The sequence below is a fragment of the Peromyscus leucopus genome, chromosome 1 (assembly GCF_004664715.2).
Source record: "Peromyscus leucopus breed LL Stock chromosome 1, UCI_PerLeu_2.1, whole genome shotgun sequence".
In the NCBI taxonomy this organism is placed as follows: Eukaryota; Metazoa; Chordata; class Mammalia; order Rodentia; family Cricetidae; genus Peromyscus; species Peromyscus leucopus.
Genome location: NC_051063.1, coordinates 186,449,489 through 186,593,667, shown reverse-complemented (window position 1 = coordinate 186,593,667; position 144,179 = coordinate 186,449,489). Strand labels below are relative to the sequence as shown.

At 43.5% G+C, this 144,179-nt stretch overlaps 3 protein-coding genes, 1 non-coding gene and 1 pseudogene across 4 annotated transcripts; 1 reads left to right on the top strand and 4 right to left on the bottom strand.

Moving 5' to 3' along the window:
* Positions 1-5,092: 5,092 nt before the first annotated feature.
* Positions 5,093-5,849, bottom strand: LOC114686733 (annotated as a pseudogene).
* A 21,764-nt stretch (positions 5,850-27,613) lies between these two features.
* On the bottom strand, positions 27,614-58,476 carry LOC114686723 (putative killer cell immunoglobulin-like receptor like protein KIR3DP1). The gene is made up of 10 exons (XM_037199666.1): positions 58,426-58,476; positions 58,166-58,201; positions 56,252-56,536; positions 54,127-54,432; positions 52,022-52,066; positions 50,759-50,907; positions 32,632-32,791; positions 32,163-32,447; positions 31,738-32,040; positions 27,614-28,770 (listed from the first exon to the last, which is right to left on the bottom strand). The coding sequence occupies exons 1-10, from the start codon at positions 58,457-58,459 to the stop codon at positions 28,634-28,636; spliced, it is 1,740 nt and encodes a 579-aa protein (XP_037055561.1). The 5' UTR covers positions 58,460-58,476; the 3' UTR covers positions 27,614-28,633.
* Positions 58,477-69,895: 11,419 nt separating this feature from the next.
* LOC114686729 (leukocyte-associated immunoglobulin-like receptor 2) lies at positions 69,896-75,312 on the bottom strand. Its single transcript, XM_028861396.2, has 4 exons — positions 74,349-75,312; positions 73,908-73,943; positions 72,808-73,137; positions 69,896-70,485 (listed from the first exon to the last, which is right to left on the bottom strand). Exons 1-4 carry the CDS (start codon positions 74,383-74,385, stop codon positions 70,325-70,327), a joined length of 564 nt encoding a protein of 187 aa, XP_028717229.1. The 5' UTR covers positions 74,386-75,312; the 3' UTR covers positions 69,896-70,324.
* Positions 75,313-80,242: 4,930 nt separating this feature from the next.
* Lair1 (leukocyte associated immunoglobulin like receptor 1) lies at positions 80,243-107,241 on the bottom strand. Its single transcript, XM_037202205.1, is given in 10 exon segments — positions 80,243-81,029; positions 81,411-81,460; positions 81,643-81,674; positions 81,767-81,809; positions 81,904-82,023; positions 85,749-85,830; positions 85,832-86,079; positions 89,941-89,976; positions 92,617-92,835; positions 106,707-107,241. Coding segments are annotated over 9 exon segments (792 nt in total). The 5' UTR covers positions 92,651-92,835; positions 106,707-107,241; the 3' UTR covers positions 80,243-80,882.
* A 24,040-nt stretch (positions 107,242-131,281) lies between these two features.
* On the top strand, positions 131,282-131,439 carry LOC114686739. The gene has a single exon (XR_003733613.1). It is a non-coding gene; the product is annotated as a U1 spliceosomal RNA (small nuclear RNA).
* The last annotated feature ends 12,740 nt before the right edge of the window (positions 131,440-144,179 follow it).

Below are 144,179 nucleotides of genomic sequence, written 5' to 3'. Positions count from 1 at the left end.
GATAGGGAGGATTAACATAGTAAAAATGGCAATCTTACCAAAAGCAATCTACAGATTCAGTACATCTCCATCAAAATCCCAACATAATTCTTCACATACCTGGAAAGAACAATACTCAACTTCATATGAAAAAACAAAAAATCCAGGATAGCTAAAAGAACCCTATACAATAAAACAACCTCTGGAGGCATCACAATACCTGACTTCAAGCTCTACTCTAGAGCTACAGTATTAAAAACAGCTTGGTACTGGCATAAAAACTGACATGTGGACCAATGGAACTGAACTGAAGCCCCTTACATTAATCCACACACCTATGCACACTTGAATTTTGATGAAGAAGCCAAAACTGTACCATGGAAAAAAGAAAGCATCTTTAACAAATGGTGCTGGCATAACTGGATGTCAACATGTAGAAGATTGCAAATAGATACATACCTGTCATCATGCACAAAACTTAAGTCCAAATGGACCAAAGTCCTCAACATAAATCCAGTTACTCTGAACCTGATAGAAGAGAAAGTAGGAAGTAGTCTTGAATACACTGGCACCAGAAATGACTTCCTAATTATATACCAGTAGCACAGACATTGAGAGGAAACAATTAATAAATGGGACCTCTTAAAACTGAGAAGCTTTTGTAAGACAAAACCACAGCCTATATCATGGGAAAAGATCTTCACCAACCCCACATCTGACAAAGGGCTGATCTACAGTATATATAAAGAACTCAAGAAATTAGACATCGAAATACCTAACAGTCCAATTAAAAAAAAATGGGCTATAGAGCTAAACAGAGAATTCTCAACAGAAGAAGCTCAGATGGCTGAAAGACATTTAATGAATTGCTCAACATCCTTAATCATCAGGGAAATGCAAATCAAAACTACTCAGATACCATCTTACACCTGTCAGAATGGCTAAGATCAAAAACACTGAAGACAGCTTATGCTGGAGAGAATGTAGAGCAAGGGGAACACTCCTACACTGTTGGTGGGAATGCAAACTTATACAGCCACTTTGGAAATCAGTATGGTGCTTTCTCAGAAAATTGGGAATCAATCTTCCTCAAGACCCAGCTATACCACTCTTGGGCATATACCCAAAGAATTCTCAATAATACTACAAAGACACATGCTCAACTGTGTTCATAGCATTATTTGTAATAGCCAGAATCTGGAAACAACCTAGATACCCTTCAACTGAAGAATGGATAAATAAAATGTGGTACATATACACAGTGGAGTACTACTCATCAGAGCAAAACAATGACATCATGAAGTTTGCAGGCAAATGGATTGAACTAGAAAATACCATCTTGAGTGAGGTATCCCAGACTCAGAAAGACAAACATGGTATGTACTCACTCATAAGTGTATACTAGATATAAAGCAAAGGATAACCAGACTGCAACCCACAGCTCCAGGCAGGCTATCTAGTAAAGAGGACCCTAGGAAAGACAGGGATCACCCAGTGATGGAGAAATGGATGAGATCTACATGAGCAAACTGGATGTGGGGGGGGGCATGGAGGGCAAGGGTGGGGGAAAGACAGCTTAGGAGAGCGGGAGGTTTGAGCTGGATCAGGAACAGAGAGGAAGAACAAAGAAAGAGATACCATGATAAATGGATACACCATAGGAATAGGGAGAAGCAGAGTGCTAGGGAGGTCCCCAGGAATCCACAAAGATACCTCCACCATAGACTACTGGCAATGATCGAGAGGGTGCCTGAGCGGACCTACTCTGGTCATTGGATGGCTGAATACCCTAACTGTCATAATAGAGCCCTCATCCAGTGACTGATGGAAGCAGATGCAGAGATCCATGGCCAGGTCCCAGGCGGAGCTCCAGGAGTCCAATGGACAAGAGAGAGCTTTTGCGGGTCACAGTGAAATGCCATCAGAGTTCAATATATTCCCCAGAAATCTATTCATCTCAGAAACAAAAGTAAAATCAACAAATTCAGTAGCACAAACTCTCATAAAACTAGAAAAGAGCCTGGAGCCCAAACATTGCTTGCCATTTCCACAAACACCAAGTTTTCCATTTTCTTCCCTTTTCCCCAATCCCAGAGAGGTGATGATCCTGTCAAAGATTTTAAACAAGAACTTTTTGTTCACTTCCTATAGTTGTCTGTCACTAGAGTCTCTATCAATGTCACATGTGAACCTTTGCCATCTGAGCAATGGCTCCGCCTATCCCCTTCACACCCAACTACACACTGAATGGTCAAACCAAGGGGTGCCCTGAGGCACAGATGATGGCATTTATTCTGGCAAGAACTGTGCAGTTTGCCACACCAAAAAATGAGTGGCATTTATGGCTAACTTTCATGGTTTAATAGGTGCAGGCTTTGTTCATATGTCTTCATGGCTTCCAGACACCTGGAATAGAGGCCAATCAGCCTGGGTCTGATTCCAGCCTGCCTCGGTGCCTTGTATTTAGAGGACCCTTCTAGCAACTTCCTTTGCTTAAGCAAAGAGAGTAAAGAAAGTCTCCTGCAGCCACTCCAATGATGTCTGCCACTCTTCTGAGCCCACAAGCAGACCTAACCAGGCTCATTCATGGTACTGGGTTGCTTAGGGTAAAACAGGCAGCTAACATCCAATAAAAGGCTGTGGTTTCTGAAGGAGGAAAACCTGGAACTGAGTCATAGTTGCACTGCACTGTTTACTTGTATCAAGAGCCTGGGCAAGACTTCATAACCTGGACTCCTTGTCTGTGTCCACCTCATGGGATGCTGGGAAGATTCACCGAGATGCTTATAGAGGTCCTGAGAGTGCATGGTCCCCTCAGATGGCCTCCTTCATAGCCCCTTTTTAATACTGAAGGAACAAACATGCAGGGTTTCCCAAACTCTGAGCAAGAGGATTGTGGGAAACAAACTGAGTGAAGAGCCAGGCAGCATCTGTGATTCAAGTCACAGGAGTCTCAGGAGCCACCACTGAAGGAAAGGCATGCTTGGGCAGGAAGGAGAAGATGCCCCTTTCACCCCACCTTCGTCAAGACAGCTTCAGTATTAACGCTCTTTCTACAAAATTGTTTAGAAGAGAACAGGCGAGTCCAATAGAAAAAACCAGAGGTCTTTTTTTAGGTCAATGGACATGAGAATCAGCAAAGACCTTGGAAACTATGGGTTTTGCCCCTTGCTGGTCACACCAGAAGACACTCCTGACCCCTAGTGTCCCAGTGGTGGTTACCATAGTAGCTTGAAATGCAAAGGAAAAAAAGCGGGGAGTAACAGAGTGTGCAGGCAGGGGCCTGGTCACACCCTATTGCTCTTCCCAATATCTACAAGAGGTGAAGAAAGAAGTTGGAAGATAGTCGTCCCACCCCCCCCCCACTCTCAGGTTACCCAGAATTCCTTTAACTCTCTACTTCCCTTGGGTGATCCTCCTCTAAACTGTACAGTTTCCCACACCTGACCTGCTTCCCCAGGAAACCCCAGGGGCTTTATCTGTTTCTCCTGACCCCTACCAAGTGACAACCAAATGCAAGCTTCCAAAGTGCCCAGCATCAATGTGACGATGCCCGGATAGTCACAGACCTGGGCCAGGCAGCGCCTGCATGTCAGAAGCTTACCTAGATTTCTCTGTGAGGAGAGCATGAGGGATGCTGGTCTGCATTTCCACTAAGGCAGTCAAAGAACATGCACATGGCAGGACAACTGAGAGGAACCACAAGAGTCCAGGCAGTGCAGTGAGGAAGAGAGAATCATGAGCACACAGGATGTGCGGACAGCAGTGACTGGACTGGGGATTCACAGGACACCTTCAGAATGTAATGTTTCAATACCACTAAAGTGCTAAGTCCACCCCACACCCCGCCCCCACACAGACTATGAGATGTCACACTAAATTACTAGTAATAAAGGATGCTTCCTGGGGACAGGCGGGTGCAGGACACCTTTTTAAGCAGCTGGAAGAAATTTCCTCATTTTTCCAAGAGAAGAGTAAGAATTATATACAAGGTGGCCAACAAGTCTGGAAAACCAGGGAAGTCCTTAACAAATGCTCTATTGACATATGATGATAGACAAAATATAAGCATCTTCATTTCTGGACTTTATGGACACCTATAGACTGCATCTTTGGAATCGGAAGAAAACAAAAAGAGTCTGCATTCCCATAATGGTCTTTCTCAGTGCAGGCGCAATGTACATCTAGTGCAAGACGCTCCAAGTCCACAGGCTTGTTCCCTTTGCTGACTTCTTACCCTCTGCTTGGATAACTCAGAGAAGAAAAACACTGTCAGCATTAATATCTAGCAGCATGTTCAATATTCATCTTGCCTTGACTAAAGAAGCCTAGACCACCTCATTAGTCCAGTGATTTCCATACGATTACTACATTTAGGCAGAAGATATGATCACCCCACTTTTCCTCAAGTGAGCATTTCCCTTGTTTTTGGGAATTCCCAAAGACTTTGAGGAATCTTTTTTTAAACAATAAAAGGTACAGAGTAGGTTCAAGACAGTCAGAGCAGCTGTTTAACCAAGTAAGCTTTCTGCCTAGCTCAGATCCCAGTATGAAGGGATTGAATCCAGCCCCCTGATTCTCAGTTTGTAGAAAGAGGAAGTTAGAGGGATAAAGGCAGAAACTATCATGTTACTGAAATAGCCTATGAAGCGAGCAAGCAGACGAGAGAAGACACATTCAGCAGAAACTAGGATGTCTAAGATTGGAGGGAGAAACTGTCACTGTGGAGAAGCAGTCACTGAGCGCAATCAGCATCTATTCAATTGTCGTCAAGAGAGTATGGCAGAGGACAAGCTGGGACCACGGCCCTTCAAGTTCTCAGGCTTACAGTGCTGTGGTTCAACAGCCTGTGTGGAAGGTGGCATGAACCAGAGCTTCCTCCACCATCGCATGCAAAAAGGCTATGAGAGCAGCACGTGGCTGTCAACCCACCTAGTGCAGGCTCAACACTGGTGGAAATCCAGTCTGTACTCACTTTCCCGTGAAGGGCGTGATGTACCCGCAGAGCTATACCTTCTTTTCAAAGGGAAGGAGGGTTTCTTCTTCATGAATTCTTTCTACCCACTAGATTTGCCTCATTACTCATCACTTAAACTAGAAAAGATGTTGCACGCTGTCTCAGCTAGCTTCTAATTTGGCCAGGGCACCAGGACTACACGCATGATTGAGTGAACGACCATGTCGTCTTGGTTCTTCCCATGGCAGGCTCAGTATGCTTCCTTGGATTGAATAGGTGCGATCTTGTTTGAGAAAAGCATGTAAACATAAGGCCATGTTTTGTTAGTCTCCATCCCAGAAAACTGGTGGAGCACTCCGCAGCTCTTGTACAGTTCGATGACTGTTTTCGCCGCAGCCTTGTGCCTGGCAGCAACTGCTTCAGGTTTATCACCTTCCTACTGGACCAGTGGCTCACCAGTGACGTCATCAATCCCCTGCACTTGAGGCGGGTTGAAGTCCAGGTTATAGACTCTCCCACTAGAAGAGTGAACCCATCGTTGGCTCAGACGATCCTCAAGTGTCTCAAAAGGAATATTAAAACTGACCACAAGGTCCACATCACAGATTCTGTCCAAGGCTTCTGCCTGTACTAATGTCTCATGGAACCCATCTAGCAGCCAGCGTTCGGTGCTCCAGGTCTCCAGTTCTGACACCATTAAGCGTGTGATCACATGATCTAGAACCAAAAGACCTTTTACTAGGTACTGCTTTGCCATGTCACCAATTTCCATGCTGGCCTTGAGGTTCTCCCGCAAGAAGTGGCCACTGGAGAGATGCCAGAGGCCAAAGTTCTGGGCGATCCTCTGGCACACCGTGCCCTTACCTGAGCCGGGCTGGCCGAGGATGGCCACGCACAGGAGTTTGGAAGCCATGGCTTTGGTGGGGAGGGGGTGGCCTGGATCGCAGCCCACGCACTTTGCCCAACTGGCCCTGCCTCAGCACCCCTGCAAGCGGGGATTCGCCTGCCCAGTTTTCTTTTCTTGATGGGGCTGTCCGTTAAACACCAATGTGTCAGTGATTTCTCAAAAAATTAGGGTAATTTTATGTAGAGAGAAGGGTCCAATGAAATAATTTTAGACTTACCTATTTCTGGTTGGGATCCAATTTTCCCCGTTTCCTGATGTTTCACAAGATACTTGGTATGAACTAAAGAATTGTTCACTCACACACAAAATAAAATTGTCAAATTGCTTTCCAGGGTGGTTGTACCATTTGGCTTCCCATTGACAGGTGAAACTGATACATCCAAACATGAATTTTTCTATGATCGAAGAAAACCTAGGTATTTGATTTTCCAAAAAAATAGCCAAATTGTTTCACAGAATGTTTGTACCATTTTGGTTCCCGTCAGTAATGTCTGACTGACTACATGAATATTTAACTATGGCATGATTTTATCTTTGTCCTTTTTAAAAATGGAAAATGAAAGCCTTATTGTGGTTTAAATTTGCATGTTCCTGGTGGCTAGTCATTTTGAAATTTTCTATGTAATTACCTGCCACCAATGTATTCTCTCCTGAAATTTCTGACCAGAACTTTGTTTGCATTAAAATTGGAATTTGTCGATCAAAACAAAAGAGAGATCCAACAGTATACACAAGGGAATTATGTAATTATTCAACCTGGAATAAAGTGCATGGAAGTTAACTAGGTAATGAGAACTTCACAGATGCTGTAGGGTGAGAATAGAAGGTGTCAGTTAAACTCCACGGAATTTGAGGAGAACTATCTGTATCAGTTACCTTTCTATTTCTGTAATAAAACATTATCGCCAAGTGAGCTTATAGGAGAAGTTATTTGAACTCATAGTTCCAGAGGGTTAGAGTTGTCATAGCATAATGAAGGAATGATGGGAGGCACAAAATGCTGGGGACTCACATTCTGAATTATAAGCACTGTTAAGAGAGTGTGAACTAGACATTATGTGAGTATTTAAATTATCAAAGCTCACGCCCAGTAACACACTTCCTCCAACAAGGCCACACCTTCCAAACCTTCCCAAAGAGTTCTGTACCAGCTGGAGACCAAACATATTTCAAATGCCTGAGACTATGGGGGCATCTAATTCAAAATACTGTATCCCACTTCCTAGCTCCTATAATTTCCTGGGCAAATAGTGATGCAAAACTCACTTAGTCCAACTTCAAGACTCTCCATAGTCTTTTGCAGGCACAACACTGTTTAAAAGCCCAAAGTTTCTTAATTGTAACCTTTGTGCAACCAAAATGCAAATTATATACTTCCAACATACAATGGCACAGAATATATATTACCATTCCAAAAGAGAGGGGTGGGCACATAATGAGGAAATACTGTACCAAAGGAAACCCCAACCCAGAAAAGGAAACAGCAATTTCTTGAGCTCCATGTCTGATGCCAAAAATGGTTCTCCTTTATTTCTTATAAATGAATCTTTTTATTTTATTTTACATACCAACCACAGTTTCCCCTCCCTCCTCTCCTCCCATTTCCTCCTCTTACAGCTTTGCTAAATGCAGCACATTTTTTTGTCTTAGGCTCAGGGGTATGTGTGCACACAGCCAGCACCTCTGGCATCTCCAACGTTCTTGGGATCTCTTAATGCAAACAAGGCTTCACTTTCAGAGCTTCATACAGCAGTGTCTCAGGGTATCCACTCAGGGACTCCTCTGCCACATATTGCCTAACTTCAGCAGCTCTCTAAAATCATGGAGGAAGATTCCATGACCCATTATCTTACACTACTCTAAAGTTAGAACTGTGTAAACCACTGCTAAATTTAGCTGCCAATTTGGCGTGCATCATTGACACCTTGAATGACATGTGCAGTATCTTTGTTCATTGTTGTTCTCTAAGAACAGAAAAGACCTTGTGCTCTCTTTCACAACTGGAAGCTTAGGTGGTTGGGGTGATGTCCTGAGGGCAACCTTCCAGTGCAGATGAGGTCTCTCCTTAATCTCCATGTTCCTTTCTGCACAAGCATTAGATGGAACGTGAGATTTCCTGGTGTTCTTTTTCTCATCAAAAGATGTCCATTTTTGTTTTCCTTCTGCCCACTTGGTCTTCTTCATTATAAACCTGAATGAGAGTGATTACTAATAACAGCACAACAGAATCAATACTGGGATTTCTTGAAATCTCCCCCAAAGAAATTAGCCCATTAATTTTTTTCCTTTTGTTGAAAATAGTTTCTTTTCTTACACAAGATATTTGAATTACAGTGGCTCCTCCTTCCACTCTTCCTAGTTCCTCCCCACATACCTACCCCCTCCAGATCCATTACTGATCTCTCATTCATTATAAAAGAAGTCTTCAAAGAGATAACAACAATATGGTATGTACTCACTCATAGGAGGATACTAGAGGTGGAACAAGGATGACTGGACTGCTGCTCACATCACCAGTGAGGCTACCTGTAAAACAGGACCCCAAGAAAGACACGGGGATCGCCCAATGATGGAGAAATGCCTGAGATCTACATGAACAACCTGAACATGAGTGGGAGCAATGAAGGGCGAGGGTCAAGGGAAAGAGAGCCTGTGGGAGCGGGAGATCCCAGCTGGATCAAGAACAGAGAGGGAGAACAAGGAATAGGAGACCATGGTAAATGAAGACCACATGAGAAAAGGAAGAAACAAAGTGCTAAAGAGGCCCACAGAAATCCACAAAGATACCCCTACAATAGACTGCTGGCAATGGTCGAGAGACAGCCAGAACTGACCTACTCTGGTGATGAGATGGCCAAACACCCTAATAGCTGTGCCAGAAACCCCATCCAAGGACTGAGGAATCTGGATGCAGACATCCACGGCTAGGCCCCAGGTGGAGCGCCGGGAGTCTAATTAGCAAGAAAGAGGAGGGTTTATATGAGAGAGAATTGTTGAGACCAAGGTTGGATGAAGCACAGGGACAAATAGCCAAACGAATGGAAACACATGAACTATGAACCAAAGGCTGAGGGGCCCCCAACTGGATCAGGACCTCTGAATAGGTGAGACAGTCGATTGGCTTGATCTGTTTGGGAGGCATCTTGGCAGTAATACCAGGTCCTGGGCTCGTTGCATGAGTTAGCTGTTTGAAACCTGGGATTTATGCAGGGACGCTTGGCTCAATCTGGGAGGAGGGGACTGGACCTGCCTGGACTGAGTCTATCAGGTCGATCTCAGTCCTGGGAGAGGCCTTGCTCTGGAGGAGGTGGGAATGTGGGGTGGGCTGGGGGGAAGGGGAGGGGGGCAGGAAGGGGGAGAACAAGGGAATCAGTGGCTGTTATTTAGAACTGAATAGTATTGTAAAATAAAATAATAATAATAAAAAAGAAAATAGCTTCTTTTCTTATACAAGATATTTGAATTACAGTGGCTCCTCCCTCCACTCTTCCTAGTTTCTCCCCACATGCCTAGCCCTCCAGATCCATTACTGATCTCTCGTTCATTATAAAAGAAGTCTTCAAAGAGATAACAACCAAACACAAAAAACATAAAATAATTTAAGATAAAACAAAACCCATCACATCACGTGGAGGCTGAACAAGGCAAGCCAGCAGAAGGAAAAAACAAAACAAAGAGCAGGAACAAGAATCACAAAACTACTCTTAACACACTCAGGAGTCCAATGAAAATACTAAGCTGAAAGCTATAAAATATACTCAGCTGACCTGGCCAGAGGCCAGTGTCGGCCTTGTTTCAGACTCTGTGCATTCATAAGAGACTTGCTTGGTCGACTCAGGGGGTCTTATTCTGGTGTCCTCTGTGCCCTCTGACTCTTGAACTCTCTCTGCCCTCTCTTATATGGGGTCCCCTGAGTTCTGGGGAGAGGGACTTGATGGACATAGCTCACTAGAGCTCTGTGTTGTAAGTACTCTCTCTCCCTCTCTGTCTCCCTCTCTCTCTCTGTCTCCCTCTCTCTCTCTTTCTCCATCTCTCTCTCTCTCTCTCTCTCTCTCTCTCTCTCTCTCTCTCTCATCATGCTACAGGTCTCATCATGCTCCCATCTGCTGAAGAAGGATGTTTCTCTGATGATGACTGAACAATGCAGTGATCTATGAGTATATCAAAATAGCATTAGAATTCATTTTATTAATACAATTTTAGATGTTTGATTTTACCTTAGGTCACCGGGCTGTATAGTCTCTGGTTCTTGTTTACTGAAGCAGTGTTGGGTAGTTGGTTATGGGTTCCTTCCTGTGGAGTAGGCCCTTCTTCAAACTAGGTATTGGTTGGCTACTCCCACGAGCTTTGTTTCACCATTGCCCTAGCATATATTGCAGGAAGGACAGGTTACCGATCAAAGGTTTTGTGGTAGTTGTTTCTCTGCACATTCTTTTCCTGAACCGTATCTCCCATACCCCTCTCCACCTGATCCTCCTGTTCCCATCCATAACCACCACAATCTAGCCGTAAAATCTGTTCTAAATCACTCCCAGGGAGATCCCTTCTTCTATATCTAGCCACTCTAGATCTATGGATTGGAGTTTGGTTATCATTTGTTTAATGGCTAATATCCACATATAAGTGAATACATATCATGTCTGTTTTTTTGGTTCTGGGATAACTCACTACAGATTATTTTTTCTAGTTAAATCCATTGTCCTGCAAGTTTTTGTGTCATTAAAAACAACTGTGTAATACTCCATTGTGTAAGTGAGCTACATTTTCTTTATTCATTCTTCTTTTGATGGACATTTTTTCCAGTTTCTGACTATTATGAGTATAGCAGCAATGAAAATGCTTGGGACAGTCTCATTGTCTTAAGACGAAGTGCCCTTTGTGTATATGCCCAAAGGTGGTATAGCTGGATCTTGAGGTAGATAGATTCCCGACATTCTGAGAAAATGTCATATTGATTTCCAAAGTGGTTGTACAAGTTTGCACTCCCAGCAGCAATGGAGAAGTGTTACCCCTATTTCACATTCTCTCCAGCATGAGCTGTCACTTGTGTTGTTGATTTTAACCATTTTGACAGGTGTAAGATAGAATTTCAAAGTAGTTCTCATTTGCATTTTCCTGATGACTAAGGGATATTGAACATTTCTTTAAGTGTTCTTCAGCCATTTGAAATTCCTCTATTGAGAACTCTCTGTTTAGATCTATACTACATTTTGAATCAGATTATTTGGGTTTTTTTTGATATCTAGTTTCTTGATTTCTTTATGTATTCTGTATGTTAGTCGTATATCAGATATGGAGTTGATAAAAATATTGCCCAATCTGTAGGCTGCCACACTGTCCTATTGATGGTGTCCTTTGCCTTACAGAAGCTTCTCAGCTTCATGAGGTCAATTTAATAATAGTTTATCTTAGTGTCTGCACTATGGGTATTCTGTTCAGAAAGTTACCTCCTATGTGAATACATTCAAGGCTATTCCACACTTTCTGATCTATCAAATTCAGTGTATCTGATTTTATATCAAGGTATTTGATATAAAATCTACTTGGACTTGAATTTAATGCGGGGTGATAAATATGGATCTATTTGCATTCTTCTACATGAAGACATCCAGTTTGACCAGTACCATTTGTTGAAGATGCTGTCTTTTTTTTCACAAATGTGTCTTTGATGTCTTTATCAAAAATCAGCTTTCATAAGTGTGTGTATTTATCTCTGGATCTTTAATCCGATTCCATTCATCAATATAGCTGTTTTTATGATATCTCAGTTAAAGTTCCTATTGCTGTGAGGAGATACTGTGACCACAGGCACTCTTATAAAGGCAACATTTATTTGGGGTGGCTCACTTACAGTTCAGAGGTTCAGTCCATTATCATCGTGGTGTCACATGGTGCTGGGGAAGTAGCTGAGTATCCTACATCTTGCAGGCAACAGGAAGTAGTGTGGGTGTCACACACTGAGCAAAGCTTGAGCAAAGGAGACCACAAAGCCCAACCCCACAGTGACACACTTCCCCCAACAAGGCCACACCTACTCCAACAAGGCCACACCACCTAATTGTGCCACTCCCTATGAGCTTATGGGGGCCAATACATTCAAACTACCACATATGCCAATATTATACAATTTTTATTACTATAGCTCTGTAGTATAATTTGAAAATGGGAATGGTGAGACCTCCAGTTCTTTTGTTGTTCACTCTAGTTTTAGCTATTCAGAGTTTTTTGTTTTTTCCATATGTAATTGAGACTTTTCCTTTAAAGGTCTGTGGGAAATTGTATTGGAATATGGATGGGGTTTGCATTGAATCTGTAGATTGCTTTTCATAGGATGGCCATTTTTACTATGTTAATCCTACAGATACATAAGTATGGAAGATCTTTCAAATTCCCATATCCTCTTTGATTTCTTTCTTCAAAGACTTGAAGTTTTTGTCATACAAGTCTTCCACTTGCTTTGTTAGAGTTACCCCAGGATATTTTAAATTATTTGAAGTTATTGTGAAAGGTGCTGTTTCTTTGATTGCTCTCTTGGCTCACTTGTCATTTGTATATAAGAGGGTTACCAACTTTTGTGAGTTACTTTTGTATCTGGCTACTTTTCTTAAACTGTTTATCAGCTATAGGAGTTCCTCAGTGGAAATGTAAGGGCCACTTATGTATACTGTCATATCATCTGCAAGTAAATACATTTTGATGTCTTCCTTTCCAATATGTATCCTCTTGATCTCCTTCAGTTGTCTTATTGCTCCAACTAAAATTTCAAGTACTATATTTAATAGATATATAGAGAGAGCAGATATTCTTGACATATTCTTGATTTTAGTGGACCTGCTTTGAGCTTTTCTCTATTTAAGTTGATGTTGACTATAGGCTTGCAGTAACCCCCTTAACATGTTTGGGTATGTCTCTTGTATCCCTAGTAACTCCAGGACTTTTATCTTGAAGAGATGTTGAATTTTGTCAAAAAAACTTTCTGTATCTAATGAGATGGTCATATGGTTTTTGTCTTTCAGTTTATTTGTAGTACAAATTACATTTACTGGTTTTTGTGTATTGAAACATTACTGCATCTTCATCTGGGATGAAGTCTACTTGACCATGTTGGATGATCTTTTTGATGCATTTTTGGATTTGGTTTCAAAGATTTTGAGTAATTTTGCATTTATGTTCATAAGGGGAATTGGTCTGTAATTCTCTTTCTTTGTTGAGTCCTGGTGTGGTTTGGGTATAAAGGGTAACTGTGGCCTCATAAAATGAATTGGACAATATTTCTTCTGCTTCTATTTCATGGAAAAATTTGAGGATTATTGGCATTAACTTCTCTTCGAAAGTCAGAATTCTGCCCTTAAACCATCTCTCCCTGGGCTATTTTTGATTGGGAGAATTTTAATGACTGCTTCTATTTCACTAAGGATTACAGATTAGTTTTAATTTTTTATCTGATCTTGATGTAACTTTAGTAAGTGGTAACTATCAAGAAAATTATCCATTTCATGTATATTTTTCCATTTTGATAGAGTATAGCTTTTTTTTTAATTATGCTCTTATGATTTTCTGGTTTCTCATGGTATCTGTTGTTATGTTCCCCTTTTCTTTTCAGATTTTGCTAATTGGGATGTTTTCTTCATTTTAGTTAGCTTGAATAAGGGTTTATCTATCTTGATAATTTTCTCAAAGAACCAATTCTGTTGTTTGGCATTGTTGTTATCCAGCATTAATCCGTGGTGGTTTTTAATACAATGCAGGGAGTTACTTCAATTTTCTTACATCTGTTGAGATTTGCTTTGTGTCCAAGTATGTGGTCAGTTTTGGAGAAAGTTCCATGATGTACACAGAAGAAGGTGTATTCTTTTGTGTTTGTGTGAAATGTATTGTAAATATCTGTTGGTCCATTTGGTTTATAATATCTGTTTGCTCCAGCCTTTCTCTATTAATTTTTTTGTCTGGATAAAAGTGTGATTAGTAAGAGTGGGGTATTGAAGTCTCCCAATATCAGTGTATGTGATTTAATCTGTAGTATCATTTCTTTCACAAACTTGGGTGCCCTTGTGTTTGGGGAATAATTGAATTGAAATTAAGAATTGAAATGTCATCTTGGTGGATTTTTTCTTTGTTGAATATGTAGTGTACTTCCCTATCTCTTTTGATTATTTTTTGCTTGCAGTCTAAAATGGCTACACCAGTTTGCTTCTCAGGTGCATTTGCTTGAAATATTGTTTTTCAGCCTTTTACCCTGAAGTAATGTCTACCCTTGATGTTGAGGTGTGTGTGTTTCTTCAATGCAACGATGGATTCTGTTTTCCCATCCATTAGTCTGTGCCTAATGTTATTCTGTGTTAGTCTGTGCCTTTTTTTGAGTAATTCAGTACATTGATATTGATATTGAGAGATACCAATGGCCAATGATTGCTGATTTCTGTTATTTTGTTGTTCATGGTGGTGATGGTGGTGGCTGTGTGCTTCTCTTCTTTTGATTTTGTTTTCCTGAGATTATTTATTCCCTGTGTTTTCTTGGGTGTTAGTTAGCTGCCTTAGATTGGATTTTCCTTCTAGCAGCTTTTGCAGGGCTGGAATTGGAGATATATATTGTTTAAATTTGGTTTTTATCGTGAAATGGCTTGTTTTATATATCTATAGTGATTGAAAGTTTTGTTGGGAACAGCAATCTGGTCTAGCATCTCTGGTTTCTTTCAGTGTGTAGCATATCTGTCCAGGCCCTTCTGGCTTTTAGAGACTCCATTGAGATATTGAACTCAATTCTAATAGGTCTTCATATGTTACTTTATATTTTTATTGCAGCTTTTAATATTCTTTCTTTGTTCTGTACATTTACTATTTTTATTATCATGTGTGGAGGGTACTTTCTTTCCTGGTCCAAACTATTTGGTGTTCTGTATGCTTTTTGTAACTTTACAGGAATCTCCTTCTTTAGGTTAGGGGAATTTTCTTCTATGGTTTTGTTTTCTGCGACTTTGAATTGGCTGGTTCTGTGTGTCAGCTTGACACAAACTAGCATCATCAAAGAGGAAGGAGCTCCAGTTGTGGAAATTCCTCCATGAGAACCAGTTGTAAGGCATTTCCTCAATTAGCGGTCAATGGGGAAGGGCCCAGCCCATTGTGGGTGGTTCCAGCCTTGGGCTGGTGGATCTGGGATCTATGAGAAAGCAGGCTGAGCAAGTGAGGGAAGCAACTCCCCTTCATGGCCTCAAAATAAGCTCTTACATCTAGGTTCCAGCCCTGTTTGAGTTCCTGTTCTGACTTCCTCCAATGATGAACCACAGTTCATCATTTAAGTGTAAGCCGTATACACCCTTTCCTCCCCTACTTTCTCTTTGACCAGGATGTTTGTTCACAGCAATAGAAACCCTAAGTAAGACCAATCGGTACAGTGTAGTGGGGTGTTGCTGTGACAGACCTGACCATGTTTGGGGGAGGATTGTGGAAGGACTTTGGGACTTTGGGCTAGAAGAACCATTGAGTAGTAAGAGTCTGGTGGGGAGAGAGGGCTGGAGAGATGGCTAAATGGTTAAGAGCACTGGCTGCTCTTCCAGAGGACCTGGGTTCAATTCCAAGCACCCACATGGCAACTCACAACTGTCTGTAATTCCAGTTATAGGATCTGACACCTCCTCACCAATGCACATAAAATAAAATTGAATAAATTTTAAAAAAGAGCTCTGTGGGATGTTCTGTAAGAAGATAAGAATATTGAGAACAGTGCAGAGGATGGAGGCCTGGCTGATGAATTTTCAGAGGGAAGTTTAAAGACTCTATCAGGGCTGTTTGCTGTTTTGAGTTAAGAGTCTGTGGTTCTTGCTGTGGGATGTTCTGTGTGTCCTGTGGGAGCCCGTTCTCGGGTTCCTCGTGGCTTTACCCAGCAGGTCCACATGGAGGATGATTGGGACCACGGGCCTGAGTGCAGGTGTCAGAGATGGTCTGCACTTGGCTGTGCTGGGGGATGGTCTGTATGTCAAGTTGCTCTGATTGGTCAAGAAATAAAACACTGATTGGCCCGTGGCTAGGCAGGAAGTATAGGCAGGACTAACAGAGAGGAGCAATAAAAGAACAGGAAGGCAGAAGGAGTCACTGCCAACCGCCACCCTGACAAGCAGCCTGAAAAGATGCCGGTAAGCCACCAGCCGTATGGCAGCGTATAGATTTGTGGAATTGAACTAATTTAAGCTATAAGAACAGATAGCAAGAAGCCTGCCACAGCCATATAGTTTGTAACCAATATAAGTCTCTGTGTTTACTTGGTTGGGTCTGAGTGGCTGTGGGACTGGTGGGTGACAAAGATTTGTCCTGAATGTGGGCAAGGCAGGAAAACTCTAGCTACAGGTTCTGGTTAGGTGGGGCTGAAGAATCAGCTGTGATTAACAAGACACCAGAACTATTGAAGCGAAACTTTTCTTTGCTGGGATACTTGATGCTGGTCAGTTGGAGCTAAGAAAGTAGGGTGAATAAGAACAGATCAGCACCACCAAAGTGAAATCTTCAGGGAAGTGTTTACTGTGTTCCAGAGGTGGCCAAGGATGTACCTTCTGCTGGCAGCCGGACTTGGTAATGTGTAAGCATCACTCAGTTGATACTGGTTTTGTAGGGATGAAGGGGTCATGGAGAGCAGCTGAGGCTTGACACTGTGAGAGGCCAGGAGAGGACACTGGTAAAGGTGCAGCCTCAGTAGTAGTTGAAGGCCCAGGACTGAAGGGCTCAGGCAAAGAAGTTGATTGAGGTTTGGCACCATGAAGAAAGCCTATAAGAGGCTATTGGTGAGGACCTGTCTCAACTGAATGTACCAGGCTTTGTTGACTCCTCATGAGAGGCCTTACCTCCTCAGAGGAGAGGATGGGGGTGGGTATGGGGGAAAGGCTGGGGGGAGCAGGAAGAGGGATGAAAGGGGGATCTATGGTTGGTATGTAAAATGAATTAAAAAATTCTTAATAAAGAAAAAGTAAAGAAAAGCAACAACAACAAAAAAAAACAAAAACAAAAAGAGTCCATTGGTGAAAATGCAGTATTTTGGAGATGCCAGTACCATGGGATGACCACCAAGTGTCATCTTGAAGAAGATATTTGTAGATGTAACCAACCGTCTTATTAAATAAGAAACAATGTAAAAGAGAAAACTGAGAGGTCAGAGCTCAGAGCTAAAATCTCACCCTTCCGCCTGCGGTGTCCCAGCTTCCCAAAAAGAGACCTACTTCCTGTCGGTTCATTTTTTTATAGTATGTTGTTCTGCCTTCTCATTGGTTGTAAACCCAAACACATGACTGCCTCGTCACTATCTGAATGTACAGCCCCCTAGATCTTAAAGGTATATGTCTCCAATGCTGACTGTATCCCTGAACACACAGAGATCTTATGGATTAAAGGCGTGTGCCACCACCGCCACACTCTTGCTATGGCTCTAATAGCTCTGACCTGAACACACAGATATCTATGGGATTAAAGGCGTGTGCCACCACCGCCACACTCTTGCTATGGCTCTAATAGCTCTGACCCCCAGACAACTTTATTTATTAACATACAATCAAAATAATAACTCTGTACAATTAGATTACCACCACAGATATTTAATTTTAATTTTGATTTTTAAAGGAGCCCACAGATGAAAGACTTAAGCTTTTAAAAGAGACTGAAATTTTAATGTGTTTGAATTTAAAATTAATAACAATTTTAATGTGAGATCTTGGGGATGAATAAGAAAGGAAGGGTTGTGGCTTTATAGTGATGTGTTTGTGTATCAAGTTGGCAAGGGTCAGTTGTACTGACTGGTTTTGTGTGTCATCATGACACAAGCTGGAGTCATCAAAGAAGGAGCTCCAGTTGTGGAAATGCCTCCATGAGAACCCAGCTGTAAGGCATTTTCTCAATTAGCAATCAATGGGGGAGGGCCCAACCCATTGTGGGTGGTGCCATCCATGGGCTGGTGGTCCTGGGTTCTGTGAGAAAGCAGGCTGGGCAAGCCAGTAAGCAGCCTCAGCTCCTGCCTTCAGGTTCATGTCCTACTTAAATTCCTGTTCTGACTTTCTCCAATGATGGACTATGATCTGGAAGTATAAGCCAAATAAACTCTTTCCTCTCCAACTTGCTCTTTGATCATGGTGTTTTGTCACAGCAATAGAAACCCTAACTAAGACAGCCTTTGATCTGGGATTCTCCTCTTACTATTCCTATGTCTCTTAGATTGCTGTTGAAGGGCCCAGCCCCCAGCAGGTCATGGAAACTGGAGAGGTGATGCAGAGCAGACAACCCACTGGACAGATGTATAGACACACATGGGAACTTCATCTGAGGCAAGGTTAATCTTCATTTTATTTTCCTTTCTGCTGGTGGTTCTACTCTAGTTTTTTTCTGTTCTGTTCTTCTACCCCGATGTTTCTCCTTACCCCCAGTTGTTCTATCTCTTCCCTGATGTATACCTTCTATTACATCTCTTATTTTTCTCTTGTCCATTTTATACCTCCTAATATAAAGATTCCTACATAACAAAAGATTACCTCACAACTGTAAGTTACATATTTTCCAAAAACAAACTAAAATTTTTACACAGGAAGAAATCACATTATGATCACAAGTTCTATGTTTTCCTTAGAAGCCCCCAAGTAGTTAAATATTTTTCTTTGTATTAATTTTCCCACCATAACATGCTCACCTCAAAGCAATGATTCTTTTATTATTGATTAACAGAGTTTTAAGCAAGCTAAGTATATTTCAGCCAGTTCCTTTTGTACTGGCAGGTAGCTGTTTGTGGTTTCAGTGTGGTAGATTTCTATTTTCTACTGCAGAGAAACTTTACCTTAAACAAATAGTTAGCTCACCATCCATTTTCCTTTACACACAATAGGGTCATTTAATTTCCTTTCACAACTTTGTTTTTTCAAGGTGCATACTTGGGCCTGTGACTAATTCTGTAAGTTACATGACCAGGGAACTCAGGCCTAACCTTGGGTGTAGGGACATAATTGCTTTCTTTGATCATCAGCCTGTTTTTCCACAGGCAAAATTCACGGGTCTATAATACATGAGACTTTCTTTTTCTTATTTTTTATCTTCTACAAATCTTACTTCTAACAAAGGGGAAGGTGACTTGTAGGCTATTTTTGCCTTTTTTATATCTCTTATTGGAACGATTGTGGGAATAACCTGAATCATTTCCCTAGTCATCTTTACTGTCTTAAGCATGTGTATCTTTTAGGATAACTCAGCAAGTCCAATTAAATAATAGACTGAACTAATCATCATTGCTCATATCTTCATTACGATCTGCAAGTAAATTGCCCAGTGAGGAGTGGGATTTTCCCAAGAAACAATCACACTATACTAGGTATTAGATATACAGTGGGATCCTTTCATGTACTAATCACACCATGCCAAATACAGCAGCAACACAACAGTAGCAGCAAGCAGGAGGAAACACCACAAAAGCAAGGAACATTCTGGAAACAGTCCCTCTGGGGCTTTGCCTCTCCACGATGCACTCAGTGTAGTAGTTTTGTTATCCTCTGGGGGGGATTCCATAAGCTCCGTTGCTGAGTGTAGCTCCTCTGACATGGCCACCAGCATTAGGGTTTGTCTTTTCATATGTCCCAGATTTTCTGGATGATTTGTGTTAGGAAATATTTAGATTTAACATAATCTATGATCGATGTACCTCATTTCTTCTACCCCACCTTTAATGCCCAAGATTCTTGTTGCTGGAGGGCCTCTCTCCAGGTTCCACCAAGCCCCACAGTCCCACAATCCACGTATAAAATAATCACTCAAATACTTATATTACTTATAAACTGTATGGTTGTGGCAGGCTTCTTGCTAACTGTTCTTATATCTTAAATTAACCCATTTTTATAAATCTATACCTTGCCACGTGGCTGGTGGCTTACTGGCGTCTTTACATGTTGCTTGTCCTGGCGGTGGCTGCAGTGTCTCCCTCAGCCTTCCGCTTCCCAGAATTCTCCTCTCTCCTTGTCCCACCTACTTCCTGCCTGGCCACTGGCCAATCAGTGTTTTATTTATTGACCAATCAGAGCAATTTGATGTACAGACCATCCCACAGCAGATTCTCTCTTCCATCTCTTCTATTCTGTTGGTGAAGCTTGCATCTGTAGTTCCTGTTTATATTTCTAAATTTTTCATTTCCAGAATTCCCTCAATTTGGGTTTGCTTTGTTCCAGGTCTTGAAGAGTTTTATTCATTTATTTCCACTGTTTCTATTTTCCTGGGTTTCTTCTTTTTTTTTAATAACATTATTCTTTATTGATCTTTGGGGATTTCAAATAATGCACCCTAATCCTGCATAACTCCCAGTCCCTCCCTATCTGACCCTCACCCCTGCAGCAACCCCCAAAGAAGACCCAAAAATAATTAAAATCAGAACAACAACAAAACACCCTGCTCCTCTGTCTTTCCCATCTCCCCAGCACCTCTTCATTCCTTCTAGTGACATTAGAAGCTGGAGTGTCACCAGGTATACCATTTTGTCCAGTAAGTCCCACCTGCAAATGTTCATTGCAATGAGTCATTGGTCTGGTTCAAGGCCTCTGTCCCACCATCCTCACTGGAACCTCACCAAAACTCCTCTTGGATATCCTGCTGTTGCCCTGAGTGACAGAGATCTGGTGGCTCAGATGGAGTAAATGTTAGGGTCGGCCAACGCAAGGCCTAAGATGTGGGTCTAAGTGGCAGCTGAACTGATCAGTCTGGACCACTGGGATTTCCCACATCAGGTGAGGGGTGGAGCCAGATTTCCTAAGCCCATGCCATCGGGACCAGCTCTACAACACTCATGGTGAGGGGTAAAACTATCTCCCCTGAGTAGAGGGGATGCCACACCAACTCCAGTGTCGTCCGTGTGACATGAACAATTATGTCAATAATAGAGGATGGAAGATACGTGTCCCACAGGACTAAGCTCCCTGGAGGTCCCTGGCAGAGTGCCCGTGTTACACTTCCTTCTCGAAGGGGACGTGCTTCATGGATCATGAGCTCTCTGGGCTATGGGTTCTGTATAACTGCTTTTTTGATAATGTTCTCATTAATCTATAAAACACAGTCAAAATTAATTAATGCTTGGGTTGTGAACTATAGAGGAAAAAGGAAGCTGGACATGGACCTTATTTAGATATAACAGAATGAACTATTCCTTAAAGACCTCAAGCCTCAAGCCACTAGATAATAGAAAGTATAATAATTCAGGCACTCTAGGGAATGAACACTCACCCACTAGGAATCCTTTAGGAATCCCAGCTAAAGTGATTTATGGCAGAAAACATTATCTCATAGGAGGCAGATGGTGGGCCCCTCTGTTGAGGAAGTTCAGCATGGAAAACTTAAGGACTACAGCAGAACCTCTTCCCCTTACAGGTGTAAAAGTACAAGAGTCCATATTCCAGCAGGTAAAAAGGTTTTATATTAGAAGAGATATATGCTAAAGAACTGAAAAAAGATTTAGGGAGGATCTGCAGCATCCCAATTGGCTAAGTGGGTCATGAGAACCAAAAAAGTAAAAGTGCAAATAAACTAGCGAGAGGCTGAGATAAAGATGAAGGACACAGCCGCAACCACAAAGAAGCCTTCACAAGTCTAGGAACCATACTAAGTTTAAAAAACACAGACTGCTCTTTGAGTCATAAAGTTCTTGTGAATGAAGGGATATGTCTAGCACCAATTAATAATTGTATGCAATAAAGCAACCTTTGGAGGCATCACCATCCCTGACCTCAAGCTCCACTATAGAGCTATAGTAATAAAAACAGCTTGGTACTGGTATAAAAACCGACATATGGACCAATGGAATCGAATTGAAGACCCTGACATTAATCCATGCACATACGAACACCTGGTTTTTGACAAAGGAGCCAAAACTATACAATGGAAAAAAGAAAGTATCTTCAACAAATGGTGCTGGCATAACTGGATCTCAATATGTAAAAGATTACAAATAGATCCATATCTGTCACCATGCACAAAACTCAAGTCCAGTTGGATCAAAGACCTGAACATAAGTCCAGTTACACTAAACTTAATAGAAAAGAAAGTAGGAAGCACTCTTGAACACATTGGCACCGGAGACCATTTCCTAAATAAAACACCAACAGCACAGACCCTGAGCACAACAATTAATAAATGAGACCTCTCAAAACTGAGAAGCTTTTGCAGGGCAAAAGACACCGTCAATAAGACAAAAAGACAGCCAACAGAATGGGAAAAGGTTTTCACCAACCCCACATCTGACAGAGGATTGATCTCCACAGTATATAAAGAACTCAAGAAACTAGACATCAAAATACTGAACAGTCCAATTAAAATATGGGCTAAAGAGATAAACAGAGAATTCACAAAACAAGAAACACAAATGGCTGAAAGACATTTAAAGAAATGCTCAACATCCTTAATCATCAGAGAAATGCAAATCAAAACGACTCTGAGATACCACCTTACACCTGTCAGAATGGCCACGATCAAAAACACCAATGACAGTCAATGTTGGAGAGGATGTGGAGCAAAGGGAACACTCCTCCACTGTTGGTGGGAATGTAAACTTGTACAACCACTGTGAAAATCAGTATGGCAGTTTCTCAGAAAATTAGGAATCGAACTACCTCAAGACCCAGCCATCCCACTCTTGGGCATATACCCAAGGAATGCTGATTCATACCATAAAGATACATGCTCAGCTATGTTCATAGCAGCACTATTTGTAATAGCCAGAACCTGGAAACAACCTAGATGCCCGTCAATGGAAGAATGGATGGAAAAAATGTGGTACATATACACAATGGAGTACTACTCAGCAGAGAAAAACAATGAAAGCATGAAATTTGCAGGCAAATGGATGGAACTAGAAAAAATCATCCTGAGTGAGGTAACCCAAACCCAGAAAGATGGTCATGGTATGTACTCACTCATAAGTGGATTCTAGATATAAAATAAAGAACAATCAGACCACAACCAATAGAACCATGGAGGCTATATATATAGCATGGAGGTCCTTAGGACGACTGTGGCTTATAATAAATTTCGGTTTTACTCAATTATTGAAAAAAATAGCCAAATGAATGGAAACACATAAACTATGAACCAAAGGCTGAGGGGGCCCCAGCTGGATCAGGCCCTCTGAATAGGTGTGACAGTTTATTGGCTTGATCAGTTTGGGAGGCAACTAGGCAGTGGGACCAAGTCCTGTGCTCATTGCATGAGTTGGCTGTTTGAAACCTGGAGCTTATGCAGGGACGCTTGGCTCAGTCTGAGAGGGACTGGACCTGCCTGGACTGAGTCTACCAGGTTGATCACAGTCCTCGGGGGAGGATTTGCCCTGGAGTAGGTGGGAATGGGGGGGTGGGCTGGGGGTAAGGGGAGGGAGGAGAATAGGGGAACCCATGGCTGATATGTAGAACTGAATGGTATTGTAAAATAAAATAAATAAAATTTAAAAACAATAATAATTGTATGCTTGCAGGGGCTGGAGAGATGGCTCAGAGGTTAAGAGCACTGACTGCTCTTCCAGAGGTCCTGAGTTCAATTCCCAGTAACCACATGGTGGCTCACAACCATCTGTAATGAGATCTGATGCCCTCTTCTGGCCTGCAGTCATACATGCTGTATACATAATAAATAAATAAATCTTTAAAAAAAATAAAAAATAATTGTACGCTTGCTGTTTTTTTAAAGATGATGTAATTGAGTTATTGCCAAGCTCTTGTTGTTCCTTGTATGACTTGATAGTTTTCTTTTCTGTATATAAACTACTGATTTGCAGAAGTAAAATTGCAGCAGATTCAAACCACTTTTGAGTGTGTTGTCTGTCTATCATTTGCCGAATCCTTGCCTTCCTGACTACCCAAGCTCTGGTCTCCCTAAGGTCGTGGCACCCCCAATGGGCCAGTCCATGGCAAGGGGACAGCTCTCCCATGAGGAGCAGGGCCAGCTCTCCTGCTTCAGTGTCCAGCAAGGGGCAAGGCCAGCTATCCCAAGGTTAGTGAAGGGTGAGGCTGGCTCAGCACAGCCCTCAGATTTCAACAGACATGATTCCTGTGACTTCCTATGGTAACATGGCCATGGACATCAGCACAGTCCCCAGCTGCAGCACAAACATGGACCCAGGCATGGTCCTTGGAAGTAGCTCATGTCTAGATTTCACCATGGCCAAGTAAAGCAGTGTAGGCAACTTAGATCAGCGTGGTCCAGGCTGCAGATTGACCATCAGATACCAACATGATCTCAGGAGCTGACCAGTTCCCAGACCTCTGCTTGGGCCTTGGTAATTATAGGAGCCATGTGTAGGAAATCTCACAGAGGTTTCCTAGTGAAATCTGAGCTTGCTTTACCCAGAAGGACTATCTAAGAGGATGATTGGACCATGGGCCTGGGTTCTAGGTGTTTGGTAGGATCTACACTTGGCTGTATCTAGCAAGGGGGAGGTCTTTTGCCCCTCCCCTTGGCATTGTTATAAAAAAACTTTTGAATAGTGTTCTGTGCCAATGGAGAAGGATCCAGGCCCTCCTAAGGCTATCCTGTGTTTCTATGTTTCTCTCCCCTCTATCCTTCTATCTAAATCTCTTATCCCTCACTCCTCAAGAGTTCCTTGGGGAAAAGAGTGGGAGAGGGTCCCCCACAGCCATGAACATCAACTCAGATCCTGGCTGCCGTAGGGCCACAGACCCAGACATGGCCCTTGGCAGCTTCTCCAGCCTGAATGACATCCTGGCCCTGTGGGGCAGTACAGACCACTCAGATCGACATGGCCCCAGTAGCAGCATGGACCTCAGACACCCACATGGCCACAGGTTGCAGCCTAGACCCCAGTCATCCATGTAGTCTTTGGTGGCAATGTGGGCCATGGACATCAACACAGACCCTGACTGCAGTAGGACCACCGACCCAGACATGATCCTTAGCAGCAGCCCAGGTCCAGATGTCACTATGGCCCTAGGTGGCAGTACAAGCTACTCAGATCTGCGTGGCTCCAGTAGCAGTGTGGTCCTTGGACTCCAGCATGGCTCCAGGTGGTAGCCCAGACCCCTGGCATCAACATGGCCTTTGACGGTATCAGAAACCATGGACATGAACACAAGACCCTGACTGCTGTAGGGCCATGGACCCAGGCATGGCCCTCAACTGCAGCCTGGACCCAGATGTCAGCATGGCACCTTGTGGCAGCATAAGCCACTCAGCTCTATATGGACCAGGCTGCAGAATGACCCCCAGAGCCTCACCTGGCCTCAGGTCATGGCCCAGACTCTGGGACTTTGCATGACCTTTGGTAGTAACAGGGGCCAGGGACATCAACAAATACTCAGGCTGTGGCAGGGTCACAGTTTTTCTGGATTTCTTTTTTTTAATGATATATTTTATTTACTTTTATTTTCATGTGCATTGGTGTTTTGTCTGCATGTATGTCTGTATGAGGTGTTGGATCCCCTGGAACTGGAGCTACAGACAGTTGTGAGCTGCCATGAGGAATGCTGAGAGTTCAACCCAGGTTCTCTGGAAGAGCAGCCAGTGCTCTTAACCACTGAGCCATCTCTCTGGCCTCTAAAAATTTTTAAAGATTTATTTTATGTATATGGTGCTCTATCTGCATGTATGCTTACATGCCAGAATAGGGCATCAGATCCCATTATAGATGGCTATGAATCACTATGTGGTTGCTGGGAATTGAGCCTAGCACCTCTGAGAAGAACTGCCAATGCTCTTAACTGCTGATCCATCTCTCCAGCCCCCTTTAAAGATTTATTTATTTATTTATTTATTTATTTATTTATTTATTTATTTATTTATTTAATGTATAAGAGTGCTCTAACTACATAGTCAACTTTAAGTCAGAAGAGGGCACCATGTGGTTGATAGGAATAGAACTCAGGACATCTGGAAGAACTGCAAATGTTCTTAAACACTCTCCATCCCCTTTTCTGGATTTCTTTAATCAATTTATTCATTTCTTCTTTAAGGACCTCTATCATCCTCATACAGGAGGTTTTAAGGTCTTTTTCTTATGCTTCAACTATGTTGGAATTTTTAGGATATGATGTGATAGGATTACTGGGCTCTATTGGAGACATTTTTCTCTGGCTGTTATTGATTGTGTTTTTAGGCTGGTGTCTGTGCATCTGGAATTGGGATGACTATAGGTCTAGGTGCTGCTTTGTGGATTTGTCTTTTTTTGGATGATTGTTTGTGTCTTGGTTTTGTTTTCCCTCTTGATTTTCAGACAGTGTACTGACTGTGTGTTGCCTAGTAGGAATTTTTCTTTAGACCTGATTGATAGTTGTGACCACTGGGTGTTCCAGATCAAATGTGCTCCTCAGTATTGGGAGTTGATGTTTAAGAATGGGGATAGGCTAAGTGTTTGAAAGTGGTCACATGATGAATCAGAGCAGAATGTTCAACCAGGATTTGCTTATTTGTCTCCTTAGAATGGGAGGAGACATTGAATACAGTTCACCCCAGAGGTTCTGCTACAAAGGTGGGGGTGAGACTGTAGGGATTTGATCTGGAGAGGCAGAAAGATGGATGTGGCTCTGCCTTCAGCATGCTCGTTGTCCTGGCAGGAGAGGTCTCAGGGTTAGCAGGGAATGCATGCTGGAGTTGGAGGCTGAGACAAAGCAATGAGTTGGGAAAGGGGAGTTAGAAGGGGAAGTTCTGTGTGATCCACAGGAGATGGAAATGGGGAGACAATAAAGCAAAGCCTGCCACAGGTGTTCTACAGAAGAGCTGGAAATGAGACTGGGGACTGGACCTGGGGAAACGAAGGGAGGCAAGAACATCTGTAGGCAACCTACCTGGTTTTCTAAAAGGCATGGCCTGTGGGCTAGCAGGGGGTGCCTACTGTAGTTGGGGGCTGCTATAAAGCAACAAATGGGGAAGGAAATTAGAAGGGGGAAATATGTGGGACCCACAGGAAATATGGGCAGAGAGTGAGGAATGATGAAGCCAGTGCTCTGTTGCAAAGCCAGGGATGAGGCTGAGGGATTGCATCTGGAGGAGAGAAGAGAGTGGTGAAGGTCTTCAGCTGACTTTCCTGTTTCCCTGGACTGCTCAACTGGTGTGTTCACAGGGAGGCTGTCCATTAACTTTAAATTTAGTTTCAGACAAGTCCTTAGGGCAAGAGCAGAAGGCAGACATATCATGTGCCAAAATATAACAGGAATGGCCTCTAGCTAGGTTGCTGTTAAAAGTCTTTGCTTCCATCTGAAATATCTTCAGCTAGGCCTCCAGAGTCTGTTTGCTTTCACCACTGTCTTCCAGCGCTCCCACTAAGATAGTCAATTAAGCCTTGCTTACAGTATTCTGTAGTGGGTAGCTGTTCCAGCTTTGACCTGGAAGTACTACCTCCATTGAGGCTTCCAGTAACTGTCACACCTACCTGCCCCTGAGGCAGGGCTGAGATGGGAGTCCTTAAGATCTGAGATCTGAATGTGTCTGCCCTTTTGGTTCCTGGTGATCCTGGATACTGGATGGTAGACTGAGCGGAGTTCTCCAGAGAACCCAGCTGGATTGCACCTCATCTCTCCCAGATCCTGTAACCAACCCCTTTACTATCTGTAAGTTACCCCCTAAAATAAACCTCCTTTTTAACTATGTGGAGTTGCCTTAATAAATCCCCCAGTAGTATTCAACCTCTTTTGCATTCCAAAATCATAAAGTCTTCTACATTCCTCTAAAAAGGAGCAAGGTCAGGTTTTTCACAGCAATATCCCACTCTTGGTACCAACTTCTATAATATTTACTTTTCTATTGCTATGACAAAACATCATGACTAAAGCAACTTGTAGAACAAGTAGTTTATTTGCATTTGAAGTTCCAAAGGATGAGTCCATGATGACAGAGTGAAGGCATGGTAGCAGCAAAAGAAAGCTGACAGCTCGCATCTTGAATCACAAGCACAAGAAGGAAAGAGTTGTTCTGTGGCAAGACTTTTCCTGGGAGACACAGCATGCACAGTAGACACTACTCACTCTAGAAAGGGAGGACATGACAGACCGAAGTATGGCTACCACTAAAGTCCAATTTGGTGAACCAATGAGTTCTGTTAAGATTACTTACAGGAGCAGAAATGACTCCAAGTCATCTGCATCACCAAATTTTGCCCCAGCATGGGTGACAACTCACAAAGGGCATATTACACAGCCTTCAGGCAAGCTAAACAGGCTGGAGAGTATCCTTTCCAAGTAATGCTGGTCTAAACATCCGCTAGGCAGCTCAGCTGTGTTTTTGATTTATTTTGTTTATTATTCCTGGTAGCTGCTCTGTTCTCAGATTCTTCTTTGCAGCTTACCTTGTCTAACTGACTCTCACCAGCTCTTCTTGTTAACTCTTAGGAAGAAGGGGCCTAGTGAATCTGGTCACTTTCAGGGCCTTCCTGGGGCTATTTTGAGTTGCTTGCCTTCTGACTTAAGATTTTCTGCAGGATGGATTATGGAGGAAATGGATACACAACAGTGAGCTAGAAATGATGAGAGTCTTTAAACATTCAGTTACACAATTCCTCCAACAAGACCACACCTCCTAAGTCTCTCCAAACAGCATCACCAAATGAGGACCAAACATTCAAATGCCTAAGACTATGGAGGCCAACTCAGTCAAGTCACCACACTGTCCCAGTTGAATGGGTGTGGAGTTCTTTTCACAGATCTCTCTGACATTTGCCTGCACCCAAATATGATGTTCTCTTTGGAGCACTCAACAGTGTGCTCCAAAGAAAATTTGTGCCACAAATTTTCTTCCATGATTTTTCTCTACTTGGTAGATTCATCTCCAAGTCTCTACCATATTAAGAGATGCACTATTCACCTACACTCTGCATCTTGAGGACTTCTCTGGCTCTTTTGAGCTTCAAACAGTAGAATCCCAAGAACAACCAGAATCAAGCCAGCCACAGCCATCCTGATGAGATTCTCCACTGTGTGATCTTGTGAGTGTGAATCTGGGAATTTGGACAAATAAGACAACAAAATCAGTACAGTCCCAAACTGAAAACCACATGGAATAGACACTTATATCAATAAGAGTCAATACTATACTGGAGTCAATAGCTTTTTATTTATATTTATTATTAATAACTATAATGCCATGAAAATCATTCTGTTTCAATTATTAAATTAGTTGAATAATTCATTGATATTTCCATGAGTATATATATTTATCAACAACTTAAAATATTTTATACATTATTATTACATAGTATATTCATTAATAATATACAGCACAAGCTGAGAATATAGTTCAGTCACTAAAGTGATTAATGCACAATCATGAGAAATAGACTACTTGGAGTTAAAGGCTTAGGTAGAGATAGAGGGTTGGCAAAGAACAGGGTAAGGGTTATGTTAACCTAACTAAGATATAGAAGACATCCTAATAAAATCTATTAGTTTGTATATATTTAAAGGGGAGTTTAAACAGAAGCATTCTGCATGGGTTGACAATGATTGCTTCTAGAAAGTATGGGTTATTAAGTAAAAATACTATTGCAAGGTACAGAATACCTCCTTATGTGTTATTTGTCAGGGACACCCAAGAAGTACCCAATACAGGAGCCATTGCTCTTTGTTGTCTATTATAACTACTGTATGTGCCTCTCGCTAAAGATATCACTCATTTATGTAGGAGTACACAGAGAAAGCAACCTCAGACTGACTAGAAAGCTCTCTCCCTGCTGACTCGCTTAGATACTTCCATAAAGAGTTATACAGATTGCAGGGTGAGAAATGACATTAATGGTCCTATCAAGCTCTAGACCCCACATGCTATAATAGTGTCCTCTTTGGTAAGATGCCTACAGGTACATTATTGACATGGCAGTTATGTGTGTAACCAGCTTTCTAATTGGACATAAGGCCTGATCCATAAGAAGGATCCAATGCATGATACTGTAAACATAGACAAAAGCCCATAATAGGGAGATTATAGGCCCTAGGTGTGGGAAACTCGCTGTTGTTGTTTTGATAAATGGTCATACTGTCAAACTGCATTCTAAGTGTATACATCTATAACCACAGATCTGTGCTGCTCCTAACTTTGGTGAGAGATGCATCTTTCTTCAGTGGGTGGTGGTTAAGGTAGAGACTACTAGATGGTCAAAGCCTCATTTTTAACTATGAGTGCTCAGCTCTGGTAAAGGAACATCCTTTATCAACCTCCTCACAAGACTCAGGGAACATCATAGAAAAGGGGGTGGAAAGAATATAAGAAGCAGTAGACAGAGAAAAGAGCTGTGAAATGCTTATTCTGGTATTGCATCAACTGTCACACATATCAACTCACAGAAACTGTGGTTATCTACATGAGACCTGCACAAAATTAAAATTAACCCAATCAAAAATCTAGCATATATGGGGAAGGGACCCTCAAAGCTTTACACCTAGCTCGGGATCTATTGGCATTGATGGCTGCTGAGGGTGATAGAGTCAATCCCCTTTGCAGATGTGACAACTGATAGGTTGACCAAGCCCTAGTGGGTAGTCCCATATACTTACACTGATGGACTAGTAATAATAATTTTTAAAAGAAGACATGAAATTGGGATGGAGGTGAGGTGGGGAAACTAGGGAGAGTTGAAGGGAGGTAGCAGAAGAAGAAGAATATTATTACAATACATTTTATAGACATATGAAAGTTTAAAGAATAAACAAGACCTACAGAAGATCAAGCCAGCCAAATTTCTGGCACATATGGGTACATCATACCTAGGTACCTTGCCTTACTACTGAGGAGTTATTGGAAGCTAGTAGAGGATAGGGGAGGGAGAAACATTCTCTTTTGAATGTGTGGCCAGTAGTGGATTTTTCCATGCTCTAGTAGATCCACACCTATGAATACATAGGCAGCACTAACTGAACTGGGGGTTATAAAAAATACATGGAGTTCAGAGTGGGGTGTATGAGGAGGGTTGGAGGGGCGAAGTATAGGAGTAAATATAATCACATTTCACTAAAAATACATATGAAAGTAAAAATAAATTAAAATGTTCAGATATTTAAAAACAACCCTACAAAACAAAGAATATATGTAAAAAACAAAGACAACAAAATCTGTGCATGGTGGTTGGCCCCTGTAATTCCAACACTGGGGAGGCAGAGACAGGCTGATTCCTGGTCCTCACTGGCTGACCAGCCTTGCCTACTTGGCGAGCTCCACACCAGGTGAGACTCTGTCTCAAAAACCAAGGTGTATGGCTCCTGAGTCTCTATGTCTGTTTTATATAACTCTACACTAGGCATGCCTCCTCTGCCTACTGTTCTCACTCATTTTCACTTCAAAAACTCCAGTCTTTCTGTCTCTCATCTTTCCTAAGACCTCATCCGTCATCCTAGTCATGATGATATGGGCTCTCCTGCATGGTCTTTGAAGAATATGAGTCTCTTACAGGACCAAGGATCCACACCTGTGTTTAGGATATTCAGAGGCCATTGGTAAATGGCCATATGGAGGACATAGTATATCCACAGCTTGTGTATTGATTAATGTGGAAGCTGCTTGCAGGAACCAACGTGACATCAGCCTGAGAGAGCTAGGCCCAGGCTGCTGGGAAGGGCAAGATGGGATGTAGTGTTTGCCATCATCTGATAGAACAAATCTATCATAATGACTGTCACTGTGACATTGGAGGGTCAGGGGTCTTTCTAAGTGCCCAGATATATCCCTGCTGGGTCAAAATGGGGGCCTTCCTAGAGAAGTCTCAGAGAGAAGATGAGCCGGGTATTAAGGATATATTTCATGCCAAACAACTTCCTCTCCCATCCACCTTTTCTTGCAAGTCTTGCTATGTCTCTACATCAAGACCCCTGAGCATCTCTCAACTGTCTTTCAGCTTTATTGTACTCATCTGGAATAGAGATCATGCAAAGAATTTATGGGCTTCAAATAAATGTCAAAGATGGGATTGCCTCACCTGAAAGGAGGAGCTGCAGGGTCTCACTGGGTACTGACCACATCTGGGAGGTGCTCTTGTAGTATCCATAGCACCTGAAGGCCCATCTGTGTTTGGAAGTCACTGGTCCCACAGGAAACAGGGCCAGAAAATGTCCATTGGGGTGTTTCTGTGAGTTCTGAGTCCAGGACACATTCTTTTCTCCTTCCTTAGTAAGGATGTAACTTCCATATCCCTGATGTGAGCTACACTGGATGGTGACAATCTTTCCTGAGGTTACCAGAGAGCTTGGCAGAGCTGAGATATTGGGCTTGCTGTAGAATCCTAAAAGAGGAGACAAGCATTCCACATTTTCTAAAGACTGGACTGTGAGAAGGAGATGCCATGAGATCAAAATCCCTTACTCAGGGCATAACCTGAGCTTGGGACCCTTGCGAGTCCCTTACCTGTCACCACCAGCTCTAGGGCGTTGCTCTGTTCTGATAAGCCAGCAGGGCTGTAATAGTAGCAGTGGTATCGTCCTGCGTGGTACTCTGTCGTGAATGGAATGGAGAAGTTGGCCTTGTTCCCAGGCTCAAACACAGTCTGTGGCTTCAAGGATTTTGAACCTTCCTTTTTATACAGATAGTACACCTGGGCTTCCTCAGTCCCAAAACACCAGATAGTAACAGACTGTCCCTTGGTGACCACGGAGTCTGGCTCAGCCCAGATGGTGGGTATGGGGAATTGTCCTGCAAGAAAATCAAATGCTGTGTCACAGGGTATTCCTTTCTTAAATTCTACCTCTGAGCCCCAGGGTCTTGAAGCATCACCATAATCACCCCACACCTGCTGTTGTCCATTTCCAGGGCACAGGAGTGGTTTTCTTATTTCAGTGTGGAAACAGCCTCTGGTAAGGTGTGGGGAATGACTCACCTGCCATCGTTGTGGTTCTGGGTTCCAGACTCAGCCCTGAAAAAGATTTCTCTGTGAGATTTTCTCCATGAAGCTTGAGAAGATCCTCTCCTCTACAAAGCCATCCAAGGCCATGGGATCTCCTGATGAGCCACAGCTTACTTATGGCCTGAGGTCCCTCCTAGAATTAGGTGTTCCCTCCACCCTTCAAATCTCACCAAGATGAAACAGCACTATCAAAGTAGAGATCATGATGTCTCCTTCCAGGGATCCCGGCTGTGCTGACTGATGAGACTACAGAAACTGTCAGGACAGATCAACATAGAGGGCAACGCGAAAGACACTGTGCTCTGTGTCGTGGGCTGTCACATCAAAAAGAGGAAGTCTTGTGCAACTGGCTCACTGGTAGAATGCTTGCCTAGCAAGGACAAAGTCCGAGATTGCATACACAGCACTGGAAATGAAAATAAGAGGAAGTGTCCTCCTCAAGAGTGAGTATGCTATTTTCACAAGACTGTGGCTAAGCTGGGCACAATGTCTACTGAGGACATTAGAGAGAATAAACGGGGCCTTACTCTGCTGCAGTTCTTTTCCTCTCCAAGTCCAGTAAATAGCTTCAAATATACCTCATGTCTTCCTGAGAAATGACTCCCAGGTGAGTGTGACTGAGGACTAAGAGCTGATGATCCTCTTTACTGAAGTTTTCTCTGACATCTGTTCATGCCCAGGTTCCTCCCTCTATAATAGTCTTGTGTTTAAGAATTTAAGAAACCATGGGGTTTTCTCTCTACCATGTTCATATCTACAATATCATGATGTCTCATCCTCAGTCATATCTCTAACTCTGATGATGCATTGGGGAATATGCAAACTGATGTTTCAGGGTGGGTTCAAAGCAGCAGAGACATCAAGCACCTGTATTCGTGGCTCATGTGGAGCTGCTTTTGAGATTATTACAGGATTTTTACATGCTAGATTGTGTCATCTCTCCTAAACACCTTGTAAATGTAAGAATTGTTCTTCTTCTATTCATACAATCAACTACTTTCCCCTTATCTCTCACTAATGTGAGTGTCAGTACCAGACATGAGACTCCTTGATGACACCTTTAAGTTCCTTCCTTGGACTTATGGATCTCACAAGAATGAAAACGGGTACTGTAAATGTGTGGAAGCCTTCTATGGCTTCCTATAATACAAGGAGATTTAAAAAAAGAGAGAAGTTAACACTTACTAAAATTAAATGAATTGAGTCCTTGTGACACAAGACTATTAGAGAGAGAAGAACCTGGGCATGAACAGATGGCAGGGATAACTTCAGTATGGTTGCTGAGTAAAGAGGATCATCAGCTGTTTTGAGAAGTAAAACTCATACAGAGTTCTGGGGCCCCATCTCACTCTTGAAAAATGTACATGTTCTGAAGTTTCATAGTTAAGGAAATAAGAAATCTTAAAATTTTTATGGGCTCTTTGAGAATATCATACAATGTGTTTTGATTATATCCATGCCTCACCCAGCTCTTCCTAGATCCAGCTCCTTCCCTATGTGATCAACTTTGTGTCTTTTTTATGTTTTGTTGTTTTGTTTTGTTTAAAAGAAAAACCATCAAGTTCAATTTACTCTTGGATGTGTGGCCTTCCACTGAAGCATGGTTGACTTACCAGAGGCTACACCTTTTCTCCCTTTCCCAACAGATATCAGTTATCACTATCTCCATAGATATGGATGGAAATTTCTGTCCTTCTCCCATCTCTATGCTGGGATTTGGTCTAGTTTGATCTTGCACATATAGGCACAACTGCTGTGAGTTCATGTGTGAAGTTGCCATGCCAGAGACACTGTTTCCTTGTAGATAGCCACAATCTCTGGCTCTTAGAATCTTTCCACTCCCATCTTCCATATCTATCTCTGAGTGTTGAGAGGAAGGGGAATAGCCATCAGAAATGTCAAGTCACTTATAAAGAAAGACCATTAGAAATTAGATTATTTGACAAAAATATTTAAATCAGAAGCTCCTGGAAAGATATACTCCAATATGATAAACTCCTGAAAGATTACAACTATCAACCCTGATTATTCTACCCAGCAAAACTATATATTAAATTGAAGTTATTGTAAATCTTTAAGCAAAGAAACAGATAGACATGTTACTATTTTAAGATAACCATTAGGTGGGTAATGGATGTGAAAGAATTGTAAATGACAGAAAACTATGATAAAATCCATAATGATTTGAATCTGTATGGTGTGCCCATCAGTATTCTAAGGGTGTGGAGTTCTTGTGCATCCCTAACACAATTTTAGCTATTGAATATACTTCAGTTGAGTGGGTCAAAAAGAGAACAGTTCTCTGCCTTTATCATACTGAGGAGTTTAGAAAGGTATTTCATAGTCTCGTACTGCCCCAGGAAGCTGACTTTAAAGACACAAGTGTTTTAGTGAATGGATGTGCCTGTCTGTCAGGAAGATATGGTAACCTTTGTTGAGTTCCCCTCTAAAAATGAGAGGAATTTGTGAGGAAGAAGACTACCTTCACTGACCATGAATGGCAAAAAAAAGAGGCACTGTGATGTTTCAGGCATATCAAGCCCTGTGGAAGGATTCAGCATGGTGGACAGCAAAGGTTTTTAGAAGAAATTTTGGAGTGGTAAGAGAAATAAACTAATGTGGTGACAGCAACCTAGATTAGGGCAGGAGGTGGATGGAGTGATGATACTAGTATGTGAACTTGAATCTCACTGAACATGGACAGTATTGATACCTGGAGGATAGTTCAGGATGGGATTTTTTTTTTTTTGAGTTTATGTTAAAATGAAATAGAAACATGGAGGAAATGAGAATAGCCTCTGTCCGGCTTGATCAGAGAATCTAACATAGCCACCACAGATGGTACCAGAAGGAGGTTTGGGTAGGCATTAACAGGACCTAATTTACTTGAAGAGAGAACTTAACCTTTTTGCTAATCACTCTTGTGATTTGGTTGCTGGTAATTTCCTTCTTCTTACTTCTTCATTGCTGTAAAGGCAGTGGCTTCTCTTAAATCCTCTTTATCTAAACTTCCTCATGATTTCTTTGCAATACCTCTTCTCTCCTGACCATGGAAGACACTGATGGATCAACATTGTAGATTCTGTCTCAGTGCTCAGGACACTAATACTCACTGGAAGAAATGTATTTTTCCATGTAAGGTATGAGGGATAACATTTACTAATATTCAATCTCAAACAAGTAACAGCCTCCCTCAGAGGAGGGTGAAGGGAATATACTTTCTTGCAGGAATGGTGTGAGGATCAGTCAGGCCACAAATTTGGAAGGGTTTAAATCTAGATCGCAATCCTCAGAATAATAAGTGGAAGGTTAATAAAAAAATTAATGGTGCAGGAAAAAATAATATAGAACTCTGTGAGCTAATTAAAATATTGAAAACTAGATGGAATAGACTAGCTTGCATGAGTAAATAATGCTTGTCTCAGAAGCCATCAGTTGTTAAATGAAAATATCAGCGCCAAGTGTAAAATACTTTCACTCCAATTGTTGATCAGGGAGGCTCCTGCAGCTACCAAGGCTCAGAAAACAACATCATTTGCTGACATTGCTCTGGATTGACCACTAGAAGCGGATGGTAAGACACTGTTGGTGAAGACACCATGCACTTTGGCTGAGAAGACCAAGCTGGAATGAACTGAAGCCTTCCTTCCTATTAGCCTGCTTTCATAGTACTGGAAAATGCTGTGTAGGTTCCTGGAAAAGAAAACATATCAATGATTGTACCTAGCTGTAACCTCTTGGTCTTGATGATGATGTGTTTTCTCCAAAATTAAAGGATCATAAGCATTACATTTTATTCTAATTTTACCCAGCTTTCTTTGTAGATTGACAATCAAATTGTAAACTGAATATTGGCAGTGACCTATGTGTTTATTCATTGATTTATTTGTAGAACCTTAAACAGCCATTTTTAAGTTATAATTTCTGATTCTTTACTTGTTTATGACCTTCATTTGGCAGCAGGTTTAACTGGAAAAACGTATTTTCATATAGTCCAACTATTTAGATATCTCTGAAGGTATTTGGATTCAATGTAAGTTGTTTATTATTTGTTTTATTCATCATTAAAGTGCTGGGGATCAACCACAGGCCATCTGCCAGATAAATGCTTAAGCACTGAATGATACGCCAAGCTCCTTATTCATGAGTATGTTTTCTCTGCACACAAGCTACACTATCTGTGTGATTAGTCTAGTTTAACTCAATGAACACTATTTTCTAGCTGTCTATCGCTTCTCAGATTATCTGTCTTTTATAATAAGTATCCACCTTTGTCTGTATGTTTTCCATTATGTATTCTTGTTTTTTAGCTGGTTCCTTGCCAATTTTAGTCATTATCTCCAATTTTATGCTCCCTTTTGTTCCGAGCCCCTTTCTCTCTCCTCAACCTCTGGTTCACTCTGTGTGTGTGTGTGTGTGTGTGTGTGTGTGTGTGTGTGTGTGTGTGGTGTATAGGTTTTTCTATTTTTGTTTATTTGACTCTAATTATTAGCAGTATGGTTGCTTCCACAAGGACAATAAGGAAGATGGAACCCACATCCTCCAGATAAAGGACATCAACATCAACGAGGACAAATTGTACATAAATCACAATAAAGCAGGAAGAGTCAGATTTCATCTGTTCGTTTAGCAATCTCGGGATCCCTGATGAATTACCCCAAGATAAGATAAACTCAACCCTGTAACTCAATTTAATATGTAGCAGTCCAGTTCTCATTGTAGAAAAATGAGAGTAAAGGTAAAATGGAAGCTCAGGTTTCTTCACGAGTACAGGGAGAAGCATACCACTTGCTGACTATTGTGTGCCATCACCATGTCTCTCTTTGGTACTTATACTCATTCATGACCTCTCTGTATTTCCTTTGTAGCTGCACCATTTGTTACGTTAAATGGTCTGTGCTTATGTCTCCTTTTTCAATGTCTTTCTTGATAAAACTCACCAGAAGTGTCACTCTCCCCAAGTAAACCTGCTTGTCATCATTCTTATGACCTCCCTATGTGCCCATCCATGGTCTAGAGCACCTGATCTGTGTCTTAAAGACAGTAAGGAACAGAAGTGGAGACTCTGACACATGATCTCCATGCCCAGGAGGTCACTGGAGTCTGACCATGCATAGGATCAATGACTGACAGAACCATAACATCTGTAGGTCCCAGCATGTGCAGGAGTTATGGAGATGTTGGCCAGGGAGCCCCCAGCATAAGATTCCCAAACAAAGTACAGATGGTCTGGCCTCCTTTTATTCCTCTTTCTGCAGAACCAGAATGAGGGCCTCAAACAGCATGTTTTGAACAGCATGGTAGTGTCACTGCCCCTACTGACTTCACCAGTGAGCTAGGAGGGCCAAGAGCAAGAACTTTCTTCAGACTACTAGAAATGAGCAGATTATAAATTTAGAGGAAGTTCCTCTTTACTCAGCTCAGTGTGACCTAGAAAAATAAGGGTTCTCCTCCCTCCATCTGTTCTTCTTAGTGTCTCCCTGCTCCTTTTAATATCTATGCCTCCCTCTAAACCTGATATCTTGTTTATGCTCCATTTCTCTGATGCAGAAAAGACCCGTTGCATCATGGACTTTGGTGTCTAACAAGGAACTACAGCAAGAACAAACCAGTGCCCCATGAAAACAACATTAGTACCTTATTGAGACAATGTCACTAACAACCCAGCAATCATGCATTAGGCTCCAACTCTTAAACTTGCTTGTACTCCAATATGTGAACATTGGAGAGCAATCATTCAGTCTATCATCTTATAGGGTACATTAAAATTGTATCATGTGACCTAATTATGCATAAGTCAGGTTTAGAATGTGGTTGTCATTGAAGGCTGGCTGCCCTTCCTGACATAGTACCCAATCCTTTGTACTGAATTCTCCATAACTTAAAACATTTAGGTTCATGTTTTCCTTGACTAGATACTCTGAATGAGAAACATGGGATCACTGAACAAATTTCAGGGTACAAGCTCCCTCACCTGTCACCATGATCAACCATGAGTCACTCAGTGCTATTGATTCATGAGATATTTAAGGTCAAAACTTAGACCTCTGTAGGTCCCTATGTGTGCTGTTGTTATAGAGCCCATCACAAAACTCTGTTGTGAGTTGATTGCTGCATCTGGAGGATGCATCCTGAAACAGACTGAACATTCACACTCAAGCTGGGACTAACACCAGAGAGTCATATGCTCTCCAACAAGAACATAGTAGCTCTGCCAGGAAGACAGGGAGGGATCTTATTTCAGAGAGAAGGCACACCCTTGGGGAGAAAGAAGTACAGCTGCCTCCTCCTTCCTTGTACTTAGAATATCTGATTTCCTGGTTTGTAAGAATCCTTGATAGCTGTCATAATTAGTTTTTGTTGACTTGACAGAAACCTAGACATACCTGGGAAGAGGAAATGTCAACTGAGGAATTGTCTCATCACATTGGCCTGTGGGAATGTCTATGGGTCATTTTTTTATACTGCTGATTGATGTTGGAGGATCCAACCCACTATGGATGGTGCCATCTATGACCGGGTGGCCTGGATGTATAAGAAAGCCCAATCATCATCAGAGAGGCTTCCTCTGGCAGCTGATGGGAGTAGATACATAGACCCACACCTAAACATTAGGCAGAGCTTGGAAACCCCTCGAAAGATGGGGAGGAAGTATTGTAGAAAACAAAGGGGTTGAGAACACCGGAAGAGTATGGTTCACAGAATCAACTAAACAGTGCTCACAGGGTATCAGAGACTGAAGTGGCAATCAGGGAGCCTGCATAGGTCTATGCTAGGCCCTCGGCATACACACTGTGGTTGTTTAGCTTGGGGTTTCGTTTGGACTTCTAACAGTAGGAGTGGTGGCATCTCTGACTCTTTTCACTGCTCTTGGAACCGTTTTCCTCCTCCTGGTTTGCCTCATCCAACCTTGATATGGGGGTTTGTGCCTAGCCTTATTGCATCTTGTTGTGACATATTTGGTTGATATCACTGATAGGCCTGTGCTTTTCTGAAGGGAAATGGAAGAGCAGTGGATCTGGGGGAGAAAAGAAGTAGAGACATCTATGAGAAATGGAGCCTGTAGTCAGGATGTATCATTTGAGAGAAGAATAAATAAAAAGATGTTTTTTTTTTTAAAAAAAAAAAGAAAGAAAGAAAGCAAGGTGAGCAAGCCAGGGAAGCAATAAGCAGAATTCCTCAGCCTTCTTCACTTTGGCTTCTGGCTCAAGGTTCTCTCTTTGCATTCCTGCCATGGTTTCCCTCAATGGTGGACTATAATCTGTAAATCAAAGACACCCTCTCCTCCTGCAGCTGCATTTTGGCCAATGTCTTGTCATGGCAACAGAAGCAGCTATACCATTATTATGAGTGCTCAGGGTTAAAGGATGCCATTTTCTATCCCTGAAGAATGGTATGTCTTCCCACAACAAAATTGGTGGCTGAGAATGTTGGGTAAATACTGTATAAGGGAGTAAACACATTGTGATAAAAAGAGGAAAACATGTGTGTTGAGGGTGGGGAATTTTATGTGAATGAAATAACACCAGTTAACGTGAGTAAAGCATTAAACATTAGAATCTCCGATCAGTAATTTCTGAAAATCCTGGAACATAGCGTAAGATTCTCTTGCCTCAGAATACAAGAGAATGCCACTGCAACTATCCTTTGCATTTTCTACCATCCTGAAGTGCTGGAGACCTTGAAAGCTGCATGGTACTGAGAGGTTGCTGTCTCCAGCTCTGTTTCCGTGCTTACTACCTGCACAATACCTCTTGCTCTGGGCACACAGCTCTCCTCTACTTGCTGGTGTCACTTGGATCAGTCAAAGGCAGAATGAATAAATTGGTGGAAAGTGTTCAGGGCCCTCTCTTTCCAATTGAATATAGATTCACCCACAAGGTTTCCAATACTCAACCTGCTTTCCCATGCCCTGTGCTGTCGACCACACTGTCACAGCAAAATATGGATTGCATTTTAATCCAAACTTTGGTGACAGACTCACCCACTTGTGCCCAGATCTTCTAGACCCCTTGAAATAAAGATACATTGTAAATTATCTGCTTCATATACAACCCTGCCCCTGTTTTCCTCCCATTGCCTGGTCTGTGAGCCTTGGCAGCCAGAACATGGTAGATAAGGGTTAACTCAGACATCAATGTACACCTAACTGGTGGAAGCAAGGTAACCCACTGCAGTTGTAGACAGCCTCCCAGACAAATACTTCCACTTCCATACCCCTCATTTCCACTCTAACTTATCAGAAGACACCAGAATGACAGGTGTGGGCAACATGGTACTTCCCGTGTCAGCAGAACTGACAGGAGTCAGTGCCCCAGCATAGTGTACAATGCTCAGCATATCCTCAGGGCCTGGCTAATCTGGTTTACCAGCTGACTGCAGTATTAAAAGTTGATGCCTGTAGGATCCTTTTGCCCTTTATGTGGCTAAGAAAGAAAAGGTACATTCAGAAAATTTTTATATACAGCTCTCTCTTTGCAGAATTCAGCATGGTTATAACCAAAACACATCTTTGACCCAAACTCATGTTCAATATATTTTTTTTGTTTTTATCATATTCAATGATTCATCATACATAGTGTGTACCACCTTGATTAGGTACGATTAGCATTATATAAATAATCAAATAGTGAAAACCAAAATCATCTTATGTGATAGATGCTATATTTAATTTGTCAGCATGGTGTAATTCGGAATCATCATGGGAAAAAAATCTCTTCGTATATCCGTGATAGAGTTTCTAGATGAAGTTAATTAAGGTAGGAAGTCTTTCATTTATTGGTACCCTTCCATATGCTGGCACCCCAGGTTGAATAATAAAGATGAAGGGGACTGAGTATCAACATTCATAACTCATTCTGCTTTCTAATCCAGTGTGACCAGCCACCTCAAGCTCCTACCAGCATGGCTTGCCTACATATGACAGATTATGCCTTCAAATTGTTAACTTATTTTAGCTAACTCTTCCTTTTTTACACATCTTTTGTTAGGTATTTCACCAGATAAAAGATAAAAGTAACTAATATAGAAAATTGGCTCCAGAAGTGAAGTAGTTAATGTGATAAACCTGACCATGTGGAATGGATAATGTGGCAGGAATGTGGAAGCATTTGGAAATTTGAACTAGAAAAGCCCTAGAATGCTACGCCCACAGCTGTGACACCTGTGTAGCTATAGCAAAGCATGCCGCTGCGCTGGGGCCCAGCAGCTGAAGGGTTGAGGTTGGAGCTTCCTGGAGCGGGGCCTCAGGCAGTTCCCCCAATGGTCGTCATGCAGCCTAAGGATCCCAGGGCGACAGTCCTTGTTGGCACTAGTTATGATGTTTCTCTGTATGTCTTATCTGTGTACTCTTCAGATGACTGCCCATCCAGTCCTGGTCAGCGCCAACGCGTCTGACCCAGATGGACCCCCGAGAGTGGAAACTACCCAGACCCACTCCCTTACACAGGAAGCTATGATGAATTTGGGAATAGATGGGTGAATCATGAAGGGAAGAAACAACTTTGGAGTGATTTGCCTTTTATGGAAAGGCTAGCCAGGACTAGAAAGCCTTGGTGCCTTTATAGTAAGGAAGAAAGACAGCAGATCATAGAAAATATGAAACCGGCTCTGGAATACTGGCATAGAAAAGTATATGATAAATGGAAAGATAGATGGGTGTATAATAGTGAGGAGGAAATAAATGATATTATACAAAAATATATAGAAGGGGATTATAACCCTGGCTGGTAAAAATCTGGTTCCCACAGATGTGGTCTTTGGCGAGAGACAGATTTCACAAAATTCTGAGATCATGCCCTTAAGCAACAACTGCAATGAACTCCAAGCTGCGGAAGTGATACACAGAAATAGATACTGATGTACTTTGTTATTGTTTCTTGCTGATTCTGAGTAATTGTAAAAGTTAACAGTCTGATGTAATCCCCCTGCTGAGTTCCTTGATTGTAAAAGTATATAAGCACTGATTTTGCAGAAGTAAATTTGCAGCAGCACATCAACACATTGTGTGTCTGTCTGTCATTTCCTCGCCGATTCCTGACTTCTCCTTGAGCCTTCTCCCTGGTTCTCCCTCAGTGGTGGTCTCCCTCTGGGTGGTCTGCGGCACTAGAATGCTATAAGCAGAGTTTAAAAAAATCATCTATGTGGAAGTTTGGAAGATAAAACTGTTCAGAAAATGCAGACAGTGAAGGCCTGCCTCATGATATTTCACAGGGTAATAAGAAGATTCTCAGAAATTGTGCTAGAGGCCAATCATGTGATATTTTTACAAAGATTCTGATTGCATTCTTCTGGTTCTAAGAACTTGTGTAAGGCTGAACAGAGAAGTAGGAGACTGATTTGTTTGGCAGAGTAAATTTCAAAACAGGGTAGTATTCAGGATGTGCATGGCTACTACCTGCTAATTTAACCTTGGTCTACATGAAAGACAGTAAAAAGCAAAGCAGAAAGATATAAAAATGTGCAATTTGGCAAGGAAAGAAGTGTAAGCAAGTTTAATGTTATAGACAAGGTAAGTTTGAAAGTAAATGGAATTGTTAAAGAGCTTAGCACTATAAATAGAAACTTCACCAGAACTGTAGTCAGAAGATTTCCTGTGTCCAAGCCTGCCAGCGGTTGAGACAAATCTCGCCCACTCATATACCCAGAGGCTTATATTAATTATAAGTGCTGTATGGCCATTAGCTCAGATTTATTACTGACTAGCTCTTACACTTAAATTAACCCATGATTCTTATCTATGTCTAGCCACGTGGCTTGGTACCTTTTCTCAGTTTGCCTTCACATCTTGCTTCCTCTGTGTCTGGCTGGCGACTCCTAACTCAGCCTTCCTCTTCCCAAAATTCTCCTTGTCTGCTTATCCTGCCTATACTTCCTGCCTGGCTATTGGCCAATCGGCAAATGCTTAGAGGCAGGTGGAAAATCCAAACAGATAAGACAGGAAGAGGAAGGAAAGGCAGAGGAGATGCTGCCAGTCACTGCCATAAGAAGCAAGATGTAAAAGTACCAGTAAGCCACAAGTCACATGGAAAAGTATATATTTATAGAAATAAAATATTTATCAACCAATCAGAGCAACACATATTCACAGCATCCAGAAAGACATTTCCCCATCACTTCCCCTTTTCTGTCTAAACAAAAGGAAGGTTTTAACTTTAACCTAGTAAAATTACATATAGCAAAACAGTTATCTAGCGGGGCGGTGGTGGCGCACACCTTTAATCCCAGCACTCAGGAGGCATAGCCAGGCAGATCTCTGTGAGCTCAAGGTCAGCCTGGGCTACCAAGTGAGTTCCAGGAAAGGCTCAAAGCTACACAGAGAAAACCTGTCTCGAAAAAACAACAACAACAACAAAAAACAGTTATCTAGCAAGAATTATAGTTACAATATCTAGTCTATTTGTATTTGGCAAAATTAAAGAAAATATTTTATCATCTATCCTATATTTTTAAGTCTAAAGTTTCATATCTAATTTATCTTTTATCATGACCAAGGAAAATTATAACTATCTAGTCTTCAACTTCATCAAAGACTCAGAAGGGTATAATATTACCTAAGTAAACAGGAAGTGCATTGTAAGCAACTTCCAAAATCCTAGAAATGACAGAGACAGCTGCCTGCCTGGACAGTCATCCAAAGTTCCTCTGTAATGTTGAGGCATCCTTCTTCAGCCCATAGGCCTAGTCTCTCAGTCATTGTTTTTTCTGTGTCCTGTAGAATGTCTGGCAGTTTCTTCTGTGAAGCAGGAACCTGAAGGACCATCTTGCCTTGCAAAGTTCAGTGGTCACCTTCCTATGGATCCTGTATGTCTAGTTTATACAACATCTCATCAAGCAGTCAACACAAGGGCACTTTTTGCCCAGTGGCTAACTTTTGCCACAGAGAAAGTAAACTCCATAATGTGTTTCTTCAATGCACATTATCTTCTCTGAAGTAGATTGGTGCTGCCAGGAGCAGACATGTCTCAATGTCCAGAAAGTCGAAGTTCTTAAAACATTTTAAATGTCATATTCTGTAGGTCTTTGAAGTGTTTGAAGATTTCCTACCTAACTGAATTATATCAAGAAAGGCATCATTCATCAAAGCCTCCATTTTGTGAAAATGCAAATTCATTAAACAGGAGAGGCCTTTCTGAGAATGTTGATGAAGTGCTTCCTGCTCATAAACAGGATGAGGCACAGGAAAGGATTTCCCAAGAGTCATCACACAAAGACCAATAGAACTGTGGCTCAAAGGGCCAGGTTTATCCTGAGTTGTCATCACAACTTGGCAATGCTGTTATTATCACAGAACTGGTTTTGCAGTCATAAAAATTCAAGACAAAAGGCTTAAGAGAATCTTGCACCATGTTTCTAGAAATCCACTGAGGGAGCTGGAGAGGTGCTTCAGTGGTTAAGGGCACTTGTTACTTTTCCAGATGACTTGAGTTTGACTCCCAGCATCTGTATCAGATGGCTTACGAACAGCTGTAACTCAGCTCCAGGGGATCTGATGCCTCTGGCATGTGCAGCCCCCCCACATATACATAATTAAAATTTTTAAATTTTATAAATCCACTGAGGCCATCCAATGGGCGATCCTTGAAGGCAAAACCTAAGTTGCAATGAAGACTTCAAAATGGTTATGTTAGGACTGTGTGACAGACACTAAGAAAAATGCATGTAGAAAGTGGAGCTGGCTGAAGAGTGTAGCTGAAAGGTTTCCTGTGTCTCACCTGGCCCACTTTCAGGACAAATGTCTCTCACCTACTGGTCCCACAGCCAACTGGACCCAAATAAACACACATGGGCTAATATTATTTTTAAACTATGGCCATGGCAGGCTTCTTGCTATCTAGTTCTTACATCTTAAGTTAACCCATTTCTATAAATATATACTTTTCCATGTGACTTGTGGCTTACCAGCACTTTTACATCTTGCTTCTCATGGCAGTGGCTGGCCGCATCTCCTCTGCCTTTCCTTCCTCTTCCTGTCTTATCTGTTTGGATTTTCCACCTGCCTCTAAGCTGTCTTGCCATAAGCCAAATGGCTTTATTTATCAATCAATAAGACAATGTATTTTCACAGCATATAGAAATATATTCCCCCATCAATAAAGACTTGTGTACAATAGGCAGCAAAACAGGAGGGGTGAAGCTAGCCCAGCGTTTTGGAGTCCAGCTTACTCAGAGCCCAGATGGGAGACATGGAGCTATCAAATTTGATTTTTCCATTCTTAATTTTGTCCTTGTTTTTTTAATCTGAAGTGGGAATTTTATTTGTATCGCTATATGCTAGAAATGCATGTATTTTATATTGTAGGAACTCACAGTTAAGAGATTTTCTTGTGCCTGCAAAGACACATAGACTTTGTACTTTTAAGTAGTGAGTGCTGTGTTTGTCCTAACAAAATTTAATTACAGCACTCAGGATAAGACAAGAGCAGCCATCATACAAAGGATCAGGGAGGAGAGAAAAAGAAAGAAAGAAAAAAAGAAATCAATGATTATGTCGGTAGGTAGGTAGACAGACAGACAGACAGACAGACAGGTAGATAGAGTAGTGTAAGACAAAATTGTCAGTAAACTTTGATATTAAGTAGGTAAAGCCTAAAAGTAAAGAAAAGAGAGAAGGAAAAAAGAGCACAATTTTATACATAAATATTTAAGGGAATATAGCTCAGTGATTGAGTGCTTGCCGGTCATCAATCCTGCAGAAAACAATGAAAAACAACATCTAAGCATGTATTATTTTCTGAACTACTCTAATTTAATCAATCTGATTCTATGAAAAGCCTATAATCAAAGAAGAGAGAAAAGGGGAAGAAGAGTACAATAAAGAGTGAGAGAAGCTCAGGAGGGCCCATCACTTACTAAGGAACTAATGGTGACTGTTAGCTGCTGGGGAAGGAAAATCATACTTCCTCGAGGACATGGCTGGCCACTCATTGGTTGCCTACACTCAAATGGATGGCCCCACACCCATATTCATACAGTCAACACTAACTAGACTTAGTAGGTTATGAAAAGAAGAAGATGACATGAATTTGAGGAAAGAATGTATTGTATGGGATTCAGTGAAGTTGGAGCAGATAAATGGGAGGTGGATAGAATTACTATATTATGGTGCACATGTATGAAATTCTCAATGAATGTGTGTATTTGTTTTATTGAGACAGGGTCTCTACCTGTAGTCCTAGCTGTTCTGGTATACTCACTATGAAGGCAACTCTGACCTCGAACTCACAGAGATCCACCTGCCTCCACCTCCAAAGTGCTGTGATTAAAGGTGTGTGTCACTATGTCAGGCTTCAAAGAATATTTTTATAGAAAGCAACTGAAAATAAAGAATAACAGCACTGAGTTTGTCCCTAAGCTGTATTTATGTTCCTAGTTTTTGTTTTGTTTTGTTTTGCTGTTCTTGTTTGTTTTGTGTCATTTTGTTTGTTTTAGATATTTGGGGGATTGGTGTCTTCTGATGGTAGATCTTTGTGGTTTCTCTCTGTGTTGGTTTTTATCTTCTTTGCTCTGTAAGTAGAGGGTATGGTGTGTGATCCACGCAATCTTTGCTATTGCTGTAGTTGGTCTTGCTGTCTCCAGGTACTGGATACACTGTCAATAATCTCTCTACTGCTAGGACTTCAATCTGGCATCCTGGTGTTTCTGAGATGCGGCAGCCTTTGTGCTTCTGTCTACTGTGGATTCATTTTTCACAGCTCACCGTTCCTCTGTGGGAGCTTGGAGTGTCCACGGGGAAATAACCACATCCTAGTCTATAGCAAAGATCAGATTTCTACATGGTGGTTTCTGTGGTTCCTAGTCCAAGATTCCCACCTCTCCCTGCATTCTGCCCAGTGATGTTCTAGTGTTAATTACTTTCTGTGTCTCTTGTGTTTAATTTCCTGTTCGCTTCCTCGTCTCTACTCAAATACATTTGTCCCTTGTGCCAGCATCCCCTGCTTCTGTGATCTAAATTTCTTAGTACTGAAAGTACAGCATGTGCCTTTTGAGGACACTCCTTTGTGTGTCTTGATTCTTGCTTTGGCTCTCATCTTATTCAGTCATATTCCCTCGCCATCTGCAGCTAAGTGTTCTCACCTTGAGTCTTTGAAACAGGCTTTCTTTGGCTCTGTTCTGAATTCTGAAGTGTTGTTTCCTTCCTTCTTTGCTCTGAAACTTGAGTGTTGTTATACTTTCCCTTACTTCAAAGCATGGCTGCTTTTCATCAACTCCTGGTTTCTCACTCAGAGATTCTAGCCATTCCTGTATGAGTGTCATACACTGTCTTCTCTCAAGGTCAGATTAGACTGAAAATTGCTCTAAATCAAGAAATTGTCCCCAATTCCACATCTGTAGAGAGGTCATCCCAGACCAGGATCCAAGATCAACTTCTGACTCCAAAATTCAAACACCTTCAACAGATTTTATTGCTCTAGAGCAGTGGTTCTCAACCCGTGGGTCATGACCTCTTTGTGGGTTGAACAACCCTTTCATGAGAGTCACATCTCAGATATCCTGCATATCAGATATTTACATTATGAAACATAACAGTAAAACTATAGCTATGCAGTAGCAACAAAATAATTTGATGGTTGGGGGTCACCAGTATGGAACTGTATTAAAAGTTCACAGAATTTGGAAGGTTGAGATCCACTACTCTAGAGTGGCACTTCAGACCCTGGCTTCCAGGGCATCTGTCCTCCCTAGGAGTTCACCACCAGTAGTAGGTCATAGAACTAGCGAGGCTGTGGAAGACAAACTCTAAAGAAAGGACCCAAGATGATGAGACAGAAAGACAAGGGTCTCCAAAGAATTAAGAAATATTAAAGTAATAAAAAATGTGGCTATTGATATTAGTGGTGGTTTGAATGAGAATGTCTCCCATAGGCTTGGGTATTTGAACACTTGGTCTCTAATTGAGGAGGTTAGGAAGGTGTGGTCTTGCTGGAGAAGCATGTCATCAGGAGTGAGATTTGAGATTATGTATCTTCAGCCTACTGCTAGTTCCCTCTCTCTGCTTTGTGTTGTAGTTAAAGATGTGATCCCTCAACTTCACACTCCTTCCACAATCCTGCCACTTGTGGCTGGGTCTCCCTGTTATGATAGACTCTTTTTTCATCTGCATATTTGTCTGTGGGAGAGTGTCAGATTCCCTGGAACTGGAATTACAGCCAGTTGTGAGCTGCCATGTGGATACTAGCAATTGAACCCAGGTCCTGTGGAAGAGCAGCCAGTGCTCTTAACTGCTGAGCCATCTCTCCAGTCCCCATGATAGACTCTTACACCTCTGGAGCCATAAGACAAAATAAACTCTTCCTTCTATAAGTTGCTTCTTGAAATTGTGCTTTATTATAAAAATGTAAAATAGTTATCAATATTTTATGTGACACTTGTCATGCGTCAAAGACCTCTATGTGTGTGTCTCTCTGTCTCTCCGTGTGTGTGTGTGTGTGTTGTGTGTGTGTGTGTGTGTGTGTGTGTGTGTGTGATCTGTGCTACAGGTCATATATATATATATATATATATATATATATGATTAAATATATAATCATACATATGATTAAATATATAATATGATTAGTATATATGGGAGTGTATTTTAATCTAGGAAATTTTAATTTAAAGTTTAGTTCCAGAGATCAAGATATAGGTAAGTGGGAAAATGTGTGCTTAAGGTGCAAAAGGTTCCAAGCACAATCCTCAGCAGTGAAATAAATAGACAAAGTTCAACTCTAAGTAGACAAAGCCATTTAGGATACTAATAGGTAGTAGTGAATATTGATTATGACATCCATGATATTGAGAATAACCTAGAAGACAAGCCACTAGGTATGTTTGTGAAGGAATTTGCAGAGTTTTAACCAAAATGCGAACTACCCTCTGTGTGAGCAGATCCGTCGTCCCATGGCCTGGAGTCATGCACTGGATAAAAGGAGAATGTGGGATGAGCTGCAGCATTCATGGTTCTCTTTTCTGACTTCACACGCAATGTGACCAGCTTCCTCTGGTCCCTGCTGCTGCTACACCTTTCCCACCAGGATGGATGGAACCTCAAACTGTCAGTCAGAATAAACCCTTCCTTCAGGAAGTCGCTTTTCCAGGTAGTTCGACACAGATAATGAGTAGCTGGCCACAGACTAACAGTTACTGGTTTATAGGTTAGATAATGCTGAGAGTATGAGTCCAGAGGAAAAGAGAAATTACATTTTATTCTAAGAGCAGAACTACATTTTGTAAAATGAGGAATGTTAACTCAACAATGCAAAACAAGCTTTTAATATTTTTGTAATCCTTTGAAATCTTAAAACTTGTACATTAAAATAATGAGTTTGAAAATGTTTAATAACAGAAAATATAGGACTTTAATAATTATTTCATTGCTCCAACTTTGTAGTTTTGTCTGCGGTAGCAAGTGCAGCTGTTAGAGAATGCAAAATTAAATATTCAGCTTATTCTAAGCACCTTAAGTGAAGCACAACAAAAAAGATCTATGGAACAGTATAAAAATATATGAGAATAAGTCAGGTGTGGTGGTATGTGCCTTTAATCCCTGCATACAGGAACAGAAGCAGGCTGATCTCTCTGACGTCCAGGGCAGCAGGACTGTAGAGAGAGTCTATCTCCAAAAGCGTAGGAGAAGAAATGTCAATGGTTAAAGTTAATAAGTGAGAGCAAAGAAGAAGAACGGGGTAATAATATAACAAAAGTTATGATGGGGAGAGGAAGAGGAGAAGAGGAATACAGGAAGAAAGAGGAGAACAATGAAGAGACGAGGAAGAGGAGATAGCAAAGGGGGTAAGAAAGAGGAGAAATATATTATCAACAACAGAAAAATTACAGTCAGATCACTAAAAATAATGAGGAGAAATGAATGACATTTAGGAACAAATGGAAATATCTCATGTGGTATCTGTATGTGGAGCCCAGCTTGCCAGTGTCCTCTCCTGATGCTTTCCCCAAGTAGCTCCCCAGTCTCTAGAGAGTGCTCTTGCATACTGAAGGGTTGTCCTACTTCAAAGACCCTTCTGATACTTCACCTGGCCCTAGGTGTATTCCACATCTGTATCACGTAATGGGCTGTAATCCAGGGCCCATTCTGTCCCATCATCTGTTCACTTCAGTAGGGTTCTGTAAAATTTTCCTTCTCTCCATCTTTAAGCTCTTCATGGCTCCACCAGGCCTTAGTCAGCATCAGCAACAGAGCAAGTAGGATCAGCCCTGCCACAACTATCCTGATGGAATTCCCCAAGGTGCAATTCTGAAAAACGGGACCTTTGGAAGAAACAGAAAACTTCACATGTAGGCCAGCAGCTCAGCAGCCGTACAGGAGCTGCAGAATGAAAGTGCTTCCCCGTCAACCTCGAGAGAATGCTTTCGGTCCATGTCTTCCATTATCCCTGCATCATCGCGAGCTCCTTAGGGACTCTGTCCTTTATTCCCCCGTCACCACTGCAATCTTCCACTGAACCTCCCTGCTACAGTAGTGAGTGCCCTTTAGTGTGCCTTTCCAGGAGACTGTTAGGAACTCACATTCCCCATGAACACCAGTCTCACCTGAGACTGAAAAATCCTGGATTGTGAGGCTATGATACTGCTGAATGAAGAACAGAAAGATTGCAATAAAGACTGACCCCAAATTTATCTACTTTGAGATGAGATTTTTCGCTGGAATTGCACCCTGCTTTCTTCTCTCTCTCTTTCCTTGGCTACATTAATCCACCCTTCTCTCGTGTATTTTGGGGACACGGGAAAGATTATAATGCACAGTTTCAAATAATTTCCCTTCTGAGTATTCAGGACTCCTCTCTCTGTCCATTCATAAAATGAAATTAAAGCAGAAAGCCTCTTGGAACTCCAGTGTTAAGACATGAATGAGAGTCAGGCTGGGGTAAACTGTGGAGGATGCTCAAGAGAAAATCTTAGAGTGGAGGCCAGATGAGGAAAGAAAGGAGTCACAGACCCAAGAATTAGCCAAATGGAAGGAATCTTGAAGTGCTGTTTGTCCTCGGGTCCGCTGAAGGACATGTGGGAATTCCGCCATTCGGTCCAATGACCAATTGGATGGAGGGGTTTGGGGCCTTATGAACGTGGTTTTCTCTGTTATATGTGACACCTTAAAAATGGTGGCGCAAGGGTCTCACGCTCTCTTGGGTGATCAGAGCAGGAGCAAGCTGCGGAGAAATGTGGCTTGCAGTTTCGGTTCATCACCCTTAGGTGGAATGGCAGGATGGTGGTGGCATCTCAGCTCTGTTCTGTGTCATGGGTATATTTTATTGATTTCATTCTTTAACAAATTTCACCTGGCCCACACATCAGTGTCCTGCTTTACAGACTTCATGTGCCCCTTCCCCAGCTCCCCTAGCAATTTAACATTCCTGGTACTTACCTAGTTTAAGATCAAAAGGACATGAAGAGCCAGGGTCATCGGGAGCTGAGAGGCAGAGAGGAAGGGAAGGTGAGCGCTGGAGTGTCCTACAGCAGTTTCCAGCCCATCTCTTTCTTCTGGGCTTTCTCTGAGAACTGAGTGTTTAATGCATTTATAAAGTCACATTTCTGAAAGGACACCCACTGACACTTCCCAACACTGTATGCTTGTGGTCTACTTTTCAAGTCTAATTCTACCGTTTTCATTCTCCTGAGTGATAATTTATTGTGAGAATCCTGGCACTGTGATAGGTTGGGCAATAAGATCATACACCAGATAAGACCAAATAAAAAATACATGACCCCCAAATATAGAATTTATTAGCATTGCTCTTGTTTTTACTACTTTATCTTACCTTCTTCATAAATCGGTAGGTAAACAGCATACTGGGGATTTTCTGCAGCACACTTACATGTCAATGAATTTCCCTACAGAAGTATGAGATACCATTTTTGGAACTAGTTAAGATACTATCTACTGTCACCATCATTATCCAGCATTATATTTAAGCATAAAAGCTATTTATGTATTTTAAATGTCATTGCTGTATTTTAAAACTATTAATTTTGTAATGCTGTGTGTCACACCAGCACTGTTGACAACACACGTCAGGCAGATGTTCGACAAATGAGCTATCTCCAAGTTCACTGGGTGTTACTGTTTGTGTAATATTTCATAATGAGGGTGTGTGTCATTTCTTCTCATGGGCTGTGCTGATCTCTGTGTTTCTCCAATGTTATACTTTGTGTGGCCAAAATCCTTTTTATTGTATGTTTATTTAGCAACTAAAAATACCTTTCTCTGCTTTCTATATTCTCTAGCCTTCCTTTAGAACCATTCACCATCATGTCTTCCTTTTTCTTTGGCTCTGGGATCTGCTTTTCAGAATCATTTAGTCTCTCACTCTCATTGTCAGCCATTCCCTCTGATCACACTTCACTTTCTCTCTCAGTTTTCATTCTATGTTCATAGTCTCTCTCTCTCTCTCTCTCTCTCTCTCTCTCTCTCTCTCTCTCTCTCTCTTCACACACACACACACACACACACACACACCTGACTTATCTGTGATGTGTGGGGGTGGGGTGGGGGTGCACTTTAGAGATGCAGAGAACTCAGTCACACAGGGATTGGTGTCCTTTTCTTCACCCAGGAATGTGATTTTCTGGCACTATGGCTCAACACCATGAAAGAAAGCAGTGTCAAACTAAACACAGCATTTGTTCCTGGAAACTACACCAAGGTCTTGGGACCCATGTTGAACCAGCTCCCCTGTAATGAAATTCAAGTGTAGGGCATGTCTAGCATTTTCTGGAAGAGAATATGATGAACTAAAATGGTAATCCAACTTTGAACTGTACAGGCTTATTAACAAGGTCAGGATTGAATAACCATCTGTTTGATCCATGAGTGTCTATAATTATGTCATTTTTTTTGCCTTAAGCTCTTTCTGTTGCTGTGATGAAACAGCATGACCAAAAAGCAAGTTGAGGAGAAAGGGTTTATTTGGTTTACACTTCTGTATTGCTGTTCATCATCAAAGGAAGTCATGACAGAAACTCAAACAGGGCAGGAACCTGAAGGCAGGAGCTGATGCAGAGGCCATGGAAGGGTGCTGCTTACTGGTTTGATTCCCCTGTCTTGCTCAGCCTGCTTTCTTATAGAATCCAGCACCACCAGCCTAGGGATGGAACTACTCATAATAGGCTGAGACCTTCCCCATCAATCACTAATTTCGAAAATGCCTTATAGCTAGGTCTTATGGAGTTGTCTTCTCCACTGAGGTTTCCTTCTATTAAATAACTCCAGTTTGTATGTCAAGTTGACATAAGACTAGCCAGCACAAGCTCCTTTCATGATTCCTCTGAACTGTCTGTATCTATGCTTTGTATAAGGACCAATGGTGTGTCCTTATATCTCCTTTTCCACTTTTGTCACTAAGTCTACCCCAAAGACTAATTCTCTCCATAGTACCTAAAAGGTATCAATTTTCTGACCTTCTGGGTCCTTCAAAACTTACAATGATCTGCTTACTGGAGAGGGTGAGGAACAAGACAAGACCCTCTCACCTTTGATTGTGATGTCCAGGGAGTCACTGGGGTCTGACCATTCATAGGGTTGGTGACTGACAGAACCATAGCATCTGTAGGTCCCAGTGTGTGCAGTAGTCACAGGAGCTATGGAGATGTTGGCCTGGTAGCCTCCATCATAAGGCTCCCCAACAAGGTACAGAGGGTCCACGCTTCGTCCCTTTCGGTGCATAACCAGAATGAAGGTCTCAAACACAATCTCCGAGAAGCATTTCAAGGTCACTACCCCTCCTGACTTCACCAGGGGATCTGGTAGGGCCAAGAGTGAGGGCTTTCTGTAGATTCCTAAGAACAAAGAGGCAGTGAATTTGGGAGTCATCCCACCTCAGTAAACTCTTAGACCTTAAATAAGTGAGATTCTTTCTCCTTGAATCATTCCTCCCTCTCAGTATCTTTTATCATTTTGTGTCTACATTCTCCTCCACATACATTCCTGCTCTTCATGTATTTTCTTAGTTCTTTGTTTCTATTAGTACCTGACTGTTTTCACCTAGCATGTCCTAGGAACGTGTCTATTGCATCCATCTCCATTAGACCGCTTTCCTACTTTGTATCATGAATGAAGAGAAGTAATCTGGAAGGCTGCAACTTAGACTGTTTTGGGTTTCTTTTAGCTTGTTTCATGCTCTTTTTGAAAAAGCGTAATCAATATCAGGGTGTGAGGATTAGTAAAAAAAAAAAAAAAAAAAATGAGAGGAGGTTCCCAAATGTTCTCTCTATCCAGTTCTAAAAAGGGTTCCCTGACATGTCTGGACCCTCTCTGAGTTCCAGTATCACAAAGAGTCTCTAGTCTGGATATGGGAGCATTGGACAGTCTCAACCTGTGGTAGTTTCAGCATCCTCATCTTCCTGATATCAGTACATTCCTACCCTTCCTCTTTGGCTTTGTCAATGTGTCCTTGACTTGTGTATCTGTATTAGATCCCAGTTGCTGCTGTGACAAATGATCACAAGTAGGCAGATTAAATTGAATACAGGTGTACTACCCTTTGGTTCTGGGTGTCAGAAGTCTGAAATAGACGCTACTGGCTTAAGTTGGGTGTCTTTAGGGCCGTCTTCCTTCATGAAAGTCTAGAGAATTCAGTTCTTTTCTCCTCCAAGTTTCTAGAAGTTTGTAATTCATTTTCTCCATCTTCATAGCTGGCTTTACATAATCTCTCTTACAGTTCACTGCACTGACCTTCAAACACCACCCGCTAACTTCTCTTCCTCTGATTGAGGCTGTTTGGGTTATAAGGTATTGTCTGTACTCTCAGGGCTAACTGGGAAGACCCAGACTTCTACATTTTACCTCAATTTCCCTTCTATATGTATCAGTCCATTTTATCTTAATCTAAAACATATTTGATGTTGGATACCTCACTCATGAAAACTGTTTGATTAGGGTTTGAAAGTTTTAGAGGCTAGGGGTCAAAGAGAGGCAACTCATCTGCTTATCCTCTGATAAAGTATAATATGCCACAGATGGCAGAGGAGCAGAGAGGGAGGCAGCAAGTCACAAAGGGAGCAGGCACTTTGCATGATCTTGACCAGGGTTGGGACTATAGAGATGGCTGAGAAGCAATGGTTGCTCTTCAATAGGAAATGAGCTCATTTCCCAGAACCTACATGGCAACTCATAACTGCCTGTAATTCTAGTTACAAGAGATTCAATGCCCTTTTCTGGCCTCTGAGGAGACCAGAAACAAACATCTGTGCATATACATAAAATAAAAAGGGAAAAAACAAGGTCCCGTGAGAGCCTTATTAACTTCTGAGGGCATCTGATACTAGTGCCACCTCTTAAACATAACTATGCACCAACACCTCCTCACGAGGGGACATGCTGTCAGCACATAGAACTTTATAACACAAACCATAGCCACACTTTTGAGCTATAGGATGTAAATATTCAGTTTCCAGGTATTAGTGGGAGGGTGACAACTGATGAGTATTGTCCTGTGCCCCTCAGTTCTGAGTCCCCTTATTTAATTACCCATAACCGGAAGCTCTTGGAGGTGTCTACCCCCTCTTCTGATAGAACTCCCACTGACAGTTTCTGTAGAAACATTGGGATGAGAAATATTGGCAAGGGACCACCCCTCTGGACAAGGAGCCCTCTTACCTGTGACCACAATCTCCAGGCTGTCACTCAGTGCTGATGATCCATGAGGAGATTCAGAGTAAAATCCCTGGCATCTGTAGATCCCTGCATGTGCTGTGGTCACGGGGCCTATCACAAAGCTCTGCTGGGAGCTGAAGTTCTGCATCTGGAGGATGCGACCCCTCTGTTCCTTGAACAGTCTGAACATTTCAAACCCAAGCTCAGACTGACAGTACAGAGTCACATGCTCTCTGATGGGAACGATAGGGCTTGGCCAGGCAGACAGGAAGGGCTTTTTAGATTCCACTGTTGGGGAAGAGGAGACCAGATTTAGAGAAGAAAACAGAGACGTCCCTCCCCAATGTGTTCAGTAACCCTTCTCCTTTCCATGTTCCCAAGGTTCTTCCTGGCCAATTGTGCCCAGCACTATGCATTAGGACTGCCCACCACACAAGCATGCTTTCCTCTAACAAAAGGTGGTCTGAGAATTTTGAGCAAGTACTTCATAAAGAACTCAATACTTTCAACAAAATAGTATCATCTATATATAAAAATAAGATGCAGAACAAGGCCTAGTTGAGAACCCAATATTATCATACTGCTAAATGGACATAGTATTAGAATGACTACTACTGACTTATTTGTATACTCAGTAGATCACAGAATCTCTCACCTCTCTTCAGGTAAGCCTCTCTTTGTAGTAGATGGCAATCAACACAAGCACCACCCGCCAAAAAACAAACAAACAAACAAACAAACAAATGAAAAACTGGTCGACAAGTAAAGAACTAAGGACTTCAGCGTTCTCAGCCCCAAACTAGAAATTTATATGTCACCCCAAGACTCAGGGACCTTTGTAAAATAGGGGACAGAAGGATTGTAAGAGCCAGAGATGGTGGCTAACTTCAAGAAAAGAGAGTTTTACAAGCACGGGAAGGTAGATGAACATATGAACTCAAAGGGATTGGGACAGCATACATAAAACCTGGGCAAATTTCAGCCACACAGAATCCTGGGACAAACAGGGGAAGGCAGGCATGAAATGCTACCACTAGCTGAGGAGATATTAGCATTTGATGGCTGCTGGAAGAGGAAGAGTCAGTTTTCTTTTAATGATATAATGCTTGGCAGTCTGACCAACCCCAAGACTAGCACACATTGGTATTGTTGGAGAAAGAAAAAAGGAACTAATCTCAGAGTTGGGTGGTAAATGATTGGAGGGTTAAGTGGATGTTAAGAGGAGTAAATATTTTCAAAATACATGATGTGAAATTTTCAAAGAAGTAATAAATTTTTTTGAGACAGGGTCTCTCTAGACAGCCCTAGATGTTCTGAAACTCACTATGTAGACAGAGATAACCTCAAACTCACAGAGATCTTCCTGTCTCTGCCCCTCAAGTCCTGAGAATAAAAACATGTACCACCACCACACCTGGCTTATAAAAATTATTTTTTTAAAAAAAGTCAGAACAGACATCGGATTCTATATGAATAAAATGATATTGGTAAATATGAGAAAAGCAACAGTCTACATCACACATTCATGGGGCATAATGCCAGACTCTTCCACCTCTTCTGGCACAATAGCAGCTGTGCTCTGTGTGCACCACCATCATGGAGCTGCTGGGAGGCCTGTGATCCCTTCTGGTCCTGAGGAGGGGCTGCTGTTCCCAGCTGTGCTTCCTTACTTACTCTGCCTACTCCCATAAGACACCTTGCTTTCTTCCATGCCCCTCTATTTCCCTGTACAGCTTAACTTAGTGAGTGGCAAAATTGTTGGGTGTGTGTGAGCTATCACAGGCAAGGTCTTCAGGGACCCCACTTTCCAGTTAACAGAGATTCACGCACAGGATTTCCCACATTCAACCCATGAGCTGTGTGCCTCTTACCCTCCTGTTACAGGAACATTCTATTTGGTTTGGCAAACAGACTCACCAACTTGTGCCCAGATCCCTTGAGCCCAGACGAACCCTGCAAAGAAAGATTCATGATAGTTGATCCATGTCCTCACAATGCCTGATTTCCATTCCTCTTACCTCTTACAGGTCTGCAAGCCTCTGAAGTCAAACCTGTTGTGTAAAGATCAACCAACTCTCCAATGCCCATCCACTTGGGCATTCTTCTCTATACATACCGAGTCTCCTGGACTACTATTTCCACCCTGGTGTTCCATCCCATTCATTCCCAGGACTCACCAGAACACACCACACTGAGAAGCGTGAGCGCCATAGTACTGCTTGAGCTGACTGGCGGCAGTGCACCAGCAAAAGCACACAGGATGTTGTGGGCTGAACAGCTTATCTGATTTATCTGTTGGCCACAGCATTAAGGTTCTCATGCCAATGGGCTTCTATTGCCCTGTAGGCGACTGAGAAAGGAAGATGGTTTGCATTACAGCTCTTCCTGGCAGAGTTTACCGTGGCAGTAACTGGAACACATTTTAGACCTAAATGCATGTTCTGAAGGATTCAATAAAATAATTGCATTAAAATATATAAAATGTATATATTTTGTTGTTTTCACCTAATGTTCAACTCTCCTTCATAGTCTTTTAAATATCAGATAAATATTATTATTATTACTATTTTACAACAATATCAATGATTTTCCATGCTGATATCTCTAATATTTGGTTCAAATTATAAGCATCTGATTCCCAGGATGACAATGTATGTATTTATGATCATAAAATTCACCTGTAAAGAAAATAACCAAAAATGCTATCTTGAAATCCATAGCATGATTTGAAATTTGTTTTATGAGTAACTAAAAAACATCTAAACTCTGCCATGGGTGGCAATGCATTACTTTAATCTCAGAACTCTGGAGGCAGGGACAGGTGAGTTTGAGTTTGAGGCCAGCTTGGTCTACAGAGTGAGTTCCAGGACAGCCAATGCTGCATAGTGTGACCTTGGCTCAAAAAAAATACAAGTTCATTATTCTGGTTTTTTCTGCTGTATCTGAGAATTGGATACACTCATGTAATGTATCCATCCCCTCATCCAATTCTTCCTCTGTTCTCACTGCCAAAAGGACTATATATGTCTTAGAGAAAAATAATCAACAGTTTAATTCGTTATTCTTCCTTTTTCTTCCTCTCCTTCTCTTCCCATATCAGTCGCTACTCTCCCCCTTCTCTCTATTTCTCTATTTAAATTATACACAAATATTCAGCTATCACTTAATATAGTGCTATGGAAAATAAATGTTTCACCCCTCAGTTGCAAATGTCCCTAGTCACAGTTGTTTCACTTTCTCCACTTGTGTGGCTCCTTCTATTGACTTTTCCTTCCCCTGTCTTTCTCCATTGTCCTATGATTAATCAACTCTCTTTTTTCCTCCTCGAGGTTCTTGAAGTCACTTTTTAAAACATGTTATTTATTTACATAATCATTTGTTTATGTGCATGAGTGTGTTGCCTGTGTATCTGCATATGCACCACATATGTCCAGTGTAAAGGGAGGCCAGACAATAGTGTTGGATCTTCCAGAACTGGAGTTACAGATGGTGGTGATCTACAAAATCGGTCCTAGGAACTGAACCCAGGTTTAGTCTTCAAGACAGCAAATGCTCTTAACTGTAGAGAGAGCTTTCCAGTCTCATAACCTTAACTCTGCCTTTGTCTCCTTTCACTCATACCCACAGTTAAGTGTAGTGGCTTAAATGAGAATGGGCCCGTAGGCTCTGTGTCTGAGTCTTGATGCCCAGTTGGTGGAACTGTTTGGGAAGGATTATAAGGTGTGGCCTCGTTGGAGGAGGTGTATCACTGAGGTGAGCTTTGAGTTTTTGAAAGACTCTTCTTATTTCCAGTGCTCTGCCATGGCTGTGGATCACGATGTGAGCTCTCAGCTGTTCTTTTGCTCTGCCATCATAAACTATAATCCTGAGAAACCATAAACCAAATTCAATGTTTACTTTTGTAAGGAAGGAGAGAGACAGCGTTTATGGCTTCCAAAAATTTTAATAATTCACCACATAAGCAGGTCACTGATTGATCAGGGCTGCAGGACAAGGACTTAGGAGCAGGGGCAGAAGTGGGGTTCCTAGGCATAAAATTTTCTAACATTTGTTTCCAAGCTACAGTCATGACTTTTACCAATCAGGATTTAGAGATTAGGGGCTTCCTTGAATGTTCCATCATTGCTAACTGATATACAACGCAAGACTTTCAGTGCAACCAATCAGATTCATTTGTTCCTTCTGTGGTTTAGGAACAGCTGTAATGGTTCTAAAGAACTAAAGATGCATAATAACTATTTCTTTGGTTTAGGCATGAGGTTGGTCAGCCACTGGAAAGTTCTCCACTAGGGTTTGGGAACCTGAACTGTATTTCACCCTGCAGGTAAAATGGAGTTTGAAGTCAAAATGGCAGTACTCAGGCCAAGGTGGTTTTGCCTGCTTCCTTCACATTGTGTTTATCACATAGAAAAGTAACTAAGACAGAAACAAATGTCTTATGGTTCCACAGTATTATCAGAGTTGATTTTTTTAATTATTGACATTGAAAGAGCTTGTTATTACTTGTTTGTAAATTGGCTATTACTGTATTTTCATAATTGACCTACTCTTTCTTCTTTTATTTTCATTTTAAGAAATAGATTTGGCCAGGTGGTGGTGGTGCAAGCCTTTAATCCCAGCACTAGGGAGGCAGGGGTGAGCAGATCTTTGTGAGTTCGAGGCCAGCCTGGTCTACAGAGTGAGTTCCAGGAAAGGCGCAAAGCTACACAGAGAAACCCTGTCTCGAAAAACCAAAGAAAAAAAAAGAAATAGATTTTTCCTGCAGAAGAGAGGGAGGAAGGGTTGTAGGAGCCAGAGGGGTGAAGAACACTACAAGAAAACCCACAGAATCAACTAACCTGGGCTCATAGGGGCTCACAGAGACTGAACCAACAGCCAAGGAGCATGCATGGATCTGACCTAGGTCCTCTGCATATATGCTATGGTTGTGTAGTTTGGTCTTCTTGCAGGACTCCTAACAGTAGGAGAGGAGGGGGGAGAGCTGTCTCTGACTCTTTTATCAGTTTTGGAGACCTTTTGCCTCACAGCCTTAATATGAGGGGAGGTGCCCAATCTTATTGCAACTTGATATGCCATGTTTGGCTAATATCCCTGGGAGGTCTACCCTCTTCTGAAGGGAAACAGAGAAGGGTGGATGGGGGAAATGGGAGATGGGGAAGGGCTGGAAAGGGGCTAGAAGGGGAGGAGGGAGGGGAAACTGGGGCCAAGATGTAATATATAAAAGAAGAATAAATAAACAAGAAAAAGAAATTGATTCTTTTCACATATAATATATACAGATTACAATTTCCTCTGCCTCTATTCCTCCCAGTCCCTCCCTAAGCTCCCCTCCCATCTGGATCCACCCCAATTCTATATCTCATTAGAAAACAAACAGGAATGGCCACACAGCCACCAGAATCATTCCCACCTAAGTGGCCATTCCTTCCACCCAGAGCCAGGATGCCATCCAGGCCCAAGCTGCTGCTAAGGACCACGTCTGGGTCCATGGCCCAGCAGCTGCTGGGATCTGTGTTGATATCTGTGAATTGTGTCATCTCAGGAGGCTTTAGGAACCATGCAAGATGAAATCAGAGCGTCATGCTGAGCTGGCCCTGCTCTTTGCTGCCCTGAGAAAGCTGGCCTTGACTCTCGCTGCACACTAGAGCAAGAGAACCGGCCCCTGAACTAGGAAGAGATGGTCCCCACCCCTCACCACACTCGAGGCGAACCTACCCTGAGGGCATGGACATAGGGGAGTTGACTCTGCCCCTTCACCCGAGGTGAGTGGCCCCAGTGGCTTGGACTGAGCAGCTTGGCTACTACCCAGGCTCACAGCCTGGCCTTGGGTTGACCCACCCTAGCTAGCATCTACCCCATCTAGGACCTGCTGGAGCTCTGTGGAACAATACCCACTGGAGCTCCAAGACTTGGGGCAATCACAGAATACTCCAGAAGAGTTCTGGTGAGGATCCAGTGATGATGGTGTACCAAAAACCAGAGGCCTTGAACCTTTAAACAATGAACATTTGCCAGTAAAGCTGTTGGGAAAAGAGGTTATACTATATCTCACATGGCTCCTAATGCCACCAGGGTGAATGAAGAGGTGTAGAGGCAGGAAAAAAAAGCAAAAAGATGTTTCTGTTGTTGTGGGTTTTGTTTTGTTTTGGGTTTGGGGTTTGTTTTGTTTTTGCTTTTGTTTGCTTGTTTGCTTACTTTGTTTTGTTTTATTTTGCGGGGTTCAGCAAGGATGAGGAGAGGATATTGGGGGACCAGGAGGTGAGCGGGAATGGGGTGCATGATGTGACACTACCAAAGAGTCAATAAAGAAGTTAAATTAAAAAAATATATAAAAAGAAAACAAACAGGCCTCTAAGGGATTAATATAATATAAATAATATAAAATATTTTTAAAACTAACACATTGGACTAGATCAAAACAAACAGAAGGAAAAGATCCCAAGAAATGACACAAGAAACAGATACCTAGAAACCCACTCATTCACATACCCAGGAATCTCATCAAAACACTAAATTAGAAGCCGTAATATATATACAAAGTACCTGGACAGGCTCTGTGCATGCTGCGTCAGTCTTTGTGACACGGTCAATAAGACAAAAAGACAGCCTACAGAATGGGAAAAGGTCTTCACCAACCCCACATCTGACAGAGGACTGATATCCAGAATATATAAGGAACTCAAGAAATTAGACATCAAAACGACCAACAGACCAATTAAGAAATGGGCTATAGAACTAAACAGAGAATTCTCAATACAAGAAACTCAAATGACTGAAAGACATTTAAGGAATTGCTCAACATCCCTAATCATCAGAGAAATGCAAATCAAAACAACTCTGAGATACCACCTTACGCCTGTCAGAATGGCTAAGATCAAAAACACTGAAGACACCTTATGCTGGAGAGGATGTGGAACTGGGGGAACTCTCCTCCACTGCTGGTGGGAATGCAAGCTTTTATGCCAATATCATGTGGTTTTGTTACTGTAGCTCAGCAGTACAGCTTAAAATCAGGGATGGTGATACCTCTATCAGGTCTTTTGCTATTCAGGATTGTTTTAGATATGGTGGAGTTTTGTTTTGTTTTCCATATGAGGTTGAGAACTGTCCTTTCAAGGTTTGCAAAAAAACTGTGTTGGAATTGTGATGGGGATTGCATTGAATCTATAGATTGATTTGTTTCTGAAGTCCATTTGTCATTTATATATAGGAGAGCTACTAATTTCTGAGAGTTTATTTTGTATCCAGCTATTTTGCTGAAAGTGTTTATCAATTGTAGGAGCCCTGCTGGAAATCTCAAGGTCATTTATGTGTACTATCATATCATCTACAAATAAAGATACTTTACATCTTCCTTTCCAACTGTATACCCTTGATAACCTTTGGTTGTCTTATTGCTATAGAATTCAAGTTCTTTATTGAATAGGTATGGAGAGAGTAGACAACTTTCAGATGTTAGTGGAATAGCTTTGAGTTTCTCTCCATTTAAGTTGATGTTGGCTATAAGTTTGTTGTAAACTTGTTGAGGTATGCCCCTTGTATGCCTAATTTCTCCAGGACTTTTATCATGAAAGGTTGTTGGATTTTGTTAAAGCCTTTTCTGCAACTAATATAATTATTATGTGGTTGATATCTTTCATTTTGTTTATATGGTGGATTATAATTATTGATTTAGGTATGTTAAATCATTCCTAAATCTCTGGGATGAAACCTATTTGACATAGTGGATGATATTTTGATGTGTTCTTGGATTCAGTTTGGAAGTATTTTGTTGATTATTTTCTAATCAATGTTCATAAGGGAAATTGTTCTGTAATTCTCTTTATTTGCTGAGTCTTTAGGTAGTTTGGATATTAAGGTAGCTATGGTTTCATAAAATAAATTAGGCAACCTTCCTTCTGTTTCTATATTGTGGAATAATTTGAGGAGTATTCACAATAACTCTTCTTTGAAATTATGGTAGAATTCTGTACTTAAATTATCTGTCTCTGGGCTTTTGTGGCAGGACTTGTAATGACTGCTTTTATTTGACTAGTAGTCATATGTTAAAATTGAAAATCTTGGGTGGAGAGATGGCTCAGTGGTTAAGAGCACTGGCTGTTCTTCCAGAGGACCCGGGTTTAATTCCCAGCATCTACATGGCAGCTCACAACTGTCTGTAACTCCAGTTCCAGGAGATCTGACACTGTCACACAGACATACATGGGGACAAAACACCAACACACATAAAATAAGAATAAATTCTTTTAAAAAAATTGAAAATCTGATCATGATTTAACTTTGGCAAGTGATATATATTGAGATAATTACCGATTTTTTTTTTTTTAGATTTTCCAATTTGAGTACAGATTTTTAAAGAATGTCCTTATGATTCTCAGTATTTCCTTGGTGTCTGTTATTATGTCCCTTTTTTCATTTCTAATTTCTACCTTTTAGTTAATTTGATTACGGGTTTGTCTACCTTACTGATTTTCTCAAAGAACTAACTCTTTGTTTCATTGATTTCTTTTATTTTTGTTGTTGCTTTTTCTATTTCTATTGATTTCCCTCTGAGTTCTTGCTGTCTATTCCCTTCAAGTGTGATTTCTTCTTTTTCTTGTGGAGTTTCAGGTGTTTTGCTAAGTGCATGAGATCTCTCCAGACTTTTATGGAAGCACCCGGTGCTATGAACTTGCCTTTGAAAACACTCTTCATTGTGTTCCATAACTCTGACTACGTTGTATCATTTTCATTCAGTTCCAGAAAGTATTTCATTTCTTTCTTAATTTCTGTCCTGACCCATCTCTCATTCAGTAGAGAACTGTTTGGTTTCCATGACTTTGTAGGCTTTCTGTTGTTTCTGTTGTTGATATACAGCTCTAATTAGTGGTAGGTAGATAGGCTGCAGGGTGTTGTTTCAATTTTCTTATATCTGTTGAGGCCTGCTTTGTGTCTAATTATGTTGCCAATTTTGAATAATTCTCCATGAAGTGCTGAGAAGAAGGAATTTTTTTTGTGTTTTGGTGAAATGTTCTGTAAATATCAGTTAGGTCCTTTTTGTTTATAACATGTGTTAGCTCCAACATTTCTCTGTTTAGGTTTTGTCTGGATGGCCTTTCTGTTGTCAAAAGTGGGTGTTGAAGTTTCCCACTGTCAATGTGTGTGAGGGTCAGTATATGCTTTAATTTTAGTGGTGTTTTCTTTTACACACTTGGGTGCCCTTACGTTTGGGGCATAGATGTCAAGAACACCTTTTTGTTGGTTTTTTTCCTTTGAAGAGTAAGTAGTGCTCTTCCCCTGTGTCTTCTGATCAGTTTTTGTCTGAAGACTATTTTGTTAAATATTAAAATGTCTATAGCAGCTTGTTTCTTAGGTCCATTTGCTTTGAATATCTTCTTCCACCCTTTTACCCTGAGGTGATGTCTATCATTGATATTAAACTGAGTTTCTTGTATGTAGCAGAAGGATAGATCCTGTTTTGTTTTGTTTTTTTAAGATTTATTTATTTATTATGTATACAGAAGAGGGCGCCAGATCTCATTACAGATGGTTGTGAGCCACCATGTGGTTGCTGGGAATTGAGCTCAGGTCCTCTGGAAGAGCAGTCGGTACTCTTAACCTCTGAGCCATCTCTCCAGCCCGGATGGATCCTGTTTTCACATTCATTGTTACTCCATGTCTTTTTATTGGGGAACTGAGACCAATGATGTGAAGAGATATTAATGAGCAGTGTCTTTTGATTTGTTATGTTGTTGTTGTTATTGTTGTTGTTGTGGGGGGGTGTATGTATGTATGTATTATGTATGTGTGTGTGTGTGTGTGTGTGTGTGTGTGTGTGTGTGTGTGTGTGTGTGTTTCCCCTCTTTTGATTTGGTTGTCTGGGATAATTTATTCCCATGTTTTCTTGGGTGTGGTTAACCACCTTAGGTTGGAGTTTACCTTCTAGAACATTCTGTAGGGATGGATTTGTAGATAATTTTTTATTTCCAGATTCATTGTTTATTCTATTTCCACTTTCAGGTCTTGAACACTTTTATTTGATTTCTTCCACTCTTTTTTGTGTTTACAGATGTCTTTAAGGGATATATTCATTTCCTTCTTAAGGACCTCTATCATAGTCATAATGACTGTTTTCTTGTGCTTCAGCTATGTTGGAATATCCAGGGTCAGCTGTGGTGTGGTTGCTGGGCTCTAGTGGAGACATATTGTCTGGCTGCAATTGATTGTGTTTTTATACTGTCAAAGTATCTAGGTTTGAGATGATTGTAATTCTAGGTGATGATATCTGATCTTGTCTTTGTTGGGTAGGTGTTTTTTTTTTCCCCTTGATTTCTGTTTGCCCTCTCAGGTTCTTAGGAGAGAGCAGTAGCTTTTTTATTGTCTAGTGGGTAATTCTCCTGGGATATTTCCAGGTGTAGCCACTGGGGCTTCTAGGTAAAATGTAGTGGTATTTGCTTCTCCCATTGCTCCGCCCATGACCTTGGGCTAAAATGCCCAAGAGGTGGTTCTTCCTGCCTTCGTATGTGACCTCTTAAAAGGAGAGGAAAGAGGGGTCATGTGTTTCCTTCTTCCTTTTTTTATGTTTTTTTTTTTTGAGACAGGGTTTCTCTGTGTGTAGCCCTGGCTGTCCTGGAACTCACTCTGTAGACCAGGCTGGCCTCGAACTCACAGAGATTCACCTGCCTCTGCCAAATGTTGGGATTAAATGCATGCACCACCACACAAGGCTTTTTTTTTTTTTAAATCCTGGCGTGATTGGACACTGAACAGCATGGGACTTGAACATCAGTCAGTGCTCTTAATCGCTGAGCCATCTCTCTCTCTACTCTTTTTAAGAGGTCAGGTACTAAGGCAAGAAGCACCTCCTCCTTAGGGCATATAACCCAGGGTCATGGGCAGAGCAAATATCACTAGAGTAAAATGTGTTTCTAGGTATTGGGAACTGAGACAAGAACATGGATGGGCTGGGGTGGGGGTGGGGGATGGGACTCAGAGGCTCTACAAGAGGGAGAAAAACATGGTGTTCCACCAAGATCTGCTTAGTTCCCTGGAAACAGGTTCAGAGATTGAGGAGAGGTCACAGTAGGTAGTCTGCTCCAGAACTATGAATGAGGTTGGGGCATTAATTTGGAGGAAAAGAAGCAAAGTGAAGATCTGAAGCTTGCCTACTTGCTTCTCTGTCAGGATTTGTTGGTGGATTTCCAGAGAGTGCCTGCTAGAGTTGGGGCCTGCGATGACAGGATGAATGGGGAATAATTTTAGGGGAGAAAAGTTGTGTCATCCACTGGATATAGGAGCTAAGAGGAGTGAGAGCTGGGAATGAGACAAGGAGACTAGATTTGGAGGAGAGAAGGGGAGGTAAAGATCTGCAGTTAGCCTTCTTCCTTCCCTGGCTGGGGTGCAAGACAAGTCTTGCAACTCTCATAAAAGAAATTCTTAATTGGAGGCTTGCTTACAGTTTCAGAGGGTTAGTCCATGATCATCATGGCAGAGATTGTAGCAGCAGGCAGGCATGCTGTTAGAGAAGCAGCTGAGATCTCACATCTGATCCATAAGTTTCTGGCAGAAAGACAGTGGGCCTGGCATGGGTTTTTGAAGCCCCAAATCCCACCCCCACTGACACACCTCCTCCAACAGGCCCCACCAGCTAATCCTTCCCAAACAGTTCCACTAACTGATCATTCTAACATGGAAGCCCATACTGGGCATTCGCGTTTAAATTATCACATCAGGAAATAGCGGGAAATACACCTCCTTTCTTCCTCAGCCTGTCACTTCCCAGGGAGAATGACAAGAGGCTGGTCATCTTAGAGCCTCTCTGTGGACCCTCCTTCGTTCCTTTAGCCCATACCGCCACACATCATTGTGGTGTCATTATCATGTCCTGTCATCCTCTCAGCCATGGGGATGATCTATGGAAGAGGCAGATGGTTGCCACAGAAAGGATACAGAGCAGCAGAGATACACTGAGCAGCTGACTGTGCAGCTCAGGTGGAAACAATTCCGGCAATCTCTTACACAGTATCTTTAAAGGTTGTGCCAAGTGCTTTCTTAGCTGAGCTTTGTTAAGTGGCTTGAGAGTCGTTGCTAATCTGACAGTCTCTTCCCCAGACTCACACATCTCACACTGATGAAGACAGACAAGATGATAAGTAATTTAGTTTTAGTTTTCCACACCACACTGTGTAGGAGAAGGGGGGACATAAGTCACAATGCCGAGTCAATATCAAATTGGCAAATAATGAGCCCACGCTGGATAAAGGAGTGTCCCAAGCCTGAGCAGATGGCTGGACAGACTTGAGGGGTAGTTTCTCAGCAAGGCAAAGTATCAGCTGAACTGAGAAATAAAACTGAACTGGCATGCTCTGGATCCACCTCACAGACACCCTCACATGGATTCTGGGGCTATACCTTTAAGCTCTTGGAAAATGTTCAATAAAAGAATCATGTTATATTGGTCTTTTTTTTTAATGTTGTATTTTTGAGACAAGTTCTCACATAGTATATACTGGCTTCAAACTTGCTGTGTGTTTCAGATGACCCTGACATTCTTAGCCTTCCGCTTTCACCTCCAGAGAGCTGGATTATGGATGATAATTAACGGTGATAAAATTCCAGGGATAATGTCAAACCAAATGATATCTGCAGCATTGTCTAAGTGACGTGCGTGGATGTCCTAACATATATCTTAATTCATAAATACATTTGCAGCTGAGTGGGCCAAGACAGGGGCACTTTTCTCAGCTTTCCACAATGAAGAATTTGCAAAGGGGTTCAATGCTGCCATTGTTTCAGGGAGGAGGTCAAAAGTATGCAACAGATCCCAATGGAGCCAGAATTAAAGACTGACATGGGTGGTAGGAACCCACCTCAAGTCCTCTTGAAGAGCGACGGGTGCACTTAACCACTGAAGCGTCATTCCAGCCCATCAACAACCAGTTTTTATTAAAGTTTTATTTTATTTCATGTAAGTGTTTTGTCTGCATGTTTGTCTGTGAACCACATGTGTGCCTTGTGTCTGTTGAGACCAGAGGAGGGCACCAGATCCATGGAACTGGAGTTACAGAAAGTTGAGGTGCCTTTGATGTGCTAAGAATCAAACCCATATCCTCTGGGAAAACAGCCAATATTCTTAACCACTAAGCCATCTCTTAAGCTCCTCAATAATTATTATAGGACTAAGTGAATCGAGTCATGTAAACAAAAGTCAGAGAGGGCATGAATGGATTTAAAGACTCACTTACATACAAGTATAAAAGACTCTCTTTATTCTTAAAGATGAACCAGGCAGAAAAGGATCCCCAAAAGTATTTTATTCAAGTAAAATCAAGCAGAAGCATGAATATTGACACTTAGAGCATATAAAACACTTCTAATTCAAAGCTATAGGAAGTTAAAAATTCATAATATCACAACAAAAACTATCAAGGCATCACGGGAGGTACAATTGCTAAGGCTGGTGATAGACAACAGTTTCACAGTGCATTGCAATCCCAAATACCAGGCACAAGTGGATGAGTTAATGCCTAAACTAATCCACACTAAGAAATGGACTTTGTATTTGGGGGGGGGGTGTTTTTTCTTTTTTCAAGACAAGCCTCTCTGTGTAGTCCTGGTTGCCCTAGAACTCACTCTTTGGACCAGAATATCCTTGAACACATGGAGATCTGCCTATCTCTCACTCTCGTGTGCTGAGATTAAAGGTGTTTGCCACCATGTTTGGCAGTTTTATTTATTAGGTGTGCTCCTCCATGGAGAAGACTATATCTCCCACTCTCAGCTTTCCTTCATTGCCGTAGTTCTTTACAAACACACATTTTTTAAAATTATATAATATATTACATGAAACTCACTTTACCTTAAGGACCAACATAGGCTGGAAGTTAATGGATGGAAAAAGAGTCAGAAGGCAAGAAAGACCAAGGAAGAGGGTGCGGGAGGGGGGGGGGGGCTCCTGACTGTGAAATCACATGTTTAAGCTAATTCTCAAGACAAATGTCTGACTCTAAATAGAGAATATTCTCCAGCAACAGTTTAGACCCATGGAACTCATGGGCCAATATGAGCTCTTGGTCTTCTTGGACACCAAGATGAAACTCAGTCCCCTTGGTTGTGTCCTCCTGGGGTTCTGAAGCTATCTGTGGACTTTTGCTGGCTGTAGCAAGCTTCTCCAATGATTGCCCCCAGGAACAGCAAGATTACCCCAGCCAGGGCCATGCGGACACCATTCCACACCTTGTAACTCTGGAGTGTGGAGCCTGAAAGGGGAAAGACAAGAATGAGTGGTCATTCTCTGGTGGACAGGACCCAGCCTAGGAATCCTGAAACAAGAGTTACTTATATACTTTGGGGTTGGAAGCCATCATCATAGACAGTCACTTGCCTGTTGTGGGAGCTGATTCTATAAGAAAATAGTAAATCTCATAGTGTCTGCCAAGGACTCAAAAGAAAGGAATGAAAAAATGTGAAGCTTCTCCTTCCCTTTGGGCTGACCTTGGCATCCTGAGTCCTTTGCCTAACTCCCATCATTTGTGATACCCCTGTACTTCTCACTTTGGTTCTGATTGTCCTCATTCCAGCACCCTTGGATCACTGGGTGCACACCCAGGCTCTCACACAGTGAGAAATGGATCCCAGGGGCAGATCCAACCGGAAAATTTACACATGCAAGGGATTAGACTCAGCTATGAGTCGGAAGGCCAAGTTACCCCTTTAGTGCCTCAAATGTCCAAAGAGTAAACTGAGGATAAACTTCCCTGATATCTTAAAAAAAAAAAAAAAAAAAAAAACACACACACACACACACACACACACACACACACACACACAGTGAGACTGCAGGGCTCTGCGAAAACTGATTAGTAAAGGTGGAAGCTGGGATGCATTGGATGGTCATTGCCATCCTCTGTATCCAGGTCCCTGGACTGGACTAGATATAAGGGAAGAGCTTGGAAATGCCATGGTCCATGGTGTCTCTGCTCTGTTCATCCACCCCTTCGTCTCTGTCCACTACAGGTCTTCCATCCTCCATCTCATGTCTGAAGTCTTGCTTGGTATCATTAATATGGATGACATTAGGAACACTGTCTTTCCTCCCTGAGGCAAGAAGCATGAGTCTTTTTAGCCTTTCCCTTGGTATTGCCCCTCCATCCATACTGTGTCAAGTACTGAGTGTACAGTGAGGAGGATAGGATCCAAAAGGCTGGGTGGGTCTCATGGGGGATTGCAGACCCACTGCATCCCTTTGTGCTGACTTTCTGTACTGATAATGGTCAGTAAGTTAGAAATGGTGGTTATACATAAAGTATTGAGGTGAGAATTTGAACCTAATGTTACCCTTCTTTTTCTCCCCACCCTTGACCTCCCTTTCCTTATATTTGTTCTTGCCTTAAACTAAATTTGAATGGTATTAATAATGTTAGAGGGATAAAGTAAGATTGGAATCTACCCAGAGTAGGGAACAAGCCCACCCAGAGTGGATACCACTGAACTTACCACATGGACACGGAGGCAGAGTTGGTAATAAGGGGTTGATGGGGGTCAGCCTGACCTCTCCCTTGTCTGGAGACACTTTCCTGCTCTGAGGAAGGATCCTCTAAAGGGTCTGTGATGTTGATATCTGTTTCCCTAATGAACACATACGACATTTCTTTATATCTTCATAGTCTTCATGGCATTGATCATATTTTAAAATTTTGTTTATTTATCTGCTAGAAATTAATACAGATACATAAACACATAGATATAAAAGCCTGAAAATCCCGGACTTAGTAAAGAGGAAAAATAATAGCAGGAAGTCAAGTTCTTTCTATTTCCACCTACAATGGTCCCTTTACTCCCATTTGCCCCCTTTCTGGGCACTTTTAATTACAGATGACCCATCTAGAATCCATACATGGAAAGACCCTTAGCATATGGATGAAATACTTCCTCTTCCCATTTGGAAACACTTCCACAACCTAGCCAGACTTTTTCTAAGGACACCCATGGATGAGGGAGGCTCCTTTGCTGGACACAGTCAGGAAGCTCTGGATGATGGCATTATCTTGAGAGTTACTGTATCACCTAGATATTAGGGTCATGTATGTGCTCCTGGATAAACTTGATAGATGCCCCCAAGGCCTGGGTAATGTGGTCATCCCTAAACACACAGGATATTTGAGTCACAGCAGTTGAAGAGAACTGGGGAAAAGATTTTTAAACCAAGAATGACCCCATCTTTTCCTGATGTGGGCCAGACATTTAGAGCTGACCACATATAGGGAAAGGACCATCTCACTCCTAAGATTCAAAGTACAATTCAGTTCTGCTCAAAGGCCATCCCTGGACCGTGTGACATGTTCAGTGGAAAGAGACCACACCAGACAGCATATATATGGGCTCTGGTTCAGTGGAGAAGAAAGGATAGTACCATGCCAGTAAAGAGTAAAGCATTCCACTGAGGAGAGTCAGTTCCCCTTACCATGTCTGAACCCCTAACCAGCTAGAAAAATTAGTTGTGTACTCAGTCCATGATAGAACTGAGTGTAGACAATCAAGGTGATGAGTACAGATAGAGCTTCAGAGGCCTGGGAACAAACCTGGAGTAACTTCTGTGATTGTAGCAGAGGCTGGGGTGGTGTCCTCATGAATGACCTCCAGAACCAAGGTCTCACTGCGTGGAGACCAGGTGTTCTTTACCTCATAGAGACATCTATAGTGTCCGACAGTGTCTTTACTCACTCTACCAAGGTAGAACCTGGCTTCTGTCTTAGAAGAAGAGGAGTTTATCACATCTATGATTCTGAGATTTTCCTTCTCCAGGCGGAACCGATCAAACCCAACAGGGCTCTTGCACATGATGACCACTGGTATCCCTCTAGGTAGCACATTGCCTGGTTCAGTAAAGATGTAGGGTCTGGGTAGGTGCCCTAGGAGGAAGCAGAGTGGGATTCTGTGTACAGGATGGGGACATTTTTCTCTTTTCATGTAAAGGGTGGGAAGGAAATAACACAAGACCCACATCCTTCACCACATCTGTGCTCCACTTCCCACTTGCAACACGGCACTGCTTTGCTGGTATTTCATGAGATCCGTGGTGATATTTGAGAAGCCCAGAGTCACGCTGTGCAGCTGCATGATCCTCTTTATGCTAAAGAGATGGAGCCTTGCTGGGAGAGACCTTCAAAAACTCATCAATGTCTTTGCTCTCTGGAAACTGTGCAAACACATGTGATGGTTGGAGCTGCAGTGACATTGTACGTTAAAAGAGGAGTTCAATGTGGATGGCCAAGAAAACAGACTGGGAAGAAAGCTCTATCTCTGGGGATCTGCTGGTGCTATCGCAGGACCACTGTTGAGGCTTTGGCTTTAGGAGGAAGGTGACTGGCAAGGGAGGTAGGCAAAGAAGAGAACTCTTACGGCCAAGTTAGCTAGATTCTGGTTTTAATAAATGATGGTGAACATCAGAGCAAATTAAAGGAGACTTTTCATTAGCTTACATGATACCAAAGACCAAGATGAAAAAATCAGATATGTCTGGATAAGAAACCTGCAAAGTTTAGAGGATGTTGGATGAGGAGATTAAAGTGTGATCGCTATATGGCTTAAAGTGGGTTATGATCCTTCCTCAAATCCACATGACTCCCGTCTAGTGAGGTCATTGACGGGGAGGGGTTAGAATCCCACAGATATGACTCACCATCCTGCATGCGGGTCGGCTGGCCCAGGCAGATCACTGAAAGAGAAATCCCAGTGAGAAAAACATTCACTGCTCAAGTTCCTTCAGCTGGGGTCATGAGTCAGTGAATAAGGGTGACATGAAAGCTCCAAATTCTCTAATCAGTGTTGCCTCTCAATCAGGCAATCTCCTCCTCTGAAGTAGGATCTTGACAAGGCCCACGGGACCTCACCATCAACCCCCCTGTACCCACTCTGCCCCCAATTTTTATGATACACTAGAGATCTTAGGTGTCCTCCTGTTTGGCTTAGAACATTAGGCTGATGATTAGAACAAAAGATGCCTGTGGGCCTGAATGCCCCTCAGATATTTGGCACTCCTGGGCTAGGAAGTGAATGGGATCTTAGACCTGTGTCTCCCACTCTTCCTGTTTCTCTAATCTCTCTTCATTCACATACTCACTGAGGACCAGGATGGAGATGGAATGCAACGGAAACATGGTCCAGTGTCTCAGCCTGCTCTGTGTCTGCCCTGTGGTAAGAGAACAGACCCTTCAGTCAGACAGAGTAGACTTACGGGACTATATATATATATATCAGGAAGGAAGGGGCTGAGTTCTGGATCCCATTTGAACTTCCCCAAGTGAGTTAAAGCAATTCTTGGTTTCATGTATTGATGTATTGCACAAGTAGGCTGAAGTAATGTCTGTATTAAACTTATGTACTGCTGACTTGTTGTAGCTGAATATATAAATGATGCATTGTTACATAAATAATCAAAACTATCTTGATATGTTGATGGAGGGTAAAATAAGAAAGGACTGATGATGAATGAGTGATGAATCATTGGAGAGAGGAGTGATGAATGGAAAGGTGAATAATGATGTATGTATGTATGTATGTATGTATGTATGTATGTATATGCATGTTGATGGACAGATATGAGGGTGTTTGCATGGATAGCTGGATTGAGAGATGTGTGGGTGGATGAATGGAAGATGATTGATGCATGGCGGTTTGGATGAAGGATGGATGGATAGGGACAAAACCTTCCTGTCTAAACTCTAAAAATACTCATGTTTCTCATGTGATACATTTTTCTCTCTATCATGCAAAGGGAAAACTAAACATTTTATTTATGACTGAATGTATTATCATACCTATCATGTTAAGCAAAGAAGCCAGAAAGACAAGTACCACATGATTTTGTTCACTTATGTAATCAAGGAAAGAAGGCATAAAAAAGTATTTGTATTATTAGGGAGAAGTGGATGGGAGGGGGAATAATGAGAGCAGTGGGGTGAATATGATAAAAGTGTGTTATATGTGTGGATGAAAGCATCATAACAAAATCCATTATTTGTACAATTAATAGGTGACAATTAAACGTATTCTTTCATCTAACACATTTGCGTATCACAGGGGTATTAGACACATGAAGAACTCATTCCTGGTTTACATTTTGTTCTCTAAGATGAGTTCCCCCTGGGTCAGTTACCTGGCCCTCCATCCTTCCCACTCATTTAACCAAAGATAGAGGCTGTGACCTATAGCACAAATTCTAATTGGTCTTAATAAACACACAGAGTTAGATATCAGAAAGCTGAAAGATCAGAGTAGCAGAACAGCCAGCCACTAGAAAGACTTCTTACCTCTAGGAATCCTCAGACCAAAAGGGGTGAGATTATGTCTCTGTGCGTCCTCAAACTGAATGGGTTGAGCTCCTGACTCCATCCACCTTATATTCCTGTCTTGACCTCCCTAGTGCTTGGATTAAAGCTGTAAGCCACCACCACCACCATCACCTGGTTCTGTTTCTCTTTTACAATCACATGTGGCCCAGGGTGGCCTTGAACTCCTGATCTTCCTACTTCCTCCTCCCAAGTGCTGGGATTAAAGGTGGGTGCCATCACTACCTGGCCCCTCTGATTAACTAGTGGCTAGCTCTGCCCTTTGATCTTCAGGCAAGCTTTATTTGTTAGAGCATGAGCAAAACATCACCACAGTGACTATCAAATACCCTTATTACCAGTGGTGTGCCATTGTCTAGGGACACCAATGCACTGAGACTCTACTGAGCGTGTGCTGATGGGAAGAGCTCTTTGGACTGTCCGATTTAAAAACACCCAGATAGATCTGATGCAATGGTAACTTCTTATCTATGACCATGCGGGGCCTCCTGTGGTCCATTTATAAAACAGAACAAGAGCTCAGTGTGTACAGCAGGGTGACCTTGTAGCTTCATCCCCCAACAACTTTGAGTCACCCATCAATTCCTTCTTTTTCTTTTTTGAGAGACCGCCTCTGCTTTCTTCCCATGGTCCTCATGTCCAAGATGCCTGAGGTCTCAGGGTTGCCACTAAGATATGAGGTCTTCTTCCACTGGTCTCAGGCCAATGGTCTGCTGTCCCTGCTTTCTCGTTTTCCTCAAACCTGGAGATACTTCTCAATAGGTGAACCTTCACTTCATCGCAGTGGTACACGGGTCTGTGAGCATCTGCACCTGCCTGTAGACAGATGTCATTTCTCATTCAAGGAGCCCAGTGATGCCCTCTGGAGATCCTCCCCTACATGCCTCCAGGGAACTGGGAGGTGGGGCTTCAGGTGACTGCTTTTCTCCCCTGCCTACTTTAACCCAGCCAAGGTGCTCTAGCCTAGCATTACCTGTAGAGGGCACTCCAATGAGAGCACGAGGAACGTCCTCTCTGGACTTGGGAGCTGCCTGTATCTTGGTCCATGTGTCCAGTGGCTGGAGGTTGGAGAAGAAAAGGCCAAAACGAAGTTTGTTTTAATCTTATCACCATCATTGCTCCTTATTCCTTCTCTTACTCCCTTTCTCCCCCTCCTCCCCTCCTCTCCTTCTCTTCTTTCCTTCTTCTCTCCCTCCCTCCTTCCGTCCCTCGAAAAAAGGAACCTTTTCTCCTTGTGTGTAGTTTCTCTCCTGCCTTCCCCAGCAGCCTTGCTACTTGCTTGCACTGGCCACACTGAGCGAGAGATGGTTCTGCTCAGCATTTGTGCTCTGGCGGGAGCTGGGGCTCCACGGGTCCTCCCTGTCCACGTTGTTGTCTCTGCTAAGAGCAACTCTGACACCTGGGCACCTCTGCCCACGTGACTTTGGAAGAACCCACAGAGATCACGTTGAAAATTAATGACAAATAGACACAGAGAGTGGTGAAGGTTGTGAGGCAGGCAGACATCACAGAATCACGCGGAGATACAGAAGCAGGTTACAAGCAATAGGAGGTTGAAAAGTGGCTACCTAGAGAAAGGAAACCTGAGAGCAGGAAAAACAGTAACACGGTATAGATGAAAGTCTTTGGAGCTGGGCACCTACCTCTGAGCCTGAAGGGAGGCGCCCAGCAAAAAAAGCACAGCCTGTCTGGTTTGGGACAGCCTGACACCCTGTAGCTGGGGACCCTAAGATCTGCCTTCTTTAGTGACCTGCTCATACCACGATCCCTTGTGTTCCCACAGCCGGGGAGAGGGCTGTGCAGCGTGGGGAATGACACAGAAGATTATGGCCTAATGGATGAGATATTTACTTGTTTGTTTATTATTATCTAGAGAAGTCTCTCTGTGTGTAGCCTTGGCTATCGTGGAACTCACCATGTAGGTAAGGCTGGCTTTGAATTCACAGAGATCCACTTGCCTCTGTTTCCCAAGTGCTGGGATTAAACGCGTGGACCATCGCACCTGCATTTTTAAACTATGTTTCTTCACATACATGACTAGTATTCTAGTCTCTTTTCTGCTCTTTTAATTATGTTTTCTTTTATTGATATTTATTTTCTTATTTGTTCATTTATGAAGCACAGTACATTGTGATATTTACTTAGTTATGTATTCGATGTATTCATTTTATTTATTTATTTATTTATTTATTATTTTATGTGAGAGTGTTTTGCCTGCATGTATGTCTGTGCACCACCTGCATGCTAGGTGCCTGCAAAAAATCAGAAAATGGTATCAAAGTCCATGGAATCGGACTTAGAGAATGGTTCTGAGGCACCATGTGGATGCTAAGAATCAAACTCAGGTCCTCTACAAAAGCAGCCAGTGCTCTTAACCTCTGAGCCATCTCCCCAGCTCAGGTTATGATGATTTTATGTGTGTATGTTAGCAGTTCTACCTCTCTGAATCCTGCAAAGTGACACTCTCCAATTTTCCCTTCAAGAGAGGATTTCTTCTTATTGGGCTCTTTTTGGGGGAAGGATGTTTGTTTTAACACAAACACATGGAAATTATTTTCTTTTTGTTGTTGTTGTTGTGTTTTGTGTGTGTGTGTGTGTGTGTGTGTGTGTGTGTGTGTGTGTGTGTTCATTAAAGCCCAGAGTATGTTTTGAAGATGCACCATCAGGATGAGATACTCTCACCCCCTAGTGGTCTTCTGAAATTTTTACTTTTCATTTGTTTTATTTATTTATTATTTTCATTTTACACATCATCCCCAGTTCCCCCTCCCTCTCCTTCTCCTGTCCCCCATCCCCCATTCACTCCTCAGAGGGAGTAAGGCCTCCCCTGGGTAGTCAACAAAGTCTGGCATACCAAATTGAGGCAGAGCCCAGCCTCTCCCTGCTGCATCAAGACTGAGCAAGGTATCCCACCATAGGAGATGGGCTCCAAAAAGACAGTTTATGTACCTGGTATAAGTCCTGGTCCCACAAACAGAGGGGATGGGATGGAGAATATGAGGGATCGAGATGGCCAATCTGGGCGGCAGGGGGATGGAGAGGGAGAGCAATGAATGGGATATCTTGATAGAGCCATTATGGGCAAGAGAGAAACCAGGTGCGAGGGAAATTGCCAGGATTCCACAAGGATGACCCCAACCCCAAGACTCCTAGCAACAGTGGAGAGGGTGCCTGAACTGGCCTTCCTCTGTAATCAGATTGGTGACTACCCTGTCATCATAGAATCTACATTCAGTAACTGATGGAAGCAGATGCAGTGATCCACAGCCAAGCACCAGGCCAAGTTCCTGGAGAACAGTTGAAGAGAGGAAGAAGGGATCATAAGAGTAAGGGGGGCTCAAGATCATGATGGGGGAAACCTTACAGACAGCTGACCCGAGCTAGGGGAAGCTCATAGACTCTGGATTGACGGCTGGGGAACCTGCATGGGACCGAACTAGGCCCTCTGAATGTGGGTTGTTTTTTATTTTAACAAAATAAAATATAATATAAAACAAAAAAAAATCACATGTAGACTGGACAAGCCAAATCAACAGAAGGAAAAGAGCCCAAGAGAAGGGACAAGAATCAAAGACCCCCTCATTCACACACACGGGAGACTGATGAAAACACTAAGCTGAAAGCCATCATAAATATGCGGAGGACCTGGTACAAACCTCCGCAGGCCTTGTGCATGCAGCTTCAGTCTCTGTAAGTTCATGGGATATCTTTGTTTTTTTTTTTTTTTTCAATCTTTTTTTAAGATTTATTTTTTTATTATGTATACAGCATATTGCTGCAGAGGACCAATTCATTACAGTTTTTTGTTTGCTTTGAATTCAGACTCTGAAGCATCAGTTTTCGCTGAGCACTCTAGTCTTTTTTTTTAATTAGTATTTTAATTTATTTTTGGAATTTTCACAGATGTGAAAAATTCAATGTGTTTGGGTCTTATCCACCTCTCCAATAGCTCTCTCAAACTCCCCAGGGTCTCTGCCATCTGATGGTTTATCTCACTCCAGACTTCACGTCTTTTGCAGGGGTGAGGGGAGGGTGGGCTTTTTTGTTTTGAGACAGTGTCTCATTATGTGGCCCTGGCTAGACTGACACACACTATGTAGACCAGGGCAGCCGAAAACTCACAAAGATCTGCCTGCCTCTGACTCCCAACGTACCAAGAGTGAAGGTGTGGGCCACTGTGTCCTGTTATGTCCTCTTTTTAAATCATTACTGTTGTTGTTGTTGTTGTTGTTGTTGTTGTTGTTAAAGCTCTCTGAAGCTAATTAGTGCTGACTGTATGTGCATGGGTATGGGACCGTTGAGCCTGACCCTGTGTGTGGGCAGAGACACTGACAAATAGCACCTCACGGTGATTGAGTGTTCTGCTGCTCCGTGTGCATGAATACACTTGTGTGTGTGTGTGTGTGTGTGTGTGTGTGTGTGTGTGTGTAAGTACGTAGAACAGCTCTGCCCACTCTCAGCCTCCCCTCCCCTTTGACTCCTCCTTCCTCTTCCATCCCTTGATCAGCACACTCCAGTAATAAACACCGACTCAAGTTCAGTCATCAGTGAATATGTTCAGGGCATCGAGTGGGAGGTGGCAGCTGGGCTGAGGTTTGTGCTGCTGGCTACACACACAGTGACACACCAAGCCCTGATGGTACACACTTGAGTATGCACAGTCTTGTTCAACTACACATATATTTTAAAGAAAATGGAATCATAAGCAGCTTTTGTAACCCTTATTTCCCCACTCATCTCTGAATAGCTATAAAGACAGAATTTGGGTCCTTACAGGCTGTGTGTCCAAGATCCACACAGGCTGTAGATGCTCCATCTTCAAAAACACCCATGAGGCACCCCATGAGGCCTGATGCAGAGAAATGGCTTGGTTTTCAGCTGCATGAGTACAACCCAGTCAGAGTCAGCAGGGGGATCCAAGGAAGCCTTCAGGGTTTCACTGGGCTCATTACACAAGTGGGGGTGTCGAGGCCACTGGACAATTACAGTGCTGTTCATTAAATAAGCTGGGCTGTGGAAGGGTCTGTAGAAACAGCTAAGGGGCTCTAACTCTGTCTCTGGAAACAACCAGGTGAGGGTAACTTGGGCTCTGGAGCTTACTGCAACATGGTCTTTCCAAGGACTGATACTACCACCTCCCAATGCAACTCCTAGATGGGGAACGGGGGCCTCCAGGGTCCAGTTTCTGCCTGGAGCAGAACTGGCTGGTTAGCTTTCCACGCCAAGGTGATCCCAAAAGGAGCCCTTGAACGGCTGCTTGGGGCTTTTCCAACAGTGACTGCGCATGTCTTCAGGGGTGCCCAGGCTCAGCGTCTGATGATGGCTGCATAGGTACTGGATTCAGTCACGGCGTCTGTGCTCTGTGGGGTCACAGCTCCAACTGTCCTCTGTGTGAGGGCGTGATGGTCCAGCTGGGCATATGTCACCTCCTGGAGGCCTCCTGCAGCAGGGGTCTGAAAGAGAGGCCCGGGAGCGTTAGGGTGGGGGCGGGGTGGGGTGCTGAGGAGTGGGAAGCTACCTGTAACGACTCTATGGGTTATAGTCATGGTGTTCAAGTTGGATTACAATACTCAGAGACATGGCAGAAGTAGTTTCTGTCCTCTTGTCTTGGACGCTCTCTCGGGGGAAAGCCAGCTGCTGTGGAGGGCTCTCCTGTCTGCCGCCATGAGAATGTGTCCCTCTAACAAGGCCTTGAGTGACAGCATCTGTAGTCAGTACTTTCAGAATTCTTCGGCTCCATGGTTTCTTACCCAAGAGACTGAAGCCATGCTAAGCTGCTAAATTTGGGGGCATTTTCTTAGTTAGCGCTAGATGACGAATACAACAAGACCTACCCAGGTTTCTGTCCTTCTCTTCTCTGGAAGCCTGTCATCTGTGACTATGTCTATGAAAAAGAAGACACAGGATAAGTTCTCTTTGGTGGACACTAGAAGACAATATAACCTCATTATATCCCACCCCACCTAGAACCCTCTACAGTGTTTTCCTACAAAATCCTTGATATTCTCCTTGCCTTTTGCTTCCCAGTAGACTGGGTAACCCTTCCTGGCTACTCACAATCCTTACCTGGTGTTCTCTCCAGGCCATTAGTAGCAAGGCTGAGCCGAAGGGAAAAGGAGAGATGAACATTAGAGACTGATTGAAGGTAAAGGACTGGACAAGGGTATAGGAGTCGTTCCAGAAATCTCACCTCTCTTGTGGCCTCTGCTGCTGGCTCTTGCTGTTTGGGAGCCCTAAGAATAGTTAGTAGTCCACATTTAGGAGGGAGGTCTTGTTCCCAGTGCTCCCCACAGCCCACCAAAGCCAGCTCTCACCACAGATACCTACCCTGCTTTTTCTGACGGTGGCTGTGGAAGCAGAAGAGAAGGAGGAGGAGAAGACAAAGGAGGAAGACCACAGAGACTCCAACGAGAATATAAATGCCCTTTGTCTTCAGCCAAGACATGCCTAGGAAGGATGGTAACCAGGTTATCAGCAGCATGCATTTTTGGGGGGTACCCACTACATAGCACCCATATGCTAGATGGTGTTCATGAATGTGTGAGTATATAAAATTTCAGGTGCAACAGTAGCCTCAAAACATTTCGACATTATCCTCATATTACCCATCAGGAGTGTTGATGTTCTTTATGCTCTGGGACACTCTAGCCACTGGCAGAGTCATCTAATGACTCAGCAGTCATATGTAGCTAATGACATCCACTGTGGTTCCCACATGACTTGAAGTCACTAAGGACAGCATTACCCACCACACTCTGTAGAGCTTTGCAGAGACTGACAACCAACAAGAAAAGAAGCAGCGTTCCCTCCACAAACCCCCACTTGGGCTCCCACTGATGTCAAGTAACCCCCTCTCTATGTGTTCCTCAGGGTAGGCCCTGACAGGAAGGAACTCAGTCCCAATGTTGTCTTGTTGTCTGGTGCCCTGCAGACAGCATCCGGTGCCCATCCCATCCTCTCCTGTAACATTCACCCTTCTCCACCCATGCACTCACTGTACCACCGCACAAGCAACCACACAAGGTGGGGCCCACCTGTCCCCTCTTCCTGGATGGTAGCCTCTCCCCTCCCTTGCTCCTGAGGCAGAAGCTTCAATGTCCTTTAAAGAAAGTCAGACAACGTCCCTTTGGAGGCTCTTCCCTCAACACCTTGCCCATGTCCAACTTAAGGCCCTACCTGCTAGTCTGTGCTTTCCATGTATCTTATTGCAACTTGATTATACATGTCATATGCACACATATGATATATTTATAATTATATATTGCATATGCAAACGGAGTCACATGTGCTGTGTCATGATGTTATAATTAACTATGGACCATTGGTAAGATTGTAACTGAGCTGAAAAGTTTCTGTGCCCTTGTGGTATTGTGCCTACCCTTAAGTTTTGGTTGCCTACAGCATTCAGAATAACATGTGTGCAGGACTGCAGTCTAGAAGTCACTTGCTCTATATGCCATATGGCCAGGTGTGCAGAGCACTTTGCCTTGTAAGCTGGTTTAAATAGCATCCTGTTCCCACAATGACACAATGGGCTACCAATGATGCATTTCTCAGAACACAGGAGTCACATGACCACATGGCCTATGGCATATGTCTCAGAACAAAGGACCATTCTTAATTAACACATGGCTGTATATTCACATGTAATATAAATAAGCACAGCTAAGGTGCTCTGGATACCGATCAATGAGTAAAGCTCTTGGTGTGCAAGAGTGAGGACTAGAGTTTGGATCCCCAGAACCCACAGCAAAAGATAAATGACCATGACACCCAGCCTGTAATCCCAGTGCACAGGAGACAGACAGGGAGTCCCCTGAGCAATCTGGCTAGCCAGACTAGCTGAAACAGTGGACCCTGGGGTCAGTCAGAGATTGCACCTCAACTGGAAGGTGGAGAACACCTCAGTAAGACATTCAGCATCAGTCATGGACCTACACACACACACACACATGCATGCATATGAGCCTGCACCCACCTGAGTGTCGACACATGAGAACACGCAGTACACAACACCTATCTCTATACAAGAAAGCCAAAAAGCAAATATGAAATAAAATAACATATTAACTTCTATCACATAAATTAGTATATAAACAACTTACATATGTTATCTTTCAAACATATAAATTATACATTGCTATCCTAACAAATGTGTACCTGTGTGTGTTATAGGAATAAATGGTATCTGTTAAGCTATGTATTCCAAATATGAAATAGCATGTGATACTATTTAAAATGGAATAGCATGCATTATATTTATGTGTAAAGATACATTATATTGTTACATCAATGATACTGTTTATTTTAATTATAAGATAATTATATAATTCAGCATAAATTTAGTTTTAGATCTGAAATTTTAATGTATTTCTGTGATTCATCCTAATTATCTCTCCATTTCTCTTCCCCCCATCCTGAGTGTCCAGTTTGACGCACCTTTGGACCGGTGCATTTAAAATGAGAGGATATTTGTTTAAAAAGTCAAAAACAGGTCGGGCAGTGGTAACGCATACCTTTAATCCCAGCACTTGTGAGGCAGGGGCAGGAGGATCTCTGTGAGTTCGAGGCCAGCCTGGTCTACAGAGTGAGTTCCAGGACAGGCGCTAAAGCTACACAGAGAAACCCTGTCTCGAAAAACCTGCCTGAACTCAGAGCTTAGCCTCTCAGTAACAGAGCCTAGCTCAAAGAGTCCACGGATGACTCAGGACCACACCTCCTCCCCACAGGGTTGTGGCTATGGCGCCCAGGGAGCAAGCAGCATAGCCCGATAGGTGAGACACAAGTAGTGAAAAAAAGCTCATTCCACATCCCACAGCCTCCCAGACTAGCTACCTTTCACAGGTCACACCCTTCCCGTGGCACTTTCCTCTCAGGGACCCTTCCATCTTTGGCATAGACACTGAAAAAGTACCCTTTGCTGTCATAGAGACTGAGCTAGCCTGGAGAGACCTAATCTGCTCCGCCACAGAGCAATGTGTGTAATGAGGCTCAGACCACAAGAGGGCAGCATAGAGCTGCGCAAAAATGAGGTCTGAGTCGTCTGGCTGGGACTGCTTCTGTCCTGGAGTCTTCCAAACTTGGTATCCTTGACAAAGCAGGTCAATTTTCTCCGTATTTAAAATAGCAGGTCATGGCGGCGTACGCCTTTAATCCCAGGACTCAGGAAGCAAAGGCAGGAGAATCTCTGTAAATTTGTGTTCAGCCTGGTTTATGTAACAAGTTCCAGGACAGCCAGGATTGCATAGAGAGACCCCGTCTCAAAATAAAACAACAACAACAACAAATAGTATCAATGACATCCTGATGCCTGGCTCCAAAGCTAAGCAGCGGACTGGTCAGGACATCAACTCAGCATATAACCCTTAATAAACTACAGCATCAGCGAGGCAGGGTGAAGGATTGAGAGCTTATGAGGAGAGCTGTGTAAACCTCTTCTCCATCCTAAGTATTGCTCCAAAGGGGTGATTTGCACATCACTCAGCCACAGATCATGAGAGAGACCTGAAATGACTGGGCAGAGAAAACAAGAAACATGGCGGAGCCTCTCCTAAATCCCTGCTGTTGGATATTGGTCCTTCCTTCTGTTCCTCCCTCACTTGCTCTGCTTGGCCTCACAGAATAAGCACTGAGCAGCTCCCAGGAAGAGGTGGGAAGACATGGAAGTGGACTAGAGCTTCTTTCTGTACCCTGACTCTAGGACATTCTGGGGCCTGGCCACATGCAGGCCATTCCATATGAAAGCACACTCAAAAGAATAGTCCCACCAGCCCTCCCTGGACCATATGACTGGCCCAGTGAGAGGGTGTCAAGCCGAGGAGATATACTTCTGCAGTTGCCACAGGCTCAGACACAGTGGAAGGACAGGATAAATCACCATGCCCAGTGAAAAAATATGCATCACCTTGAGAGATCTGCACCCACCATTGCTGGAGCTCAGTCCCCACCCAAAAATCAGGAAAAACTCAGTGTCCTACCCCCTAGACTCTCATGTCATCCTGGCCATTCATGGTGTCTGGTAAGACTAAAGCTCCAGAAATCTGGGGTCTAAGGGCAGAGGGGACCTGTGCTGAGGGAGGTGAGAGAAAGGAGTCTTGGGTTTAAGAAAAAGCAGGGGACGTTGAGGCAGGGGAGAGCAGCTAAGACTAGAGTCCAGGGACCTGGGAACAAACCTGGAGTCACTGTTGGACCTGGGTCAGGAGCCTGGGTGACGTCTTCTCTGGTTACCTTCAGCTCCAGGATCTCACTGCGTGGGGGACCAGATGGACTCTTTTAAATAGATACAGGAATAGTATCCAGCAGTGCTTTCATTCACTGGGTCAAGGAGGAATCTAGCCTCTGTCATTAGAGGCTGTGTGTTCTCCTTCTCCATGACACTCTGGCCTCCCTTCTCCAGGCGGAATGTATCATATCCACCAGGGTTTGAGCACACAATGGTTACACAACCCCCTTGGGATTTCGCAAGGCGTGGCTCAGCTGAGATGGAAGGCTTTGACAGAGATCCTAGGAGAGAGCAGAGCAGGAATCTCAATATACACGGTGTCAGGACATTGCCACAACACAAAACCAATTTATGCACACCATTCTATATTCTTACCAAATTTGGAGTTCTCTAGACATGACAGAAGTGCAGCTCTATAACATCCTCACTTTCTGCACATGTTTGAATCCCCATCACATGACAATAAGAAACCTAAGCCTGAGCTCATATTGGGTCTGGCAAAGATCCATCCAAGGAAATCTCAGAACATCTCAGGCTGGATAAATCTACTCCAGAGCCTGCTGCCTCCCTGCTCATTGAAGGGACCTCTACATTTTCTACCTATATCTCCACCTTCTTTCCAGTCTGTTATTGGGGCTTTAAAAGCCCACCTGCTTCAAACTGTCTGAATGTAGGGACACCCCCAAAAAAGATTCACAGATATATGCTTACATCAAGAGACAAATTTAAAATACTCACACTTAGTGTGTTCAAGGTGATGTCTTGGTGTATCTCATGGAACACCTGGATCAAGCTAATCAATGTGGATGACCTCACAAATGTACCCTTTTTGTGAGGATAATCTTCACATTCCCCTCGTTAGCAATTTCCAAGCTTACAGCTGCATAGTTGCTAGGAATGTTGCATAATTGACCTCCTGCCCTTATCCATGTATACATGAGTTTTTGTGCCCTTAGATCAACATTTCCTAATCTCTTCTTCCTTCACTCATTCTTTTAACTATTTTTAATATCTTATTCATCTTTTAAGGATGCCTTCCATGTTTCCATGGTTTCACTTACACAAGATACACAATTTCTTCAATTTGAAGGTAAAGTATGGGAGGAAAGACTGATTTGAGAGAATAATTGTTCAATACTGTGGCAAATAGACTGTGATGAATGTGATGAGTGAGCACAGGAATCTCAAGGGACAGGTGAGATCAGAGGTGTACTCCCTGAGATGACAAGGAAGAGCTATTTGCACTAAGACCTGAGAGGCAGGAGTAAACTGTCTGTACCTAGCAGACAGGGACATGGAGAATCAAACATTGACAAAATTGTGTAAAGTGCCACTCAGAGGACACAGACCCTCTGCTACAGAAGAAGTGATTCAAGAGATCAGCTGGGGGTATGCCAAGGATGATTAATACAAAGCTTCATGTCCATCAGAGTCACTGAGATCTGAATTTAAGGGCTGTCCAAAAAGGGAAATGTCAGGATAAATCATATGCTAATTGGCTTGATTTTGTCATTCTCCAATATCTATTTATTTCAAATATGAAGTCAGACATGATAAACACATGTAATTTTTTTTAAAGATTTATTTATTATGTATACAGGAGAGGGCGCCAGATCTCATTACAGATGGTTGTGAGCCACCATGTGGTTGCTGGGAATTGAACTCAGGTTCTCTGGAAGAGTAGTCAGTGCTCTTAACCTCTGAGCCATCTCTCCAGCCCCCAACACATGTAATTTTTGTAACTTTAAAAATTAAATTAAAATTTATCCTGTGAGATAACCCAAAGTGTGTGTGTTGGGAGGGCGGCTGGAATGTTTAAGGAAAATGAAAGAAAGTTGAAGGACCCAGAGATAAGCCAATCTGATAGGACAGGTGGATCAGAATGTAGCTGGGGTATGTCGGAGTCACCAGCTCACAGAGACACAGTGGTCTGATTCTTTGTCAAAACAAACTATAGAGCCTGAGTCACATCCCACATCCAGGCCCAGCCTGACTTGCTCATCCAGTGTCCAACCTCTGACTAGTAAATATGGCTCTGAGCCCTCGTCAAAGATGCTTCCTTTTACAGCACACGGAGACCGTTACAGCAAGCCTCGACTGGTCAAAGTGCAGCAAACACCTGATAATGGGGGCCCTTCCCTGATGGATACATCTGCAACACATCCCCAAACCTAAGTCTCAGGGAACATCAGAGAAGAGGGAACAGCAAGACTGTAAAAACCAGTAAAAGACTGTAAAAACAGTAGACCAGGAAGTCTACTGTGAAAGAGTATCTTCCTGATATGAGTGGGGAGCTCCACCTGTGATACCTCAACCATATGGCTGCCTGAACATGTCCTGAACAATGACAACACCAGTTGACATCCCAGCTTGGATGAGGGAGATCTCACAGGGCCCCAATGCCTCTGTGAGGAGCGACAAGTATTTAATGACTGCCAAGAGAGGGGGAATCAGTCTTCCCAGGGATGAGCTCCTTAATACCAGCTCTAAAAGCACATGTACATAAGCAACACTAAACACTACACAGCAAGCTTTATTTATTTGTTTGAATATATAATAATAATAGTAACAATAATAATAAAGACACCTTGCATTTGGGAGGGATCATGGAAATCAGGGACATAGAAAGGGTTGGAGGGAGTATAGAGAGGGGAGAAATGATGTAGTTATATTTTACTTTAAAAAAATTTTTTAAAAATTAAGAAGAGAGGTGGTGGATGATTCCCAGTTCACGGGGCCAGAAAAGACTCTGTTCAGAGAAACATGTGAAGCCTCAGAGATAAAATAAATAAAAGCTTCTGGACTTAAATTTTCAAATTGTAGAAAGTAGAAGGATGATATTTGTGCTTCTGCATGGTAAGGAACCATCTCCATGATGTCAGGAAGGCTGGGAGCCTTTGGAGGTATAGACAAGCAGAGCAGACATAAGGGAAGGAACCAATGAGTGGGGAGGGAAGGAGCCTAGAAAGAAGTTAGCACAAATTTATGCAAAAGAGGAGAAAGACTTGAGGCTGAGGGTGGTGGTGCATGCATCTAATCCCAACACTTGGAAGGCAGAAACAGGCATATCTCTGCGTGTTCTGTGCCAGGCTGGTCTACAGGGTGAGTTTCAGGCCATGCATGGGCACATAGTGAGAATCTGTCTCAAAACAAACCAATTAAGCTAACTAACAGACTTACGAACTCAGTGGGAGGAAACAGCAGGACCTGGTAACACGTTGTACATAGGAAGATGGAGAGGGGAGATCAAGTGTGACTTCTCATGATCTGCCTTTGATGACTGTCAAGCTCCTTGCTAAGGGGGTCCTAAGAGAGGTCTGGGTTATGGGGAGAAATCTCTCAGCTGTAGGGCTTGGTCATACTGAATGAAACTGTCTTTACAGACAGCCTGTCAGAGAGATATCTCATTTCCATGTTCTTCTCAGCACGATTCCGAGTAGAGAAGAGATAGAATCAATGCAACTGTCAGTCAGTAGATGAACAGATAAAGAGAATGTGGTGCACAAACACGTTAGAATCCTGGTCATCCTTCACAAAGGAAATGCTGCTGTTGGTGGCAACCAGAATGAATCTGGGGGTGTTAAATGAAATATGCTAGTCACAGAATAACAACTACCACAGGATCTCACTTATTTATTGACTGCAAAGACATTTACCCTCAGAGATGATCAGAATGAGAAAAGAATGGTTGGCTACCTGAGGCTAGGGAGAGGGTAGATGGAGACAGAGAAGATGTTCATCAAAGATATGAAATTCCATTTAGACAGGAGAAATGCATTATTCGAGATCTATCATGCCTGATAGTTTCTTTAAAACTTCCAATAGTGATAGATATGTAACATTCTCACCAATAAAAAATGATGAATGTCAAAGGTGATGGACATGCGACTTAGCCTAACTTAGTCATAACATAGTGTAAACACATATCAAAACAGCAAGTTGCATCCCATAAATATATATTGGTTGTTGTTTGTCAATTAAAAACATTTTAAACCAGAAAACAAAGGAGAGAGGTGAAGGTTGAATATTTGATGTTTATGATTACAGGAAATATTCAAGGGTCTCCCTCCAGGCCTTCCAAGTGCACATGATCCTCTCCAAAGCTTCCCATAGGTACAGAAGTAAACAAAGACATGACTCACCTTCCTGAGTGGTGATTGTCTGCCCCAGGCACAGCACTGAAAGAGAAGACCCAGTGAGAAAGACACTAATCACATGGTTTGCTTAGAGATGAGAATCTAGGAAGGACTAGATGGATGTAGATGGGGACATGCAGCCTCCCAGGACTACCCATCCATCCATCCTCCACATTAATGTCATAATATAATCCTTCTTGCTCTGAAAGAACTCTTAAGATATCCCCAAGGCAGAGACACAGACTTGAAATCCCAGCTACTCAACCAAGTCACATGTTCCAGCATTACTTGGGCTACAAAGTGAGTTCATCTCAGTGTGACCATGTCTCAAAACTGAAAGTAAAATAGGGTTAGTTCAGAGCCTAGCCCAATCATCATTGGAGAGGCTTCCCTAGCAGGTGACAGGAGCAAATACAGAGACCCACTGCCAAACATTAGGTGGAGATCGGAGAACACTGAGAGAGAGGGAGAGGAAGGACTGTAGGAGCCAGAGGGGTCGAGGACATCAGGAGAATGTGGCCCACACAATCAGCTAAGCAGAGCTCATAGGGGCTCACAGCGACTGAGGCAGCACTCACAGAACCTGCATGAGCCTGCACTAAGGCCTCTGAATAAAAGTCATGGTTGTTTATCTTGGGGGTTTTGTGGGGCTCTGAAGAGTGGGAGTTGGTGTATCTCTGATTTTTTTTGCTTTGATTTTTTATCTTTGATTTTTATGAGGGTTTGTTCCTAGTCTTGTTGAATCTCGTTATGCCATGTCCAGTTGATATGCCTGTGAGGCTTGCTCTTTTCTGACGGGACACCGGAGGAACAGAGGATCTTGGGTGGGGAACTGGAGGAATGGAGGGAAGGGGAACTGCTATTGGGATGTATTGTATGAGAGAAGCATAAATAAAAAGAAAACAATGTAAAAAAGTAAAATGAGGGCTGGGATGGAGGGGAAGGAGTTCACAAGGTCCATACTCCTAGCTGAGGAGCTATTGACAGTTGACAGCTTCTGGGGAAGGGAGAGTCGCTTTTCTCTAAGGCTGTGGCCTATGCTAGGCTGACCAGGCTCCAGCAGATGGCCCCACATCCTTGAGTATATGGACAACCCAAATCATATTCACTGGATTATTTTTTTTTAAGGATTCACAAAGCAGAGAGGGGAGGGGATAGTATGGAATTACAGGAAGAATGGGGATGAATATGATCAAAACATATTGCATGCATCTAAGAAATACTCAAAAAATATTTTAAATATATCTAATAACAAAAATGTGTTTATTATTGTTGCCAATGGATCAATGCATCTCCCACGCCTCATCTGAGAAGCTTCTATTTGCAGTAGATGGAGATTAACACAGACACCCACAACTGATCGAGGTGCACAGAATAAGAGACTGCAGAATGCTCGGCCTTAAAGGGAACATACATACCATTCATCTCCTCCTCCCAAGACTCAGAGATCGTTTTGGAAGAGGGTGTGGGAAGAGCATAAGAGCCAGAGGCAGTAGATGATTTCAGGGACTACAAGGTATTCTGAACACAGAGGGCAGCTGCACACATGAACACAAAGCAGGGGTGACAGCGTACACAAGACCTGTGCAAGCCCAAGAACAAAGACAAAATCCCAGAACTGGAAGGAAATTTAGGCACATACTCCCTGCTTTAGCCTTGGAGCGAATGATCATTACTGCCTGCTGGGAGGAGAGTCGATTTTAAGAGGGTAGACCCTGGAACCAGGTGTAGCGAATTTAATGCCAGAATTTAGGAGGCAGAGGCAGGTGGGTCTCTGTGAGTTGGAGATCCAGCCTGGTCTCCACAGTGAGTTCCACAACAGCCAGTGCTACATAGTAAAGACACTGACTCTGAATTAACCAATAAAATAAAATAAAGTGTAGCTCCTGTTAATTGAACCATTCTCCAGCGCTAGACCACACGCAAGAATGTTTGAGCAGCACAAATTGATTTTAAAGGGCTTTTTAAAAATAGACACAAAAGAGCAGGGCGGTGGTGGCCCTCGCCTATAATCCCAGCACTCGGGAGGCACAGGCGGATGCATCTCTATGAGTTCGTCTGGCCAGTCTGGTCAGCAAAGAGAATTCCAGGACAGCTGGGACTGTTACACAGAGAAACCTTGTCTCAAAAATAAATAAATAAATAAATAAATAAATAAATGTAAAAAAATAAAAATGGACACAATGTTGAGTGGGTAGAGAAGGGGGGTGGATCTTGGAAAAGTTGGGTGTGAGTAATATGAGAAACTCAAAAAAAAATAAAAACTTTTTAGAAATAAAAGAATTTCTGAACAAGGGTATTTAATAATATGTAACCACTGTGATATTAAAAAATAAAAAGAAGATGTGAATTCAAGGGCTACAATTTTGTGGCAGCATGCTTACCTAGCAAGCATTAGGCCCTGAATTCAACCTCAAACACTGAGAAAAACAAACATCCCTAGGTCATCATCCCTTCCAAACAGGCTCTTCCTAACTCCTTTTACAGCTGAACTTGGCCGCATGCCCTATTCCTGTTCCTATCAATAAGTCCACAGAAGTATCTTCCAAGTAGAGGATGGGATGAAGAGACTCTCTTCCCAGGGGACTCCAGAATCTGCCTGGCTGGTTTCAGGACTGAGTAGGGAGTAGACTCCCTTCCTCAAATCACCTCCCTCATCCCTCCATTTCTCCCAGGACTCACCGAGGGCCAACACAATGGCAGGATGGGGTGACATGACTCAGGCTCCGCAGTCTGACCAGGTCTGGAGCTGAAGCCCTGCAGTGGACACAAGGGGCAGGATGTGCGGACTGGCGCTCATCACAAGGTTTCTATATCAGTTTCCTCACACGAAGAGGAAGAGGTTTCTCCCCTGCGCTTTCCACTCTTTCCCCTGGTGACTCTGTGAGAAGGCGTCAGATTCTGAAAAAAATAGGTTAGGTCCTGAGTTCAGGTGCAAGCGAGCTCATCCCTCGAAATGTTTGTCTTGCTGTAAATATGTAAGACACAGAAGTATAAGATTTTACATGTCAGTCCTTGTTGTGGAAACGAATGGACATCGATCTTTGGACAAGGCATTTCAACACCCAAAGCTCATATTTCCTAAAGTTTAAAATGAGAATCATAAAGTCCCCCCTAAATGTTTGATGTTATGATCTTTGTAAGATCCCAAGCAGATATTTCACATATATATGTTGTGCTATAGGTAATGGTTTTTATTAAATAATATTGATTTGTGTGTGTGCCACAGTGTGTGTAGCAGTCACAGGACAACTTGCCTAAGTGTGTTCATCACCAATTTCATTATGCCTAGGGTTCCTAGGGATCTAACCCAGGTTTTCAGGCTTGGAAGCAAGCATCTTTACCCACTGAGCCATCTCACTGACCCAGACAACAATTTGTTTTGGTTTTTTCGAGAGAGTTTCTCTGTGTTGTTTTGGTGCCTGTCCTGGATCTCACTCTGGAGAACTCACAGAGATCCACCTGGCTCTGCCTCCTAAGTGCTGGGATTAAAGGCGTGCACCACCACAGCCCAGCCCCAGACAATATTTTTAAGATTTATTTTTATTCTATGTGCATTGGTGTCTCACCTGTCTGTGTGTCTGTGTGAGGGTCTCGGGTCTCCTGGAACTGGAGTTACCGACAGTTGTGAGCTGCCATGTGGATGTTGGGAATTGAACCTGGGTCTCCTAGAAGAGCAGCTGAGCCATCTATCCAGCCCCAGATCATATTTTTAAAAGATAACAAATGTTATCAGAAGTGGTGAAAGTGGATCTTTATCATACTGTTAACAGGAACCCATGACCCCAACTGTTATGAGGAAAAGCTGCCTCTGAAAGAATGAGTGAGTCAGAGTCATTTTGGGGGATCTGAGGCCCTCCTTCCATGCCACTAGTGGAAAAAAAAGGGTAAATCAGAGGGAAGAAAGCTCTTCCTCTTTGGAAACAGCATGAAGATTTCACAAAAATAAGAAATTAAAAATAGAACCCAAGTAAGGGGATGAAATAAGTGAGAAGTCAGCACTCATGTAATCATTGCAACACTGTTCACAAGAGCTATGATGAAGAAATAATCCCAAAGAATGGGTGAAATGTGGTGCATATACACAGTGGAATGGAGAAGATAATGATGGTGCCGTATGAAAAAAATCCTATGGCTGGACCTTCAAAAATCCTACGGCTTGGCCCAGTGAAACAAACAACCTCAGAAAGGCAGGCACTGCATTGTTCCCCTCATATGAGGTACGTCATATTCAAGCTGGACATGCTGATCCATGCTTGCAGTGCCTGCACATGGGAGGATGAGGCAGGAGGATCGCCATGAGTGCAAGGCCAGTCGGCACTACACAGTGAATTCTAAGCCAGCCTGCGCTATATGGCAAGACTCTGTCTCAAAAACTGTAAAATAGTTAAAGAAGTCAAATTCGTAAAAGCAAAGTTTGGAATGCTGTCTACCAGAAGGAAAAATGTGGGAAAGTTATTTATCAACAGACAAAATTTTTAGTCAATCAATAAGAATAACTCTAAGACAACATAATACCTATAGTCAATAATACAGAACTGCACAGTAAAAATGTTAAGAGAACAGATTTTATCTTTTCTCTGTCTTAGCTAGGTTTTCTATTGCTGTGATAAAACTCCATGAGCAGAAGTAACTTGTGGAGGAAAGGGTTTATTTCATCTGAGACTTCCAGGTAACACTATCACTGAGGGAAGTCAGGGCAGGAACTCAAGGCAGGAGCCCAGAGGCAGGAACTGAAGCAGGGCCTGTGGAGGAATGCCTCTTACTGGCTTTCTCCCCATGGCTTGCTCAGTCTTCTTTCTTATAAAACTCAGAACCACCATACCAGGGGATGTACCACCCACAGTTCACCCACATTCATCAATAATCAAAAAAATGCCTCAGAGCTTTATCCACAGGGCAACCTGATAAGTGTATTTTTTTCTTTCTTTCTTCCTTTCTTTCCTCTTTCCTTCCTTTCTTTTCTCCTTCCTTCCTTCCTTCCTTCCTTTCTTTTTCTTTGGTTTTTCAAGACAGGGTTTCTCTGTGTAGTTTTGGTGCCTATCCTGGATCTCACTCTGTAAACCAGGCTGGCCTTGAACTCACAGAGATCTGCCTGGCTCTGCTTCCTAAGTGTTGGGATTAAAGGCGTGCACCACCACCACCACCTCCTGGCAGGTGCATTTTCTTTTTTTAAATATTTTTATTTTATAATTAATTTAATTTTACATATCAGCCACGGATTCCCCTGTCCTCCCTCCTCCACCCACTCCCAGCCTTCCTCCCCAGTTCACCCCCCCCATTCCCACCTCCTCCAAGGCAAGGTCTCCCCTGGGGAGTCAGCCCAGCCTGGTAGATTCAGTTGAGGCAGGTCCAGTCCCATCCTCCTTGCACCAAAGCTGAGCAATTGTCCCTGCATAGGCCCCAGGTTCCAAAAAGCCCTCTCATGCACCAAGGACAGGTCCTGGTCCCACTGCCTGGGGCCTCCTAAATCATTCAAGCTAATCAACTGTCTCACTTATCCGGAGGGCCTGGTCCAGTTCCATGGGGGCTCCTCAGCTATTGGTCCACAGTTCATGTGTTTCCTCTAGTTTAGCTATTTGTCCCTGTGCTTTTTCCAACCATGGTCTTGATATCTCTTGCTCATATAGTCCCTCCTCTCTCTCATCGATTGGACTCCTCTTGCCAAATTACTGTGGCTTGTGTCAAGTAGACCAAACACTAGCCAGTTCCCTCTCCCTCTCCCTCTCCCTCTCCCTCTCCCTCTCCTCTCCCTCTCCCTCTCCCTCTCCCTCTCCTCTCCCTCTCTCTCTTTGTCCCTCCCCTCCTCCCTGTCCACTCCTCCTTTCTCTCTCCCTCTCTATATTCTTATAGTACCATTGAAACTAGAGTGGGACAGAGTGGCATAAACAAAATTCTAAAGAGACTAAATAGATAAGAGACAGACCTAGAGTTTGAGGACGGATGGATACCCTTATGTCAAGACCAGAGAAGGCAGCACTTAGTGTGCCATGAGCAGAGGGAGAGGAGAAGTGTCCTCTCCCAGAGTCTCTAATATCTTCTGTGTCTGAAGACAGGCACGGTGACTCCTCCACACCTTGCCTCCAGCTGACACTGGTGGAGGTTGAAACAGCTTGTGCTCAGTCATCCTACTAACAAAGACCTAGCTCTGTGGGCATAGCTCTGTTCTGAGGTTGCAAACATGGACAGGGAGGAAACGAAATTTGAACTAAGACAGTTTCAACAGTCCAACCTGTAGACCACATAGGTCTTGACCTTGCAATGGTCTGCCTAACCCCCCAAGTCGCTGGGAATGTAAGGCTTGTGCCAGCAGCTTTTTTTTTTTTTTTTCCGAAAGGTTCTGTGTAGCTTTGCCCTCCTGAACTCGCTGGAGACCCTTGAACTCACAGAGCTTGGTGCTCCGAGTGCTGGATTAAAGCATGCGCCACCGCCCAGCCCAGCTTTTCTAAAGGAGCTCAGATTACCAAATATGGCCAAATGATACTTAAAACGAAATACATTTTATGCATTGAGGTTTTGTGGGAATCAACCCTTATAAAAAATGGTTTCACAAGGAGACCTTTGCCAGCTTTTACTTCTTATCATGGACTATGGAGGCCCAGACCCTCTATAGTCCCTCGCAGGGTCCGGGAAGAATCTATAATCAGCTGATAATTAATCTTTGATGAAAAGAAATTAATCTGTGTACACGAAACTCCTTAGTTCATACACTTTATTATTCTGTGATGTTCTCTCTCCACACAGCTTCTGTTCTGATCTCATATCTAGCTCCTTTCTTGCCGGATTTCTCTCTATATTTATCTACTGTTCCCTCTAGGTTCTATCTTAATTCCTTCATCTAGTTCTGCCCCTTCTAGGTTCTCATCCATCTTGTTCTTTCCCCTATCAGCTCCTCTCCATCTCCTTCTCTCTCATCTTATTCTTCCCCATCTGGCTCTTCCTCATTTTCCATCTCGTTCCTCTAGTCCTCTCTTCTGGCCCTTCAACCTAGTTCTTCCTCATCTCAGTTTGTTCCTCTCAAGTTCTTACCCATCTAGTTCTTCCATTCTCTTTTCTCTTCTCCTTCCTCCACATTCCACCTAAGTCTCCCAGGGATCCAGTTATAAACCTAAGCAACAGCAAGCCCCTGGTACTAACCAAAATACTAACCAATCATGAGAGTCAGGGTCTCTAGAAAATTGATGAGTTGATGAATCAAACTCGAAAATTTCCATCCTTGGAATTCCTCCCTTCCCTCTTTCCCTCCCTCCCTCCTTCCCTCCCTCTCTCTTTCCACATACCCTCTCTTTTTTTTTTGTTCAGTAGTAAGGAAGAAAATTAGGGTCTCCCACATGCCAGGCAAGCACTCTGCTGTTCAGTTATAGCTACAAACTCTTTAACCTTTTTTCTTTTTTGACATTGTTTTCATTTTGTTTTAAGTGTGTGAGTGTTTTGGTTGCATGTATGCAAATTAAAAAAAATTATATACCAATTCCTAATGACTTATTGTTATACCCTTAGACTGCCATGTATCTCAAGCCTTATCAGAGAAATTTTTAGAGTCTACAGAATGGAAATAAATGTTTTTATATTATATTTTGTATTTTCATACATGTATATATTCCTTTTTTAAATTTCTCCTTTTCCTTCTCCTCCTTTTCTTCCTCTTTTTTTTCTCCTTTTTAAGATATGGTATCATGTAACTAGGCAAGCCTTTAATCCACTATATAGTCAAGGATGACCTCGAATTCTAGATCTGCTTGCCTTTACTTCCCAAGTTATGAAATGACAGGCGTGTGCCTCCAAGCTATGTTGGGCTTATTTATTAATTAATTAATTTTAACCCACTGAATCAAAATAGTGACACCCAAATATTCATGGATGTAGAGCTATCCACTGGAGCATGGTCAACCTACCATGGGCCACACCTTTAAAGTAAACTGAGTCTCCTCTCATGGAAGCCATCAATTGCCAATCAAACCTAAGCTAGAAGTAGGACCTAGAGAGCCCTTACCCCATCCATACTGGGTGTTTAAGTGGTTTGATCTTGTGCAGGTCACCGTAGTCTGTGATCTAATAGTCATGTCATGGCCAGCATTTCACAGGACTCCTGCCATCTTCTGGCTCTTACACTCTATCAACCCCTCTTCCATGATGATTCCTGAGCCTTGGGGCAGGGGATAGGTTGATATCCCATCTATGGCTGAACCCCCAAAGCTGCTTGTTCTCAGTGCTTTGCACAGTTATGAGTGTCAACATTAACCACTGTGTACTGCAATGAGAAGCTTTTTTGACCAAGTTTGAGATCAGCACAAATGTATGGCCATAAATACAAATATTTAGAGATGCTTTGAAAACATGTTCATTTAAAAAAATAACAGTAGGTTCCTCCCCTAGGTCCTCTCACATCCCTAACCATGGATTAGGGCTAGGGTTAGGGTTATGGCTAGCTTCTAGCCATAGGCTTTGACCATGTCTACAATACCTGCCGTGTGTGTGTGTGTGTGTGTGTGTGTGTGTGTGTGTGTGTGTGTGTGTGTTGTTTTGCATCATTGGTTGAATCCATGAAGGCAGAACTTGGGCTCACATGCCCATGTCTTGGTATGAGCTTAGAAGTTGTTATATGTGGTCTGAACTGTCTTCATCTCATTGACTCCTCCAATGTATTTTCCAAAATGATCAGCTCCCACCAAGCCCCATGGCTTCACCAGCTCTTGAAGCTTTTCTGGTTTTGTTTTAGCCAAATCACTTTTGGGAATGGCGTCTTCTTGTGGTTTTACTTTGCTTTCCTGTAACTAGCACATTGAGACCACATTTGCCATTTGGATATGCTTTCTATTTTTGAGAAATATTTCTCATTTCCTCTTTTTTTTTCCTAAGTGAGGTATACTTTAGTTAAATGGGAAGAAATTTCTTTTCTTAGCAAGCATATGAGTTCTGTTTCAAACCCATACAATGTGAATGTCAACTCCCATCTGACAGTTTTTGCTCTTACTGGCACATTTTAAAGAAGAAAATTCTTCAGTCCTACTGTGGTCCAGTTCATCTTACTTTGTATTTTATTTTAAACCATGTGTGTGTGTGTGTGTGTGTGTGTGTGTGTGTGTGTGTGTGTGTGTGCTTTGTATATGATGTGGATTGCATAGATGACAGAAAACATAGTATAAACTGTCTTTTTTCTGGGTCTATTTCATTTTACTTAGTATAATAAACTCCAGACCCATCTATTTTCATGAGAATGATGTTTCTCATTTCTCATGTTTCTTTCATCTTCATGGCTAAATACAATTCCATTGTGTAAATACAACACATTTTTATTCACATATCTGTTGATGAGGAGTGGGTGCCCAGCTTAACCTGGCCAATCAGAATCCCTCATGGGACAGAAAGAAATGGCAAAAGTATGGCATCATCCATTTTAAATCCCAGTGTCACAACTCTGGAGCCAAATATAAGACTCCAGCCCTTAAGAAGTTCTTTGAGATTGTAGGAGCCAGATGGGTCAAGAACACCACAAGGAAACTCACAGATCTACTAACCAGGGCTCATAGAGCCTCACAGAGACTAAACTGGCAACCAGGGACCTGCATGGGACTGACCTAAGCACTCTGTATATATGTTAAGTTGTATAGCTTAGTCTTCTTATGGGACTCCTAACATCGGGAGCAGGGGCTGTCTCTGACTCTTTTACTGGCTTTTGGGACCCTACTCCTCATACTGGGTCTCCTTGCCCAGGTGCTTAGTCTTACTACAGCTTTAATACCATGTTTTGTTCACACTCTTGGGAGGTCTGCCCCTTTCCTAAACAGGAACAAAGGAGGAATGGATTAGGGGGTGGGAACAGAGGGAGGTGGGGGGAGGGACTGAGAGGAAGGAAAAGAAATTGTGGCCAGGATGTAAAATAAATAAATAAATAAATTTATTTATCTTTTAAAAAAAAAAGTTCCTTGAGGTCTCACCTGAGACTGTCTTTTACGCTGTTATATATTGAACATTTGTGTGCCTTCCCTCATCAAAACTTACATGTTAAAACTTAATCCCTTGGGGCCTTGAAAGAGGTTCAGTGGTTAGGCATGCTTGTTGCTCTGGCAGGAGACCCATGTTGGGCAGCCCACAACTTCCTGTACTCTTGCTCTGGAGGATCAAACATCCTCTATTGATCTCCACAGGCACCTGTGCATACGTGGTCTAACCACACACACACACACACACACACACACACACACACACACACACATACACACACACAGAGAGAGAGAGAGAGAGAGAATAAATTTGTTTAAATAAATATTTCTAAAATTCCATTGAAGACACTAGAACACAGATATTAAAGGAAGGAAACTATATTGGATCCCCCACATGTAATATCAGTTAGAACTTCTAAGTTTGCAAACTGTAAGTCAGTAAATTTACAATAAATAAATTAAGTCATTAAATTATCCTAAACCACTGCATTCATGATAATGAATGAATGAAGCCACCAGCTGGAGAATGGCATGGATGACTCTATTCAGACTTTACTAACAAGAATTGAACACAAGCGAGATGTAAGCACTTCACCTGTTTTCTCTCTTCTGGTTGTGATAACATGCCTCTGCTATGGAATAATCCTCTTGTACACTGTAAAGATTTGTTACTCTACACTGATAGGCCAGTATCCAGGCAGGAAGTATAGGTGGAGCAACCAAACTAAGAAAGATCGGAAGGAGAAGGGTGGAGTCAGGACTTGCCAGCAGATGCAGCGGGAGCAGAAAATGAATGTCCCATGCTAAAACAGATACCACCATGTGGCAAAGCATAAATAAAATTGTGGGTTAATTTAAGTATAAGAGTTAGCTAGTAACAAGCCTGAGCTACCAACCAAGCATTTATAAATAACATTAAGCCTCTGTGTTGTTTATTTGGGAGCAAGCAACTGGGACAGGAAACCGTCTGTTTACATACCTCGGCAAATGGAACTTAATGGAGACAGGATTTATTTTAGTTCACAGTTCAAGGTACAATCTATTATGGTAAGCAGGAGCTTGAGGCACCTGGTTACACTACACCTTCAATCAGAAAGCAGAGTGTGAATGAATGTGTGCTGCTATTCAGCTCAGTCTCTGCTTGTACAGTCCAAGATCCCATCCAGGCAAAGGAGCCACCACAGTGGGTGGGTCTTCCCACCTCAATGAACAGAATCAAGGTAAGTCCTCACAGCCATGTACACAGGCCCCTCTCCTAGGTGATGATGCTAGATTATCTCTAGTAGATAACACTGAACATTACAACCTTCATGTGGCCACTCAGCACCGTTTTTACTGCATCATGCACTTATAGTCATGAGAATAAATAAACAGTCCTGTGTTCTGTCTGTTCACCATGGTCGCATGCATTATGGCTTCATGAACTTGTAAGAGCATTGGAGTTTCACCCACAGCCAGCATGAATCATGGCTGTTCTGAGGATGCTAATGTATGATTCAGAATGAAGGGGATCACTAGGAACATCTAATTTCCTTTCCTGACTGCTCCTGAGGTTTGGACTCTGAGGGAGCCACGGGCCTAGAGAAGAGCTAGTGCTCCCATTTCTGTTCACAGAGGAAGAACTTACAGCTGGGGAGCTGTGGTGTCTGAGAACTGCCACCACCAATAAGACACCTTCTCCATGGTTAATATTGAGTCGCATGGTCATAAGTGTCTCTGTATTGAATGTAACTGAGGTTTTAGAAATGTGACTGTGAGGCCCTTCTTCTCCCAATCTAAAGAGCTCACAGAACTATGAGCTCCCTGCACCAAGTGGACAAATGCATTTTCTGGTGACGCACACTCAGCTCAAACCATCCATTTAGGAGAAGTCCCTGGAAATGATCAGCATGTCTTCTGGAATTTTAGTTTCAGGGCCGTTCCAGAGAAACCACAATCACACCAGCTCTTCCAACCACAGTGGGATCTCCATGTTAAAGACAGAAGCACAGATTCTGAGTGTTAGGGGAAGGATTTTCCTACGCCGGGTGTGCTGAACCAGAAACAGGCTTGAAGAGTAGCAGGGCACAGTGCTCCCCCACCTCAGCCACAATCCACTCTTGGTTACACCTCCCAGATACGGATCCAGCCTTCCAGCCTACAGCACACAAACCTGGTAGTGTGAGAGCACTCGCCTGAGATTTGCCCTCCCTCTTCTCCCACAACTCTTCCTAAGTGGAGAAGCAGGTGGTCTGCATGCCCAGGGGCCAGTTCCCACCACAGGAAGGCTCCAACCGGAGCCTTTACTATGACTGCCTCTAGACACGGTATTTCTGAAATCACAGGTAAAGGTATCGGAAACGGTGCTCTGAGCAGCATAGGGCAAGGCAGCATGCTGCATTTTCCTCTGCTAATTTCTCAGAACAGAAGCGCCCACTTCCTTTGAACTTCGCTCCTCTCGCCTCTGAGCTTACCTCACTGAGAAATTTCTCATACAATGAGCAATGCCTGAAGTTTCACAAGCCCACCTGCAGACCAATGTCCACCACCAGACACCAAACTCAGATGGCTCATTTGACTCTGGCTTTTAAAAATAGGTTTCAACAGAAGCTTGAGGTTCACAGGAAAACTGACCCAAAGTCGAACAGAGTTTCTGGTGTCCTCCCAGCCCTGCTCTGCTCCACCAGAGGGGTACACTTTGTGATAAAGCTACAGGGACACACTGCTGTCATTCGGGATCTGCAATTCATATTGTGTTGTGTACCCTGTGGATTGGGCAAATGTCCAAGACATGGGGCCACAATTATGGTTTGCTGCCCCCTAAAACATCTGTAGCCCCTTTATTTCTCTCCAAGTGTCTCTCTGTCTCTCTCTCTGTCTCTGTCTCTCTCTCTGTCTCTCTCTCTCTCTCTCTCTATCTCTATCTCTCTCTCTCTCTCTCTCTCTCTCTCTCTTTTCTTCTCTTCTCTCTCTCTCATGTGTGTGTGTTTCTGGAGATGGAACTTGTGTTAGTTACCTTTTCTCACTGCTGTGACAGAATACCTAACAAAGGCAATTGAAGGAAGGAAGGAAGGGTTTATTGTAGGTCACAGCTCCAGGGTACAGGCCACCATGGCAGAAAAGTCATAGCATTAGGAACATGGGGCAATATCTGCCAGTCAAGAGACAAAGAGAGGTGAATGTTGATGCCTGGATTGCCTTCCCTTTTTCACTCAGTCCAGAGGACCACAGCCACCACCATTTCTGGCAGGTCCTCTCAGCTCTGCTAAATCCTTCTGGAAATACCCTTATAGCAGCAGTTCTCAGTTTGCCCTTTAATGCAGTTTCTCACGTTGTGGTGACCCTCACCCATATTTTCTTTTCTATTTCATAACTGAAATTGTGCTACTGCTATAAATCACAATGCAAATATCTAATATGCAGAATGTCTGGTATGTATGTGACTCCTGTGAAAGGGTCATTTGACTCCCCACACCAAAAAAAAAAAAAAAGTCAAGACCCACAGGTTGAGAACTGCTGCCTTTTAGACACACTCAGAGGTGTGATTTCATGGTGTTACTAAATCCCAGCAAGTTGACAGTAAAAATTAGCTATCACAGAACCCAAGGTTTCACACATGCTAGGCAAGCACTCTACTTCTGAGCTACAACCTCAACTATTTGCTGTGCCTCCATGAGTTTTGTCTTCTTCAGGACATCTTGCAGAGTTGAATCAGACCGTATGTGCTCCTTTGAGACTGGCTTCTTTCTCTTAGTAATGCACATTATTTTTCTCCAAATTCATGAGCAGGAGTGTGTGTGTGTGTGTGTGTGTGTGTGTGTGTGTGTGTGTGTGTGTGTGTGTAGGCTCAGCTTCTCAATTTCCTTGGGCAGATAGCAAGGATCCAGATTGCTTGGTCTTATAAAAATATGCTTGTCCACTGGGCCTACCCTTGGAAGTCCAGTTGAAGAGAGAGATTATATAAGCAAGGGGAGTCAGTCAAGATCATGATGGGGAAACCCACAGAGACAGCTGACCAGAGCTCGTGGGAACTCACAGACTCTAGAGTGACAGCTAGGGACCCTTCATGAGACCAAACTAGGCCCTTGGCATGTGGGTGATAGTTGTGCAGCTTGGTCTGTTTGTGGGACCACCAGCAGTGTGACCAGGATCTGTCCCCTGGCACATGAGCTGGCTCCTTGGAACCTACTCCCTATGGTGGGATGCCTCGCTCAGCCTTGATGCAGGGGAGAAGTGCTTGGTCCTGCCTCAACTTGATATGCCATACTTTGTTGACTCTGATGGAAGGCCTTACCCTTTCTGAGGTGTGGATGTGGGGGTAGAAAGGAGGTGGGGGGGGAGCAGTAGAAGAAGAGAAAGGGGAAACTATGGTTGATAAGTAAAATAAATAAATAAATATTTTTTAAAAAAAAGAAAGTAGAAATAGGAAGGTGAGAGAAAGGGGAAAAGGGGGGGGCCAGTGAAAATATGCTTAAATTACATTGAATACTCATATGAAAATATCCTTACGTAATCAATACTGTATACAATGAATATGTGCAATAAAAGAAGTATAGTATGTAAAAAATATATATGCATGCCCCGTCAGATACAGCTGTACTGTGTCTGCAGCTGCCACCCCACACTGACTCTCCACAGCCCATCACCACATTCCCACCACATCCTTCCCAGTACGCACAGTTGCCGCTGCTCTGGATTTGACCAACTCTCACAGGGCTGTAACTCGGGAGGCAGGGGCAGGCAGATCTCTGTGAGTTCAAGGCCAGTCTGCTCTATAGAGAGATGTCCAGGACAGTCAGGAATGCACAGAGAAACCCTGGCTCCACAAACAACAAACAATCAAACAAACAAACAAAAAGGCTGCAGAACACTGGCTGCAAAGTCAAACATTCCTCCTCTGATTCAGTCTCCCACAGCCTCAGTGACCTGATCAAGTCACTTCCCCTTGTAGACTTGCTGACATATAAGAATCTCCTCTCTTGGAAACCAACCAGCCAAGATTCGCTGGTTGCCCATCCCAAGCCCAGTGCCTGAAGTTAAGGACTCACTTGAAGTTCTGTGTAGCAGGAGCTTTCAGTGTATCTTGTTCACATCTTGGTGGATCAGGAAACTGGGATCCTGGCTGGAAATGAGACCAGGCTATCATCTTCAAAGGCCCACCCGCAGTGGCCTATGTCCTCCAACTAGACACTGTGTCCCAAAGGTCATAAACCACCCAGTGGATACCAAATGCTCAAAACCTGAGCTCATGGGGGTCCACAGCAAACATGCTGCTCTAACTCTCTATAAATAACCTAACCTTAACCTTGACCCTTTCCTCTATGGGAACTTAGCAACCTGAAGCTCTAAGTATCACCAAAGGAAGACATTCCCAAGCTCCTCCCGTAAACCAGCACAAATCTCCACAAAGCGAATGGTAGTCACTCTACCATAAAGAACGTGAAGCCGGGTGGTGGTGGTGGTGGTGGTGGTGGTGCACACCTTTAATCCCAGCATGCAGGAGGCAGAGGCAAGTGGATCTCTGAATTCAAGGCCAGCTTGGGCTATAGAGTGAGTTCCAGAAAGGCACCAAAACTGCACAGAGAAACCCTGTCTCAAAAAAAAAAAAAAAAGAGTGTGAGCTGTATGTAAGGGTGTTAACACAGAAAATTTTCTGCATGGGACAATTTATTTTCTTATCTGTTCTAGCTCCATTTCTGCTGCAATGATAAAATACCCAAACAAAAAGCAAATTTTGGGAGAAAGTATTTAATTTTAGGCCACGGTTCCAGGTTACAGTCCACCACAGCCCAGAATTTACTGTGGCATGAGCTTGAAGCATCTAGTCACATCATATCTATATTCCAGAACAGGGAGAAGTAAATATGTGAGTGTTTGTTTGTTTGTTTACGCAGTTTGATTTCCCCACTCTTACTCACTCCGGGAGCCCCTGGTTAGGGAATGGTGCCACCCACTGTTGGCTGAATCTTCACACATCATTAACTTAAGACAACTCCGCCCCAATACCTGCCCACAGGCCAGCCCAATGTAGAAAATTCCTCAATGGTAGTCTCTTCCCAGGTGATTATAGGTTGTGTCTAGTTAATAACTAAAACTATCACACCCTCTCGGGGATATAAAAGTAGGACCTGAGGCTGGGCAACTGTTGGGTGTGTCCAACTCAAAGACATCAGCTGCCACCATGACAAAATCCTAAATTGTCTTTGTTATGGAAAATGATGGATGACTTTGGCATTGTTCTGGACTCTAACGATGTCTTTACCCTTGGTTCAAAATGTTCTTCTCAAAGCTAGAGAGACGGCTTCATGGCTAAGAGAGCTTACAGCTCTAGCGGAGAGAAGATCAAAATTCAAATTCCAGTGCCCATGTCTGGTGACTCACAGCTTCCTGGAACTCTAGTTCCTGGGGATCTGATGCACTCTTCTGGCCTTGTCAGATTCTAAAAATAAGCGCGCGTGCACGTGCATGCGCACACACGGGGGCGGGGGGGGGGCGGGTAGATGGACAGGCAGACAGACAGATGGACAGACAGAGACAGATCCATATAGAGATGGAGAGAGGCACACACAGAGAGAAACAGAGAGAGAGAGTGAAGAGGAAAGAGAGAGGGAAAGAATGAGATACATACATAAAAACAAGTATCTTCCCCATCTAGATAAAATCCATGGGATCCAGAAGGTGGCCAAGAGAGTTAATCTGGAGAGAGGTTATAACCTAATGTCCCAAATACAAGTCTAAACTCCAAAATCATTTCCAAAGTTACTGCATCAGCCTTTCCTTCTCTAACACCACCTCTCCTGACATAGGCCAACTGAAAACAGACCTTCACAATTTATCGTAAACACTTACCCTTCTGTTCTCAGGCTACATGGATTCAGTCCTTGAAGAGGAATTCAGACTTAAATGTTGAATATTTCACTCAAAAACCTGGGTTTGATTTGGCCTTTCAGCATTTGGTTCTAGCTAGGGTCAGGGGAACAGGAAGCCTGGATAGATACTGCCCTTCTGGCCCTCTCTCTTCTCCCCGTGAATCAGGGCAGTCCCACATCGTGGATGCAAGCAGGGCTTGGATCTAGGGGCCTATCTTCCCTGTACCCAAAACTCACACAGGGAGCAAACACAGTAGGCATTGTGCTATGTCCCTGGCCTCACCCTGGCCAACAGATGACTATGGCCATCAGAGAGTTTCCATCATAACTGCCTATGGTTTTCTAATCAAGGATTTCCTCTTTCTTATCAAGTGTTTGAGTTGGTTCCTTTTTCTCTTCACTGGGGCCTAACAGAGAACTGTTCTCTTAAAAATATCTTTGTGCCTGCCCATGTCCTCTATGAACAACATCTCTGATCCAGTATCAGGTTTACACTAGTTGACTCTGACCTGCCAAGAGAGATTCTAGTTGCTGAATTTGAAGCAGGGTTGAATTTGAGCATGGCATCACTGTGCCAGACATGCCTAAAATAAAATAGAGAAGCATAAGTTAAAAAAAAAAAAAAGGTTCACCTTTTCATGAAACCTTGTGCAATTCTTTTCATTTTCTGATCAACTGGTACATTTTCACAGTACATGACACTTGAGATACACAAGTCAATGAAATGCATAGTCTGAGAAAGATACACATCAAACTTCCTCAGAAATTATGTAACTTGAAGTAGTATTAGACACTTTAAAGATAAACTAGTCTGGAGCTGGAAAGGATAGCTAAGTGATAAAGAATACATACTATTCTTACAGAGGACCCATGTTCAGGATTCCCACATCTACATCAGGAGGCTGCAACTACTTTTAACTCTAACTCCAAGCAACATGATGCCATTTTCTGGCCTCCACAGACACTTATAGGTACGTGCACTAGCACACACACACACACACACACACACACACACACACACAACACACACAGTTAAAAATAAGGTCTTAAGTAAACAAGCTAAAGAAAGGTGGGCTTTGTTATTCCTTGGTGTTGTGAGGTTGCCATGTGGGAGATCCAGGCTGGTATCTGGAGTTCTTCCTAGAGTAGCTCAGGTACCCGGGTCTCCTCCAGCTTCACTTCACCATGGCCTTGAACTTGAGAAAGAATTTTTTTTTCATTTTATTATTTTTTTTTTACATCCTGACTACAGTTTTTCCTCCTTCCTCTCCTCCCAGCCCTGCCCCATATGTCCATTTTTATCTTTATCTTTATGCTTTATTTCTTATTAATTTTTTTTTTTTTTTTTGGTTTTTCGAGACAGGGTTTCTCTGTGTAGCTTTGCGCTTTGATCACTTTAGCCCAGGCTGGCCTCGAACTCACAGAGATCCCCTGCCTCTGCCTCCCAAGTGCTGGGATTAAAGGCGTGCCCACCTCCCAGCTTCTTATTAAATTTTTATAGCAGTGGGTTTAACCATGATATTTTCTTTTCTTTTTTTCATTTTTCTTTATTAAGAAATTTTCTACTCACTCCACATGCTATCCAGACCCCCATCCTCCCTCCTCCCACCTCCCAGCCCTCTTTCCCAAGCCACCCTGCATCCCCACGTCCCCCAAATCGAGGTCTCCCATGGGGAGTCAGCAAAGCCCAGCTCACTGAGCCTAGGCAGGTCCAAGCCCCTTCCCACTGCACCAAGGCTGTGCAAGGTGAACCATGACATTTTCACACATGTATGTCCTTGTACTTTGTTCATTTCCCCCACTCCCATTACTCTCTTTTATCTACTCCCCCTTCCTCTGGCCCCTTTATCCCAAATTCTCCCCATTCAGCTTTCACTTGAGAAAACAGATACAGAAATAGATACATATAAAATATGATTAACGTATGATATTTGTTTTTCTGAGTCTGTCTTATTTCCCATAACACAATGGTCTCTAGTTCCATTCGTTTTCCTGACAATGGCGTAATTTTGTTCTTCTTTATGGCTGGGTAAAATCCCACCTTATATGTGTATAGTATTTTCTTTATCCATTCATCCATTGATGGACATCTAGCCTTGTTGCATAATTTGGCTGTTGGAAATAGTGCCATAGTAAGCATAAATGTGAAGGGATCTCTGTAGCGTGCAGACTTTGATTTCTTTGTGCATATAGCCAGGATTGATATAGCTGGATCAAATAGTAATTTTTTTTAATAAATAGTAATTTATTTTTGGTTTGCAAGGGACCTCCACACTGATTTCGACGGTGACTTCACCAGTCTGTTTTCCCACTGCAGTGTATAAGGGTTCCTTTCCCTGTGCACCCAGGCCAGCGCCCCTCTTTCAGAAACTGCATGCCTCACTCACTTCTGCTCACACTCCAGTGGTGAGAATCAGCCAGGAGTTCACATCTGGGTGTGGGATGTGAGTACAGCTCCCCTTGTGGAAGCTACCTGCAGGGTGACAGAACACAGTGTTAGGGACAGAAGGCTGTCCTTCAGGCATTCAGTGAGCCAGGGCAGGGGGCGGGGGACCATGGACCCTGATGGAGGAGAAATCCTGTGGTCCATGAAAGAAAAAAAAGAAAAGGAAAAGAAAAACTTGGTCTCGAGGCAGATGTCAGGAAGATCTTGATGCTGGTGCAGAGATGTAGAGTTTGTGAAGTGGTCAGCTGGCCCTGTGGGAAGCAAGGCAGAAGGCATTGAGGACATTGAGGCGGCTCAGTCATAGCCAAGAGTTAAGAAAATAGCTCTGTTCAGTCTGAGAATTGAGTCAATTCCAAATGGAAAGTGATACTTGAGTGGGATGGCCTAAAAGGCTAAAAGAAGATTTAGGATTTCATTTCTCTTAATTGTAATAATAATTTTAATTTCTTTGATAATTGTTTTGAATAGTTTCAGAAATTTAGATAAGTAATTTTGGCCATTTTTACCCCTTCTCATTCTCTGCTTTTACCACTGAAATCCTTTTTCTCATGTCCCCTTTCTACTCCAATGTCTTCTTTGTGTGTGGCCCAGCAAATTTAATTAGGATTGCTTGCCCCAGTGCCGGGAAGGGGTTCGAATTTAATGGAGCAAGGGAAACATATCAGTGGTTACACTGCTGAAGAATTTAGAACTCCCTCTCCCAACAACTGTTCATTGCCCATAGTACCTAAAGTACTATGAGCTCATCTCCCATCTGTGATGAAACAGTGATGGGCCCAATCTGGGGCAGGTCCTGTGGAGATAAGCACAGCTGCAGTGCATACTCACAGGCAAAGACCACACCCAGATGACTTCCTTTTAAAGAGCATCTCCCTATCCTCTGACTCCTGTATCCTTTTATATTCTATCTCTGATTGTATCTTTTGATCTTTTGATTGTTTTTTTTTTTTTTTTTTTGACATCCTTTCTGACTCTGTATCTTTGACATCTGTCTTGATCCTGTATCCTTCTACATCGTCTCTGACTCCTGTATCCTTCTGACATCCTGTCCTCTGATTCCTGTATCCTTTTGACATCCTGTCCTCTGACTCCTGTATCCTTTTGACATCCCGTCCTCTGACTCCTGTATCCTTCTGACATCCTGTCTCTTCTGTATCTTCTGATCCTGTCTCTTCTTTTTTTTTATTTATCTTGCTCTGTATCTTTGACATCTGTCTCTGATCCTGTATCTTTTTGCATCGTTCTATCTGTGTCCTTTTTTTTTATTTTTTTTTTTTTTTTTTTTTTTCTTTTTTCATTTTTATCTGTAGCTTTGCCTGCATTTATGTGTGTATCACATACACGCAGTGCCTGCAGAGGCCAGAAAAGGGCGTCAGGTCCCCTGGAATTAGAGTGAGAGGGGGTCCTTGCCTTCCAGCACTGAATTCAGGTACCTGAATTGAGGTGATGACTGTGGAGATATAAACAAACACACACAGTTGTGCCTGAGGAAGCAGGCTGGTAGGAGTTTGGCTCCCAGAAATTTTCATTTTTATCAGATAAAATGGATTTGTTTACAGTTTTAGTCAGAACTGTGAGAAGGAAACAAGCATCTATTTCTCACCACCTTACCCTCAATGGTGCTTGAGCTTATAGAGAAGATTAAACAAGAAGCCAGTGGGTGATGGCCCCGGGGCGGGGGGCCCAAAAAGCTGAGCTCTGTATTCAGATCCCACAGTGGAAGGAAAGAACCAACTCCTGAAAGTCAGCCTCTGACTTCCGTGTGTGTACCATGCACGTGCCCACCCTACTCACTTACACATCCGTCATCACACAAATGCACATTAATAATGAGTATTTTCTAAATATTAAACAAAATTCTCCAAATATGCATATGCAAATTTCACCAAAAATTTCTTTCCTAGAGGACAATTCCCCACATAGTTCCCTCCCCTCACACAGCCCCCCACACCTCATCCTCTGGCAATTAGGGATTCAGACTATTCTGATTCCACAGCCCAGAATTTCTTAGAGAATTCTTCTTTTTTAGGGTAATAATACAAACTACCTTTTTCTTGTCTTTTTCTTCTTTCTTTCTTTTTTCTTTCTCTTCTTTTTTTGTTTGTTTGTTTGTTTGTTTCTTGATTGAGACAAGGTTTTTCTGTGTAGCTTTGGAGCCTGTCCTGGAACTCACTTTGTAGACCAGGTTGGCCGTGAACTCACAGAGATCCAACCGCCTCTGCCTCCCGAGTGCTGAAATTAAAGGTGTGCGCCACCACCACCTGACTTTCTTTTCTTTTTCCTGAGGCAGGGTCTCACTACATAGCTGTTAATCCCACAGATGGAAGGAGAAAGACCATTGACTCAAAAATATAGCCAGATCAAAGCAAGCTTTATTCTGTGCACACCAGAGCTGGCCCAGTGGCTGTCTCCCCCTAAGATGGGGTTCAAGAGATCACCTGGAGAAAATTTCTCAAGTCCCTTTTATAGAGCAAAACCATAGGATGGGAGATTTTGCAAGCAAGCCTGTGTTACAGAAGAGAAAGCAGGCCTTTAAGGAAACCTTCCTGTAACATTTATTACAGAATAGTCTATGATTACAGGGGTAGGGTGCAGCCCAACTCCAAGAAACATTAAGTTTTATAATAAACAGAAACCTGACTGAGCTAGAATATCAAAATGGCTCCTGACTACAAAATGGAGTTGGGCAGGTTTCATAGACTATGTAGTTCTGGCTCTCCTGGAACTCACTATGTAGACCAGGCTGGCCTTGACTCCTTTCAGATCTGGTCTCTGTCTTGAGGGATTTGTGGGTTTTGTATCATTTACTGCTGTACTGATGTGAAAATCCATGAAACATGCCTGTGTTCAAACGAATACTATAATTGGAAAAGAAGAAGCAGAAATCAGCCGGACGGTGGTGGCGCACACCCTTAATCCCAGCACTTGGGAAGCAGAGGCAGGCGGATCTCAGTAAGTTCAAGGCCAGGCTGGTCAACAAAGTGAGTTCAAAGACAGCCAGGGCTACGCAGAGATACCCTGTTGAAGAAGAAGGAGAAGGAGGAGGAAGAGAAGAAGACTCCAGTTGGTGTCAAGCAACCGTGTGAGTTACTTTTGAGGGCTTAATATAAGTGACTGCGTTTTGTTTGTTTTAAGACTGGCTCTCATGGGGACTCAGACTGGCCTAGAACTTGGTATGTAGCCAAGGAACTTCTGATCTTCCTGCCTCTGCCACCTCCTGAGTTTTTAACAGGTGCTCACCACCACTTTCACGCCAAGCAGTAGCAGAGCTGCAAATGAAGTCTTCCTTCATACATTCTAAGCGAGCACTCTTCCAACTGAGCTGCATCCCCAGGCCCAAGTCTCCATTCTCCGTTGGAGAGGGGGGTGTCTTTTGTTTGTTTGAGATAATGTTTTTGCTACATAGTTCAAGCTGGCTTCAAACTCATAACTCTGGTTTTGTGTACCATTGTGTTCATTATCAATTCATTTTGATTCTGACCTCTTCAGACAATGCTAACTGTTCTGTGATTTGTTCTTAACTGTCCTAAAACACAGTCAAGATTGAGTTAAACGAAGCTTTCTACTGTAGAAAATAAAATGGAGAGATGGCCTGTCAGGTAAGAACACTGGCTGCTCTTCGAGAGAATCGGGATTTAATTCCCATCATCCACAAGGTGACTCATAACCATCTGTCACTCCAGTTCTAGGGGATCTAACACCCTCTTTTGACTTTCAAGGGCACCAAGCACATATGTGGTGCATAGACGTAGAGACAGACAAAATACTCATACACATAAAAAATTAATTTTTTAATAGATGGAGGTGCAGCGCTTGGTGATAAAGCAAGTTGCCTGAGCATGTTCTAGTGTATGGACTTGGTCCCCAACATTGAAAATAAAGGGAAAAAGAGCTAAGAAAACAGAACATCTGTTTGTACCTTGGAGCCTCTCCAAGACAGAGAGAACAAGAGTTTCCAATTTTAGAACAAGGAAGGAAGCTCAGAGAGAAGTTCATACTTGAGGTGAGCATACAACGGCTTCAGGGTTTGCTGATTCTGAAAATAAAAGTAACAGACAAAAGACAAAGAGCAGACAAGGAATGGGACCTGGAGGGTCAGCAAGGGAACAGAAGGCAGGACACTAGATAGGTGGAAACCTCAGAGATGAACAATGTAGTTACTGAAACCATGTGATGTTGCCAGCAGATGAGGTCCACAGCAAGCTGGGCTCAGACGGGTAGAAAGGACTAATTGAAACAGAAGAAGGGTCTATCCCTCACTTTGGCTTTAGAGGGGGAAACAAAAGACACCGCTCAAACTGAGACATAAAAATAAAATGAAGAAATCAGGCCAGTTACACTTGTGATTCCATCACGTAGGTTGCAGAGGAAGAAGGATCAAGAGTTGGGCATCCTGGTTTACATCTTTAGGAAAAACAAAAACAAAAACTGGGGACTGGAGAGATGGCTCTGTGGGTAAGAACAGTTGCTACTTAGAGGATCCAGGTTCAATTCCCAGCATCCATACAGAGAATACAACCATCTATAACTCAAGGTAGAAGTGATCCAGTGTCCTCTGCCAGCCTCCATGGGCACTAGGCAGGCATGCAGTGTGGAGACGTACATGCAGGCAAAACACCCATGCACAAACAATTTTTAATGGAGCTGGAGAGATGACTCTGCAACTGAGATTACAAACAGGGCCTCTGGAGTTTGGTTCCCTACACCCGCATGAGGTGACTCAGAATCTACTGTAACTGCAATTTCAGGGAATTCAGTGGCCCCTTTTGAACTCCATGGGCACCTGAACATACATACACTCAGGCTCAGGCTCAGGCACACACACACACACACACACACACACACACACACACACACACACACAAGTTTTAAATTGCAAAGATAGTATCGGATATGCAGATATGGTGGTGTCTTACATGTATATAAATGGAGAGAGGATGAGAAGGAGCGACAGAGAGAATGTGGAAATGAGGCAGGCACACTCCTAGACTTCTCTCCCTATGGTCCTTCCTGTGTCAGATAATGAGAATTCGAATCTTCTAGTTTTGCAGTCTAAAATAAAATATAGCACTATTCTCCTCAACTTCCTTTCCCTCATACCTCAGCAGATTATGTGGGTTTCCCCGCTCACAATTCTCCAAAGCTGGCACACATCTCATACCCTCCACCCTCTCCTATCACCTGCAGCATTGCAAGGACTCCCCCTGGTTTCTCCTAAAATATTACCTTTAATCTGTCCTGGACACGGCATCATAATTAGTCTCTTAAAAGCCTGTCAATTCTCCTGAGAGTTGGGGACATCCTGGCAGACAGGGTGGCAGATGTAGTAGCCGTGAGGTGCCAGGAACGGCACCCACGCACTATGCCGGCCTAGTTTGTCAAAGAGTGTGTGCTCATCCAGAGGAGAGAGGGTAATGTGCCAACTTTGTGTCTGTTGTTCTTGGAAATCATTCCCTTGAGAGCAAGCCTTTGTCGGGCACAGGAAGGAGGGGCTGGGAAGGTGGCTCAATGGGCAAATGTTCCTGAGCAAACATGACAGCCTGAGTTCGATCCCTAACACCAACAAAAAGCCAGATGTGGTCGCTCATGTCTGCAATCCCAGCGCTTTCACCTTGAGGTGAGCTGCAGGGGAGGCAGGAAAATCATTCAGAAGCAAGGAAACGGCAAGGGAGAGCTAGAAGGAGAGGGCCAACTCATGAAAGTTTTCTTCTGACCTCCGTGTGTGTGCCATAGCATACACATAGCACACTTGTACACACACACACACACACACACACACACACACACACACACACACACACACACTAAATTGCCAAGGCCTCACTCCTAGCCGAGGAGTCATTGGCAATGGATGGTTTCTTGGAGAAGTAGAATTATTTTTCTGTGGAGGAATGATGACTGGTAGGTTGTCTATGCCCCAGTGGATGACTTCCTACACATGCATATATGGGCAGCCAACACTTGAACTTGGTGATTTAAAACAAACAAATAACTAAATACAAAACAAAACGAAAAAAGAAGACAAAACTTGGATGAAAGTGTGTTGGGGGAAGTCATGGGGAGAGTTGGGTGGAGGGAGTGGGGAATGGATATGATCAAGACACGTTGTTTACATGTATAAAACTTTCAAAGAGTAAATAATTACTATTTTAAAATGTGGGTAGGGCTAGGTGTGGAGGAGCATCCCTTTAATCCAAGCACTCAGGAGGGGGGGGGGGTTCCTCTGTGAATTCAGGGTCAGGCCTGGCCTTCATAGTGAGTTTCAAGATAACCAGGATTGCATAAAGAGACAATATCTCAAAACATAAATAAAGAAAGGAAGGAAGGAAAAAAGAAAGAAAGGAAGGAAGGAAAAAAGAAAGGAAGGAAGGAAGGAAGAGAGAGAGAAAGAAAAAGAAAGAGAGAGAGGGGAAGGGAGGAGAGAGAGAGAGAGAGAGAGGTGTAACTAGATGCCATGGCATATGTCAGTATGTCAGTCAATACTGCTGTCAAGTTAAGTGCTATTGCAAGCAACCCTCTGATACTTATTTTCTTAAAAACCATGGGGTAAAGATATGAACAATCTGACTCTCTGATTGACAACTGTGGAGTCAGAGGATCCTTTTGCCAGCATGAACTTCTCTGAATACTCGGCAGAGCCTTAAGGAAGCTGCACAACAATTTCAGCTGCCTGCCGTCAGCACGCAACTCTGGCTCCTGGAGGTGCAGCCCCAGTCGTAACTGTTTGGAGCGTCTGCAGTGGACTGTCTCTCCAACCATGTCCACCCAGGCCGAGGGACGAGCGCGTCTCCTGGGGGTCCAGCCAAGAGAATGCCGTGATCAGCGCGAAAGGTCACTGCTGTAAGTGTTATGAATACTGTTACGGGGTATCCACCAGCGAAGATGACCGCGACGTGGGTTTAAGTCACCAGAAAGCAGTGGCCAGCCCGCAGCTGCACTGGGTGCTCTGGAGCCCCATGTAGCCCCGAGTCTTCCACAGGGTGAGCTTTCATGCACAAAGACCGTATCCTAGGCTGACATACGTCAGTTAACAAGGACGTTTGGCCAGAGACGGAACTACAGAAGTGAAAAGGCGAAGTTGGTCCATTTAGAGACTCTCCCAGAATTATGGGTTTTGTTTTCATTTTTGCAGGCAGTACTGTCTGAGTTTTATGGCCTGAATGGTGCTTCTTCCATCAGGGAATCAGTTGTGCTAAGGTCTAGGGGCCTGTTGCAGATTACAGTTGATACGGATATAGATATCACATGTTTACAAAAGTTGGTAAGTTTAGAAAAGTAGTGCTTTTTTAACTGTTTACATCATATATAGCTAAAGTATACAACATGAAAACCTTTTAAAACAAATTTCATGCCAGGTAGTGATGGTGGCACACACCTTTAATCCCAGCACTTGAGAGGCAGAGGCAGGCAGATCTGAGTTCAAGACCAGCCTGGTCTACAGAGTGAGTTCTGGAACAGCCAGGGCTACACAGAGAAACCCTGTCTCAATAAAACCAAAATAAATAAATAAATAAATTTTGTATAAAAATAAATACAAGAAGGTATCTTTTTTTTTTTTTTTTTTTTTTTTTTTGAGACAGGGTTTCTCTGTGTAGCTTTGTGCTTTTCCTAGAGCTAGCCCAGGATAGCCTCCAACTCACAGAGGTCCACCTGGCTCTGCTTCTCAAGTGATGGGATTAAAGACGTGAGCCACCACGCCCAGCTACAAGATTATCTTTAAAAATATATACCATAAAGTGGTTACTCTAGTAGCAGAAACTATCACACCCATCTTCCTACATAGTAACCCATTCCCCCAGGGAAATAGTAATTATCCACTCACATATCAAAGCTCATGATACACCACACCGCTATTAACTCCAGTCCTCATGTTATGCATTAGATCTTTCACTGCTAGCAAATGTATCTTTGGAGTGCACTCAGTGATGGAGCACACAGTGATGGAGCACACAGTGATGGAGCATGCATGAGGTTCAATGCCCAGGTGAGACAAAAGAAACTTTTCAGCTTCTTCATATCTGTCCTGTTTCCTTTGGAGAAGCAGAGGATCATGGGAGACAGAAGGTCCAGTTAAGTCACTAGGCTGAGGCACCCGGACCACCCACTTTCCCATAGCAAACGCTAAATCTGTGTCTTGGGCTCCCTCTTGTGGCTATAGTGGGAATTTTTTTTTTTTTTTTTTTTAAGATTTATTATTTATTTATTATGTTTGCATGTATTCCTGTTTGCATGTATTCCTGCAGGCCAGAAGAGAACTCCAGATCTCATTACAGATGGTTGGGAGCCACCATGTGGTTGCTGGGAATTGAACTCAGGACCTCTGCGAGTACAGCCAGTGTTCTTAATATCTGAGCCATCTCTCCAGCCCCAAAGTTTCTTTTAAGTAGGTGTGGCGTGTCCCATCAACCCCCCACGCCCACCCCACCCCCGCCTGCCCCTCGGGGCACTCCAGTCTGTCCTGTAGCCGTCTGGCTCAAACAATACAACTAATGCAAGCAACCCTGCCGTGAGTCAGTCACACACAAAAAGACAGGAAAGTGGGGGAGAGACTTGCCAGGAAGAAGAAAGCCTGAGGAGGATGGAAGAGAGTGGGGTCTTGAAACTACTTAAAGTTGTGTGTGTGTGTGTGTGTGTGTGTGTGTGTGTGTGTGTGTGTGTGTGTGTGTGTTCAGTGGATTTTGTAATCGATCCATCAGTATACAGACAACCCTCTCCTGGATACATTCATATTCTTGCAGACAGACAGGAGACAGATAGGAAGCCACAGGAACAGTACAGGAGTCCTCCTTCCCATCGTTGTGATTCATTCCCTCTCATCAGCCACTGTCAACCATAGAATACTGAATGGAAAATTCCAGAAGTAAACAGACTGTGCCTTTTCCATCATGTGCCTCTCTGAGTAGTTTGATGAAGTCTTGCTCAAAGTAATACTCTGTCCAAAACAACGCTAATAATATGTGTTGGGGGAAACCCTCGTTCTCCATCACTTTTATCACAGTGTTTTACAGGTGTCCTGTTTTACTTTTGGTGATGACTGCTGGTCCTTGTGCCTGGTTTATAAATTGAGCTTTGCGGTAGGGGTGTGGGCACATAGCATATATATATAGAACTCAATACTCTGTGTGGTTTCAGGCATCTGCTGGGTGCCTTGAAATGAATTCTCCACAGATGGCAGGCTGCTGTGAGCTTGTTCACAGCCTTCTTAAACTGATCAGAAAAGATGAGACAGTCGAGCAGCTTGCACGGGAGACCTAGAGGGCCACAGACCTGCGGTGAGTACAGCGTGCTGGGTCCTGAGGAAAGGGGTAGGAGAGCCGGCAGCCCTGGTTGACTCCAGATCATGTGGAACCCTTTCAGTCTCTGCAGTTACTCGGAGAGAAATGGCAAGTAACACAGACTGCCCCAAGTTGAAGACACTTCCGGCAACGAGTCTTTCACCTAGACTTCCATTGTAAAGCCGAACTACTCAAACAAGAGATCTGTCTTTCCAGTCATCTCCAAACAGTCCCAGCCAACTTCCTCAGCAGCCTCCAGCCCCTCCCCTCTAGATCATCAGGGCTAACAGCTCCATAATGAATTGACTCCTGAATGTCTATCTTGTCAGGGGCTGAGGGGTGTCTCATGGGGCTCCTCACCATATGTGGCACAGTGACCCCCGAGTTCTGCAGGGCATACCTCGCAGATCTGTGCAGTGTTCCTGGCATACTCTCTCTGTGTGTGTCTTTAGCTTGTGTCTCTTCTGTTAATTCACTGGGTAATAAGATGTCTTATCTCTCTCCTCTCACGTGAAGGACAGGATAGCGTTAGAAGCACCCAGAAGAGGAACAGAAACACAGCAACTTCAATGTCATTCTTAATAAAGAAAACGAGTTGCTACAAAGGGCCAGGAAACTATGACAGGGTTTTTAGATACCAGACTGCAACTATGTACAGTCACTGAGATCAGATGAGGAAGTGCAGCCCAGCTGGCTCATTGTACCGGGAGCTCCCACAGCCAGCAGAGTAATTATAGATCTACTGGGTGATTACCATGCAGTCACGGAGTCCAAAGCGATAATAGCAGGGTTCCAAACACAGGCACTAGGCAATAACTGGAGGCATGGTGATGATCACAGCTCAGAGACAGAGGATGTCCCTGAAATATTGAGCCTCAGGATGCCCAGGATAGCCCCACCAGTCACACAGCCTCAGAGGTTCCCTAACATTGAATGATTATTTTTCCCCCTTTGTTACGTGGTTCTTGGAATTGAACCTAGCTCCTTACATACAGATATCAAGGACTCTGCTACTCGGCCATGCCCCCAGCCCCTCACTGGGGGAGTCTAGGCAGGGGCTCTACCACTGAGCCACACCCCAGCCCCTCACTGGGGGATTCTAGGCAGGGGCTCTACCACTGAGCCACAGCCCAGCCCCTCACTGGGGGATTCTAGGCAGGGGCTCTACCACTGAGCCACACACCCCAGCCCCTCACCAGAGGATTCCAGGCAGGGGCTCTACCACAGAGCCATGCTCCCAGCCCCTCACTGGGGGATTCTAGGCAGGGGCTCTACCACTGAGCCACACCCCCAGTCCTTCACTGGGGGATTCTAGGCAGGTGCTCTACCACTGAGCCACACCCCAGCCCCTCACTGGGGGATTCTAGGCAGGTGCTCTACCACTGAGCCACACCCCAGCCCCTCACTGGGGGATTCTAGGCAGGGGCTCTACCACTGAGTCACACCCCAGCCCCTCACTGGGGGATTCTAGGCAGGGGCTCTACCACTGAGCCACACCCCCAGTCCTTCACTGGGGGATTCTAGGCAGGTGCTCTACCACTGAGCCACACCCCAGCCCCTCACTGGGGGATTCTAGGCAGGGACTCTACCACTGAGCCACACCCCAGCCCCTCACTGGTGGATTCTAGGCAGGGGCTCTACCACTGAGCCACACCCCAGCCCCTCACTGGTGGATTCTAGGCATGGGCTCTACCACTGAGCCACACCCCAGCCCCTCACTGGGGGATTCTAGGCAGGGGCTGTACCACTAAGCCATGGCTTTTGCTGCCCCTCCCCCGCCAGCATGTCTCTTCCTCACACTCAATCTTTTTGTTTTGTTTTGTTTAACCAGGGCTATCTGTGTGGCCATGGATTTAAAAGTATCCACTGGTTTTATATCTAGAATCCACTTATGTCCAGTAATAAAGCTGAATGAACTATTGTTTACTTGTGTGAGACAGAGTCTCACTCTGGCCTGGAACTATGCAGACCAGGCTGGCCTTGCCTCTTCAGTGTTGGGATACAGTGTGCAGCTATGTCTAGCTGAATAACTACTGATAGATGCTACAACATAAATCAGCCTAAAAACACTATGCCAGGTGAAAAAGCCAGTCATAAAAGACCACACAGAGTCTGTTCACAGGTTACCAGAAAATGTAAATCTCTAGAAATCAAAACAGAATAGTCATTGCCAGGGACTCAAGAGGGGTGTACAAGGGAACTCTGGGGAATTATAGACAATTCTAAATCTAGACTGTGATTATGGTCCAATAACTTCTTAAATGCACTACAAATGAGGCTGGGAGTTTAGCTCAATGGTAAAGCAATTGTTTAATATATCTGAGACCCTGGTTTGATTCTCTGTCTTTGTTCATGACTTAGTTATACACATGCAATAGTAAATTAATTATATAACTCAATAAAGCTGTTATTTAAAAAAATATATATCCTTTCCTTTCCTCCTGTATTATCTTGCACTTACCCAGCCACCAAACAGCTGCTCATTCATTCCAGCAGTTCTTTGAATGTTGTCCCTGGGTTAAGTTAAAAGTCAACTCTCAACTATGTTTACTTTCATCCCATACATTTGTATCTATATTTATTTAATAGTATATGCACTTTTATATGTGTATAGATCAGTTTAAAAAAATAAAATCCATACATAGTGGGAAAAAAAAATATCCACTGGAGGCTGATGGCCTCACCAGTACGTAAACAACTAAAGGCAATGATGATACCCGTTCCCTCCCTGCAGACTCTGTAGCCGATTGAGATAAGATCGCAAGCCCCTCCCCCATCTGTAACTGACTGATGACAGGCCCGGACTTGTGTGGGGCCCAGCGCAGGTGACCACTGCTGTGAGATCATGATTACAAGGTCATCTAAGGGCTTTCTAAAGCCAGATCCCCCAAAGCAGTGATGTTGTTGGCATGGCGGCCGTCGTGATAACTGTGGGTCCTACAACAGGAACAAAGTGGCTTGGGGAGACTATCCAATGTGAAGTCTCTCCCAGGCGTCAGTAGCTGGATTGGTGTTTTTGTTTTTTTGTTTTTTTTGTTTTTTTTTAGCAGGCACGAGGGATTTAAAGCAGCCACAATATTCACGCTGATAGCTGAGGAAGCAGCTGTTTGATTGACAGCCCCGGTGGCTCCCCAGGGAGTGGCTGTCTACCTCCAGTGAGCTGCCAGAGGCCTGGCCTCTGTCACAGACCTGCAGGATGCTGGGCTTGGTACCCAAGAAGATAAATCTGGACTTTCTGATCCAGCCTTTGTCACTGTCCTTCCTGTTCCCAGGAAGCTGCTGATATATGTAGGCACAAGGAAAATGTCTAGACAGCTGCCAATCACGCAGCTAAATTGCTGGTAGCTGAGGGAAAACATTATGGTAGGCTGGTTGAAAAGATCTGACATGGAAGTAATTAGTCATCTTCAGTAAACTTTATCTCAGAGAAGTTAACCTCCAACCAGTACCCTGGGGAGGGCTGAGTTCTCTAGATCTGTCTTGATTGCCAGCGTTTCTTTTTTCCTTTCCTCTGAGTCTGCTAGGCCCTGTGTTCAGAAATGATGGGAACGTAAGTCTTCCTAACAGTTCCTGGTGCCGAGGAAGACTGTTTTTCTTTTCTGTTTCCTTGCGGCAGGGGTGATGCTGATCTGAGCGGCCTGTGCAGCCACGTGGGGACATGGTGACATCTAGGCCTGGGATGCTGCCGAGGACCATGTCTGGGTTTGTGGTCCTACTGTAGCCAGAGTCTGTGTTGATGTTCATGGCTCTAGTTGCCACCAAGGGCCACAAGGATGCTCAGCTTTGGGGCTACTACCTGTGACCATGTTGGGGTCCGAGGGACCATGCCACCGAGTGACTATGCTCCCACCTGTGGTCATGGTGTCATCTGTACCCAAGCTACTGCCAGGAGCCAGGTCTGGGTCTGTGGCCCTGCTGCAGCCAGGGTCTACGTCAATGTCCGTGGCTCCATTCACCACCAAAGGCAGTCCAGATGCGTGGGGTCTGGGCTGACACCTGAGGCCATGTTGGTGCCAGAGGGTCATACTGCCACCAGGACCATGTAGATCAGGGTGGCCAGCAACTACTACCTCAAACCATCTTGACGTCTGGACCTGAGCTGTGGCCAGAGGCCATGTCTAGGTCCATAGCCCTGCTACAGCCAGGATTTCAACATCCACGTAACTGTTATGCCCAGATCGAGGGGACCCCCAAAAGACCACCACCATGGAGACCGAATCCCACATATAAAAGAAAAGAGCCTTTATTTCAAGCTCCAGAGTTTGGTCTCTCTGTCTGTCTGATGCAGCAGTGAGAGCAGAAAGTCCTGAACTCAGGTGGGGCAGAGTTTTTATCATAGCAGAGGTTGGGGTGAGGAGATATCCAGGGCCCAGGACCCTGACTGGCTGACGATTGTCTAGGGGTATCCGTAAAACAAAAAATAGGTGTGTGCTAGACTCAAGGACATCTGGCTACCTTATCTAATGGTTGGAATGTGTGGGATGTCGTACTTCCTCACCCCTGGGTAGATCCCTGGGTGGTATCAGCTTAAGGCTTTTCCTGGATCTGGGTGTTGCCTGCCAGTAAGCCTGTCACAAAAGCTGTGTCTAGGCCTCTAAGCCTGTCATGGCTGCTGTGTGGTCAAGCTATTTGGTGGCATATATTTGAATGTAATCCCAGCATTGGGAAGGTAGAGGCAGAAAGATCAAGAGTTCAAGGTAATCTTCAGCTACATGAGACCTTGTCTAGAGGAGGAAGAAAAATGATGGTAGGCAGCTCTTGAAATCTAAATAAAGGCTGAGGAATGAGGCTACGAGGACAGACTTGGTGGTTTATGCCTCTAGTCCAACACTCAGGAGGGTGAGGAAGACGGGTTGTCGGGATTTCAGAGGCAGCTGGAACTAAAGTGTGAGACCCTGCCTCACTCAAAATGACTCAAAGGAAGCAAGACAGAGGATACGGAGCCAAATGGAACATCCTAGTGTGGAAGATGCTCGTGTTTAGGGCTAGGGGTGTAACTCAGATGTTAGAGTCCTTGCCCAGCAAGCACATAGCCCTGGAGCCCTGGATTTCATCCCAAGCACCACGTATGTATATTAGGTGGAGTGATACATACAGGTAATCCCAGCACTACAGAGGAGAAGGCGGGAGGGTCAGAAGTTCAAGGTCAGCCTGAACTCCAGGAGATACTGCTTCAAGGTAGGAATGAAAGAATGGAGGGGGAGAGGAAGGGGCAGAGGGAGGAAGGAGGGAGAAAAGGAAGAAAGGGAAGGAGGGGAGAGAAGGAAAGGAGGAAGGGGAACTGGCAACTAGGAACACCATCGTTCCTTGTATCTCTGCCTTAGCTCCCCTCAGGGAAGTCCCACATAGGACCCTAAGATAGGTGGAGTCCAGAACTGACTCTAAAGAAAACCCTCAATATGTGGGGACAGTGGGCAAGCAAGGACTTTGGCTTCCACAAAAGGAGGCAAAGCAAGACTTCCCACTGAGCCCCAGACGGATGGAACCTTCTTTCCAAACAGGAAAAGAACGTCTATGCACAGAACCAAAGATGGCAACCATGCTCTCTCTGTCTCTGTGCACACCAGCCAAGGTGATACCTTAAATAAAAGCTCCTGCTCCTCCTGCCTGCCCACACACTTTCTGCCAGGTGCCCAGAGAAGATTTTTTTTTTTTAGTAACTAAGAGACTGACAGACTTGTGGGTGAGAAGGTTGAGCTCCTCAACATTTCAATATGCAAATTTTTCAAACATAAAGGTTGAAAGAATTTGCCAGGGACTATCTACTCATACCCTGCTTGAGTTCTTCCAATAGCAGCTTACCCTGCTTGGTTTTTAAAATAGAATGTCTTTTTGAATTCTTTGATAATTTCATACTTCATACAATGTATTTTGATCGCACCCACTGTCTCTCCTCCCCTAACTGCTCTCAGATGCATCCTTCACCTCTTCTAACTTCGAGTCCTCTTGTTATGCTTTTTTGTTTGTTTGTTTGTTTTGTTTTGTTTTGTTTTGTTTTGTTTTTTTTGAGACAGGGTTTCTCTGTGTAGCTTTGCGCCTTTTCCTGGAACTCACTTGGTAGACCAGGCTGGCCTCGAACTCACAGAGATCCGCCTGCCTCTGCCTCCCGAGTGCTGGGATTAAAGGCGTGCGCCACCACCGCCCGGCCTCTGCTTTTAATAACCTTCAGAGCCCAGTTTGCGCTGCTCACATACTCGTCTGTATAGGGGTATACCCTGGAGCTTGGTGGGCTTACTAGGTGCCACACCCTTGAAGAAAGCTGATTCTCCCTCTCCCAGAAGCCATCAATTGCCAACAGCTCCTCAGCTGGAAGGGGAGATGGTGAGTCCCTACACCTCCATGCTGGGTTGTTGGCTGCTTGACCTTGCTCAGGCACTCACAGTCTCTGTTGAGTTCATGAATACAGCAGTCCTGTTGTGTCCAGAAGAAACCGGTTTGCTCAATCTTCCCTGGCCTCTGGCTCTTAGAATCTTTCTGTCTCCTCTTCCACGAGGATGATCCTTTGGCCTTGGAGAATGAGTGTGATAGAGACGTCCCATTTATGGCTGAGCATTCCACACTCACTTATTCTCTGCATTTTAATCAGTTGTGATTTTTCTGCCTTAACTGTCATCCACTATACAAAAAAACCCTTTCTATTGAGGTCTGAGAGTCACACTAATCAATGAGTAAAGAGATGGAAATTTAGAGAGCAGCTTGATGCCCTACTAGGGCCATGTCTTAGGGTTTCTGTTGCTGTGATAAAATACCATGACCAAAATCAACTTGGGGAAGCAAGTGATTATTTTAAGTTTACCCTTTCAGGTAACAATCCATCAATAGAGAAGTCAATGGAACGGAAGGGAAGTGTAGAGAAAAGCCTACTAGCTTGCTTACTAGCTTGCTCCTTGTGACTCACTCAGCCTGCTTTCTCACACAAATCAGGATTACCTACCCAGGGGTGGCGCTGCTTACAGTGATCTGGGCCCTCCCACGTCAATCATCAATCAAGACAATAGCCCATAGATCTGCCTATAGGCCCATCCAACAGAAGCATTTTCTTAACGAAGATTCCCTCTTCCCAGCTATGTCTAGGTTTGTGTCAAGTTAACAAAAACCAAACCAGTACAGTCCAGTTAGCAGAATAATAGTAGCAGGGCCTGAGAGCTCCCCCACTGGTTCCTGGCCAGATTTATAGTACCAGGGGTGAGCTCCCTTCCAAGAATATTGTTGTTTGGTTACGCGTGTGAATGCATGTTTGGATTTCTAAGCTGAGCTCTAGAACTCCTGTGTCCTGAGAAGACATTGCAATTTCATTTCTCTGGATATAACTCTTTCATTTAATCATGCAGGTTTGTCATTTTATTGCTGTTGATTATTGGTTTTGTTCATGTTTGAGACCAAATAGCAAAACATGAAACTAAGCACTGACTGTTTTTACATTTTTATGTAACTTATACTTATTGCACAGTGTGGGTTGGGGCGTGTGAGGGTCAGAGGACAACTTGGGGGAGGCAGTGGGTTTCGAGAGCTGAACTCAGGATGTCAGCCTGGTCAACAAGCGTCCTTACCCACCGAGCCATCTCACTGGCCCACCACTGTTTTAAGGTGGGTAATTTGGTGGGTGTGGTATCTTCATATGTTACCTAACTTCAAGACAAAGTCATCACCCTGAAAGGAGATCCCATCCCCTTAGATTCCCCGGCCAGCAGCTCTCAGAATCAGCGATCTGCTTCTGTTGGCCACGGATTTTGACATACGTGGACTTGTATGCCCTTCAACTTTGTGTGATTGTAGTCTCTCACCCATCATAGCCACCCATGTCCCAGGTATTGATACTTCACCCCATTTTTGGCTGAATAATGTTCATTTCTGTGGGATGCTGGGGTGGAACCTGAGGTCTCACACATGCTAGGCAAGTGCACTACTATTGAGCCACACTCTCGGCACCTCACTGGGGCATTCTAGGCAAGCGATTTATTACTGAGCTACATCCCTAATCCCCGTTCCTTTTATTTTGAGACAGGGTTTCACTAAATTTCCTAGGCAGATCTTTTGATCACTCCATAGCTCAAGCAACCCTTGACCTTTCATCCCCTCCTGTCTCGATCTTCTGAATAGTTGGGCTGACAGATCTGTACCACTATACTAGGCTAAATAATATTCCATTGCATGGTCATACCACTTTTTGCTTACCCATTCGTACACTGATGGGTTATTTCTAGTAGTCTTTCCAACTTCCTTGTGGAACCCAAGAGTTACAGGGTTAAGCTGTGGGGCCACACATCCACTCTACTACTCCTTATTTGTGTGATGGTGACCAGATGGCTTCACATTCACTGAACATCTGTTTTCTCAAATACCGAACGGCAGGAATGACTGTGTCTGACTCACAGGATGGGTGTGAAGGTCGAGAGAGTTGATCTATGGTGAGTGTCCCTGGTACTGGAATAACTGTTAACTCTCTTCACTGTTAAGAAAACTGAAGCTTTTGTGCAGCCAAGTCACAAATGCACTCAGAGGGAGTCAGATTTCAACCCTCACACATGTCCTACATATAGACCTAGTCCCTCCTCCTCCTCTTACTCCTGTTTTCCTTCTTCTTCCTCCACCTGCTCCTCCTCATCCTCTTCTTCATCCTTCTCTCTTTGTCCCTCCTCCTTTTCTTCTTCCCTCCTCCTTCTTCTCTTTTTTTCTTCTTCTTTTGGAAGTCCCCTCCCCCCCTCCGAAACACCTCAGAAGCCCTAATAATGGTGACAGCAGCTGAAGAAATGATGTTGCGCACAATAGTATACCCAGTCATGAGAAAGAAATGAGGACTGATGTGTCTCTGTTCTACTTTGCTTATCCGTTGCTGTGATAAAAATGCTGACCCAAAACCCCTTGGGAAGGAAAGGGTTTATTTGGTTTACAAGCTGAAGTCCATCCGTGGAGGGAAACCAGGGCAGGAACTCAGATGGGAACCTGGAGGCAGGAGCTGAAGCAGAGACCATGGAGGAGTACTGTTTACTGGCTGGCTCCTCCATGGCATGCTCAGTTTGCTTTCATATTGTGACGGTTTGAAAGAAAATGGCTCCCAAAGGGAGAGGCAATATTAGGAGGCGTGGCCTTGTTGGAGGAAGTACTTTGCAGGGGCCTAGCCTCCTCACGGGATCAGGTCCTGAGACAGAGAAGGGGTGTCGGTGCAAGAAAAACTTCTGACCACCAAGTGGATTGCATCCAAGTGTCTCCAAAAAGATGGAGCCATCTTTATTTACACGTTAACAGAGTTTTTCTTACCAGGATTACATGAAAGCCCCATTTGTTCCCCTTTATGCTTCTCCAAATACACTTTCCCACCCCCTACATAACCTTATTCTAGACATAAAGTTCAGCACTTTCACAGGACTAACTAAATATCAAGCCAGACACATCCTGCTCTTACAGCACTTATGTCAACTGGAAAGCTACTTGTAGTAACAAAGTTAAAAAGTAATAAACATCAGTACAATGCTTTAAGGACAACAATATTCAAACCCAAACAATTCTTTCATGTCTGCAGATTTGCGTTTATATAAGAGGGTCCCATGTCTCAATCTCTCTATGAAAGGCAGACTTCGATAAGGCACTCTTTTCCCATCCCACTACGCCATACTTCTTTCTCCAATATAAGCTCCTGTGTGCAATAGAGATGTTATCTTTCCAGCCCATATTTTACATTGCATTTTTCCTATTGGAATAGACTAGATGTCCTCATTGATTCTGTATGATTGATGTCCAGGGAACTTACTCTCAACAGTGGCCCTATGTGTATTCCTGAGGCTTTTTCCCTATTCTGTGTATGCATGCCTTACTCTCCCTTCCAGAAGTGTGAGACGTGATTAACATCCCAAGTGTTGTTTTTTCTCAAATGTACCTGTCTCTGTTGGGTCAGAAAAGCTCCCAGGATTAGCAGCTGTAGTTAGAAATTCCAGATAAGATATTTGAGAAACCGGAGCTAGTGGGAACTCATGGACTCTGAACTGACAGCTGGGGAACCTTCATGGGACCGAACTAGGCCCTTTGAATGTGGGTGACACTTGTGTGGCTTGGGCAGTTTGTGGAGCCCCTAGCAGTGGGACAAAGATTTATCCCTAGTGCATGAACTGGTTTTTTGGAACCCATTCCCTATGGAGGGATACCTTGTTCAGCCTTGATGCTGGGGGGAGGGGGGCTTGGTCCTGCCTCATTTTGGTTTTTGTTTTGTTTTGTTTTGATTTTTCAAGACAGGGTTTCTCTGTGTAGTTTTCATGCCTGTCCTGGATCTTGCTGTGTAGACCAGGTGGCCTTGAACTCACAGAGATCCGCCTGGCTCTGCCTCCCAAGTGCTGGGATTAAAGGCGTGCACCCCCACCAGACTTTGTTGACTCCCAATGGGAGACCTTACCCTCTCTGAAGAGTGGGTGGAGGGTGTAGAGGAAGTGGAGAGGGAATTGTAGTTGGTATGCAAAATGAAAAAGGAAAAACTTTTAAATTTAAGAAAAAAAAAAAAAGAAATACCCAGAAGGCAAACCCAGAGTCATAAACTCAGATTAACAGGGGACAGAAGGGGTAGAGAGTTACTTCTCTATGGCCAGAGCATTCTATGGGTCTGGGGATATGGCTCCTACCACACAATGTGAGAACCTGAGTTCAGATCCCTAGAATCCATATAAGCTGGGCAGGGTAGCATGTGTCTACAATCCCAGGACTCCCACAGCAGAATCAGAGATGGAAACAAGAGGGTGCCTGGAGGCGCATGGGTGAGCTAGCCTGGTATACACAGCTAGCCTGGTGTACACAGGTAGCCTGGTGTACACAGCAGCAAACGAGGCCGAAGGCAAGGACCAACACCTGAACTTGTCTTCTGCCCCCCCACGTGTGTTGTGACAGGTGCACTCTCACACTCAAATTCGTGCACATCAAGCACACACACACACTATTATAATAATGTGCACGTGGAGATCAGAGGACATGTTTTAGGAGTTCGGTTCTCGGCTTCTACCTTTTTGAGGCAGGGTCCCTCTTTTTTCTGCCATACTGTGTACTCCGGTCTATCCAGTTCACAAACTTCCAAGTGATTCCCGTAACTCTGTGTCTCCTCTCACAGTAGGAATATTAGGATTTCACATCCATCCCACCACAGCATCTGGCTTTTTTTTTTTTTTTTTTTTTTTTTTTTTCCAAGGGTCCAGGCATCCAACCCAGGCCTTTAGGCTTGCAAGGCAAGTGCTGTTACCCACTGAGTCATCTCTCTGGCCCTGAAAAATACTTAGGAGAGGGCAATGCTAGCAAGAAGCTGATAGAACATCCTATCTCAAAACTGCTGGCTGATACTGAGGAGCCTACTTGCAAATTTCCCCTGATAAAGGGGCTTGGGTGTTGCCATTCCTTCCTCCCCCAAATCAGCTCTGGTGTGGCTTCCTCTCTCATTCTGGGCTTCTAACTAATTATCTATCTATCTATCTATCTATCTATCTATCTATCTATCTATCTATCTCCTTCTTTCATTCTTTTTTGTTTCTTCTTTTTTTAATGCAAAGTCTCTCTGTGTAGTCCTGGACTGTCCTCAAACTTGACATATAGACTAGTAGGCTGGTCTTGAACTTGCAGACATCTGCCTGACCCTGCCTCTCAAGGGTTGAGGTTAAGGACATGTGCTACCACGCCCAACACAATATTTCCTATAAAATGACTTCGTTGCACTCTCCAATGAGCCTGCAAGGGAAATCAACAGAAAGAGTGGATAAGAAAGACAGAATGTGCATTTTAAAATCCAGGAACTGTTAGGTTTTACTGCCTTTCTCCTAGTTGGTGTCAAATCACTCCATGCCTGCACGCCTGTCACGCTATAAATAAAATGATTTAATTTTTACCTCACCTGCTGGAGCTAACGCATCTGCAGCAAAGCCCACACATATTTCCTGCCAAGTTCCATTCAGAATCTTACTGCTGTGCTTGGAATCACCCCAGCAGCTTCTGTTGCCTGGAAATAAACTCTGAACTCCCCACCACCACACTTTAGAACACTGCAGAGCTCACCCTGCCTGTTCCCAGACCCGCGCTTTAGCAGTTCTCCAGCTCGCTCCCACCAGCCCTCACCGAAATACCCTCAGAGTCTTCAGCTCTGTACTGGGCCTCTGCATTTGCTCTTAAAACTGCCTGACAGCCACTCACTATAGCTTCTTCTCATGCTCCCTGTACCATCTTTTGTTTCTACCTCAGAGCACCTCTCCTAGAGGCTGGAGAGATGGCTCTGCAGTTAACAGCTCTTGTTCCTCTTTCAGAGGACCTGCGTTCAGTACCCAGAGGTCCTAGGTTCAGTTCCCAGGACATACATTATGTCTGTAATTCCAGTTTCAGGGGATCTGGTGCTTGGATACTGTACACACACATGGTGCTCATACATACGTACAGGCAAAACACTCATACATATAAATCAATTTGAAAAAAAAACTTTGGGGGCTGGAGAGATGGCTCAGTGGTTAAGAGCACTGACCCAGAGGTCCTGAGTTCAATTCCCAGCAACCACATAGTGGCTCACAACCACCTGTAATGAGATCTGGTGCCCTCTTCTGGCCTGCAAGGACATGTGTAGACAGAACACTATGTATAATAAATAAATGAATCTTTTTTAAAAAAAAAAAACTTTTTAAATACTTTCTCTGGTTATTCTAAATAAAATGTCTCCCCGTTGTGCCCCATCAGACCTCCATATCCATGTTCTATCATCTTTCTTTCCACGTGTGTAGTCACATGGGGAGGCTTGTATGTTGTCCCCAACCCATCACCACCACGGCCGGATTAAAGAGTGAGGCAAAATCACTTTTTAATTCTACTTCTGAAATTTATATCATGATACTTAACCTGGCAGGGAAGATCACAAAGGTGATCTTCCCAGGGTGAGGTTTATCCATTACACTCCGGATGTGCTGGCCCCTGCAGTCTCCCCAAATTTGGGAAACTTGACTGCATACTTTGTGGTAGTGGGGGGACTGTGTTCTCGCAACCCTGAATGAAATGGCATTTAGAAGTGGTACGTTTTTGAGTGACTGGTTTTAGATGAAGTGATGAGGGTGCTGCCTCCATGATGGCATAGTGTTTCATGTGGTGGGAAAGGCACTGGAACTAGATCTCTCTCGATCTCTCTCTCTCTCTCTCTCTCTCTCCCTCCCCCCCCCCTCTCCCTCCCTCTCCTCCTCCCTCTCCTCCCTCCTCCTCTCCTTCCATTTCCTGCTCTCCTCACTGTGTGAGGAAATACTAGGATAGCTACATATCTGAAGTCTGAAAGACAACTTTCATAACATTCTAGAATTTCCCCCACCAAATACATGGCAGCCCTTTGCAGCAGCCCACAGAGAGTGTCAGTCAGGAAAGTTAAATATGGAGGCCCTGTGAGACTTTTTTTTTTTTAATTAAAACTGCTCAGCCATTAGCTCAGGCCTACCACTGACTAGCTCTTACACTTAAACTCAGCCCATTTCTGTTAATCTATATGTTGCCACGTGTTCCGTGGCTTTATCTGTGTGTCACTACATGCTGCTCTCTGGATGGCGAGATGGCGTCTCCGCACTCAGCCTTCCTCCTCCCATAATTCTCCTGTCTACTTATCCGCCTGTACTTCCTGCCTGGCTACTGGCCAATCAGCATTCTATTAAAGCAGTGTACAAAAGCATTATCTCCCTGTGAGACTCTTTACAAAATGGTCTATTGTCAAGGTCAGTCATGTGCAGACCCAGTGCCGGTAACGGAATCTACTGCAAGCTCGCGATTACATTGACTGTGCCATATGCAGAAGACAGTAGGTCATGGCCCTTCCCTCCCTGTCGTTTACCTCTCATGTTCTTTCTGCCTCCTCATCTGTAATGGTCCCTAAGCCCTAGAGCAACGGTTCTCAACCTATGGGTCATGACCCTTTTAGGGATTGAACGACAGTTTCACAGTGGTCACATACCAGATATTCTGCATGTTAGATGTTTACATTCCTATTCATAACAATATCAAAATTATAGTTATGAAGTGGTAATAAAAATAATTTTATGGTTGGGCCACGACAACATTAGGAACTGTATTAAAGGATCATAGAATTAGGAAGATTGAGAATCACAGCCCAGAGGGAAAGGTATAAAAGTCTTGTTGAAGGATGAACTCAGCTGTCACTTATTTTCAACATCTTATATAGCCATGAGTTTCTGTATTCACCACTGTTCACTGCAAAGACAAGTTTCTTTGATTAACTATGTACGGTTATAAATATATTTAGACGGTAGTTTGATGCTATGTCAACTTGGCTGAAAAATAGTACTAAGTTCCCTCCGAGAGCAAGTGAGTTCCTGACTAGATTTATAGTAGCAAGGGTAGATTCCCTCCTGTGAGGCATGTCTCAAATTCAATCAGAGAGTGATTGGTTATCCCAGTAAAAGTCATGCCTCTATCACACAGGACTGGTCTCGCCGGGCAGGTTGGTAGTGTAGTTTGTAAATTTCACATCCTCTCTGATGAGTTATTGGCTATTGATAAATTCTGTGAGAGAGGGAGCCATTGCTTTGAGTTCTGAACCTACTGGTGAGTTTACCAGGCTCCAGCAGATCCTTCTAAGCAGATGATGACAGACACCAATGGTTAAACTCTGAGTCTCCAAACAAAACCAGAAGACATGAGTGGAATAAAGAGATCTATGTGGAGGAGGGAATTTAACAAGAGCAGCAGAGAGATAAAAGAGGGTGGGTGAGATTGAAGGCTATCATTGTAGTGTATACCTGTATGGAACTGTCAAATAACAAATTTAATAAACTAAAAATAAAACAAAAAAAGGAGTAGATTTAGAAGACTATATGGAAACCATGCAGTCTAGAAACTTCTATAACTCAAAGAGGAAGGATCCCAAGGAACTCCTGAGAGAAGTGTCTCTCAAATCTCCACATCTGAGGTTGAAACATTCCAAGAGAATTAAGCCGGCTGCCACATTGCAAGGGACGCTGGTTGCAGTTCTGAATAGTACCACTAGATGTCAGTATTCAGTGAGCCCTCTTTGTAAGGCCAAAATGGCAATCTTGGAGGCTAAAATCCTGTTGAAGGGGTTACTTTTGAGTTCCTAAGGGCTGATCTATGCAAGAAATTACTGCAAACCTCAAACCTTACAGAAAGTCATCTACAGTTCAGACAGTGAGGTAAACATCTCCCTTCAAAACCAGTGGATTCCTGACCAACAGGCCTTGGATATGAATCATGTATTTTCAGTCTATATATTGGTGTTTGTTTGTGCCTTGACATCTTGAGGTCTTGAAAACTTTGTAGTGGACTAACTATCTTTCTAGACATGCCAAATACTCATCTGTTACGATGTCTAATCTTAGTTGTCAACTTGACTGGATTTGGACTCGACTAAGAGACCCACCTGTCTGAGGCAGGTTCATTTCCTGTAACAATGATAAAATGTTCTGGCAAAAGCAATTTGAGGGAAAAAAAGGGTCATTTGGCTCACGCTTCTAGGTTGCAATCCATCATTGTGGGGAAGTTAAGACAGCAGGAACATGGAGCAGCCAGTCACGTTACAACCATCATCAAGAGCAAAGAGCAGTTCATTAATAAATGTAACGCTAGTGCTCAGCTCACTTTCTCCATGTTTATACAACCCAGGATCCTCCCTCCTCAGGAACCAGTGCCACCCATAGTGGGCAGAGTTTTGCATTTAATCAAGACAACCCCTCAATGGCATGTCCAGGGTCCAGCCTGATTCAGACAGTCGGTTATTGAGATACCTTTCATAGACTATTCTAGATTGTGTCAAGTTGACAATTAAAAATATGCATCCAGGGGTTGGGGATTTAGCTCAGTGTTATAGTGCTTGCCTAGCAAGCACAAGGCCCTGGGTTCGGTCCTTAGCTCCGGAAAAAAAAAAATGTGCATCCAGAGTATGTTTCCTAGAAGCATTAGAAGGGGAAGACTCTCGCCCAGAGTGGCGCATTTTGCTGCTCAGATAAAGAGACCTGAGAGAAAAGGCTTTTGCCTGCCTGCTTACGCCTTTGCCCGCGAGTGTATCTACACTGTTGTTGCTGCATCTGCGGCCAGCCATCCTGTGCTGACATCAGAGCCCAGATTGTCCCATCTTCTAATGTGGACTGAAGGTCAGTGGCTCTCCAGGAATCCTCTAGGCCTTCAACACTAGATTAAGACAGCTGAAGCATCCAAATTTGTGGCCTGAGCAGCTACTGGGCTCTCACCCTCTCTAATGTTCAGACAGCCATTGTTGGACTGCCTAGTCCATATTGTGTGAAGCATTCTAATAAAGCCCCTATATAATATCCATTCTTGAGACCCTGTCTCAAAAAACCAAAATAAAAAATAAAAAGCCATTTTGTCAGTTCTGTTCCTCTAAATAAACATGGCTAACATGTCTGTGATTGTGGTTTCCCTATGCAGCTCACACAATCTAGAATCCACCCCCAAACCCATACACACCATCCACCCACACTTCTGTTGGGCCCATCATGCTCTGGGTAATTATTCTCTGTCCTCAGGACTCCAAGAAAGGTACCAGGCATTAAAGACAACCTATTCTCAGAGCCACTGAAACTGTTAACATTAACGAATTCTAACCTTGATTTCACAAAAAATAATGTCTCTTGTTCACCAATTCTCCTTATTCCCAGTGCCTCCTGACCACCCCTGTGCTTCCCTGTGCATTTCTGTGTGGCATTGCACGCCTCCTTGTCTATAAAAAGCTGCTCTTTCAACGGATTTTCTCTTCTTATCTATTGGTTTCATCATATCTATATTTGAAAACATCTTGATGCCTGAGTGAAAAGAGAGATAAGGATGTGGGTCCCTCACTGTTTGGGAGTGGGAAGGATGCCACTGTGAACACTGTGGCCAGGCCACCCTTGCAGGGCTCACAGAGGGCTCAATGCAGAATCTATGTGTGGCAAAGAGACAGCTGCCTAGAAATGAGAACAGCCAGAAGGCTGCCCGAGGGAGAGATTGGCCCCAGGGGAGTCATGGTAAGCAGGAGCATAAAGGGGCAGAGCAGGACAGCATGAGTGAGCGCATCAACCCCAAGAATTGGAATACCATGGAGACAGATTCAAGGAGCGTCAAAACTCCTCCTAACCAGAGTCCTGACATCATCCAAGTTTTCTTTCTCACTTGGAGATGCTTTCTGCACAGGTGAGCTGCTCCTTAGTCGCCTGGGATGCTCCTGCAGATGATGAGACGGAGACAGACAGAGCCACAGAGACACATTTCCTTGGCCAAGCCTGAAGATGATACGCAACCTTTGCAACCTTCCAACCCTAGAGACTAGCCACAAGGTCACGCCTGAAGAAGAGGGAAAGCAGGGCATCCGTGTGGCACCTGACTGGGATGCTGTTTTCCAGTGATACAGAAAACAAGGAGAGGCTGAGCATGTAACTCAGCTGGTAGAGAGCTCACCTAGCATGCACGCAGCCCTGGGTTTGAGCCCCAGCACCACATAAAACTGGGTGTGGTAGTGTACACCTGTAATCCTAGAATTCAGGAGGTGGAGACAAGAGGTTTAGAAGTGCAAGGTCACTCTTTGCTGTATAGCAAGTTTGAGGGAGGCCAGACTGGACTACTTGAAACTGTGTCTCGAAACAGAAGAAAAAGAAGGAAGGAAGGAGTCTTGCTACCCAAAACAGACCATATGCATGTCATGGCAGATTCTGCAGGACTCCAACTACCCCACAGAATGCTTGTGGTGATGTTTTATTTGTGCTCTAGCAAATAAAGCTTGCCTGGGGAACAGAGAACAAAGCCAGTCACTATATTAAACATAGAGATCAGGCAATGGTAGCACACGCCTCTAATCCTAGCATTCGGGAGGCGGAGACTCATCCAGATCTCTGTGAGTTCAAGGCCACACTGGGAACAGAGCCAGGCTGGTGGCACAGGCCTTTAATCCCAGCACTAGTCAACCATAGAGGTCTGGAGGTCTGCACAGACAGACAGGAAGTGATAGATCTGAGCAGAAAGAGGAAGTCATGTAGCTGGACTAAGAGAGGAAGTAAGATGGCAGGGCACAGAAAGGTATGTAAGACGTGAGTATGCAGGAAGTAGCTCTCTTAGGCTGAGGACTTCCTAGCAGTAAGAACTTGTGGCTGGCTTATTCTATTCTGATCTTTCAGCTTTCACTCCAAATATCTGGCTCCAGGTTTGGGTTTTTATTATTATTACCTTTTAAAATTCGTGTTACAGGGCTAGAGCAGCCAGTGGCTAAGAGCACTGGCTGCTCTTCCAGAGGACGGGAGTTAAATTCCCAGCACTCACCTGGCAACTTACAACTGTCTGTAACTCCAGTTCCAGGGAACCCGACACCCATGGCAAAATAAAGTTAAATAAAAAAAATTTTTTAAATAAAAAGATTAGTAGCCGGGCGGTGGTGGATCACGCCTTTAATCCCAGCACTTGGGAGGCAGAGCCAAGCGGATCTCTGTGAGTGTGAGGCCAGCCTGGGCTACCAAGTGAGTTCCAGGAGAGGCGCAAAGCCACAGAGAGAAACCCTGTCTTGAAAAACCAGGAAGAAAAAAAAAAAAAGATTCGTGACAGAATTGTGAATTACATTTAAGATGCACTCACAGCTTCCAGGGGCTCATGCTGTAAAGGCTTATCTCCAGCTGGAGGCGCGGTTAGAGATGCCGTGGAATCTTTAGGAGGGGTATAACAGACAGAAGTAGGTCACTAGATACAGACCCTTCAAGGTTGTACCTGACTCCTATTTTCTCTCTGCTTCCTGGTCTACCTGTGGGACAGCCTCTTGCTTCAGCCACCATGAACTGACCTCCACAATGTCTTCTCTGCCACGATGGACTAAAACCCTCCGACACCAAGCCAGAATAAATTGTTCCTCCTTTTAAGTTGTCTCTACCAGATATTTTGGTCATGGGGATGCAAAAATAACTAATGTAGATGATACTTAAGATGTACACAAAATCCCACACAACTCCTTTCCCATTTAAGTGATGACTTCTTGCCTGATACATGTGCCCTCCTGTAAATTAGATGCATTAACACAGCGAATCATACACACCCAATGTACAGCTAGCCCACTTCCTTTTTTCTGCTCCTGACTCTGCTACAGATTTTTAGTTTGGGGTGGAGGATAAGTGCATAAAAATATATTCGACCATAAAAGTGCAATTCCAGGATGAAGCTCCACAAAGTCCATTCCTAATGGCTACTCCAATTATGTAGAAGTTCACTGAGAAGTAGGGACTTTGGGTGTGGTTAATTCTGATGTGTGATATTTTTCTATTTGTAAGGTTTTATAACAAAGCTAACAAAATGTAAAGAGCACAGTAACCCAAATGTCTTAGTCAGAGTTACAATTGCTGTGATGAAACACCATGACAAAAGAAACTTGGGGAGGAAAGGGCTTGGGCTTACTCTTCGACATCTCTGTTCATTATCAAAGGAATTCAGGACAGGAACTCAAGCAGGGCAGGAACCTGGAGGCAGGAGCTGACACAGAGGCCATGGAGGGGTGCTGCTTACCAGCTTGCTCCCCATGACTTACTCACCCTGCTTTCTTACAGAACTCAGGACCACCAGCACAGGGATGGCACCACTCACAATGGGCTGGACCCTCCCTTATCAATCACTAATTAAGAAAATGTCCTACATCTGTAGGCTTGCTTAGATCCCCATCTTATGGAGGCATTTTCTTTTTTTTTTAAAGATTTATTTATTATGTATGCAGTGTTCTGCCTGCATGTATACCTGCACATCAGAAGAGGCACCAGATCTCATTACAGATGGTTGTGAGCCACCTTGTGGGTGCTGGGAATTGAACTCAGGACCTTGGGAAGAGCAACCAGTGCTCTTAACCTCTGAGTCATCTCTCCAGCCCGGAGGCATTTTCTTAGTTGAGGTTCCCGTCTCTCAGATGACTTTAGCTCATGTCAAGTGAACACCAAGTAAATCCAAATCTCGTGAGACCTTCTTTCTTCCTTCCATCTTTTTTTCTTTCTTCTTTCTTCTTTCTGACAGTCTCCTGTAGCCCAGATTGGCCTTGAACTGACTATGTACCCAAGAATGACCTTGAATTTCTGATCCTCTTGCTTCTGCCTCCCAAGTGCTGACATTACAGGCATACACCAACATGCCCACTTATGAGATGCTAGGTGTTGGACGTAAGGCCTGGTATATGCTAGGCTAGTACTAACGCCCAGCCATGTAAATTTGGGAGTTTTGTGTACAAGTGTTTTGCCTGCTTGTACATGCATATGATACATACACACCTTACCCTCAAGGGTCAGAAGAGGGCTTCAGATTACCTGAGATTGGAGTTACAGAAGGCTGCAAGCTACCATGGGGGACTGGGAATTGAACCTAGATCCTCTGCAAGAACTAAAAGTGGCCCTAACTACTGAACCATCTCTCCAGTCTGTACATTTTTTATTAAAATGTATTACATCATCCCCCCCCTCGATTTCCTTGCTCCATTCAAGTCCCTTCCCTCCAAATTGAATATGGTTTTTTATTTTTTATTTTATTTTTATTCCCCTCCCTATTTGCTCTTGTGGGGGATGTGTGGAAAGGGTGTGAGGGGTGTGTATGGGGGGGTATGCTAATGCCTTGAAGACCAGAAGAAGTGTTGGACCCCTTGAAGCTGGAGTTACAGGTAAGTGTGAGACACCTGGTATGCATGCTAGGAACTGAACTCAGGTCCTGTGGAAGAAGCAGTCAGCCTATGTTATTGCTGACCTTTCTCTTAAGGCTTTATTTATTTTTATATTTTGTGGTGATAAATTGTGTATCCTAATAAACTTGCCTGAGGATCAGAGGACAGAGCCAGGCACTAGATTAGACATAGAGGTCAGGCAGTGATGGCACATACCTTTAATCCTGTCACTCGGGAGGCAGAGATCCACCCTGGACTACACAAGATTAATACAGTATAACAGAGAAACAGAGCCAGGCAGTGGTAGCACACTCCTATCACTCAGGAGGCAGAGATCCATTTAGATCTCTGTGAGTTCAAGGTCACACTGGGCTACAAGAGATTGATCCAGTATAGGAGAGAAACAGACAGGCAGTGGCGCACACACCTTTATTCCCAGCACTTGAGATCTCAAGCCTTTGCTTGGGAAGCACACATACTCTTAATCTCAGGACGTAATATGGCAGGGCAGAGAAGGTATGTAAGGCATGAAAAAAACAGGAACTCACTCTCCTTAGGCTGGGGATTTTGTAAAGGTAAGAAGTAGTGGCTGGCTGTTCTGCTTCTCTGATCTTTCAGCTTTCACCCTGATATCTGGCTCTGAGATTTTTATTAAAAGACTGCCTAAGTTTTCAACAACAATATTCATTTGTTATGTATATATGAGTATACACATGCCCTAACATGTATGTGGAGGTCAGAAGACAATGTGTGGAAGTCTGTGAAAGGAACTCCCAAGGGCAAGTTCTCAGCACAAAGGAGATTTATTTGTCCCAGAAGGACAGAGAACAGGAAATAAGAAACAAAGAGCACACATCATCCAGAACACACTTTTACTCCGTGTGGATTACCTCTGACCTCTGATCCCCATAATGTGTCTTCACCTTGGGCCTGGAGCAATGCAGGCCGCTTGATCGACTTCAGAGTCACTTAGCTGTTAAGCTCCACACTGAAATATTCCCCCTGTGGGGAAGTAGGGGGCTCATGAAAACCACAAGGAACTTACAAGAAAAACTTACGGGGTCTCCCTTGGAGGTTCTTGTAGAGATCAGCAACTGATGGAGGAGAGGAAGCTGGTCAGTGGAACTGTCTGGAAGATATCCAGGCATCTTCAGGGATGCCAGTTTTATGAGGCATCCATCACCCATGCTGGGATAGGCTTCGCAGTGGCACAGCTGCCCAAGTCTCCCATGCTCCTGTGAATAGCTCCCGTAAGTTCGCTGGTTCACCTGGCTGATTTGGATGGAACCATTCCTCCTTGCCCGTCTCTACCCTCCCTCTCCTGGGTGGATAGAAAGAGACTCCTGGGTGAAGTAACGCAACAGGGCTGCTTTCCTGATGGTCTTTGAATGGAGGACATCAAAATGACGTGAGCAGAAGATGAAGGTGGGGAGGAGGAAGAAGAGGCAAGAAGACTCCCAGGAGTCCACAGGGATGACCCCAGCTAAGACTCCTGGCAATGGTGGAGAAGGTACCTGAACTAATCATCTACTGTGATCAGATCGGTGACCACCCTAATTGTCATCAGAGAGCCTTTGCCCAGTAACTAATGGAAGCAGATGCAGAGATCCACAGTCAAGCACTGGGCAGAGGAACTCCGGAAATCCTCCTGAGGATAGGGAGGAGGGATTGTGTGAGCCAAGCGGGCCAAGGTCATGACGGAGAAGCCCACGGAGACAGCTGGCCTGAGCTCCGAGGGAACGCATGGACTCTAGGCTGGCAGTTGGGGAGCCTGCATGGGACGACCTAGGCCTTCTGCATGTGTGTGTGGTAGTTGTGTGGTTTGGTCTCTTTGTACGGCTCTAGCAGTGGGATCGGGACCTGTCCCTGGCACTTGGCTAGCTTTGGGGAACCGGTTCCTCATGCTGGATTACCTTGCTCAGCCTTTATGCAGGGGGAGGAGCTGGGTCCTACCTCAAATTGACTGCTTAGCTACAGTTCAAGCCCATGGGAGGCCTGCCCCTATCTGAATGGAGATGGCGGAGGAGTGGATCTGGAGGGGAGCAGATGGGAGTTGGGGAGAGGGAAGGAGAGGAAAGGAAGGAGGGGAAACTCTGGTCAGTATGTAAAATAAATGAAAGAAAATGTTAATAAAATAAAAAAGAGAGACCAGAGCTGCACCTGTGTTAAAGACGAAGGGCCAAAGGACAGAACTTGGAGAGTGTGAATTAAAAGGCTGCAAACCAGAACTCCAGAGCCCAATTATCTTGGGTTATTTTTATTCCCTTTGAAAGCAATCCACTGGCTAGCCACCCCCGTGTCTGACCTAACACCCTGTGACTATCAAAACCTTTAAACGTTATTGTCAGAACTGAATTGAACTGTTGGACATCCAGCTGGTATCAGAACTAGGATCCCAGGTGGAGGAAATAAATTATTAAACGGTTTCATGTAGCAATGTGGGAAATGAGATCTGCCTGGATATTAAAAGATATGATGAAGAGAAAGCCCTTAAAATTTATTCTTAGCATACCAGCAGCTTCCACCAACCCAAAAGCTAAGAATAGCACCATATAGCAACTGGAACCTATAGCAGGGATTTCCCCCACTTTGCCATAACCCATTTACCTGTGGCTCCCACCAATGTCTTTTGGCAAATATTTGATTTATGACTTTTTTTCCCCTGTAACTAACAAAATCTCATGGAACTAATTTCACAGCAGAGTATAGCTTTTTGCGGGGCGGGGAGGGACGACGACGACGACGACGGGGCCTGAATCTGTGTTCCTGGATCATGCCTACTCATATATGGTTCCTTAATAAACTATCACTTCTTCCCTTTGGGGTAAGGAGTGTGTTTCAGAGGTAAGGGTTGTGGTTTTACCTTAACATCAACAGTAGTGGGCACTAAGGAAAGTGGCCGTTCTTGAGAGACTGGTCAAAAGGGCAAAGGGCTCCCCAAGAGCTTCCATTGACAAAGATTCCAGTGACTTTCCTGGCTGGACGTGGAGGAGAACTGTGGTGATATTTTGTGTGTACTCTTAACAAATAAAATTTGCCTGAAGACCAGAGGACGTAGCCAGCCCCCAGATTAAAAATAGAGGCCAGGCAGTGGTGGCACATACCTTTAATCCTAGCACTTGGGAGGCGGAGATTCACCTGCATCTCCCTAGAGTTCAAAGCCACCCTAGACTACACAAGATTACTCCAGTCTAACAGAGAAACAGAGCCAGGCAGTGGTGGCATACACCTTTAATCCCAGCACTTGGGAGTCACATGCCTGTAATCCCAGCACTAGGAAGTTTGAGACAGGAAGTGGAATGGCTGGGCAAAGGAAGGAATATAAAGCGAGAGGAGACTGGAGTTGGAGGCCCTTTTGACTGAGGACTCAGAGGCGTTCAGTCTGAGGATTCTTGGAGACAGGATCTCACCTCTCTTTTAGCCTGAGGATTTGGTCTTGGTGAGAAGTTTCTCTACTGCTTGTTCCTTTGTTCCTCTGATCTTCCAGCATTTACCCCAATATCTGGCTCTGGGTTTCCATTATAAGACCAATTAGGATTCATGCTACAGAGAACAGCCAGAGGGAAACAGAGCCAGTGAGTGCACCCCATCCTCCTCTACTTGACCCCAGAAATTGGAGCAGGGGAGAAAGGCAGAGAATAAGGAGAGAGAACTGGCAGGTCTGTGCTCTGCTCCTGTCCTTTGTCCTGTGTGGGGGGGGGGTCTCAGCTCGGGCCTCCACCAGGTTAAGAGAAGCAACTTCTGAGCTGATCAACAGCCATTTTAATATTATGTTAGTCTGGATGATAGCGCTCCTAGAATTCCAACCGCTGGACAACCCCAAAATGACACTAAAATATTGAAGGCATTCTCCAGATTATGGCCAGGGAACAAAAAAAACCCTGGGCCTCAGCTGGTTACATCTGTTGAATTACAGCACTTAAGAGGCAGGGTAAGCAGAGCTCTGGGAGTTCAAGAACAGCCTCGTCTACATAGCAAGTTCCAGGTCAGCCACGTCTCAAAGTGAGCGTGTGTGGAGGTGGGATGCAGAGAGATGGCTCAGAGGTTAAAAGCACTGACTGCTGCTCTTCCAGAGGACCTCGGTTCAATTCCCAGAGCACACACGGGTTCCCAACCGTCTGTAACTCCACTTCCGGGGAACCTGACACCCTCATCTAGCTCCTGAGGGCCCTGGGTACACAGACAGGCAAAACAATCAAACACATAAAACAATAACAAAATAATTTAAAACAAAACAAAAACAGGGCTCAGACAAACATGAAGACACATGAGAAAAACAAAGCTGTTATGTGCTTATTCAAGGAGCCCTGGCTTCATTGTTGAGGATGTTTGCAACATACACACTTTTATTTATTTATTTATTTATTTATTTATTTATTTATTTATTTATTTATTTAAGTTAGCTCATTAGACTTGGTGGCAAGTGCCTTATAAGCTGAGCCTTTGCACTGGCCCCCAGACCTCAGACTTCATATTTAAAACTCTTCTATTGTGTGTGTGTGTGTGTGTGTGTGTGTGTTTTAAAAATTCAGATTGCTTTTTAAGTAATATTTTAATCTTGGAATTTCCGACGCAAGGCAAATTGCCAAGGACGGAGTTCCTGCACTTCTTTCCCAGATCCCCTCCTGTTATCATCTCACATTCCTAAGATACTCTGTCCCAGCGAGGAGCCACATGGTCGCATTGTTGCTAACTGTAGTTCACACTGTACTCGGATTCCCTTTGCTTTGACTAAATGTCACCTTCTGACCCAGGATCCTGTGACATCTGTCCCTCCTGTCTCCTTGGGCCCTTCTTGGCCTTGGAAGTTTCTCAGCTTCTTTTGCTTTCACTAACCTTGGCAACCTGGAGAACTCTGGTTAAGGATTTTGTAAAATGTTCTTCAGTGTGTGTGTGTGTGTGTGTGTGTGTGTGTGTGTGTGTGTGTGTGTGAATGATGTGCATGAATGTCTGTATGCATGTTCACATATGTGAGGGTTCTTGTGCATGAATGTGCACATACATGTGGGGGGTCAGGGTTGACAACAGTTATCTTCCTCTATCTCTCTTCACTTTATTGAGGCAGGGTCTCTCACTTCACACAGACTTTGAAGACTTTGTTAGCTACCTATTCCCAGA

Coding starts and splice junctions, on each gene's coding strand:
- LOC114686729 (XM_028861396.2), bottom strand. CDS start 74,385: ATGTTTCCGTTGCATTCCATCTCCATCCTGGTCCTCA. Junction 73,944..74,348: donor CATCTCCATCCTGGTCCTCA/GTGAGTATGTGA, acceptor TTTCTCTTTCAG/TGATCTGCCTGGGCCAGCCG. Junction 73,138..73,907: donor GCCGACCCGCATGCAGGATG/GTGAGTCATATC, acceptor GCTTCCTCCTAG/GGCACCTACCCAGACCCTAC.
- LOC114686723 (XM_037199666.1), bottom strand. CDS start 58,459: ATGGCGCTCACGCTTCTCAGTGTGGTGTGTTCTG. Junction 56,537..58,165: donor AGGGATCTGGGCACAAGTTG/GTGAGTCTGTTT, acceptor CTTCCCCAACAG/TGGAATCTAAAAAGCCCTTC. Junction 32,448..32,631: donor CAGAACCACAACGATGGCAG/GTGAGTCATTCC, acceptor ATTTTCTTGCAG/GACAATTCCCCATACCCACC.